A 144,179-nucleotide genomic window follows, 5' to 3' on the forward strand; every position below is an offset into this window, starting at 1 on the left:
TGTTGAGATTGATTTAAACCCAGTGATTTATTTCATTATGTAAAGGGAGGAAAATCGTGAAATTAATTTTTTCTTTTGATTTATGTCCAAGATCTTTTCTTAGTTTTGCCAAAGCCAAAGCAAATATGTTTACCAAGCTGTCTCCTCAGGGGATAATCGTTTGTAATGGAGTCATTATGAGTTTAGACCACAGTGCTACAGAAATTGGAATTTAAAAAAGTGTAGAAACCACTGTCTCTCTCTTTCTTCTTCTTTTGCTCTTAGTGAGATATTTTTAAAGTAGACAGACAAGACAACATCTAAGACAGAACAGAGCAGTAAATGTCCACAGCCTCTTGTCGTCGTCGTCGTCGTCTCTCAGCTCCTCCTGTGAGATGATGTCACAGTGAATCATTCATGTCATTGATTCAGCAGATTATTGTTCTCATTTGATTAGCAGAATAATGCCACCTCTGATATTTCTTGAGGTTTCACCAAGCCAGTGACGTTCATTTGCCTCCTTGTTTCAAGAATAAGAAAGATAATGTCAAGACATTTCAAGTAGAAAAGAAGGAGCTGCTCATTGATGCTCTGCAGTAATGGAGGAGACTCCTGCAGGAGGCATGAACAGATTCTCTCAGGTGGAGTTCAAAGCTTATGGAGACCACAAGATCAGACTGGAACAGAAAGCGCAGTTAAATGATATAGTATTATTAAGGGAAGTGATGAGGTCACTCCTGTTATCAGAGAGTGACTCAGCTAATGGTAGAAACATCAAGGTTAAAAAGGAAAGATGCTGTCATAAACAAGTTTAATAAAGAGTTGAAACCGCATGCTGATGATCCAATTCTTCTGAAAACTATGATGCCTGCCTCCTGTTTATTCACTTTAATTCAATTGAATTCATCTTTATTTATCAGGGACAATGCAGTGAGACTCATTGAACATAAAGTGTACATAGAGTATATAGCAATTTGCTAGTTTGCAACTCCTGTCCCTCACTTCAAGATCATACAAACATGTGTGTCAAGTCATCTTTGTTACACAAAAAAATGTTCCCCACAAAACCAATCCAAGACTTAAGACTGAATATAAAGTCAGTGACGAACAGTAAAGATCTTTAATTTGAAACCTTTTGTACGTATTAAAGGACAAATGTAAGTAGATTTTGTTTTTTGGAAATAATGTGAAATCGGATTCAAATTAAGATGTAGAAGATGCCAGAATATACTGAGCTTTTTCTCATTTATCATAATGTAACATGATATGTTATTGCTATGTATGTAGCCTACGATATATGGAGCAGCCACGTACTAGTGCCTTTCCATTCATTCTATTCTTCCACAAGTTCACCTCCAAATATCAGCTGTGATCTCTTATGAAAATGTGAGGTTAAGTGATTTCTGTGTGATTTAGAACTTTATTTTAATAGATGTATTTATGGATTTATTATCATTGCAAACATGTTGTCAATTGACCATTAAAGTATATATAGGGCCCCCCCCGCAACATTTATTTCAGTGTTTATTGTATTTATTATGTGCTCTGCTCAAATGTCTGCCTCAAATCTAAGTATTTAAGTAAGTACTTGCAGTTCTGTATTTCATTGGGTTGTTTTTTTTTTGCTTCCCTTCATTTACTTTGCAGTTCTTCTCACTTTCTAATGCAATTTTAACCACTCAGACCAGCCAGTGATCTTCTTCCCACCACATGTCTTTTCATCTTGCTCTCGACATTCTGTACCTCTTCATGCTCTTTTTTTTTTTTTTACATCCAGCAGTGTCTTCACTGCAGCACTGCAGTTAACTGAAAGGGAGGAGAGAAGCTGGAGAAAACAAATTATGTCACCTATGGTGCTGATGCCTGTGGATGTTACTCTGATGTCTGCGTTTATACAGCACGTCAAAAAATAAATACTAGAGGGTCCGAGTTTCTCTGTTCATAATTCATGTTGATTTTGTGGACGTTTCAAACCCAATCAAATTAAATCTGCAAAAAGCTTGTGTGTGGGTGGGTGGTACCCAGAATCTCTCCCTCATGTGTTATTCTGCATAATGAGCATGGTAGAGTCCTCAGGCTTGGTTCCCCCAACCACTGCCCCCCTGACAGACTGCTGCATTATTTATGAAGTGGGATGTTCACTTTAATGTGTGTCCATAAGTACATTTCCACTCGCACTGGCAGCAAAGTATCTGCTGCTGCTGCCTGCATGCCACGTCCGTTACAGTATTTCCCTGCTATTTATCGGCGCGCGGGCAGAGGAGCCACACAGATGCAGAGATAGAGCAGAGGGAGAGAAGGAGGGAAGCACACGTTTGCTGCAAATCCTCAGCCTTGATTCCACTACAGCAGAGGTACAGTATCAGCACTTCTCTCTGTTCTCTCTTGTCTCAGGTCGTTTGGAGTCGTGTGTACAATGATTGAGTGATTGACACAGATGTCTTCATCGGTGTGATTTCATGTGTTCATGTGAATGCTCAGTGTTATGTGTGCAGCCACACCATGCTGAGGAGGGGCTCGGAGCTGGTGAAGGGTGACAGAGAGGTCCTCCTGGATCTGGACTACGTGGGGGAAGCACCAACCACCGACAGCTACGGGAGTCTGCAGAACGGGGGCTTCATTCCACCAAGATATGTGAGGACTTGTTTTTTTGACTCTTTCCTCATAAAGCTGCAGTATGTTCTACATTTATATAAGGAATCACCTAAACTTGGAAAACAAGTAACACACTCACTCACACGCTCTACAAGGATGATTTATTGCATCAACATATTGTGGTTATATATATGATTTTGCTGCTTTGAAGGAATATAATCGAGTTTCTTTATTGTCCATAAAATGTCAGCATAAAATAATATGAAGAACTGTAAAACATACACATAAATACTTTGCATTTCACGGTGGCTCTTGGGTAGAAGAGATGCCTCTCAAGAGCCGTAGTGTAAAAAAGCCAGTGATCACTTTCTCATCTTGCTCATTACTTCAAAGAAGAGGCTTTCATGTGTGTATGCTGTGTGATGGCTCTGGATTTCATCATTAATTGAAAAAGGAAATGAACCATTCTTGTACAGAACATGCTGAAAACAGGAATAGAACCTGCGGCCTCCATTAAACAGATTTGCATAAAAACTAAGCTGTGGATGTTTTCAGTTTTCAGCCACAGCTGCTGCTGATGATGTGGACAATGACAATCCCATTCATCTCAACTGGAATACAAAAATTAATGAGCCAGTGCCACAGCCGGGGAATTACTTCAGAGATGGAAGAACTAAAATTGGTAGGCAGCATCAGCAGTTGGCAAATACCCAGCTCACTGATGGATGACTGAGTCACTTCTCCTTTTAATCTCTTGGCTCTTTATCGTTGATCTGGGTTCAGACTTTGTCCTGGTGTGGGAGGTTCGCTCACGCAGGAAGCGGCGAGGGAAGGGGAAGAGCGAGGTGCCCACTGAGGAAGAGGAGGTCGTGCCCATTGAGGAGAACAGCAGGTCTGAGCGAAGGAAGGCACAGTTAGCACAGTGGAGGGAGAAGTTTGTTCAGAATCTGGAGAGTGCTGGGTTGCTCATGGAAAAGGTACCAAAGGTCAACTATGATGATGAAAAGGATTTCTGTTGACTCAACTTAATCGACACCTCCTTCTTGCCTCTGTCTGTCTTTTCAGGAGGAAACAGCCAGTGAGAAGAGAACAATACATTTTCTAAAACTTAGTGCTCCATGGGATGTGATGGTGGGTTGTGCTGAAGAACTCTGTCTCAGAGCTCCATTGCAGGTATATAATATAAATGAACTTTTTCCACTCTGGTTTTCTGTCACTGACAGAATGATCTGTCCTCAGTGGTGAATATACATTTGATTTTAAAGGAATACTTCACAGATTTGCATTTAGCTTTGTATTACTAGAATAGGAGTAGTATTTTTGAAAAAATGTGCTTCCCAACCTCATTTTCCCCTGAGTTGAGAAATATCTTTATTCTTTTCTTTGTTACTTGTCAGTGATGCTTGGTCCTGTGAGCGTAACTGTTAGCAAAGATGGCGGACACTGTTTACATCCTGGGAATAGAGTGGGTCTAAAAAGTGCGGAATTAGCAAAAATACTACCCATATTCTAGTAATACAAAGCTAAATACAAATCGGTGAAGTATTGCTTTTAAGTGACGTTCTGGACTTAATCAGTAATCACGTGTCACGGAGCTAAATATGAGTTTTTAGATATAATGTGTAACATTTCTGTATTGAAATATCTCAAATTGATGAGACTAGTATCACATATTTTGTTGAACAGTGAACTCACATTTGGCAAAAATGTTTCCAATTCTCTTCAAATCAATAAAAATGTATATTCAAGTTATTGGACTTTTTCACTTTGGTCGCCGTTTAACGATGTCGTCCACTTTACCCACCTTTGCTTTAACCTCTGAGGCAAACCCCCTTCAGTTGTGTTGATAGATTTTCAGCGGCAGTGGTGGTGAAGACAAAGCTTCCCATGATGCCTCACTGCTTCTTGCTGTCATCAAACTAGGTCTTTTGTCATTGTTTTAATTGAAAGAGTCTTAACGGCAGAAATTATATTCTGTGCTTTTAGGGATTAGAACTTTTTAAAGTAAAGGTTGATGAAATGTTCTCAGTACTGAGTCAGTGTGTGTGTGTTTGGCTTCTAGGCACAGCCACATCTGGACTTGAACACATCTGCTCAGGTACTGAGTAGACTATGCATACCAAATGTAATGAGAGAGTCGGTGCCAAACAGGCCACTGGACTATTACACATGTGCCTTTCGCAAGTCGAAGATGAGCAGGTGAGTCCCTGCTGGACTGTGGTCAGTAATAGAATCAGCTCACGTCGTAGCATATAAGCATATAAGAGTATAATTGGTATTTACAGATTCCTTGGCTGTGATGACCACGAGAACTACTTCACTAATACACAGAGACACCGCGTTGTGAGTAACATGCCGTCTTTTACAGTGCACCGGTCGTCTTCAGTGCTAATTTAATCCAACAGACAATTTTCATTTCAGGTGTATGAGATTTTATCCAGGACGGTTTACGGCAAAAAGAAGAGGGCTGAAGTTGGTGTGGACAGACTGATAAATGAAGGGGCTTATACTGCAGCGTTCCCTCTGCACGAGGTCACATGACATTCATCTGCTCTGTAATCTGACGTCTGTTTCCCTCCCTTTTTTCATGTAGAATTTTGTATTTTTTTTTCAACAGGGCCCTTTTGAGCTTCCAAGGGATGAGATCAGTCCTGACAAACTTAATCAGAGGCAGGTTCTTTATCACTACTGGGCCCGCTGGTGCAAGTGGTACAAGTACCAGCCACTGGATCACATCAGGGAGTACTTTGGAGAGAAGATTGCACTCTACTTTGCCTGGCTGGGTAAATATGAACTCTCTATGAACTTTCTCATGAAGATATCGTTTGTTTTATTTTGAAATTGGGAGCCAATAAGAAAATTCTGTTAATACTGCACAGCATCTTAAAGCTATTATAAATGATACTGTATAACACAGTAGTCCAGGCTGTAACAAGCTTATTTAAGAATTTTGCTGTGACATTCTTTCAAACTGTGATTTTTTGCCCTTTTCTTTCCTTTGATCCATATGCAAGAAACAGCTTGCGACACTAAAATGATATCATGTGACGCCAACCTCTTTATCAAGGACACACCAGCATAAAACAGCAGTGCAGCCGTTCAATTGCTTATTCCCCTTCATCAAGTGAGAGCTGTGGCCTTAATGGAGCTATATGTCTCTGCAGGCTTCTACACAGCCTGGCTGCTGCCGGCCGCAGTGGTTGGAACCCTGGTCTTTGTTTCTGGAGTCATGTCCATGGGCACCAACACACCAGCGTGAGTCCACATGGAAACATACCACATTTAGGAGTACATGAACAATACATATTTTGAACACAGTTAAATAAGTATAGGGTGTTATTTAGCTGATGTATCAGCGGCAGTTATGGCTCTGTCAGCTGAGGGCGGTTGAGTCATATCTTCCCTGGGTCAAGTGATCTTTGCTGGAGAACATTTTCCAGGTCGGTCCCTCCTTGTTCCTTGTCACCTCTCTCTTCATTAAGAGAGCATAAAATGCTCTTGAATGTCTTTAATCTGCAGAACAAAGTTATTACATGATAAAGCAACTGTTGTACGTTAGCAGTGTCCTCTGAAGCAAAAACAGTAACAGTGAATCATAGCAAATATCTAGACATCAACTCATATTTAGCTCTCAGAGCAAGATTATAATATATAGTTAGTTATAGTTTGTTATACTGTGTATATATAGTTTGTTATACTGTATGCTGTGATGTTGCTTGAGCTGACTGCCTCTTCCTCCTTTACGATTATTATTTTTATACTATAAAGCAAAAATCACAACAAGTCAATGACTGTTGATGTCCAGTATGTAAAAATGAGTGACAGCTAATGCAACAGTCGACTCCTCCTTTCACCCCTCCCTTTCCCTTGTGCATCAGGGAACTGGTCTACAGTGGCCTTCACATACCAAAAAGGATGTAGTTCTTCTTCATTCTTCATTCAGTCAACTTGCTGCTTCATAACTTGAAACGCTCACTCTGGCTCCACACAGCAAGGCACTTACGTACCTATAAAAAGCTAATTGTAAAGCTTAAGTAAGCATACATGTAGAATAGTAGATCCAGTTTCTGCCAATAAATCCGCCTAAATAGACAGTGGACCTTTAATCCCCATAAAAGTTGTCTTAGATAAACTGATCGTAGTTTAGCAGGTGAGTTTTGTCAAATCTGGCACCATTATGTAATGTTCATTTTAAGCCATTGCAAATGTAAACTCCATTAACATAACATCCAACAAGCATATCTTTAGATAGTATGCGTTACTTGCAGCACTGTGGATCACTTCTCTCTTTTCAAGTGTGCGTCTAATATTTTTGTCTTACCATCTGTTTTTTTTTTTGTTATCAGTCTCTTTCTTTGGTACCCTGTTGTTGTTTTTTTCTCATTCCATTATGGAGAAACAAGGAGGGTTCAAGAGAGTGAAAGGAAGACGAGTCTGCACAAGTCTCAGATTCATGGGTTTCATTAGTTCACACCACAGATTAGCGGTGAGTGGATGGAGAGCAGTCTCCATCAATAATAAACTGCAGCCATTTTATGTGATAATGCACTATTAGTGCACACTTATCTCCCCATTACTAAAGTTAAGATAATAAACATTTCTTAGTGAATCCAGGCTTTATTTATGCACCATATACGATATTGTGTAAAGTCAAGGTTTCAGTAACTCATTAAGTAGCTTGAAGACATTTTTATTGGAATTGTCTGCAGGGGCTGAATATTAGAATGGAAATGTCCTTGAATTAAGACATTTTCTAGAAACTGCTCCTTTTAGCCTCCTAGTCAACCAGTTTTCTCTCATTCTCTGGAACATACATAATGTACATGAGCTGTAATCCCTGCCAGGAAGCTAGACGCGTAATTACAACACCTCTATGCTATCTTCACTCATCCTTGATTTAATATACCCAGGATGTGTGTGAGCACAGAATACATTAATGTAGCTGTTATTCACTCAGTGCCACAGCTTTCACGTCAATTGCTCTGAATGGATGTTAATAATATCTCTGTTTCTATCAAACCAGTTGCTCCATGACTCTGACAATTCTGAAACGCTGGCCTGTGTTGTAATCTGTAATAACACGATTATAATCTGTGTCCATGTGTCTTCATCAGTCAGGAGATCTGTACCAGCGGAGCCAGTTATTTGATGTGTCCTCTCTGTAACACATGCAAGGCCTGGAACATGTCTGAGATCTGCACTATGGCCAAGGTGAAGAACTCTCATATTACAAACAAGTATTTACAATCATAATTCAGAATATGAATAAGAGGTGAGGTTTGGCTCGACTGCAACTTTCTGCATTGCAGCTGGGCTACTTATTTGACCACCCAGGTACAGTCCTGTTCAGTGTCTTCATGTCCTTCTGGGCTGTAACCTTTCTGGAGTACTGGAAAAGAAAGGTGTCCACCCTGGCCCATCACTGGGACTGCATGGACTTCCATGAAGAAGAGGTCTCACTATCCTTCTTTACTTGCTTTAGAGTATGGCTGCAAACACATTATGGTTCTTATTATGTCATGATTATTTCTGGAGATCCCAGGTCAACAGTAGTTTGTTCACACATGGAAGTTTAACAAACTAATACAAAATAATGTTAGCTTTGTATTTTTTCACATCAACACAAGGATAAAGTAACTGACATTATGTCGTCAGCCTGGAGGACAAAATAGAGTGTTAAGTCAAGGCTAGCATATACTTTATAAACTCAAACGTATACTTAAAAAGGTAACAGTATAACAGCTTTGAAGACAAACAACAAACCAAGCTAATCTTGACATAGGATTAGTTATTTTCAAATATTTTTTATATTCATATCACAGTACAACAAAGTACCTTACTCATCCCACCTCTGGAGAGAAATACTGTCTGTCCTGGACTTCTCTCAGAAACCCCGTGAAGAGTGAACCCTGAAGTCATCTGTGTGTTTCCTTCAGGAACGTCCTCGGCCAGAGTTTGCAGCAATGGCTCCAACTATGGAGGAAAATCCGGTGACTGGGGTTAAAGAGCCCTACTTTCCAGAAAAGACCAGACTGTCCCGCATGTTCACTGGCTCCATGGTCATCATCATGATGGTGAGACTCTGTCTGAAATGTTTTAAAGACAGTTCCTGAGCTGTGTTTGACCTTCAGTTCACTAACATTACTGCATATGTATATTTGGGGAAGAAAGACATTTCTCTGAGGGCCTTTCTGAAGACTTAGTGGGAATCAATCACATTTTTTAAATCCATTGCAAGGGACTGTTTTCCTGCTGAGAGAACAAACTGTGCCTTTAATTACACCATGAAAATGATACAATATATCTACTCAAAGCAAAGTTTTCCTTGATTAGAAACTGTGAAACCACTGGCATGCTGTGGGTTGGAGTTGAAAACATGATCTTATCAGAGTTTCTCTTTGGCAAATTCATTTGTTGCAGTATTTTGAAGCTGCACTTGTGGGAATCACCTCACATAATAGTGAGAATAAAAACATATATGGAACAATCAAAGGCGAGCAACTTCCGAAGCTCGCGGAGAACAGAATTCACAGAGTCGTCCTTTGCTGTAACTATTATCCTCGCGTCTTTCCTCTCAGCTGTCTGTGGTGATGATCTTCCTGGTGACGGTGGTCATGTGCCGCGGTATCATCAGCGTGATGATGTTTCATACTGGCAGCCCTGTCCTGCGTACAGAGGTACGTATATCAGAGCTGCACAGGGTGTCTTCAGTCAATGTATGCATTTGATTTATTGTATAGTTATTGTTGTATTTTCAGCTGAACATTTAGACTCCAGGCTACTCCCGTTTTGCGTGTCAGCAAAACTAACTTCTCTGAGTTTGTGCGCATTAATGCATGTGTGTTGTCGTCATCAGGCAGGCACCATAGCCAACATCTCCAGCAGCATTGTGAATCTGGGCCTCATTCTGTTGATGGGACGGGTTTACACTGCTTTAGCTGAGCAGCTCACTAAATGGGGTAAGAGACATAACTGCTCTGCAAACACCTCACACCTCTGCATCCATATCTAGACCAGAGAATGAGCAGATCATGTTTAAGTGTGGATTCATCTTCTGGTCTTTCACTGTGGGAAAATACAACAGTTTTGAGCACATTTATCCACACATCAGAGCGACATGCTGTACGACAGGCAGCGTAATGAATGTGGCAAGGTAGTCACAACAAATGTGGTCACATGATCACACAGATATTAAAGCAGATAAAAAGGTTAACTTAGTTTTGAGGTAAGAGAGAGAAAACAAAGGCAAGGGGTCACATACAACGCAATTTGATCTCAAGTGGGCCGGACCAGTAAAATAATAGCATAATAACCTATAAACAACAGGATCTCCAAATGTTTCCCTTTGTTTTACATTGAATGGATTTTTATGAACAACCTGAAATGTATTGAGCAAAATAAGTGCAATGTCAACAATATTATACCTAAGTTTACCATTTACACAACGTACAGATCACAGTGGATCTGCAGGTATCTGAAAAAAATATAGCATTTCACATTACGTTTGGACTGTAATCATGATGTGAAATTTTAAGTAATTCATCCTGCGGGCCGGATTGGACCCTCAGGTGGGCCAGATGTGGCCCGCGGGCTGTATTTTTGACACCCCTGGTGTAAAGTGCGTAACACTGTGTGTCCTTGTTTTCTTTGCGGCAGAGATGCACAGAACTCAAACCCAGTATGACAACGCCTTCATCTTCAAGGTGTTCATCTTCCAGTTTGTCAACTTCTACTCTTCTCCGTTCTATGTGGCTTTCTTTAAAGGAAGGTGAGACATGAGTGAGCAGAGACACACACACATGGGTAAGAAAATGTCCCCGATAGGAGATGAAATGGTCTCATGTTTTCTTGTGCACAGGTTTGTGGGTTATCCCACCAACTATGGGACCTTGTTTGGAATGAGAAATGAAGATGTGAGTACTCTTGATTAATAAATGAAGATTGTATGTTGGTTGTTATCCAATCGTTGAACACATATAAATATGCTCCACCAGTTATCCTTTTCTTATCTTTGTGTGTTCATATTGCAGTGTGGTCCTGGGGGGTGTCTCATTGAATTGGCTGAACAGCTTTTCATTATTATGGTGGGAAAGCAGCTCATCAACAACATCCAGGAGTTCATTATCCCGTATGTTCATATTTCACTGATTGTGGACTTTCTGATAGATCCAACGAATGTTCACTATTCTACTGAAAATAATGGGTTTTCTATTTCCAAGTATGTGGGACATTTAGTCATTAGCATTACTGCTCTTTGATGTATAATGTACCTGTATGACATTATCAGGGTTTTTGTTGTTGTTGTTGTTGTTGTTGTTGTTGCTGTTGCATTAGACTGCTCAACATCCTGATTGCGGTTGTGATTCTGTGGTGCAGCAACGCTCACCCTGGTAGCTCTGCAGCATTGGCACAGTGTGTGTGTGTGTGTGTGTCCAGACAATAGAGCAGAATCAGGTTACAGAGTGCTGTAGTAAACAAAACTTGTAGCAGATTTTCAGACAGATATTGTCACTCAAGTTTTTGACCACTAGTGGCGATACGATAGTGACTCCTTGTGTTTTTGTTATTTTTGCTATTTTGTATCAGTATATTGTGTGTTGTATGTTGTATTAATGCAGATCTTTTTACTGGTCCCAAAATAGAAGCTGTTAGACAGATTAAATGCTTGATAGGAGCTAAGTGCTGAGGTTTGTTTTCTTCTGCACTGATGCTGCATCCAGATTTAGGGCCATAACTCCTTTGATGAGCACAGCCCAAAGGATTTACACTCCTGTCTTAACACTGGCTTTATGTGAACTCAACAATGAAGCAGGACTTCATTCAGGTGGTGATATCTTCCGCTCTGGATTTTCACACTTATTCCACTTGTGCTAAAACCTGAGTGGTTATCTACCTTTGTGTCAAACCAGTTTGAACAATAATTGTCTTAACTTTGGCAGTCTGGGGTTTTAGTATGTTTCATTCTCTCAGTATAAATCACACTTTTGGTAGAGCTAAGTAAGGAACAGCTAAGACAGCAGGTACAAAGTCACAATCACAATGTTACTGTAAATAAATCCAGCTTTGAAGAAATCAAAAATCCATGCTAAGGAGAAATCATCAATGCCAATTAAATGTATAGGGCTTTTCTAGTCTTGATGACCAATCAAATGGCTTTAAACTACAGTTAAACTATATTCAGGAGCAGGAGCAACTTGGGGTTAATTGTCTTGGAATCTATCGAACACTTGAAAATTCAGATGTGTTGTTTTATCAATTAACCTTACCCATGAGTTCTCTTAGTTGACTATAAAATATCCTCTATTTTCATGTGTATTTTACATCATGTCTATTTTTCTGCTCTGTCAGTAAAATTAAGGCCTGGCGCCAGAAAAGAACTTTGGCTAAGGTGCTGGGAAGTAAGAAATCCCGTGAGCCTCAGCGCTGGGAGGAAGACTACCAGCTGGTGGAGTGTGAAGGCCTCTTTGAAGAGTATCTAGAAATGGGTGAGAGTCCGGAACGTCAAGTTTAAACTACCCATAGCGTATAATGCACAAATTAAAATACCCTTGTGTTGCAGTGCTCCAGTTTGGGTTCATCACCATCTTCGTGGCTGCTTTCCCGCTCGCTCCACTCTTCGCCCTCCTCAACAACTGGGTGGAAATCCGTCTGGATTCGCACAAGTTTGTGTGCGAGTATCGGAGGCCCGTGGCTGAGCGAGCACAGAACATCGGAGTGTGGTTCAACATACTGGAGGCTCTGTCACACTTGTCTGTCATTGCCAATGTGAGACGACTGACAACATCTTCACGAGACATCAACCTGCACCAAAGCACATCAGTGACCACATTAAGAGTCTTTAACTTTTTTTCCTCCTCCAGGCCTTTCTAATTGCCTTCACGTCCGAGTTTTTACCTCGCTTACTCTACCAGTACAAGTTTGACAGTGATCTCAATGGATACGTCAATTTCTCCTTGTCTTATGCCCCACTCAACTACACTAAGTACTCAATGTGCAGGTATGTTTGATTGTGTCAGTACATCCATGTGAAAGTGAAGAAACATGCACTGGGTTAAAATTCATGTCAAAATTTCAGTTTCTCAAGTGACTTTAGATCACAGATGTGACCAACAGAGGGTAGTGTTGCAACTGATATTTGTTCTGCTGCATTTCACACACACACACACTCATGCCAGCCATTACACATTATGTTCCATATTAAGTTGTTTGCCTTTTTCCAGATATAAAGCATACAGAGACAACAATGGAAACTACACGCTGTTCTACTGGGAGCTGCTGGCTGTCAGACTTGGTTTTATCATTGCTTTTGAGGTATGAGAAGCTGCTTTGTTTCTCCCTTTCTAAATCTAAATCTTATCCTTTTTTTCTTTACTTTATACTTTATACTTTTGTTTTGTATTTTTCCTTTTTCAGTTATTTTGACACAATTTGTTAATTGATCTTCATAAGTTATACATCTTTACCTTTCAGCCACGGTGTCCATCCATCCCTCTTTCAGTATATATACTGTATGTTTTACCTTTTCCATAACAATTCTTTTCTATAACAGCTTCTCTGACTTTTTTAGATTATTTATTTCTGTTTTTGTTTTCCTCTCCACTGTTTTTTCTTCTGCCTTTCTACTGTCTTCTTCATCTTTCAAAATTCAATAAATGTCTTACCCATTTTTCTGAAATGTTTGGAATCCAGCAGTCACTATTTTTCATGCATGAATTTCTCTCAGTGAGACTTAGGTAGGATAGGCATCCCTGTGCTATTCTCACCACATAGTGAAGGTTTTAATTTAAGACATTTATTAATTAAATGAAGCAATTTTTTTGACCTCTTTTAATTCAACAGTTTATTTACATTTTAATCTCTAGATATTGTGACTTATTGCAGTTTTCCTGGTCTGATGTGGGCGTCTCACGTCTTAGAGTCTCTGTGTCTCTTTTCCTGCAGCACATGGTTTTCTTTGTGCTGCGAGCCATCGACTGGATCGTACCTGATGTCCCCGAGTCCCTCGAGCTGAAGATGAAGAGGGAGCGCTACCTTGCCAAGCAAGCTCTGGCTGAGAACCAGGAGGCACTGTTGGTGAGTGGAAAACGAAGGGCTGCCGCTGCCTCTGCAGGCACATCTAGCCCAGGTCAGTAGAACATGGGACACACACACACACACACACACAGGATGCCATGCGACACGCATGAGGTGATGAATCCCCAACTCCATGTGTCTGTAATTTAACATTCGTAAAAAGGATCAGCCTGAACTAAGATATGAGATAGTGAATTGGTCTTCTGCATTTAACCCATCCTTATTACACACAGTGGTGAACACACACATGCCGGGCACAGCGACCTAACAGTTACGAGCCCGATTCCTTTCCTCTTGGCCATGGGCTGCCCAGATATTAACGAAGATATTAATAAGGTATGATAAACTAAGAATAAATAAGAAAAAAAAACAATAAAATATTTACCTTTGTGTCAAATATATACGAACTGAATAAAAAGTACCAGTATACAGTGTATAAACAGTATTAGATAAAGTAACTGCACGTAAACAAGTGAACTGTGTTTAACCTAATATGTACTTGTATGTAAATAAAATGAGGTTTTTTGCAATGAGACATAATTGACAGTTAAAGTGAAATGTGCAACTACATTGGTACCGAAGGTAAATGCAAATGCAGCACAATTATAAACAAAAGTACAGTGGACATGTATGTTGCACAGGGATATTTGTGCTGAGTGGTTCGGGCACAGCAGTTAATTACAGTCATTGTCTATTGACTCAGAGCGTCTGACACAGCGAGGGTGGGGTTCCCCACGGGCAGGAATGACTTCCTGTGACGCTCTGTGGTGCATCTCAGTGGGATCAGTCTGTGACTGACATTACGTCTGTGTTTGACCAGGACATTATGGAAAAGACGGGAGATGCTGTATTCTGATGTACACGTTTGAAATATCTCCTGTCACCAAAAATGCAACGGCAAACAGATATTGTCCATGCTGCTCAAAGCATGGTTTGAAAAACTCGACTACACAGTTCCTTTGTTACACAGGATAATCCACTCACTCACTCACTCTTATTTACAGTTTCTACTCATTTCGGTATCAGAATAATTCGGCACCCAGTAAAGTGTGTTTCTCACACAGGTGATCAATAAACCGCTGCAACAGCAGAGTTCACAGGTCACACGCTGCGTTAAAGCATTCAGCGTCTCTGTTGATTCTCATAAATAAATTCCACATTTTAAAAGGTGTTTAAAAGCTCACCCACCTATCAACACCCCCACAGAGCATTTGCAAAGCACCTGCGGCTCAGCCAGCTGCCATAAACCTGCTGCACTGCTCATAACACGATCATTAAATATTCTATGTGTGGGATCTGAGCCAAATATATCGTCATTTTAATTTGATTCTAGCCATCGACTGATGGCTGATGTCCGGTGTTATTTCCTCTGTAAATAAAATTGTTAATGGGGAACAGAAAATATTTCCTTGGGGGGGGAAAGAAAGCAGGATGTAAACAGGAAGTAAACAGTAGAGGTTTAAATACAGCCTCCGTCAAATCTCAGAGGTTTACTCACTGTTATAGTAACAATATTACAGGAGACAACTGTGCATCTCATCGCTCTCTGTCTGTGTGTGTGTGTCCCTGTGCGCTGACTCATGCTGTTGTCATGTGTCTCATGTAGTCAGTGTTGCTGGTGGAGGAAAGGTGAGTATGAACAACTGCACACATGGAAGTGAGTGGAATTGGAGGTCATTATATCGTCTTTAAGGTCAAGTCTGTAACATTTAGGAGGATTTATTGGTTAAATTAAATTTAACACTTAGCTTAAAATTCAATTAATTTGTTTTTCTTTAGTCTTACAAAGCCCACCATAGTGGTTTGCAGTGTTTTTTTTGTTTGCCGATTCTGACCATGGGCAGGCCTTAGGAAGCTGCATGCCGATTGGCGACTGAGTTTTGGAGCGGCAGCTCAATGGACCCGCGCTTGGAGTCGCTGTCCATCTGGAACTCTTTCCCCAAGTTTTCCACACTGACGGACAGCGACTCCAAGCCTGTGACTACTTCCGGTCCATTGAGCCAAAGAACGAGTGTATTATCAAACAATAAAATAAAATATTTTTGAATGATTAATTCAATATTTTACAAACTGAGCAGAAAAAAACACGAGCTGCTACCCTCCATTGTTGTCTGTTGTGTTGTTACACCAGTGCAGCATCAGTATTCGTATCTCACTGACAAGGCCATCAGGCACACATACCAAGTAAAGGTGCTGTCTTCAGAAACAAAAGCCTGACCGAGGGCTTTACTCATCACCATTAGATGTCACTAATTCTTACACACTGGACCTTTTAAAGCCTTATCTAGTTAATCAGTTGTTAGACAGAGAATATTCTTCTACACCAGTTACACTGGTTATGTTTTTCATATTTTTCATTTTTAGTAAGAGGCCAACATTTTAAGGAATGTACTACTTGCTATATCTGTGAGGATTATCAGTCATCCAGGTCAGAGTCATCTTCAGGAGTTACCCGTTTCAACCGGACTCGCTCGAGTTAAGTTGTTTCAGCTTACGTCAAGCAAGTCCAGTTGCCTACAGGTAACTCCTGAAGAATATTGCTCACTGTCTGATGAAAACTTTCTTCAGTGTCTGCTGGTTGTCTGGCAGGATTATGTTGCACTCATAATCCTTACAAATAACACAATTTAAGAAGTTGTGTTAATTGTATTCAACAAACTAGATAAAGGTTGTTGTTGTGCGTTTGGACAGAACCAGGCCAGTGGATTCTCCTTGTCTTCAGTTTTTATGCTGATTAGACTAAGATTAGACAGAACCCATGGTGACTCCAGCTTTATACTGTATATAACACACAGGTTGACAATGAGTCATCAACTCTAATCTCAACAAACAACATGTCATAAAACACTGTTACTGAAATAATGTTTTTTTTTACTGCCCGTGTCACTTTTATGACCAGTATATAGTGTCATAGTATTAGGGTTGCAGGCTGTATTTCAGTAGCATGTTGGAGCAAAGACAGTACCGTCAGCTTTTTTCACTCTCATACCTCGTACAGTCGTCGGTCTGACGGAAGTCTCTCCTCTCTTTCCCCATTCCTTCCATGTCCAAACTCAACTGCACTGCCTCCCCCGAAGCAAGCGACGCGTCCTCTGGAAACATGAGTTAGATCTGCATCATGGAAAAGGAGTGAAGATGGTAAAAGACTCTGCATCTGGGATAATGGGTGAACTTTTCACCTGAGCAGAATATGGGTTTTGCACTGGGATTATATCTCACTTTACTAATGCACAGCACAGCACAGCACATTATGATAAACAGGTTTGTGATGGAGGCTGTTGAACTTGCCTAAAACTCTGTTTACACACCTTATTGTTCGGAGAATACGTTTTACAAAAATTTCAATCTATGGCTTATTGTATATTCATTTACAATCAATGCCCAATCGAAAAAAGGAACTCAGGATTATTTTATCAACACTCACTCCTGATGACAGCAGCGGGGCAACAGCCTGACAACAAATCTGATAAATGTATTTATTTTTTTCCAGCATTGTCAAGGTAAAATATTGGAATAAGTCCACTGACTCTATTATTTGCTTTGACATCACTTATCATATGGATAATACATCAATATATCATATGTATAAGCTTATATGCACAGTGTATATTGATAAAATGTTTAGATGAAATGCAACATTCTCTAAAGTAAGTTACTATATCTACCATGATGATGCCACATCCATGTCAGCCGTTTGTTGCGTTCAAGTGTTTGGTTAAGTCAGATTTTATTTAAAGCATTATATTAAAGTCACAAATTATGTTATAGAAATGTTATACGATTTTTGCCAACTTTAAAGGGGGAAGTATAGCAGAGGCTGAGGCCTCCTGACTGATAGTGTGGGTCACGCTCCATTCACGTTTCCCATAATGCAGTGTGATAGCAATTGTGGAGGTGTTACTAGGGTATCTGGCATCCCAGGAGTACAGTTTGTATTTATATTTTTGCATGAAATCTTTCTCTGCGATCAAATCATCAACACAACAGAGCAGCACCTGTGTTAGAGAATGTCTGCGTCTTGGTCATCGTGGAGAAAAATATGCACATTATACTGTACATACTGTACATACATTAAACTATTTATTTTGGGTGAATTTGTTAACAAAGTGTTTTTAATACTTTACTGAGATGATGATGATAAGATAAACATACAGTATTATTGTATAATAACATTATTCAGGGAATTGGAAGGATATTATCTGAAATGGGAACTTAGAAAAGGGGGAAATCTGTCTATACTATAGTTGCAGTGACTGCTCTCATGTGATGTTATTGTCCTGTGGATTGGACTCTTGTCTGCGTGGTGAACGCTCATGTCTTTTAAGCTCTTCGCCTCCTGTTAGTAGCACAGTCTCCATTGTTCACAGAGACAACACCAAACAACAGGCTGACGAGTACTCAGCATAACGGGTAAATTGACAAGCTTCGTGAGGTCAGTGGAGCCTTTAAAGTGTGTGTTTTCCTTCTCTGATCACCGTAGACTTAGGGTCAAAGTGCACCTTTGTTTTACAGCACACATTTTTGTGATTGTGAGGTGACAGTCCTGTTGTTGTTATCGAGGTTACCTGTTGCTGTGACTGTGAGATTAAAAATATGCAACAATCTACACCTACATCTGCAGTGTATGCAGAGTGTCGGTGCTATGCACATGCTGTGTACTGTTCATGTTTACTGTAATGGATGCTGAGCATGTCTGTCTTTTTACAGTGTTTGTATGTATGAAGGATTTGTTGAGGTACAGTGCTGCACTGGAGTAAAAACCATGTCATAGGAGATATTTTGTGTGTGTGAGCTGTTTTGCATTTAGAACCTTTCAAACCTTAAATAAATCTAGTTTGATGGAAGTGAAAGCCTCCTCAGCGTGGGAATCTGAAATGCTGTTGTGTATGCAGGGGGATACTGTAGTCGCTGTGCTGTAGGTATAAATCTGAAATGTTATCGTTCTTCTCCATCTGCCTTCTCCACTTTCTTCTTCTCTCCATCTCACCTCAGGACGTACAGTATAGCCGTCACCACACAGGAGGCAGGCAGAGCTGCGGGACGCTGATTTATTAGGAGTCAGAAACAGACAGGTGTTCCTTAATGATTTCTGTCTTCCTCTCCCTCCTCTCTCACATTCTCACAAATTGTTGTGGCCTTGGGCAACTCCTGACTTTTATTTCGTCTCCCCACTTCCTTGTTATCTTTTCCTCTCTGTATCACCCTTCTCTGCTCTCTCTGTCTGGTCTTAATTCATCCTTATCTCCTTTTTTTAATACACACTCTTTGTCCCCTCCCTTCCTCTCTCTTTGCCTTTTTCATATAATGATTGTTATGATTGCTGTGCGTTCCTCTGCCATGGCCTGCAGGAAGAGTGAGTTAGTACTTGTCAGCGTGCACAGGTATGTGCTGTGGACACCGGCTCACCCACTCATTGTGCACTGGAATATAAAGGGAGGCGCTCACATGCTCAGGCCATAAAAGGCCTCAATCAGCATCTCAATCAACATGGCGCACAAGAATATTATTGTATATTATATGTGTTTATTTGTGTCCAATTATGCGTCAATAGGTAAGTAAAGTATAACCACAAAGTTAATTTCTATTTATTAACAGGTACATAATTGGTAATAGAGTAATAAACAGGTTACAAAGTTTACACAAAGTAAAAGTAAAAGCAGCTTTACATAAGATCAAGTACAAGGGTTAAAGGTCAGTGTCAAAGAAGTAAACACTTTGAAATAAAAAAGATAAAAGAGTTCAATTAACTAAAACTGTACAAATAGTAGTATAGTTTATATTAAGAAGAAGACAGAGAAATTAGATGATCATGTCAGCCCATAAGTATTTATTTATATATTCATTCACACAGAACAATATTTTAAACTCCAATAGAAACTCCAAAGAGCTTAAATAGGAAATTTAGGAATAGGAAAATACATTTAAAAAACAAATTACACCCTATATCTCAAGACCCTTAATGTAGTGGAACTAGAGCCTTGCAAAAAAAACCCAAAAACAATCTTGAATAACTGCATTGGATTGAGCCTTTTATTACTTCAGTTTAGAGAAACACACTGAGCTGATAGTGTCTGTTGAATTTTCCAGAAATAAATCCACAGATTTTTTTTTTCCTCTCTTCACAAACACTGAAAAAAAATCAAATCAAATGGAGTAGCAGTTTTATATGATTGCCTAATAAATCTTGTAGCATTAATGCAACACTAAAAGAGTCTAAAAGAGTTTAAAACTGCTAACAACTCTCTAAATACACTCTGCATCTGTGTTAAATATAACTCTCATCGAGTGAAAGTGACACCAAAAGACTTAAATTTCACACGATTCCTGAGTGTATTTGGTCCTAATCAGAAATTGAATTAAACTTTACCATGCAGTGTAACACTGTTATCCTTTGTGTGAACTTGTCAGTATATGTTACCCTTTTTAACATCACATATAATCATTTTATGTGGATATTATGAGTGTAACTTAACGTGTAAGAGGAAATGCACAAAAACAAACACTGCATTTATGTAACATCCTATACAGTAATGTAAAAAGTCAAAATAGTGCTTCCCCTTTAGTGTTGCCTATTACATGCCTCCTTTTTTAATAGATTTTATAATATATATGTATACATATAGATATATACAGTATATGAGTATATGTATACTGTGTATAAATATATATATAATATATATGTGTATATATATATATGTATATACATATATTTATTTATTTATATATTTTCTTTATTATTATTATATAAAATTGGACACTCTAAATTGACCGTAGGCGTGAGTGTGAGGGTGAACAGTTGTTTATAATGGCAATCTGTCCAGGTTGTGATGACCCTCATGTAGAGGATAAAGCGGTATAGATGATGGATGGATGGATCATATTATATAATATATTATAATTATAATAATTAGTCACCCACTACTGTAGGGTGAAACTGCTGTGGCTTGGTAAAATAACTTCCCACCACCACCACCCACTGTTTTAGTGTTTGATTAGTGAAAGTGGTAAATGCAGCAGCGTCCAGGGAGCAATGAAAAAAGATGAGTGTATTCCAGTATGTCTTAGCAGCTTTTTTTTCATCACCAACCTACCTTCTTAGGACACTACGTTGACTTCCATTTATTTGGACAAACTAAAGATAATATTATGCCAAACCTTAACCATTAATAGTTAATGTCTAACCCAGACCTTAACCTAAAATCTTAACCCTAAACTTGGTCCTGACAAGGTCAGTGTTTATGCCAGAGAAGGTCCTGAAGAGGTAACACATACAAGTTCACACATCTATTAATACATGCATTCAAACTTTGTTCAAACTTTGTACACAAGCCAATGGAGGAACAACATTTTTCTGTCCAACTCTGTCACTCTCCTTCCTCTCTGTCTCTCTGTGTGTCTCAAAGCAGGTGCTGAAATGAGACACTAAATAACTATTAGAGCTAGAGGAAGGCTGAGAGAGTGGGAGGAGAAAGAGAAAATGAGAGAGCACTTCCCCAACAGTAGCAGAGAGAGAGAAGGTGGGAGGGAGGGCGGGAGGGAGGGAGGACAAGGGAAGGAGAGGGAAGGCAGAGCAGAGGAGCTTAGAGAGGGGATCTGCATTGTAAGTAGCTCTGAGAGCAAGTGGTGGCCGTTTTCAACCTGTTTTTGTTTTCTCAAGGAGCAGGAGAACGAGAAGAAGGAGAAGATTCGGGCAGGAGAGCACAGATGTTTAAACGTCTGAGCTGAGTTCAAAGAGAACAATAAAGAAGAAGCCGAAGGAGGAGAAGAGAGGAAAGAAGCCAGGAGGAACACAAGGCAGCAATGGATAGAAGAGTGTCTCAGTCTGACCCTGGGATGGCCTGGATTCACACACTGTCGCTGGCCACCAGCCAGCACACGCACTAGACTGCTAAATCATCAATGAGGTACAGTACTGAAAATCACAGACATGAATTCTGTACACACAATCAGCTAAAGAGAGAAATCTGTGCACACATCCCACCTTCTTCTCGAAATGCTCCAAGAAAGTTGAGCCATGTTTATTTGCCCAGAAAGTGCAAGTTGTGCGGTGCAACATGGACAAAAGTAGTGGTATGCAGTTTGCCAGGTGAACTGCATGCATGTGATGGCAAAATACCCTGAAGACAAAGGTAGATACTGTGTCTGTGGAAACAGGACACAGTGAGATGAGTTATCTGGACTTTTGTTTTTGTCTACTAAACAAACATGTCCTTTAAGCATAATGCATGTGTGTCGCAGGGAAATTGGGAAAAGTTGTCTTTACTTGTCCTCATTACAAAAGTTGCAAACTTGCTCTACATGCACATCCTGCCAGCCGGACCAATTTCTTCTCTATTCATTTATTCTGTTGGAAGAAGCTGCTGCTGTCAGGACAGTGCAGTGTGTGATGGTGACAGTGCAGCAATGAGCTGTTGCAGAGCAGGGCAGGTAAGTGCATGTCTGGAGTATGTTGGATGAGAGGTTGTTAAAAACTGTACATGGCTGAAGCTTGGCGCCACAGCACACACACACACACACACACACACACACACACACACATTTTAGATTAAGACTTGGGTTCTTAACTGCGGCCTGTGCATGGATCAGTGTGTGCTTGTGTGTGTGTACTGCACAGTAGTTTGGGTTTTTCTCTCACTCTATAGGTTCATTCTCTCATCTCCATCTGGTCAAGTTGTTGACAAGGCTTTCTGAGAGATAAACAAAGCAATGACGACATTCAGAAGCCAGGGTTTAATTTTTAATCCTGTAAAATAAAATCTGCTCCTTTCTTCTACTTACAGTGGTGATTGTGACCTACATTTTTTTTTAAAAAAGATTACCACTGTTCAAACTATTCTTAACATCTATTAAACAGTGAGCAGGTGATATGAGGGGATGTCATCAGTCATAGTGAGTAAGTGCATCGTCTCATGGCTGAAGCTGCTGCTGCTGATTGTCTGAAAGCTGCATATTTTGGCTGGAGCACACTTAGATAGCCGTGGATTTTTTTTTTTGCATTATCTGATTTACTGTCTGACTCAAACGCACCAGCTGATTGTTGGTAAGGTGTGAACCAGCATGTGGCATGAGTCAGGACTTTGAACTGTTTGTACTGCTCTTTATCGCAGACTGAAGATCCCCTGTGTGATTGATGATTTATAATAATCTATTTTAAATTGTCATCAATTTGAATTTGAAACGAAGGTCTGTGTTTTTATAGCCACGGTTGTTGTTCTTTTTATAATCCTGTAAACTCCTGTACATTCGATTTCACTCTGCATGTCTGCTGATAACACTCACAGGTCTATACCTCAGGTCACCACACGACCCTTCCCTCCTCCCACTTCCTCCCTCCCCCACAACTGTATGTCTGGAGAGCACCTGCCCCATCACCTGCCATTCAGACAGCGGCTGTCTGAGCATGTGTGTGTGTGTGTCTGAACGTGTGTGGATGTGTGTGCACACACTGTGGTAAAACGATCCAGGATGCCACACCTCACCCTCATCCTACCCCCTGTACCTCCCTTACTTCCCCCTGGTAACCCTGCATGCAAATGCTACCTGTGCTCCGAATGGTATTTACATTCATGTACACACACACAAGCGCACACATGTGCACACACACACACTTTTGACTGCTATGCCCCGTCTTGCGCTGACCTTTTCTGGTTTAAACAAGACTAATATCATTAGGCATCGTTGACTGAAAGCAGCCTGCTCGGTAACAATTACTGACACTGATATCTTCAGTCATTTTCTCCAGCCTTTTGACTTGTGGCCTAAATAACAGCAGCTCTAATTGCCCATAATAACAGGCCTCGCTCCTGCACGTGTATAGTCGAGTTGCTTTGTTTGTCTCCTGGCCAGCACATGAGTCAATTCCAGAGGAATGGGTTTGTGGAGTCATCCAGGGAATGTGGAAAAGTGTCTCTGTGTGTGTCTGGGGTTTCATCTGGGTCTTAGGTTGTTTTGAAGGGGGACATGAACTTGTCTTGAGAACTGGACTATGAAACAGACCACCTACTGAGTTTCACTGCTTGCTTTGACTTGTCGATAGAAAAGTTAATTTCTGGGATGCACTGAACGTTTTCACCGTTTGAAACGTAAATCATTTACTTTTGAAATAACAGTGCACAGGTTCTGTTCTTTCATAGTGAATCGGCATTTCTGGGGATGTTTGGCTCAGACATGAAGGCTAAAATGAATAAAGGGTTAAACTTGGAGCCCAGAGGTGATATATACAAATCAGTGCTCTGGCTGCGTCTCTGCACACCTGTCTAGTACTGTAGCCCTCGGGTTGTTTTACTTAGTGACTTATCCAATACAGCGTGGTGTGTGTTTCACATTTGCACTCATGCAAGATAATCAGTTTCTGGCTTTCTGGCCTCTTCACTCTGCTCTTCTAGGGGGGGAAAGGCAAACCAGGTGTTACTCTTCTTTTTCAGACCATTCAGCATTCTATCCTAGTTTGTTGCTCTAATGCTGAAGGCACTGCTGGTACTCGTTTTTCAACAGTTTGTAGCTTTAACTCTGGGCTAAAGCGAAGTTGTGTCGGGATGGTCGTCTCATTAGGTGTGTTCCCCTTTTGCCCGATCGCATTTCAAAACAACAAGCAGCCGAGCGGATTGCTTGTGCATACCTGTCCAGTTAATGAAAGCAAGCAGAGGGGGAAGAGGAGGAGGAGGAGGAGGAGGAGAGGGGTGAGGAGAAACTGTCGGCACTCAGCTGGTAAAAAAGTGGAGCAGAGAGCTAAATAACAGCGTGGAAGAGAATGCATGTGTACACAAGAGCAGATGAAAGCGAGAGATGCATCAGCAGTTTGATGTAAAGTAGGTCAGATTCTGCAGAGCTCAGAGGTTCAAAGGATCAGATAGAAATCAAAGTGTCCCGATGGACAGATTGAGCATGGCAAAACTAAGTCTTCTCATTAAAATCTTCTTTTTTGTTTAAACCAGATTAAAAAAAGATCATCTCACATGATTTTATTGCAGATCCATGATGGGACGTCTTTAACTACTGATGTGCTTGTGCTGCAGATATGAGTCGTGGGCATGGAAGAGAAACGGCTTTGTATTTAGGATACAAACATATTTAACATGTTGCTTAAGGTTGGTTTTATTTCACATTTTATTTCCGTTGGTTAGTGTCCCTTGAATAATGATACATTCGTCCATCTCTCTTTAGCTTCCTCAACTTGTTCCAAGTCAGTTTGTTGGTTTTCACTAAAGCTGTGATTCTGTAAATGTAGGTCACAAATGGCACAAAAGTACAGTCTAATTTTTGAACTGATGAACTATTGCAATTTACAAATTAAAAGAAGACAGAGACAACTTTTTTTTTTGGGGGCTATTTTTAACTGCGCACATTTGGTGCTGTTATGCTTTAAATAGCAACAGGATGACGTATGTGGGAAACATATAAACAACAGTGTGCAGATTAATGGTAATAGAGCACATTTTAGCTCATCATTTTGATTTCGCTGTTGTTTGCAGTTACACACCGATTATAAAATGGACCCCAGTTGTTTGTAAACTGGATTGTTTTTGTGATAAGTGTGTGATATAATGTTTTAAGATTATTGGGAAGTACTAATGTGGTAAACTGCCAACAATACAAAAAAAAAAATAATCAGATCTTCTTTCGTTGGGACCTCATTGCCTATGAATAACCATTTTCTGTCAGAAGGTACTGATTATGGGATCTTGTGGATTTACTGTGTGTTGGATCCTCGGGCCTTCATCATCTTCAGAGCTTTTGTGACTTATGATAAAACACCATAATTAGGTCAGGTTATTTCCATATGTTTGTCAATGGTTTTCTTTGTGTCGTTACTGTCCCGGCTGTGTGTCTCATCTGTCTCATCTGTCTCAGCTAATCTGGCTGCAGTTGTTATGGTGGCAGAGTGCAGCGGGGAGGGGAGGGGAGGTGAAAGGTCCGAAAGTCTTGGCGTTTACGCGTGAGATGTTCGCCATTTTTTCAGGCTTTTAAATAAGACACTGCTGTTTGTCTTTCTGTGTTTAGCGGAAATACCACACTGAGTGAGACAAGGTCAGGGAAGGTCGCGCTACGTCTCGTCACTTTCGGCTAAAGCCCGATAGCATCTCAAGCACACACAAACTCTCATCAGGTGTGTGTGTACGTTGTAGCTTTGTGTGATGCTAAGCTTGGTTGTCAGCATGCATCTTCATAGTGTCTCTGAAGGTCGTGGGTAAGTTGCTGGAGGCAGTAGAGGAGGATTAAGAGGACTCACACCAAGTGTAAACATTAGGGTAACCCCCACGGTCGCCTCCTCTCTAGCCTCTGGGGTGCTCACCTGCCTCACTGGGTGGAAGCTGGAGGAGGGACAAATGCCAAGAAACTCTCTGACCTGAATTCACTCAGCCATTCTCACACAGCACAGATATCATCACCTTGACATCTGCTCGGCTCTCTCGCATTGGAATTTGAGTCTCGCTGAGTTTGTTTGGATTGGGACACTTTCATGAGCCTCATTAAAATACCAAGCAGATACTTGGGGAATTTCCATCCAGGTACTTTAGGCGTACGTTAAACATGTACAGAATGAAATCGAAGCGACAAGCATGACCGTCGTCCTCCACAGGAAAGATTGTGGAAGAATACAGTCTGAGATTAAGAAGGATAGACAAAAAAAAAACGTGTAACCTTCATTTCAGCAATCATAAATAGATAATGAATCATTTCACTTGCGAGAGGACTTTCACTGTTTTACTGTTTCAAAAGCTTTCAAAGCGACATAGTTTACAGCAGGAACAACAGCACCTGCACAATCAAGTGCCAAAAACCTGCCAACCACAAACAGTCATAAAAAACACAATATAGCATTGTATATGAATATAATCTTTCTTTGTCCTTTGTTTGTTTTTCCCCCCTAATTATTATCATTATTGTTACTACACGTGAAGTTCCCAATTGCCCTTCATTTTTTATGTTTTTATGTCACCACATGATAAACTGCACCACAATAAATGGACGGAAAATAAGCAGACAAATGTGCAGAACACAAAAAGAAGACAAAGGTCCTGAGTGTGAAATTTAGGTGAAATTATTTCCATTTGGCAGAACTGAAATGTGATTTTTTTAGGTAAAGTTTACACAATATGAGGAATATGTTCTGTTTGTTGGTGCAAAAACAATAAATATTCGAGCACATTGTGATATTCTGAGATGGGAAGTAACACAGATCATAATCATGTGAAAAAGACACATATGATATTATTACATGGCTGTGTTTAAACTTTGAAATACCACTTTAAAATGCTGAAAATAATTGCCGCCCCTCAGAGCTGAAAGGAAATATAAAAACAGTGGAGAAGTGGATGGTGGTTTTCCCTGACATGATGCTGAATGATGTCATGTCTTGTCTGGGCAGACAGTGCTGGGCTTTTTACTCTTCTGCCTGGCAATTAGAGGTCTGATGTGACTGAGTTAATCTGCGATCTCTCACACACACATGAGCTGGTCACACCACACTGTTAGGACACTCCAGTCTGTCTGACCAAACACCCCGGATTTATACTCGTGGGTGGAAAGTTTGCGGGGGGATGGAACAGACTCCATCTTTGTCCAACGTGGGTTTCCCTCTCATTGAGGGACAAAGCACAATTAAAAGCACATTTTATTCAACTTATCCCCAAATGTGACTCTTTAAAAAACATTTAAAGCTCTCACAGGCGTTCATTCCTGAGCAAAGAAACATGAAGTGATCTTACAGATTAAGCTGAATTCCAGTGTCATTGTTAATTGACATAGATTGCTATAATCTCAGATCCCTGAGTGGGATCTAATGTCTCAGGCTCTATTTTTGTTTTTATATGAAATCGGGCATTTCGTGAAGAATGATGTGTGACCACTATCTTCACCCAAAACACAGAAACTGTAATCACAGTCTGTACTTTTCATCTTCACCACTGGAGCATCAGAGTGACCTGAAAAACACAGAGGCCATTTCTCTAATTTGACCTGTGGCGTGTTGTTGATGGTATCTCAGTGGTAGAGCGAGTCGTCTTTCAACGTGAAGGTTGTGGGTTTGATTCCCGGCTCCGCTCGTCTACATGCCAATGTGTCCTTGGGCCAAGACACTTAACCCCACGTGTGAATGGCTATGGAAGACGAGTGCTGCACATAGTATGAAAGTGTGAAGAGTGAATAAATACAAACTATTTCCATCTGTTGAATTGTCCATATTTTGGTCCTTGCAAGTATTTTTAAAATACTACACTATATGTTTGAATACATATTCATTTAATGTACGCCCTCATTGCTGTAGGTCACTGTTTGTTTTTGTTTTGTACGTGGTTCTCGTAAATGACTTGAGCTTTAAAACAGTCTGGACCCGCCCCGTTAACAGACACGCCATAGAAAATCTGTGGGATTATAGTGAGCTGATCAGAAATGCACAGAGAAGGCAAAACATGAAGACGACGTTAAAGGGGAATCTGTGATGTCTACACCAGCTGCCTGTGCAGAAAGTCGGAGGCAAAAGTTCACAGCCAGACTGTTGTGCACTTCATGTTTGATGTTTGAATGATGTATTGATGTCTGACAGTCAGACGCATAGCTCCCCACTGAACAAAGCACGCGGCTGTTTTCAGACTAAGAAGTGTCATTAGATAGTAACACTGTCTCCAAGAAAGTTCATTTTTCTACAGCTATGCTGCAACATCAAATGATTTTTTAAAGACGTATAATCACTGGCTGCATTACACTCAGATGTCATGTTTTTATTTGAAAGTATAAAGCTTTTATTAGCAGGGGAGTCACTGGTTGAGGTTGAGTTTGGAGTCACAGCAGAGATGAAAGTTGGCATCAGCAGTCTCATCTGCGGTCAGCCTAACCAACGAAAACACTTTGGTGCAGTTTGTGGAAAATCTGTGGGTTTAGTTAAATGTAAATAAACAGTAAAGTTTTTTTTTCATTAAACGCAGATCACAGTTTACTCCTCACTATAAACACGTGTGTAAAAAGAAACTGAAATGAAGTGTCCACACGGTTGGTGCAGTGGTTAGCACTCTTGCCTTTGCAGCAGGAAGACCCAGGTTTGTGACCCGGTCAGAACAAGGGCCTTTCTGTTTGCATGTTCTCCCCGTATGTGCAGGGGTTCTCTCCTAGTTCTCCGGTTTCCTCCCACAGTCTAAAAACATGCAGATTTAGGGATCAGGTAAATTGGACACTCTAAATTGACTGTAGGTGTGATTGTGAGAGTGGACAGCTGTTTGTCTATGTGTCCCTGTGATGGACAGGCGACCCATCCGGGGTGTATCCCGCCTTTTTCCAGCAAGGATTGGCACCAGCACCAATTTTACCAGCACTCCCAAACTCCTTAAAGGTCCAGTGTGTAAGATTTAGTGACATCTAATGGTGAGACTGTAGATTGCAACAAATGAAAGACTCACTTTCTCAGGTGCTTTTGCTGAACCACATTGGCATGTAAACGCTCTTTCATAACTCTGTCCACTCTCGCCACGCTCTCTGCAGTTTGCTCCTTCTTCTTTGTTGGTTTATGCATTGCGTTTATGTGGGTTTTATTTGTTTTCGTATTGCACTTCTGATTCTAAACACAAAACATCTGTTTGGACCACTGGCGGTGCAAGATGGCGGCCTCTGTAGAGCGAGGCCCTTACCTCAAGTACAAGTTCTCATGTGCTCATTCTATGGTTACAAAAACCAAAGCATTTTAGACACGTACTCAGTGGAAACATCAACTTAAACACTTCTCATTCACTAGAATCACCGTCGAGCATTGCTGAACTGCGTAGTGGGTCCATTGCTTTGCTTTGCTCACATTTTGTGCGGCAGTTGAGCATCAGTTAATTAACTCCTGTTACACAAATATTCCAGTACAGGCGTTAGCCAGTCAGATCAAACAGAGCTCTCTGACAAGGTTGTTCCCCATTACAGATATTTTTATTCGGCTAAAGTGTCCTCGACATTAGCAGACATGGTGGGTGCTAACCTCTGCTAGCTACCTCCAGGCCCAAATGTGAATCGTGTACCCTTATGTGTAACCTATTCAATTTCTGCTCATAAACTATACAACATTATGCTGTTTCATACACAGTTTGCTTTTGCTTTTGCAGTTAATGTGTGTGGACAAGTCATTTCTAGCAGACACAGTTGAAGATAACAAAGATATTTATCAACAGAAAAAACCACATCCTCACACACACACAGTAGTACAGTAGTAGTAGTAGTAGAGATTACAACTCTTATCAACTACACATAATTAAACAACTGTACAATGATCATTATCCTCCGTGAAACACTGAGCATCCTCCGTCCTGTTGCCGTAAAGCAGTGTCAGTAAAAGTAAACAGTATAGTCTTCAGATCGAAGAAACACTAACAGCTACACCGGTGAATCCATTTGAACGGCCTCATCTCAAACTTCAAACAAACTTTAATTATCTGATTACACAACATTTGACTCTGTAGCAAAGCTGAACAAGCAACAGCTTTATGCTTACATACATGTGATGTGCTCCATTAAATGACTATTCTGAGACCTCTTAAGATGAAAAATATCACAATTAAAAAGGTTCCTCGTTTTGCTTCTGGCAATGGAGTCCTACCAGCGTGTTGTTCATTAACTGCTGCATGCAGACACGCCGCCTCAGAGCAGTCTGCTGAAATTACAGGAGCAATCACTGGCAGCAAAGTCCTTAACAGTCATAAATAAAAACCTGCTACGACAAGAGCAATTACATGCTCTTTTAATTTGAATTTTAATATAGCGTGATATAACTTTGTCAGTGTAAGGAATGTGCATGCGTATGTGTGATCGATGCAGAGGTGACGCAGAGTTTTCTTTCACAAATGAGTGTAAAACTAACTTTCAACAAAACCGTATGCTGATTTCTGGCCAGTTGGCTGTTGGTGGAGGATTATGTGAACATCCACTCATTGTGGTAATGTCAGAAGATCAGACACACACATTTCAGACAATACTTCATATTTGATCTCTTATGACAGACTGGAGCTGGAACAAAGTCGGGTTAAGATAATTCTGTACATCGACAACAGGATTACAATGTAACCACATCCAGACACCAATAAGCTTGTGTCGTTCTGCAGCTGTGGCCTGGATGTGTTTATATGGTTCAGTGGCTGCAGTATATGGGTGGATCAGTGTAGGCAGTTCCCACACCCTCTCAGGTGTCCTGTGCTCAGGCAGCCTGGCCTAAGCACACACACACACACACACACACACACACACACAGATAAAGGCTGCCTTTGTCTACAGCAGGGAACAGGTAACCATTTGTGCCTCCAATACCGTGTGTGCGTGTGCGTGCATGTGTGTGTGTTTGTACTTGTGTGCCCTCTTGTGTGTGTATACATGCACACATGTAAAGGTGTGTGTGTGTGTGCACACAGAGTATAGGAGCAGCCTATGTCACAAGAACAATGTGTGATTCTCCAGATAAACACACACTATTTAAAACAAAGTTACAACAATATTGTATACTATACTCACCGACCAATTTATTAGGCACACATGTTACCTGATTAAGGGCCAGGAGTGTGTGGCTGTCTGCTTGTGCTGCTTCAAGGATGTGGTGTGAATTTAGAAATGATCTTCTACATAACTCGGTTGATCTTGAAAAACAAGTAAATTAATACATTTTCTGGACAGTATTTTTCCATTAATGTCAGTTTTATCAATCGTAACTTTTTTCCTGACAAATCATGTTCAGTAAAAGGGAAACTTGAACATGAAAGTGTCTTCTTGTCTGTTGAGAAACAGCAAAAGCCCCTCAAAAACCTCCCTACAAAAGGGACCTTGCGTGATTATCAACTGCTGTTCAATATCAGGAATAAAGGTTTTTGTTTTGTAAACTACAAAACCATTTTACAAACAGTATTTGTTATTTGTCAGTGAAAATGACAAATATAACAAAGTGCCAGGTATATTAAACAGGTTTGCCTGCTGACTAAAATAATATAATAATCAAGGATGAGGGTTGCAAAAAAGTAAGGTTTGCTTTTGTTTTTTTGCGTTTGCCTGTTCATTTTCTTTTATCTTTTGTAAAAAACTTTATAAAGATCAACAGACCAAGAACTGACAGAAAATGGAGGGCTCTGATTTTGGCAATAATGGTTGCTAATTCAATGCAGTGGACTTGACTGAATGACTGAATGATTATCTGTGTCAAAGGTGAATGTGTGTGTGTGTGTGTAGCCTCTGTAAAGTTAGACACATGTCATGAAGCATTAACACACAGAGAAACAGCTCCAATACTAAATAATAAATACAGTAAAATAATAACAATGATAATAAAACTGCTTATGTTGGTCACTCTGGTGCAAACAACTGATCCCACAAGTGTTGAATGGTAGAGGTCAGGACTGCAGGCAGGTCATTCCATCCCATCCATCCTTTGAGATTGACTCCAGTGATGACAGGCCTTGTTTTTCCAGTGAGGGAGATGCTGCATAAGAGTCAACAGCAGAATAAGCTGTTTGGCATTGGCAGAGAAGATTTGGCAAGTTTTATCATGGGCGCAACACACATACTCAACTCTGCTACTCAGCCCACAAATGCATTTTCCTTACAAATGTGGCACCATTTAAAAAGGAAATAAACAGGTCTTTCCAACAGTACACGGTTTATTGCCAAGAAACACTGTGGCAACAAAGAAATAATCCAGCACACACAAATGTCCTTACTTTTGTGCTAAGCTTATATGTGTTTTCTGGTATAACCCAAAACCTGATCCGAATGAGGCAGAAACTAATTTATCAGGTTTAGGGCTGAGTATTGAATTGTGGTTAAGGTTAGGGATAAGGATTTGTTAAGGCTGTCCAAATGAATGGAAGTCAATGCAGTGTCCTAAGAAGAATGGCTGTGCAACTGGTGTGTGTGTGTGAGTGAGTGTGCACCAGTCATTTTACCTGGTGTTTAAGAGAGAAGTGGAGGATTACCTGCTCAGGAAGCAGGAGGGTAAGAAGAGACTGAGCTCATGGGCATATGTTTAAACAGCCTGTCAGGATGGCAGACTTTGTGACACTATTGATGCTCACTCTCTGTGTCTCTATATATATGTTCACTAGAGTCAGCTGACAGGAAGTGAACTAGTGAAGGATGAGTATAAATCTCAGGTGAAAGGCACTGAGAGTGCAGAGGATGTTCGCTCTTCCTCCGTCTGTTCATCTGTTGTGGTTTTCTGTCTGGAGGTGTGTGTGTGTGTGTGTGTGTGTGTGTGTGTGTGTGTGTGTGTGTGTGTGTGTGCATACATATTTGTGTGTGTGTGTGTATATATATGTGTGTGTGAGAGACAGACAGACACACAGACAGATGTTAAGTACAGGGGCTGAATGCTGTGAGTGAAGAGGTCTTTAATTAGAGCAGGAAGACACAGCTCAGGAGACACACTACACTAGACTTAAGAATGTGTGTGTGTGTGTGTGTGTGAGAGAGAGAGTGTGTATACTATCTCTTTAGGAGCTTTTCAGGAATAAATACTGTTCTTGCCAGGACCAGAAGTTCTTATAGAGACCAAACCCAAGATTTAAAATGTGGTTTGTCACTTGGTTTGGACTGTCCAAATGAAGGGATGTCAATGCAGTGTCCCAAGAAGAATAGCTTGTGCAAACCTGTGTGTGTGAGATAGTTTATTAAACTTACATAACTCTTGTTACTGTTCATTTATAAGTGAATATACTGTGTGACACTCTTGAGTGACACTCAATTGAATCTAAGGAATCTCTAGTGTGATGAAGCTGAGTTGTCAACATGGAGTTGTGTCCTGTCCACCATGTCTGATTGCAGGATCTATGGTTTGCTGTTGTACTGGTTTAGACTGAGGCACCATTTTCTTTCTTTACATTTTCCCTCTCGTTTGCCCCTTGTTTACTTTAGATGGTATTTTTTAAATACAAGATGAAACACATATTGTTGCTGTATCCAGGGTCTCTGTTCTACATCTTCCCCACAGTGTGTTTAAACTGACTCAGTGTGCAATGTAAATTGTAAGATGTACTTTTTAAATGCATTTTAAGTGCATCTATGATTTGTCTATTGTTTGTTAGTTGTTGTGCTGTCATGTGGGTTTTTGCTAAAAAACAAATTCTGCATGAAGATGAATAAAGTATCTATGTATCATTACTAATGTGATGTATATATATATATATATATATATTTACCAATATCAAAATGAAGCTTCGAAGTAATTTTCCTTTTCTTTTCTCCCTTTGCAGCTCCCATGTGTTCGTTCAGCCATGCTCCCTGGCTATGGCTTCTCACCTTTTCTTGATTTCCAACCCCACCTTCATGTTTTTCGCTGCCGTGGAGAGCGTTCGAGCATGTGGATCCCTGGCTCGGGAGAGTCACAGGCTCTGAGCGAGGCCCAGGACGCCGGGCCGCTCCTCCACCAGTGTCACCACAAGCATGTTGCCGTTTGTCAGCAGGAAACTTTGGCTTTTATTGAGCTACAACCATCGGTGACTCCAAAACTAAACGGCCTCAGCTCTCAGAGGCCGACAGTCATTTCTGACGCGCAATGTTTAACGCACTCTCTGCCACTGAATGGTTTTGGACACACACTAAATGAACTGAATGCCATGAAGAACGGTTGCCACAGGACAGACAATGAAACAACATTGAACTTGAACTCTCACGCACCTGAGGCTGAGCTCCAGTGCCAGGATGGGACTTCTTTAGAGGAAGTGACTGAAAAGCCACAAACTGGCACAACAGTATGTCGTCCTCCCTCCACAGCGCTTAGCCTCCCTCTGTCGTTCCCTCTGTCCTCTCTTTACTCAAACAGAGACTCATGGGAGTCTCTGTTACCATGTTCTCCATCCTCGCCTGAAGGTCCTGGGTGTCAGAGCCCAAACTCCTGCCAGCCGCAGAGGAGAACGTCACAAGGTTCACTGAAGGAAAAGTCAATCAGTGAGTGTGCATTTCTTTACATTATGTACAAATTGTAATAGTAATACGTTTATTTGTACAGCAAGGTTCAGAACCAGATAATGCAGAAAGGGCAAATCATTTTTATACAATTTCTACCACATATACAAGATACATCCTGATTGTCAGAGAAGAGTTTTCTATATGGGAATCCACTATGCAACAGCAGAAGAATAGTTTAAAATAAGAATTAAAAAAAAGAAAATCTATGAAATAAGAACAATAAAAACAAGAAAAGAAGAGCACAATAAAAAAGAATAAATAAAGCAGAAGTGTATATGTGTGTGACTGAAGCTAGGGTGTCAACACACATATATAAATATAAAAAGTAGCTAAAATATTAATAAATATATAAAGATCTCTTGAGCTAACAGAAATAATGACACTTCAAAAGGCTTTTCATGTTTCTTCATAATCTACTAAAGTTATTTCTTGTTTCCAGGAAGAAAGATGCGGGTTTATTCCCCAGACAGCCCGAGCGATGAATCCCTCTGCAGCCCGGTCCTGGATGCAGACTACATCTTCCCTGGACCATTTGCATCTTTCCTGGAAGAGGACCTCAGTGGATTAGGCATTTCAAGTCCCTCATCCACAGATGGTGCTGCAGATCTTCCAGACCTCAGTCAAGACGATATTTTTCATCTACCTACAGGACCACTGAGGATATTAGAGGACTCCATATTAGTGGGGAGGGAAGATTGTGGGAGTGTGGAGACATCCAGTGCCACAGGAGGGAGCTTTTTGTCGCGCAGCCGTCAGGTGGACCAAGAGCGGCGACGCTTCTCAGCCTCGGAGCTCATATCTAGACTGCAGTTGTCACAGAGGAAGAACTCGTTCACATTGAAGCTGGGGAAGTCTCTGTCGGCTCGAGTTGCCTCCAGAGACAGACAGAGCTCCCACAGCCTCAGCTCAAACCCCGACTGTGAGTAGACAACACATCCAACATCAGAACATTCTATTTATTCATTTAAAATGCAGTGTGTATATATATATATGTACATAAATAACTAAACTTAACTAAAAATGTACATGACTAAAACTGACAACACAAAACCATGATGGGATTCAAAATATTAAAATACATAATAAAGAACAAACAGTTGATGAAGTAAGAGACAGAAAATCATTTTCATACATTTTGATAAAATACAAAATAAAAAATGTGGGAAAAAGTGGGAAACATCTGAAGCTAGTTATTCGATTGCTCGTGTTCATGCTATTACAGTGAATTGTGTCCCCTTTTATACCTGAGACATTTAGCTTTATCACTTAACCTCACATCTGCAAGTCCCTTTTTATTAATATATTTTTTTTTTCCTTCAGATAAGCCAAACTCCAAGCACCGCAGCTCAGGAGGCTCCAGTGACAGCGCCCCCCACAGTCCTGTAGGACCTGCACCTTCTCTACCCAGCAGTGACAATGGGATGCCTTTGCATAGATGGAGCACAAAACTTGGGTATTTACAGACTTCATGTATGTGTTAGCACATGAGGTGTAAAAATGTTAGAAAGTGAAAGTATTTTCAAACTTTCCTCACAGAATGAGAAAGAAATCCATAGAAGAAGACTTGAGCTCACTTCCATCGGTCGCTAATTCCAATCGCTTGTCAAGGTTTTTGCCGAGTTGTAAGTTTCCCTTAAAACACAAATTGTCATCTGTTTATATTGCATGTATGTCAACTGTTTATTCATACATTTTCCTGTAGTGATTTTATTTATTTTATTTAAATTTGTTTTCTGCTGTAGCAATTCTGTACCAGGAATACAGTGATGTGGCCATCAACAGAGAGATCCAGAGGCAACAGGGGAAGGAGCCAGGCACGGAGGAGGAAGGTCTCAGGGACGAGGGGTCCGACGGGACCCCGTCTCCATCTAATCTGTCTCCGTCCAGCTCCTTCCGCTCCTCTCGAGGCTCTGCTTTTGCTCTGTGGCAGGACATACCCGACGTACGGACCAGCGGTCAGCTCGACAATTTCAGCAATGAGGAGAGGAAGTTACAGGAGGTTAGTAATTTCATATTGTACATCTGAAAATGTGGGTTTTGCACATTGAAACTACTTGGTTAATTTCTATGACTCAGCAACAGGCGGATAGAGCATTATCACATGACCATCAGTTAAAATTTCAACTGTGATATACTGGCTGTACCATTGTATTTTAATTGAACATATTTTGTTAATCTCTGATGACATCTTATTGTCATTTTATGGCTATTCTGTCTGTCTGACCTGATTTCTTCTGCTTCTTTATAGTAGGCCATAGTCACATGATTCTCAGCTGACATTTTTGCTCTCAGTAGAAAGACAAAGCTAAAACAGTGGAGGCAAATATACCACTGAGGGGCAGAGCCTGCCATGGTCTCATTTGTGCTCTCTCTCCCTCTCTTACTTCCCTTCACCAAACATTTAAGACGTTTATAATGAAACGGATAATAAAGAAGCTGTGTGTGTTTCTATGAGAATAATCACAGTGTTAAGGCTGGAATTGTCCTTTTTTCCACACCACTCCAGGCATGTTGCTGACCTGAGCACCTGCTCATTTTGTTGCCCATATCTAAAGCTACAGATGCTGTTTTCAAAAAACTAAAAAAAAGGTGATGATCCGTGTTGATATTTAGGTGATAAGTGTTCACTGAGCGTCACTGTCTGAAGATAACACCTCCATTTGGAGATTTGAGAGTTCAATGGAGGGCACTAAAGTACTGCTGGTGGTACAAGTACCATAGTTTGAGAACCTAGGACTAAACACATGCCTTACATAATGAGCCTTGAATGCATCATACGGCAATCTGACATCATCTTCACCCTCCACTTAGGCAAAGTTTGAGTTGGTGACTTCTGAGGCGTCGTACATTCGCAGCTTGACGATCGCGGTGGACCACTTCATGCTGTCGCAGGAGCTCGCCGAGTGCCTCGGAGCTCAAGATAAGCAGTGGCTTTTCTCCAAGCTGCCTGAAGTCAAAGATGTCAGTGAGAGGTGAAGTGAAATGCCTCTGACATCTGTCATGCCTCCAGGAACTTTGTTTCAACATGTCACAAATCAAGTCTCGTGCTCTGACTGTATTTTCTGCTTACTCATCGGCTGTAGGTTCCTGCAGGACCTGGAACACAGACTGGAGGAAGACATTCTGCGTTTTGACGTGTGTGACATTGTCCTGGATCACTGCCCAGCTCTGCGGAGGGTCTATTTACCTTATGTAACCAACCAGGCCTATCAAGAGCAGACATACCAGCGTTTGCTGTGAGTAAATGCCTCCAGTATATGGGAAATAACTCATATTTAAGTGTAATTATACAGTCATATTTACATGCACTAACCTCTTTTTTTTAGTTTAAAATTAGATTAATTTTGAAGATACATTTTTTCTGGTCAGTTGAGAAAATTGCAGTGTTTTATTGTGGCTCAGAAACTTTATTATGTGGTACACCTTGTTATGGATAAGATTGTGCAAAGTGATACCGTAGAATGAAACGTGATAGTATATCACTGTTGACGGTTTGACTTGTCCCACATTTTGAGATGGACATCACATTACTTTCTGAGTAACAACGAAGACGCTGTCCCTGAAAATGAACGGCAGGAGTGGTGCCCTGACTGAGCCATCAGCTTCAAGGTTCAACACATTGTGTGTTCAAAGTATCTGCATACCTTGGTTATTTTTGTCTGGTCACTCTCCTCTGACCTCTGGGCAAGGACAAGGCACGTTCTCCCAGAGAACTGCTGCAGATGAAGTGGTGTACCTAATAAAGTGACTGTTATAATATATATGGAGATACTGTCTCTGTGTGCACATTCATGCAGTGCATACAAATGTATTGTTTCATGCTGGATGTCCATAATTTCCTCTAAGGGTACTTAGTCATGCAGGTGTTGTTTCACACCTGCATGACTTAACTTGCCGAAGGTTCGTTTTGAATTACTGAAGATTTTTTATTTTTTTGTCAGGGAAAGCAGCATACTGGAATTCACGTTCGGTTTCTCGTGAAGTCAATAAAGTGCTCCTCTAAATATGCACCTCTTGTCATCTCAGGCACGACAACCCTCGTTTTCCCAGCATCCTGGCTCGTTTGGAGGAGGACCCCGTCTGCCAAAGACTTCCTCTGACCTCTTTTCTAATCCTCCCGTTTCAGAGGATCACTCGGCTTAAAATGCTAGTGGAGGTACATGATTAAATGTTCGCTGCAGAATTCATGTTCACACTTGAAACCTAATTATGTGAAACTGTAAATGGGATGATATTGGGACTGGCCAAGCAATTTGCCTCAGCAAGTTTCTTCCCCCAGCAGTGCATGAAAAGAGGTTTGTTTTTTCCTTGGCGTATCTTCAGAAACATCTTTATTTTTTGCAGAATATCTTAAAGAGGACAACACCGGGCTCTCGGGATGAGGACACTGCCACAAAAGCTTTCAATGAGCTCAAAAAGGTGGTGATTATCATGGCTAATAGCCAGTTGGATGAGCTCCAGTATTATCAGTGGTAATGACTGTGTTGACGTGTGTCTTCTTAGATCATCAAAGAATGTAACTCCAGTGTGCAGTCAATGAAGAGGATGGAGGAACTAATTCACCTCAATAAGAAAATTCATTTTGAGGGAAAGGTGATGGAAGTTTTTTTTTTTTTAACTTATTAGGGCCATTGTAGGTAGAAAACAGTGATCAACATGTCTAAGAAAAACATTTATGATACTTTAATGACATAAAAAATGTTAAGCAAAAAATACCAAACATGCTGACTGGTTAAAAACATAATCTTCCATATTAGAAAATCTTGAATGTGTGGTTTCCTCCGGTTTCCTCCCACAGTCCGAAAACATGCAAATTTAGGGATAAGGCAAACTGACGCAAACTGTGTCCCTGTGATGGACTGGCAACCTGTCCAGAGTGTACCCCTCCTTTTGCCCTATGTCAGCTGGGATTGGCACCAGCGCCAAGAGATTCACCTTATCATCACATATGACTGTCTTGGCCTAAGGCTCAAAACTCTCCCTGACAGTTTCTCTTCTTCTCATTCAGTCCAAAACATAAAAACACACACAAACCCAGATGTGAATACTGCAGAAAACTGTAGGAATCCAAACTAAGGCACTATATCTTACTGTACAGGCAAACAAACAGACCAATGGGTATCAACTCTAAGTCTTCTGACAAAAATAAATAGATGGTGTTATGCTGGATACTCATGATAATACAACTCTCATGATTCTAAAATCACAGTTATTGCCTTATCATTAAAATCCGTTGTGAAGCATGAGATCATGAAGTTGATCCAAAAATATGATTTTGGCTCTAAAATGTCACCTTTTTGTACTGTGTGTTCACTGCTCAGTAACTTATTTCCTCTCTTTGCAGATCTTTCCTCTGATCTCTCAGTCACGCTGGCTGGTGAAACACGGTGAACTCCTGGAAGTGGACACTCAGATGATGAGTATATCTGGATCGAAGCTGAAGTTACCCACCAAGCCAGTGTACCTCCACCTGTTCAACGACTGCCTGCTGCTGTCCAGGAGGAAGGAGTGAGTGATGTCCGCTTGATAAAAACAGAGTCACAACTGCGATGACATGTAGGGCCAGAAACGTTTTTAAGCAGAGACTCTAAATGGAGCATAAACTGACATGCTTGAGACTCATCTGAAAAATGTTGTTTTCTGATGTTATTAATCAAGACAATTGAGGTAGAAGCTTGTTTTCTCTATGGTTTTAAATGGAAAACACAGCGATATTGAAACCACGTGAAATTATATTACAAATGACATCGCAGTATCAGTTTTCCCCAAAAATGTTTAGCCCTTTTTTCTTTTGCAGTACCTGGAAGTTCATGGTGTTCGTTCACGCCAAGATTGGAGAGCTGAAAGTGAAGGATCTCAGTCAGAAGCTTCAGGGCATCTCAGGCTTCATCTTCCACCTGCAGCTGTGTGAAGGCCAGCAGCTCAAACACCAGATCCTGCTCAAATCACACACCGAGTGAGTAACAATGCAACCACAACTTTGCTTCTGTCAAAACAGCTGCAGCTTCAGCAGGTGTGGTGCTCTTACTGTCCCTGTTCATTCTGTTGCTTCCAAAGGAGTGGGAAACAGAGATGGATCACAGCAATGTTCCCATCGGATCCACTTGAAGACATCGAACAGGCCAATGAGAATGCCGGTCAGTGGAGAGGTGAAAGTTCACAATGAATCTGCGTTTATCGCTGTAGTTCTGTCATTCATGTTTTTGTTTTGTTTCCTCTTAGATATATCACAGGTTCAGTGTATCAGAAGCTACCAGGCCCAAGAGCACGATGAGTTAACACTGGAAAAGGCCGACATTCTTCATGCTAAGACCATGACGAGTGACGGTAAGAACTTAAGAACTTTCTATCTCCAGTCTGCACCTCAATTAACGTAACTAATGACTCAAAGAATCTCTGTGAATCTCACAGGAGACTGTCTCAACTTTAAACGAGTTATAGATAAAAAAGATGTAATGGTTCGTTTGATGTCTAACATGTGTATCACCAGGCTGGGTGGAAGGCATCAGATTGTCAGATGGGGAACGGGGCTGGTTCCCCAAAACCTACGTGGAGGAAATCACAAGTCGCAGTGCACGCCTTCGCAACCTACGCGAAAATATCCGCATCAAATGTGTCACACAGAAGTTGGAGGGAGAGGACTGACCGCTGTTTGTGCTGCAGCTCGTCGTGTGTCGAAGGTGCATTTGCTTCTGGATCAAAAGTTTCTGACTCTTCTTACTTGTTTTCTTTGTCAGGTTAGCAACGAAAGAACATGCAGAAAGACAAGCTTTTATACCTGAGTGTGACAACAGTTCACAGTAACCCAAACCACAAGAGGAAAAATTCAATAGACTCCACCCAAGACTTGGTATTAACGTCCAAACTGAGTAATCTGATCATATCTAAACAGCTCCAAGTACAAATCTGTCCTGAATACCGTGTGTCCTCAGATCCAATCACAAAAAGCACATTTGGACGTGGTTTGAAGGGGCATGTGTCCACATTCCTGAGCTGCACGACAGCAGTCCGTCTCTCAGAATGGATTAGACTCTCAGAATGGATTAGAGTCCGCCTCCTCAGATAACGTCCTCTGACAGTATCTTTTTTTGAATGGTTAAAAAATCTTATTTCTTGTTTGCCTAGGGTTTTGATCTACTCATCTCCTCTCTGAGGTCAGTGTTTATTCAATACAGCACGGGTGAAACCAGATCCACGACATGTTTAATGCCAATTTAAGGTGTGATTAGTTCTTTTGTGAAGTATCTCAGCAACCACGTTTACACTTGTGTCCAATCATGTGTGCCCTATTTTATTATCTCTTGTCCAAAACATCTGAACATAATTTACAATATTGTTCTGTTGAAGAAGAATGGTCGAGCGCATTATCTTCTCATGTTTAAAGATGTTAAAAATCAAGTGGGAAGTCGGCTCATTTTCCCCATAGACTTATGGAACCTTAAACACATCTAAAGGTGAATTGCACATTTATGTCTGCTGGGCAGTGCAGGACATTCAGTCATGCTTTAATACAACAGTAGAAAATCACCCGAGGCTGATTCTGCTGCTGCTGCTGAGCTGCATCACACACATCAGAGGCTTCCTGTTTCGCTACATTAATCATTTCACTGTACAATTTGGACAACACCTTCCCCGTATAAATAGTCTGTGGGAACAGTGTGGACTAATTACTGGCCAGACAAAAATCATCACATGTGGTTTAATGAATTGGAAAGCTGTTTTTTTACATTTTCATTACAATAGTTTTAATGTCAGTGAAGGATGTTTATGACTCTCCACACACTTTGGAGAAAGACCAAAGCCAGAGCATCAAATGCATTTTAATTCACAGTTGGAAATAATACCGACAAATATTGAAAGTTTTTTTTACACAATGTGCTTGTGAATGAGCGGTTCTTAAGAAACGCTTTGCCCTCACAGGGATTAAATTATATATAGACTGGATAGGGATATAAAAAAATGTCTTATAAATTCAATGGTTCTTACACATTCATTAACATGATTTCACTCATCAAGAGTAAAACCCACTCAAAATGATCAATAGTGCAGTGAAACTGTGCTAAATGTGTTGTTCATGAACCACTATAATCAACATTCAGTTGTTAACTCCACCAGTGGCACATGACATGTTTATAACCCTCATTTCTCCTCTTCGTCTTCTTCTATGTCAGAGTTAGTTGTAATTTAAGTGGTTGCTGTTGCAGCGTGTGTATTTATACTCCTCTAGCTGGTTGTTCTCTAAGGAGATTCTTGATGTAAATGTACTTTACTGTAGATGGCCTCATGTACAAAGAGTAGAAAATGGTTCATTTACTTTTTTTTAACAGTAATTTATATATAAAAAGATGTAACAAATGTTATGACATTCCGTAGCTATAAACCTTGCAGTCAGAGTGATTTCTAATACCACAGTGAATATAATACTGTAACACACTGGATGTTTTGACACTACTGTAAATGTTTAACCACTGAAATAAAAAAAACCCAGATGCTTTCATTAATGACGTGTTGAAATAATGACTTTTAACAAAGTATCCTGGACATTCTTAAACAGTTTATTCTGAAAAAGTAAACCGTTATGACAACGTCAAACATCTACAGCTCTAACATTTCTTCAGCTGCTCCTTATCCAGGCTGTGGACTTGTTCCCGTTTGTCCCCACGTGAAGGAGAATGATAAACGTCTTTTTGTCTCCTATGATGAGGAGACATCATCCACAGGTATCCACAGGTACAAAAAAAAACCTCAAGCACATTTTGGAACATTTTCACCATTGTATGAATATGTGAACATAGTGTGTGGCACAGTGAAATGTAAATGTATGTACATGCTATCTACACAGTTAGATTTGTATTTGTAATTACAGCGAAAACCCAAGCACAGTGTGAGTCAGCTGCGTCCGTTGATGTGACATTGGTCAGCACTTATCATCGGCTCCTGGGACTCTTTCCTGCTCCTGTGCAGCTTTGGCAGGATTGGAGGTGGAGCCGGACTCACAGTGACGTGACTGCTTCTGTCAGGCTGCAGGTCACAACATTTAAATCAAATTAAAGTGAAATCACACCTCAGCATCCATGGATGTACAGTATCTTCAAACACAAACATTACAAAGTATATTCTCCCTTTTTAGCACCATTCATCAAATTCTGTGTTTCTGCTGCTCCCAAGTGGTGAAAAACAATATGGTTTTAAATATGAGATATAATATTGTAGATTCTAACCTGCTGTAAATGAAACATCCAGTTCTGATAATCGTCTAAGCACAAACATGAGACCTGCAGTGGCTCCACCAGCTCACCTGTAAACAACACAGAGACGATATAAGACCACCACATTACTTGCTGTGGTTAGTTTTGCTACATTTTAAATCTCTATTCATCTGTCGCACAAAAACAAAGTATTGATGTCACACATAAGCGCAGTTTACTGTACCCATCAGCTCAAACTGCAGCCGTCCAGGCAAAGCTGAGCGCTCCACTGCTCTGATGCTGTGTCGGGGCAGCCGGCCCTGTTAGAGAGGACACATTACACACTGAAGCTGAATTTTTGTCATTTACTGACGTTTCAGAGGAAAATATGAACACAGACACTAAATGTGCAAACCTGTGTAATGACTAGGACACGTAGTTATGCCACAGTGAAGGAGATAGTGTGATGATGGAGTTTTTGTCTAGTTTTGAGTCATTTTACACTATACCTCATATGTCATATTCACTCGATTGTTGTCAACTGACAGCAGCAGCACATCTTGAGGGAAGAGAACCATCAGTCTTTCCTGGCAACCCTGGGAAAACAAGTCAACTGTAATCATAATAACAACAATACTAATAATAATAACAATAATAAACAAGGTAAGGCAGGGCAGGACAAATGAACACATATAGATTGATACACAGATGATTTAGTTAAGGTAAGGTAAAGTAAGGTAAGATAAGGTAAGGTAAGATAGGATAAATTAATACATACATATCGATACAAAGATGACTGAGTTAAGGTAAGGTAAAGTGAGGTAAGATAAGGTACCGTAAAGTAAAGTAAGGTAATGTAATTTGAGGTAAGGTAAGGTAGGATAAATGAACACATACAAATCAAGACACAGGTGATTGAGGTAATGTAAAGTAAGATAAGGTAAGGTACGGTAAAGTAAAGTAAGGTAATGTAATTTAAGGTAAGGTAAGGTAAGGTGGTTAAATGAACACATATAATGATGAATCATAAATCATAACAGACACTTTAATAAACCTTTGTCCTGAAGGAACATCTGAATGTCACCATGTAAAAAGTAAAAGAGACCCTAACAAATAGCTGAGAGTTGCCATAAACTATTATAAATGTCTACATTTTTATATATTTAATTAAACGTTAAATTGCATTTTCACGTCATTAAGTTTCCCTAAACAAATGAGAGTGCAGGTCAGTTTGAAAGCTGACGCCTTCATTTCTTCAGAAGTGTTTTTATAGCACACCACATAAATATCCACACTTCAACAATGGTTTTGAGATAAAATCTCATTTCGACAGAAAGGAACATGTGGGCGATGTGTTTCAGGTTTTCAGATTAAAAAGAGCTGACTTTTCAGTTACTTTTTAAATGATTAAATGTATGTTAGTTCATGTCAGCAGCTTTCATTCTCTCTGTGCTCTTCATCCACATCTTTAAATAGAGTGGAACATCTGTTTAGTTTAATGCACTGCAAAATGTACCAAACAATACAACTGGTAGTGAAATGTGGAGAATCAAATCACATAATTCTTATTACAACATTATATTAGTTTATTACTACAGAGTGAGAGAGTATTGATTACCTGTCTGTGTGAGTCGATGACATTGACCACTGATATGTACTCAGGCTGACCCATGTGCTGCACAGGTGAGCCTTCCCACTGCCATATCGGAGCTTTCACTAAGTATTTCAGTAGCTCTTCTCTTTTCCAGCGCATATCGCATGGTAACTAAGGGAGAAATCATTTATGAACTCCAGCTTTTCTGAGGTGCATTTAAAACATGAACATTATTACCAGATAGGAGAGAGAGCAGTGAGAGGGACTCATGGGTTGTGCTGTTGCCTCGTGTCTCCTGTCTTCAATTTGCTGCACCCACGTGTGTAAAGCTGCAGCACTGTCACATATAAACACTTTGGAATCCACCATTGGTCCTGGATGAAAGAAAAGAACAACGTCATGTACAACACACTTTTCTAACATGATGCCATGTTATGGCTGATTTTCCGCGACCTCACTCACCGCTGATCTCAAACACGTGTGGTGATGACAGAGACATGTCAGGGTCCAGGGACACGGTTTGGACGTTGAGTCCAGAAAGAGGAAGGACGCCCTGCATGATGAGATGAGACACAGATAAAATAAAGAAAAATAGGACTCATTAGAATTATTGCTTGTCATTGTGCAGCAACTTCCTCCTGAACAACTGCTCTGTGTCTGTCACTTCCTGTCACATGTCCTGTCATGACCTTCATGTTTGTCTTGTACTTACAGGTCACCAAGATTTCAAGCTTTCTGAAACGACCACTCTAGGCTTCAGTATCTCACTACCTCACTCACCGTTCAGAGAACCAGGGTTAACTCCTTAACCTAAACCCCACCAATCTTTAAAAAGTAGGTCTGGAAAAAGGTTTGGAAACACTATTGATGTTTGTACCTGTAATATCTGCTGTCGCTCTGGAGGCTTTTTACCCATTGTGATAAATAAATGAATAGAATAGAATAGAATTTACCCCATAAATGAAGTCTTGTTGAGTGTGGTCGAGAGAGAGGATCAGCAGGTGAAAGGAGAACAACACGAGGAAGTGTTCGCTGGTTTCCTGCAGAAATAGAGTTTCATGGTGTAAAGTAGCGCATGATTTTAAACAATAACATTTTAAACACATTTTTCTTCCTGCGTAAAAGACAACATGACTCATTAATGTTAGAGTTGGACTTTGGTTCATTTGAGTGAATGATGAGTGGGTGGAGCCTGATGATGATTCCCAGCTGACTCCATGTTACCTGTGTGTATCTGTTGTAGAGAGACACCAGGGACGAGTGGATCACCTCTCCATACATGTGTGCAGGCTGACCCTCCCAGCTCCTGATTGGCTTCTGAGAGTAAATCCTCTTGTGCAGCTCGTCTCTGCTCTTGCCCCACAGCGTCATCTATAGACACAAAACTGTATCAGCGCATTCAGTTCAATTTAAATAACTTTATTTCTCCATAAAGGAACGTTAAAGATCAAAGGAGACAGCACGAGTGCATGTAATAATCCAATGACATCAATATAAGACATACATAATACCATTTAAATGATTATTCACTAGAAGGATGACTTTTAAATACAAACAAATGGCAACAAACAACAAAAAGCATACCAATTTACACACTGCTGTATAAAACGTATAAGCTAAGTCCTAAAAACTAATGTAGGATGTACCATGTGCAGGTCTGATGGATGTTAGCACAAATGTAACTGAGGGAACCAAACCGGGCTGAAGGTGACAGACTTGTATAATCATAGGAAGGTGAGTTGTTAAATTTTGACACTCAAAGCTTTCTAAGCTTTTGTTCTTACATATTACCACCTTATTACCACCTTCTATGTCCAGTCCACTGTAATGTAATGTGTGTTTTTCAGCTGCAGCTGTGGCTGTGGGTGTTTGAGCAGAAAGTCACACAATTAATAAAGGTTAGAGGTGAACTGTATTGGATTTAGCAACATCTATTAGTAAAGTTCACCTCAACCTTCCCCTCAAAGCAATACGATAGCCCCAATTTATTATTTAATTGTTTATTTTGTGGTCCAAAATTTTTTATCCATGTTCTGCCATTTAGTTGATTTGGTGAAATTGTTTCACCTAAATCTTTCACACTGGACCTAAAAGACGCTCCATACTCAAACATTTTAAATAGACAAATCTCCAGGTTTCTGCTCATGGCAGTGTCTCCTCCCTCCGTTGTTTCCTGTAAAATTTGAATCATACCAAACAGGGCATCTCTCAGTTTTGTCATGGAAATTCCCACACTGCGTGTTTTCACAGTGTGTCTGACCACGACACAAATATCTGCACTGAGTGGAAACTGTTGTTGTTCACCTCTCACCACACGTGTTGGGGGGTGTGTGTGTGTGTGTGTGAAAAAAACAGAATGTTGTGTGAAAGGTTGTTCTAGTCTAATCTAGTTTCTGACTAAAGTTTCTACCACTGTCACTGCCCTGCACATCACACACCACAGACACAGACATGGGGACCTCTTTCTCCAGGCGTCGCACTGAAGGCTGCCGCGGTGGAGGTTGAGGTGGATGTGGCAGTGGCGGCTGCTGCTCGTCACTGCTGCTCCTCACTGACAGCTGGAGCCTGGTTTCCCCCAGACTCCACACACTGAAACAACACACACACACACACACACATCAGAACATTTTCTCAGACACCAAAATAATCACTCAGAGACACAGACCCCTGCTAAACCCAAAACACTGTGTCACCTGCGTTTTATGTATTTAAGTTTTACAGAAAACTTTCTGGATCTGTACAGAGCTCTACCTGTTTATAAATATTAACATCTTACAACAACATGACAGAATTCATCATGAGCTCTTGAGATGTTGCTGAGACATAAACAAGTTAAAAGTAAAATTGATCCTTTTTAGTGACATCGTCAGTGAGTAGCTTGCTTACTTGGCCATCACAACAAAATTCAAATTGATTCATCAAAAACTGTAGACAGGAAGTTGCTAAAATAAGGACAGACAATATAACACAACGTTCTTGGTGGAGGTACTTCCTGAGGACAAAACACTGCCGCCACATGACATATAGTATGGCTTCAGTTTCTGTAATACAGTGTGAATTTAAAAGGAAAGGAAATCATTTGTATTGTCATTACAGAACCGAAATTTGGAAGTCAGAGCTGCTGTGACTTAGCGCGTAACCACTAGGGACCAACCTAACTGAATGTGTCTAACATGTTTTGATGGTGGTAGGAAACCAGAGGAAACCCATGCAGAGAACATGCAAACTCCACACAGACTGGGAATCAAACCCAGTACTTTCCTGCTGTGAGGCAGCAGTTACTTGCTAAGCACTAACAACCACACTGCCACCGTGCAAGGCTATGTTTTACTGGACGTGCTGCCCGTGATGTAGCAACCACAATGAGAGCAGATGCAGTTTGATGATGATTCTGATGTTTTTTTTTAAGTGACCTCAAACAGAATTACTCTTGGTTACAGTGCCCTAATCACCAGTTATTTACATAGTAAATACCTGGTAAATTGTTTCACATTATTGGGTGATAAATGTTTAAATACTCAAAAACTGCCACCAAATTACTAGGAAAATCCTACACTATTACCAATGAACTGAACTTATTACTGGTATAGAGCAGTAATAACAGTTTGAATCGGGTACTTTCTACTAAAAAACACAGTTAATTCCTGAAGAAGTATGAAATTGTTTTGGTAAAAGCAAACATAAACACTTACCTGGCAACAACAGTTGACTCTGGCAGTTTGAGTCACTGATGACTCATATGTAAATGTTTTTTATTCATCTAGTTTTGCCGTCCAGGATCGGACTTAATCACCCCACACAGATGTTTATATTGACGTGTCAGGGAGTGAAGAGCAAACAAATTATAGATATCTTGCTTAATGTTTCGGTAATAATAAAAATAATGAGCGTACTATTGTACTCGTTAAAACAAACAAACAAACAAACAAACAACATTGTGTTGCTTTAAAGTGCATGATGTGTTTGGCACTGTTGTCTAGACACACATGACTCAGGCTGACTCAGTGAGCGTCAAAGGAAATAAAAATAAAGCGATGGGACGATTTTAATTACTTGTCCTGACCCCCACCCGCAACCCCACAGCCCCAGCAGCAGCCAGACATAATCTGCTTACAGTAGTCACAGCAGAGACAGACACCTGCTGACCTTTTACCACCAGCAGCTCGTAGTCAGTATCTCCTGCAAACACACGCTTTGTCCCAGTTTTCCCAATTTCAAATGCTTCAGTGGACTTCCACATACACAAGAAAAGAGACCGTGTATGTCCCGCAGTGCAGTGCAGTGCAGTGCACACATTTTGGGAAATCAGGAGTTCTTGCAAAAATCAATATGTTAGTTTTTGATTCTAGGGCTATTATTGAACTGGATTTCTGGTTGAGTCATTTGTGAGGTGACTCTAAGCAAATTCTCCTTTGGACGGACATCTTCCTGTTTCACAGTGGAACACTTAACACACAGGCCTCACAATGAATCATGACTGGACTCATTTTACACTCTTCTTAAAGCAGCCTTAAGCCTTGTGAAATAAAAGTTGTGTTATTACTTGAATTAAATTAAATTAATTAAAAGAAAGTAAAACAAAAGCAAACAAAACAAAAGGTCTTTATCTTCTGGGAGATTTTAGCAGCAGTCGGAGGAAACCTGGGAGGGAAAAACACCTGTTATTATCTTTAATGTATACAGGATATTAAATGAGGAAAGTGGTAGCTGCCATTTATTGTTATTATTATTATCATTATTGCTATTATTATTTTATTTTATTATGTATTTATTGTTTGTTTCCCGTTTTCTGTTTATCTGTTTTTGCACACTAACAATAACTATATATTTTTGCATGTACTGTAAGTGTCAGAGCTACACTACACATCTGTACAAATGTACATCTCCGTGTGAGTGAGTGTGCGTCTTCAGTCGTATTCTTTTCAGTAGTAAAATATTAAACACACACATATGGACCTGCATGTACGTGCACTTGTGATTAGCTTCTGCTAATCCCCCAATCTGAGAACAAGCGGGGATTTATCCTGCACTGACTCTGTATTAAACCCCTTCATTGTCTTATAATAATCTGCTAATCACATCAGTGCAGCATCACAGAGTCCCCGAGTTCATGTTGACTAAATAGGAGCCCATTATTGCCTGTCTTCTTATTGTGCTGATGCTGTTGGGTGGAAATCACATGGATGTCGCCTGTTGTTCCGCAGGTGTTTTCATGATCGTGTGAGCGGTTTATCACTGAACCATTGAACCTGGGGCTGCTTTTCTCTCACAAAGCACATCCTGTGTCAGTGTGTGTGAACGAAACAAGCAGCCTCCCGGTGTCACTGACTGCTCTGCAGCTTTGTGAAAGGTTCCACAGACAGACAGGAGGCTGTTTTACATTTCCAGCTCCAAACTGTAACACAACACATGCCAGAGAACACCACAGTGGTTTAAAGCTCTGTTCATCTCAGGCTGTCACCGCTTCCTCCTCCATATCTCACACACACACACACACACGTCACAAACCACATTTTAACTAACAAAAAACATACTCTCTCTAAAGCTATGCTAATGAGCCCAGGAAAGAGTCACATTTATATTTATTTATAGTTTTCTTTCTTTTTTTCTATTGTAACACTTCATGACAATGTACAGTACATTTTCTGACAGCACTTTCTATTTGAACCGCTTTTCTTGAGCTTTGCACACATTTGTTGTATTTGTGTCTTACCCCAGGTTGTCTCCAGAGAGTTCCAGGAGCTCGATCTCATCAGGGCCCACCTCGTCCACTCCAGTATGCCTCTGGGTCACACTGCAGCATCCCATCTTGGACGAGGAGTCTGTCCCTCTCAGCCTTGCCTCAGCTTCTAGTCCACACACTGAGCACCATCTGCCCAGTCAGTCATCCCCACCGTGTGTCTGTGTGTGTGTGTGTGTAGGTGAGAGAGAGAGAGCGCAACACTAAAACCAAAGCGATAACTTAAAACCAAAGGCTGGTTGGTCCAAAAGAGGACAGTGTGCAGTGGATGAGAGGGAGAGGAGGGAGGAGGTGCTGTTAAGCTCTAGTTCCCCCTTCTTGTCAGCATGTAGTCTGTGTCTGTGTCTTCCATAGCGCCCCGAGATCGAAGGACGTTTCTGAAGAACTGAAGAAAAAAGTGACAAGAAGTTTTTGTCACGTTGCAGGGTAGAAGTCGTTCCTTCCTTCCTGTCAGTTGGCCGTCTACACAGAGCTGAGCAGCTTCCTCACTTTGGCAATTTACACTCAAACAGGGAACGCACTGATGATGACATACAAAGAAAGACAAGAGAAATCAGACTGTCCTAATGACAGGATCAAAATATCACACCTCTTCACGTTGACTGTGTCAGACTCTGGTGCTCTTTGTTGAGAAACATGGATGAAGCAAGCTTCCTGTTGGGAAAGATGGAAGGATGCCCGCCTGTGTTTATAGGCACAGAGCCTGGATGTGGACGGATAATTATGAGTTATGAAACACAGAGGTGAAGAGCTGCAGTCAGAACAACAAGACACAACAACGGCAGAGTGGAGCCTTGAGTTGATCTTCCTGGTTAGAATTAGATGGTGGGAGGTTTTGCAGTCATGTCTGAGTCTTTCTCTCTTTCCACATGGCAGGAGTTGTTCTGCATCTGTGTGGTGATGCAACTTCATGCAACATGTCCGATGGATACATTCTTTTGGATTTGACACTTGCTGTTGTTTTGAAAATGTAATTTCTTTGTTTAAAGATCTAGTCTACACTACACTACATTACACTACACTACGTTACACTACACTATACTACATTACACTACACTATATTACATTACACTACATTACACTACACTATGTTACACTACACTATACTACATTACACTACACTACATTACATTACATTACATTACACTACACTACACTATACTACATTACACTACACTACACTATACTATACTACATTACATTAAACTACACTACATTACACTACACTACACTTCACTACATTACACTACACTATACTACATTACACTACACTACACTACACTACACTATACTACATTACACTACACTACACTATACCTACATTACATTAAACTACACTACATTACACTACACTACACTACACTACACTACACTACACTACACTACATTACACTACACTACATTACATTACACTACTACACTACATTACACTACACTACACTACACTACATTACACTACACTACATTACATTACACTACACATACACTACGTTACACATTACATTACACTACACTACGTTACACTACATTACACTACACTATGTTACACTACATTACACCACACTACACTACACTACACTACACTACACTATCACATTTTGAAGTTTATTAGACAAAAATGAAAAACAACATCCTTGTTAGTTTGCAAAGGCCACTGTACTTCCTGGTGCACTTAGGAAAGGGAGGGAGGAGCATAGAGTGTTGTTTCCTTTAACAAAAACCCAATTTAAACTGAAGTTTATTATTTACAAACTTATTTGTCACTTCTTATCAACACTAAGGAGATAAATAGATTCCTTATTGTCATGTTAGACATGGATTGTGTTGGCATTTCTTTGAGAATAATGCAGTACCAGGTGTCTGACATGTCGATTTATTTTTAGACCACAGATGTTTGTGTACTTTCATCACAGTTCCACTTCTCTTTCATTCACTAAACTCTTTGTCTCCTCTCTGAAGTCCTGATCAGCAGGATCCTCACGCACAGGAAGTCCTGTCTGCAGAGAGCCACAGACAGAGATCCCCTTCCTCAGCTGTGAAGATGATGACAGTGCCATGATGACCCGTGTCTTTGGATGCTTCATGTCCCCTGCAGATTTCAAATGGTGATGCACAATACATTTGCTCAGCTGTAGTTGGACCCGCGGCCTGTGGCTCTTGCTCCTGACAGTCTGCTGGATGTTGATGGGTTTCTGCACTGGTGATGAGTTTAGAAAGAGCACTGAAGAGGAGGAGTTTGGATGGTGGCCAGTCTTTGAACTCATCTGTGCTTCATCACCACTCACTGACACGTTCAAACAGTCATCATCAAACACATCAATTACTGACTTGCACCTCCTGGCTTTAGTCTTTTTTAGTGTCTTGTTTGTGGTTTTACCAAGTAATTCACTGCTGGTTTTGTTCTTGTTGCAGGTCAGCACTGAATCGTAAGGAACATTTCCATTGTAGAGCAGAACAAAGTCCCTCTGATTGGCCAAAGGGAAGATTCTCTGCCTGAGACGACACTTGTTGAAGATCTCCAGAGTCAAATCTAGAAAAGAGGACAAAACAGTAAGAGCACTTGTGTGTTTAGTGTGACGTCACACATCAGCCAGTTTATTTTGTGGCTTTTGACATAAGAAAGGACCAAAAAGGAACTATAAATGTGTCATGCAAACATTTGTGTAGAGTGTGAAGAGACTCACATACACTCAAAACCATGAATATCTGCTACATTTGAGCTTCTGGCTTGTTTAATGTAATAAATAAAAACAATGAGGTCAGAGCTCACCAAGAGTCTCCACCACAGTTTGAGGTATCACCTGCTTCAGCACCTCACAGTTTGTATGCAGAGCTGGATTACAGTTCATTTCTAACAGCCACACCTATTTTGAACCACATGAAGACACCATTAATCCTTAATACACATGAACCATCCAGACATTATTTACTAACTTCTCACCTTGAAGTCCTCATCAACCATGAAGTCGCAGCCAATCAAGTCAAAGAAGCCCAGTCGGCAGTCTAACTTGGATTTGACTGCGAAGAAACACTGCGTCATAATTCGCTGCATTCGCTTCTGAAGTATGGAATTTAGAAAAAAAAGAAAGTTAGCTAATCCACTGCTTCAAAATGAAGACGAATAATCCATTTGATAATGTCTTTGTGTTGAGATAATGTAAACGCTGCATTCATTATTCTGTTGGCCACTTGGGGGCAGCAGAACAAACTGTAAACCAAAGGTATTGTCTGGACTTTCACTTAGCTGTGTTTAAGTCTCCATTGGCTGGTAAAGAGGTAAATATGAGACAAAAATGTATCCGTAAACAACAGTGGCTGAAAATGTGGATGAACTGGACGGCATCTTTTATGAGACCCTCTTTGTTCGGACCTTTTATGAGACTCTCTTTGTGGCATACACAGGTGATGCCACACACAAAAGCCAGTTCAATGTACACTAAAGCTCAGTGTATTATGTCCAAGTACAACAAGCCCTTAAGACTTTGAAAAGTTGTGCATTATCCTTTTTCATAAGTGTATCGAGGCAAAGAGTCACGATGTACATGTCATCATGGAATCTGTTTACATTTTTACCCACAGTGACTGAGTGAATGCTCATGTGGAGCACAGCAGAGGGGAACAGAGGAAACATTTTGTCTCACATCAGTCTTTCTGCACAAACAACTCTCAGTTTGACCTTGTGGCACAGCAGCAGCAGGTCTGTATTGTTATATTATTATATATGTTTGCTATACTATATGGAATATGGATATAAAACTAACACCAAACAAAAAAAGTGATATGTCATTTGAGTAAAAAGATGATGTATCCCAGACAAAGATGAGATCACCCAAATTTAACCACAATCACACAGCAACAGCCATCATTAAAATGCTAATTGGTCCCTGAGAGCTACAGCACACACACACACACACACACAACAGCAGCAGCAGCAGCAGCAGCAGAACTCACTGCAAAGACACCCAGCACCCAGTCCCTGGGCAGAGCCTTAGCAACCTGAAACCGCTCATTGACGTAGGTGTTGAAGTTCTCCATGGACCACACAGTGTCCTCCTTCAGCTCACTGTACAGAGGGTTCTTCTTCTGCATGTACTGGAGACGGACAGCAGGGGGACCAGAGACACACAGCAGTCAGAAAGACAGAGAGATGGTGTGTAGCTCTGCAAACAGTTGATTTATTAAACCTCACTGCATATATATGAAGTTACAAGATGTTTATTGTCATACGCACAGTAACAACAGTCAAATAAAATTCTTAATTTGGCAGTCTCCCTCTAAACAAACTAATTAAACATTTGCATTAACCCTTAGTGCTCACGCGACACAGCTCTGTGCTGCAGCTGCACCCATGGTAATAATACACAACTGATGGAACAAAACAGCCAAACTGCTCTGTGTTCTAAGGGTTAATAACCTTTATAAAACTTTTAATCTTAAAATGTAAAGTGAAAAAAGTAAGGAAAGCACCGTGAAGATGGAAGTGACAAAATATCTTTAGATAAAAACTTTTATTTGGTTTTATTCAGTATAATTATTTTTGCTGAATGACATGATTCTGAAACTTTGAAAGCAGTTTATTACGTCCCTCAATATAGTAGTTATCATATCATCTTATTTTTAATGCAATTTACACCTTATTTCTAGTGCAATTTCCAGCTTTGTAATAATAAAGGTAAACATATGGTGTATATATATATATATATATATATATATATATATATATATATATATATATATATGAATATATATAAGATACATTATTACAGTAACACCAAGTTATTTTCAGAGTCATAGCTTGGTAATTGAAATTCATGAAGATAGATATTACTATGGGATTACTATAGAAATACAATGGCATTACTATAATAAATAATTGCTATATTATTACAGACTGAATTGTAAAGTGTCACCCTTTAACTTCCAGATTTTCATAATAATAATATATTATAATAATACAATAATAACTGGATCTAAAATCTATGCAGGTCACATGGAATATCTTGGTCTACACGTTGAGCAGGTGTTTGTGTGCATGGATGTACCTGATTGGTCAGGTGGGCAGACAGATTGTCGGACTTAGGGTCGTAGAGGTCACAGGTCAGTCGCACATAACCATGGTGAAAGAAGACCATGAACGGTGCAGTGCAGGCGATCAGCATGTAAGAGCGGACATCAAACTTCTTCCCTTTCAGGAGAAGCGGGCTCTGAATGTAACTGAGGGCAAAAGGGGCTTTTTTTTTTACCTTCAAGACAACAGAAAGTAAAAACCAAATGTATTTGACAACATGTGCCACGAGTTCACTGTGATTTTGGAACTATTTTCCTCTTAGTGCATTGGCTCATGGAACAAAACGCTGCACATTCTTAAATCAGGTATACTCTTCTTCTCCGTTTACATTTTTTAAATTTGAAATTCACCCTCCAGTTGAACCTTTTTCATATAAATGTAGTTTATTCTACATTTTGGCATCTTTGGATTACAAACCTGAATTCTTATGGATTTAATGTATTTGAATGTCTTTGTCTATCTGTGTATTCACTCAATATCTTTGTAAATGATTTGAAAAATTACAGTTGATACCACATTTATCCTTTTATTATAATTTATGCTAAGGAGCAAATGTCATGGTTGCAGTTTTGGTCATTTGCACGTTTGTAACTAAAGCTTAAATGGTTGTGACATGATATTTATTTGTAAAGTGTTGTGTGTTCACTCACTGCTGGACAATGCGAGCCTGGCGTTGGCAGTGTTGCATCCTCCTGTTGGCCTGGTTTTCCTCCATGTTCTGCAGCTTCAGTCTGAACGCAGTTAAATCCTCCTGGCTTTTCAGCAGAAAGATCCCTCTGCCCTGGTTCAGACCCGTGGGTTTACAGATCCACATGTGACTTTCGTTGTATCTCACACCTGGTTACGGTCACACAGAGACACACCAGGTAAACATTTGTCTAAAATCAAGATTTGAAACACGCAGTCCTTGTGTATGAGATGTTTTTCTGTTGTGTTTATGTTTGTTCCTGTTATTTTAAATTGTGTTGTATGTTGATGGTAATATTATCTTTATTCTGTAAAGACTTTATTCTACCTCAGTATTTCACTTAAACGCTGCCCTTGATTTGATGACCTGTTGGAGACTAGAAATAAACAAACAAAGCATCGATCAACCTTTTAAGACCATGCACCATAATCAATGAAAGTACCCGACCACAGAATTGTTTTTATCCAAAGGTCCTGTGAGAAAGAGTTGGTGACATCTAATGGTGAGACAGAGGACTCCTCCACTCCAAAAAAGTTGTCTTTCTTCTTTGTTTGAGTTCGAGCTTCTGCTTGAAAACCCAAACACATACTTTAACGCCACTGTTGAAACATGGCAATGCTAAATGCGACCAGGTTACATATAAAGCACTTATTCTGAGACTACAGAAAAAAAACCAATAGATCATATACAAGCATACTTCTAGTATTATTCAATTTCTGCCAATAAGGTCTCACACACCTTTAACAACAGGTTAAAAGGATCACCAGTAGAAAATTGAGGCCAGTTTATTTTCTTTATTTTTCTTTTTAATAGTTTCTGTTTCTTATGACCTTTTTCCTTTCCCTCCTCTAAATCACCTGTCTGCCTTCCTCCTGTTTACTTAGTGATAACCATGTTTGTCATTTGCTGTGCACCACTTATTATAACGTCGTTTGTCTCAACTGCTTCAAACAATACAGAACTGTGTGAATTAGTTCATCTCCAGACTGACTGACTAACTGACTGAGTTAGAACGTTAAAAAGCATTTCATGTGTTTGAGTTGTGGGGAGTACTGCAGCAACTCTACACCCAGTTGCTGGTAAGCTTCTCTCCCTGTGATTGTGTCTCAGCCCTGCCCTCTGCTGACTCATTTCTATGGAAACAGCATGTTCCCCTGGTGATTTTATCAATGCCTTATGGGAGGTGAAGTGCATTATTTTCCAGCGTCCCAACTTCTTGATGAAACAATCACCAAGGCAACTGTTGTCTTAACACCGCTGAGCACAAACATTTTCTTCTTTTAATGTTGGATGCAAGACAGGTCATGTTTGACTGGAAGCCTGCAAACAAAACTCAGCCAGTGTTGTGTTGAATGGTGGTGCGTTATCGGCCCTTTACCAAAGAAAGCATCCCTCTCCTCCTTCACATCCATGCGGAAGGTGGTGGGAATGAAGTCCTCCATCTTCAGCCTCCTGTTACCAACAATGAGAAAGACCGATGTGGATATTCTTAGCTAGATGACACAAGACTATGAATTTATTTTCGAACAGATTGAAAGGCAGAGGCTGCATAGGAGGTCCAAAACAAAACAAAAACTCTACAGTACAATATGTTTTGACAGAAAAAGAATTTAAAGTGTGTTGAATTTCTTGTATATGGTCTAAAATATACGGTACCATTGCTACTAAGTATGATTAATTAGCTTTATCACAAACAAGACGACCACAAATTACATTTTCCAGGTTGCAAGTCAAAATATCTGTCTGTAATGATACATTTAGCTGAAAATTCTGATAAAAATCTATCAACAAAACTTAGTTTCAAATTCTGTTCACATTAAGATGCCAAAGAACACATTTTTGTATTTATCTAGTATAGGTTTTCCAACTGTTAAAGCGTGCATTGATTAGCTTCCATAGTTACTTTGTAATTAACAAGTGAATGGGTTTATATCATTGTGATTTAAAGCCGAGACCTCATTCAGTGATTTGATTATGCAGTTTGACTGTGTTTAATAAATAGTATCACCAGCTGATATGTGTTTTTTTTTCACAGAGCCAACGCTCTATGTTCACGGTACCAGATGGTTGCTAAGAGATTTTCAGATTGAGAAATAATAAACTGTTATATCTGTCTGCTTTTCATAAATACAGCCCGTCTAGATAAGAGATGAAAAGCAGACAAACACAGCAGAGACACAGCTGTCCTCTTCACCTCAGCCCTCGGCCATGGTTGACTTTGCTGCTGACTCGCTCGTACTCTCGCAGACTGCTGAGGAGGCCAATCTTGGAGGTGAGCACCTTGTTGTTAGGAATCTGGTACATCAACTGTTCACCTGGAAGTAGCACATGAGGATTTTTTTGTCTGTGAATGGGAGGCGATACACCTGTTTCTACCAAATGCAAAATGAAAGGAGATATCTAAAGAGGGACACGATACCATACCATACCATACCATACCATACCATATGGTACGGTATGGTATGGTATGGTACAAAACAACTTTATTGTCAGTTATTCTGATTCTGAATCATCTGTTTGAGGGGAGAAGTTGGAGTGAAACAGCCACCACATTTCTGAGCTACATCTACAGTGTGTAGTAAATGATTGTGTCTTGCTACCTTCTCTGAAGTTGCAGTAGTTGACTGGTGACTTAGTTTCACACCATTTGATTTTGAAATCCTCCCTGTGCTTGTTGTAAATCCTCCTCCACCCCTTGTTTTCAAGGTAACTGCTCACTCTGCAAGAAAGATCAATGAATTTAACATCAATTTACTGTCTCAAAATGTGCATCTTCTCTAGAAATTCCTCACATATTATGATCAAGTAATTATTTCATATTTTTCATATCTACATTTCAGCCCCATTGGCTCCACCAAAGAAATAGAAAAGTCCTGGACCCCGCGGCTCATCTATATGTCGCTCTCTGTCCTTGGTCAACACACCCCTGCGGAGATATTGCTTCACCACACACACACCTGTTAGATACAGAAATGATGCATCAGTGCAGTCCTTCATACATTCACATAGAACACATGTACAACAAATGTCAGAATATGGTTGTTCATACAATTATTATTAGTATTGTTGCTATATGCTGTGTTAAAGGATCACTGAATCATAAACAATCACAAGTCACACTCACCTGACCTTTGGACTCGGCTCTCTTGGTTGACATTCATGTAGGAAATCCTCTTTCTCTCTTGCAGAGTCTGGATCTCCTCTCTCTGGACCTTCTCCAGTCCACATTCTGGTATCACACCCTGCGTGACACTGTGGCCAAGTGGCAAAGACACCTCTTTTAGCACTTTGCTCTCTGAGGGCTGGTTGTCGTGGCAGGGAACCTCCACTTCCTCTTTCTCCACTCCTTCATCTTGTTTCTTCTCCAGCCTTGTGTCCTCTCCTTGGCCCTCACTGCAGGACTCAAATAACATGACCTCACATTAGCTGATAGCAGCTTATTGGCAATGGCACGAAATGTTCCTCCATGGTAGGAAAGTTGGACCTTTTCTGTGAGGAAGGTGGGTTGTATTTTGTCAGAATATGCTAAAGATTGGTGATGACAAGAAAAAAAGAAGAGAAACATATTTAGCCTTCATAATTAGTACTGTACATAACGTGTTTCATTAACAATGCCAGACTCATGATTCATCCTGAACCTTTATATCACTGCATAACTGTACCATCCATGTTTTGATTGTGTGGATCTAAACGTTTTATGGACATTAAGCTAAACTTTCTATCCAACACAATCTTCAAGAATTGTTTGTCTCTAATATTATTTTAATATTATATTATTAATATTAAAATTTAATATATACATATATTATAATAATTTGGTTTATGTTTGGTTTATAACACAAACGTATGATACAGTGTGTTATAATCCGCCTCAGCTACACTTAATGTTTTATGTTCTGCTTAACATGAATTGTGTCTCTGTTAGCATGTTGCTAACATGCTTTGCTCTACTTAACTACAGCTTCTCAGAGAAGACTCTACTCAATAAGACTAGAGACTCTAGTCTTATTGATTAACACATTCTTCTCATTATTTCTGCATCAAACTTGAAAAAAAAAAATTCCACTGAGGCTCATTCAAGATTAATTTGATATGATGTCATCTGACAAGGAAATTGGTATTTATTTAATGGTATTTATTCTTGTGCCACCAATCCAAACTTTGTGGTTTCCAGAGCTGTGGTCTGTTCCCATAGCAACGACATCAGAGTGAAATGTCACAATCTTACAATCTGACAAGCTACACTTCACTGCCCACCTTAATGGTCTCTTTGTAACTAAGCTCACAAGCACCATCATCTGAAACCTCCAGACTGTATGTACATACACGTGTAGTTCAAACATTTTAAAAGATGCCACGTGAAGCTCATGTAGCATCTGCAAATAGATGGTGGTGTTATAGTCAACAGTAAACAGGAGTTGAAATACGATGTCTTTGTAGCTACATTTGGAAGCAAACTGCTTTACCTGCAACGCCGGCATCACACACATGAACATCCAGATCAACTCATCCACTCTTTTCCACCATGTGTGCTCAACCTTGTAGTCCAACTGCACGGCCCAGACAAACGGCAAACCAACAGACCGAGGGCCTGTGAATGAAAACACTTCTGTCTGTCTGCAGTTCAGTCTGTCGCGCTGCAAACCTACTAGACCGGAGTAAACAGTCGCTGGTTACTCAGGTAATGGGACCCTTAGCAACAGTTGCCACTTGTAGACTGAATTTTACAACAACAGCAACAGCAACAGCTCAAGACAAACTAACGACTCAAGATAATGTTTCCCACACCCACCCCACCTCTAAATTTAGCTTCATTCAATATTAATTGCCCGTAAGCCTTTGTTGTGTGAACCCTATGGTAACATGAGCGCTGAATGTCACTCAAAATTGATTTGCCAGTTTTCCATGGTATTGTATCCTGACACAATAGGTACAATGAAGAAATAATATTTTAGAAAGAAACCTTAAAAAAAAATGTAATCTGACCCAATATGACAACCATACAAACACAATTATTTATTATGAAAACTGCAAAACACCCAAAGATGTGCAATAACTTTAAATTTAAAATTAAAGCCTGCAAATGTTTTTTTTACAAATGTTATTTTAACCTTTATTCGTTCGGCTGAATCTTTCCTTTACAGCAGACGTCCTCATTACTCATACTGTCTAGTGCCAAATCCAGTAGCAGCTATGCCGTTGAGCAACATAGTATTTGTGTGCTCGCATGGCAAATCCACTAATCACCCTCTGTCTCAGTGATTCCACTCAGGAGGAAACACCCAGGCACAGCCATGGTCGGCATTGGCAATTATGCATAATCTCCCTTCTTCCTCCCACCAGCCTGATAATTGACAGGGGTGGGAGGCTCTTAGACTGAGCAGCTATGCATCCATATAATTAGATATACAGTACAGTCTGCCAACCATACGCAACGAATGCATCTCAAAACCACGCCAACTGTACTTATATAGAGACCAAGCCAGTGCAACTCACAACAACTCAGATTGGTCTAGATGTTTGGCCCATCACAACGTTACCAAAATGAAATCTGGTACATTAGTCCGGGTGACTTTGGTTTAACTATTTTTCTGTGTGGCACAAATACAGAAAAAATATTGCGGCTATCACACCACTGCACCACAGCGTGTGTTATGACACATTTCACACATTTCACACAAGGAGGAAGCAGTAGTCACCAGACAATTTTGTTATTTTAGCCGACAGACAAGGCTGTAAAATGTCCCATTTACTGTCAGTGGCTGAGTGCAAAATGTCAGCAATGAGAGAGAGACAGACAGACAGACAGATAGACAGAGAGAGAGAGAGCTGCCGTGGCACCTCAGTTATTAGAGACAGGCTTCCCATATTTCTGTTTAACAGAGCTTTGTGTGGAGCCAGTGTCAACCACACCTTGATAAAACGCTGCCATCTGATAGACACACTATGCAAAGTGCTGCGTAGGTGGACAAAGAGAACAGGCTTGTTTTACAGCCCTGTCAACCTCATGGTTCACCATCTGCCAAGAGGCTGAGTCCGTGTGTCTGCATGCGTGTGTGTGTGTGTGTGTGTGTCTCTCTCTTTGTGTATGAGTGAAAACCTGTAAATGAGTAAATGATTCAATACTAAAACGTTAATAACCCTACATCAATCTAGATATTGTAGTATGGGCCAATAGTGTGTTATACTGTACCTTTCCCCTCCTTTGCTTTGTCAATGATAATGTTACAGTTCCCTCTAAAAAACAAAAACTAGTTTTTGTTTCTTTAAATAAGTTTGCTTGTTTTATTGGAGGAAAAATATAATTCATATAATCAATGATCTGGAAATGAAACACGTGTGTGTGTGTGTGTGTGTGTGTGTGTTGCGTGTGTCTCGGGGCAGTGACACAATAAGGTTTGTGTGCTTTTGGAGACACTCCCATTCCCATGTCGTCTCAACTGCCGTCCACACCAGGAAGTGCTCAGCAATTACAGGGTTGCAGCCTGCAGCAATGGTGTCCCTGCACAACCCATTATTTAGAGGGATTCTCCTTGTCAATGTGTTATAGCGGAAGAAATGGAGTTAAGTTACAATGTAAAGAAAGGGTCATATCAATAGGGTCTCTCTCTCTCTCTCCTGCTATTCATGATTTCCTTATAGAATTACACCAGTAAAGCAGAAGGGGCTGTTGAGATGGGGAGGTAACTTCATGTTCCCAGGGTCTTCATTCATTCAATCCCACTGCTGACAAATGCACGATAGATAAATTTCACCAGGAATAACTTCACCATGGGAAAATGAACTACACTAGGGTCTACATCCCTATTATAAATGCAAGCAACGTCTGTCTGTCTGACTGTTAACTGCATCACTGTCCAAGTGACTTGTTCAGAGTACCAGTGTGTGCGTGCTGACTTTGGCAGTGTTTGGATAAGAAATTAAAGCGACACAAAACAAAAAACACACAGTGCCCCACATATTTGTTATGATTATTAAAAGGTCATTGTTTCAATATCTGTGTTGTAGTTTTGATATGTTATACCATTTGACAAAGAAGTAAATGGAATGCTCTAAATGCAGACACATGGCCATGATACAGACAGAGGGCTAACTTCCTGGAAATTACGTCACTCAGGGAGATAGTTCCACCCTCATCACCTGAGCTATGGAAAGCCACAGACGAAAACCATTTCATTCTAATATGGAAAATGACGCACTGATATCACGGCAGCAAGGCAGAGCGTAAGAGTAGCACTGGGACAGATTCTCCAGGTCTGGCCTTAAAATACACCAACTGAAGAGAAGTGTGCTTGATGCAATAAGTACTGGGGCCAGTTCACTGATCACCACTTCACAAGTCAGTCAAGGGAAGCAGTTTTACTGACTCACAGTCTGTCTGCCGGAGGTGACCTGAGCTCCCTGCATTATAATACTAGTGATAAAAGACAAATCAGAATTTGACCCTTGCTGATTACCATACATTCTTACTCTTGTCCACTAACAGCTGCACAAACTCACAGGTGTGTGCTACAGTCCTACCAACCCAGAGTCTTCACCCTCTTTACTTGGCAGTCCTCATATCTAATAACAACACAAATGTCTGCTCAGGTCCAAATTACACCAGTAATACTAAAATAGAGTAGGGAAGAGTCATTCGTTCATTAATTAATTAATTAATTCATTAATTCATTCATTCATTCATTCATTCATTCATCTTCCATCACTTTATCCCCCACATGAGGACCACAGGGGCGCTGGTGCCAATCCCAGCTGACATAGGGCAAAAAGCTACACCCTGGACAGATCACCAGTCCATCACAGAGCCAGGCTGAAGTGTGTGCTATAAAAATAATAAAATATAAAATATAATACAAAATATAATACAAATTCAACATCATTTTCCCATGGTGTTGTTGATAAATAGCAATTAAGTGGGGAATATTTCAGTGCCATGGGGCAGAAAATCAATGCAGGTTGCATGTTTTATAAAATGCTAGCAACATTAGCAATATTATTAGAAACATTATCACGGACATAAAGCATGTGTTTTTGAATAGTACTGCACTAATTATAGCTAACTTTTCTTTTCAGGATCCAAAAAAGAATGCGTGAACTTTACTGCATTCAAGTCTACGAGCAGAGATGGCCTGCAGATCTGGAGTAGCAGACATTTTCAGGGTAATAAACCAAACTCCCACCACTGTTACTGACTGGCCTGCCAACTTCACACACATGTGCTGTGATGTCTTTCTTTGCCAGTTTATATCTGTCTATTTCTGTTTAAACACTGAACTGGCACGAGTTGGCTGATTATATTGCAACTAAACCCTAAGTTGTGAATTGTTGTGAATAAATGCCTTTTCACAAATATAGATATACAGATATAGATTGTAGTTAACTTTGAATTTTAGTTGAAGCAGGATATTACCACATTCAACCATATTTTCTGGTGATCTACGCTTATAAGTTGTATACTAACCTTTTGACGTTCAGGCTCTAGTAAATAGAATTGAATAAATTTAATTAAATATATTGTGTATAGGTGTGCAATTTGAGTGTCTGACTGACCTCTGATCATGGAGTTGATCCTGGGTCAGGATGGGGCAAATGTTCCCTAAACTACAGAATCTGACAATGCTCTACGTGAGGGTGTGTGTGTGTGTGTGCGTGCGAGTGCGTGTGTGTTTATCACCTTGACTGTACTCTACATCAGCACACCGGCAGATGTGTCACAGCCGTTTGATCTTTGTTGTGCTGCTGTTCCGCCCCAGTGTCAAACCTCAGCTCAGTGTGTGTAGCCTCCTCAGTCGTGCAGGAATCCCGTCTGACTGCACCAAGCATGCACAGACCAGTGCAGGAATCCTCAACAGGCTCAGTGCCACTCAGGAATGTGATTCAGTAGTGTTACATCACTAAGGGGGATGTAACTAATTACACTTAACTCCTGTTACTATTTGAAGTGGTTGTTTTATAATTTTACTCATATGTGTTTGAGGTTTTGAGTCTTTCTTTGTTTCAATGCGGAACCATGGTCATCACAACCTGAGACCCACAGAAGCTCCAAGATTCATTCTTGGTGACATACGGGATAGTATATACAAGGGAAAATATGTACTATAGCACTTTTTTTAATTAGAAAAGACTTATTCACTACAATATTAACAAAAAGGAAAAAATGCCATACAAATGCCTGCAAAGTAAACAAAGTTGTACATGTATAGTGGTTATATACATCAATACCTACTTAAATACGAAAGGGTTGAAAAGTTGTTCAAACTCAATGGGGCATTTTCATCACTGTTAGGGGTTAGGAGGGAAAATACACTTGTAATTAATCCAATTAATGACGGCTGATTCCCACTTAGCTTCCTCAGGTTCAGGGTTCTCTGCTTGTGTTCAAGTGTCCAGTGAGACAACACAGTGTGACAATAGCTGCCTCTGAAAGAGAAGGACGCTTTGTGCGACTGCTTGACTATCACAGCCAGTGTAAGCAAAACCAGGATCCTAAAGCTGAAAGTTATTCTTTTATATTTTATTATCATTGTTTGTATAAGCTCTTCATTCTCCCATGAATTAATGTTCCATTTTGTAATACTTGGAGCAGCTTGTTTTTTTTTTTACAATAGCCCACAATGGACCAACTGAAAAGATGTTTATCGTCTGAGATTTTGTTATGCTTACTGAAGGCTGCATAGGTTCTTGAATACATAGGTATATTTATCTGCAACATGCTACTTCATCAATAAAAGTTTTCAATTTTACACACTGTACCTTTAAATCAATAGCTTAAAGCAATAATAAAGAACGTTAAGCAATGGATGGCTTACTCATATTTAACATTCTAGTATTGCAATTCTTATAGTTTTCTTGATAGGTGAAAAAATAATTGGCATAGATTGCTGTATTTATTTCTACTGTGAAAAGAATTATTTATTTATTTTCAGGGATTACCAATTTACTTCATGTTAAAACATGGATGTTAACCATCCACAATGAGACATCAATGAGGTCTTGGGCCTATTTTGTTAAACAGCTAAATGGTTTATGTGTTTGTGTTCCAACTGATAAAATCAAAGCTGCGTTTGACCAGTCAACTGAACCATAAGCTAACAGCTCTAATTAAACACCATCGTCGTGCTGTCGGCTCTGTGTGTGTGTGAGCAGGTGAGAGAGAGGGCAAGACCGGGCCTTTAAAACAAAACCTTCCCATGAAATGCAACCATGTGAGCAAAAAGACCCAGCGTATGGATTTCAGTTGGCAAAAGCAGCACTGTACCTACTGTAAGTTGCCTGGTTCCTGGCAGTGAAAACACACCTTGTGCTTCTCGGTTTATCAACCAAGCCCACTGTGTGCTGCCATAGACTAGGACACAATGAGGCTAGCCGATGGGGGGACTCATGGGTAAATTGAGGCATTTAAAAAGAAGCTCTGTTCAGTGGTAACATGATCCACACCTGACTGGGGCTCGGCATTCCGGTCTGACCGAGGGAAGAGAGGAGCTGCTACAAAGGGCCGGTGCGCAGGGGGAAAAAAACTAAACTGAAACTGAAAAAAAAAACGGACAGAAGAGACTTTTCAAATTGAATCTCATTTTATTTCATCTTTCACTTTACAACATATCACACTTACACATGTACAGATTACACAGATGACACAAATAGAGCATCAAGTTCGAGTTTTACTTTATTTGGACGAATCCTAAAAAGCAGTCCTAGAAAGATCACATATTTTTTAGACATGGCTTTCTAATTGCTATTCCTACTAGATACTAATATACAGTGCAGAAATCATCAAGAACACCTGTTGTACATGAACCGGTCTCAACCTGGATTGTTGCTCAGTGAAGAAACTCTGACTCAAGTCACGTGGAAGAAACCTCTTTTAGACAACCACTCTTCCAGTGCGAGGATCATAGTTCCATAGTCATCATCATCATTCAACCCAATCTGCCACTACTATAAATATGACTGTGTGCTTCCCTGGACTGCCCTTTGTCAATATACTGCACCACAGCAAGAGAAGGGGAAGGAAGAGAGCAGAAGGTAATGCCATTCAATGGACGGCATTACCAGACAGTATTAGACACCAATAATTACATCTAACCATGTCTGGTAAGACGCCTATCAACAGGCTGGAAGGGTGACCTCTGAACTTCCACCTGTGCAAAAGAGGAAGACGAGAGCTGGAGGAAACAGAGTAGTGTAGCAGAAACAGGGTGAAACAAGCAGTTCCTCTTTTGTCACAATTACAGGTTCTGTCGATGCGACACTGGACATTCATTCAGTCATATATGCAAACTGACCACTCACACACGGCAAGAATTAAAACCAAGAGTGAACAGACTAAGGAAAGAAGCAAACTACGCTTGGCAAACTCCTTTGCTTCTAATCTCTCAGTATTATTGCGTTGATACACAAATATGTGACGCCAACACAAATGTTCCTATGGTTTGGATAATGGAGCTGGGTGGGCAAATAAAGGTGTGGCTCAATGTTTGCGGGGTAATTCTCATTCTGCCTCCTTACACAAATATTAGGTTTCTGCTCACCCAATGTCTATTATTTGTCTTTGTTTCTTTTGTCTGTTGAAAGGTTGTACGCATGAAATTGACATTTCTTTTCTCACACTGGGGAAAAGTTTGTTGTTATATATTCAACAGCGTACAAAATCAGTTTATGTTCGACATCTTTACACTCCAAAAAGTACCCGGACTTTTGTGATAACTCACCATGGAAACCACAGCTTTTTTTTTGTTTCCTTTTACACACAGGTGAGCTCATGTGTCAGTTTCAGGATGTGCCACGCAGGTAAAGCTGTTGGACCAATCAATGCCATACAACACAAAGACCAAAAGTGTTCAGGGGAGGGAACAAGGAAATAAGGCCCCACAGGACCGGTGGAACCATCAACTGACTGCTATTCTTTAACTTGGGTGCGGTGGGGTTGCCATGAAGTAAAAAAAGAGACAGATAGGGAAGTAAGTAAAGAAGAAATAAAACTTGTGAACGTTCATGTATATACATATAATGCCCTGTCTGTCTGTATCACTGAATTTCCCCTGTAGCTACCACTCTTACTATTTAGCTTTGACTGTAGCACTGAACGATCTAAGGAGAGTAATGTATAGGAAACATAGGAAACAAGTGAATGGAATTTACTAGAGAGAAAATTAGTTTTCAGCCTCGCGAACCTCGACGTCTATCCATGTGTGTAATGATTACACCTCGGTGACAGCGTCAAAGCAGTTTCACAGATTCTAGTATTCAGTCATTTACCGTGTGGAATTTGGACATCGTTTAATGGGCTACTACCCAAGAGTCACATCGGAGACCACAGAGTCACCCAGGAAACATCGTTACCAGACAGTGTTAGAACAACAATTGTACAATCCAGCACTGTCAGGTAAGATGGATCCTGAGAGCCATTTCTGTTCCAGCGCCCCAGCCTGCTGGAGCACACTGCTGCTGCTGCTGCTGCTGCTGCTGCTGCTAACATTGCAAAGGCGGTTTGTCTGGTTGTAGATGGCTATCATCATCATTACCAGGCAGTATTAGAGAGAGTGATGATATCCAATGCTGCCTCGTAAGATGGAGATAAACACCCAGGCACAAAACATCATGTAACTACACTCCTGAAGTGAACAGCACTTACTGATACTGGGCTGAGATAGCTTTGCTACATGTGTGTCGTTGCCGATTGTTTAGGTTAATGAATAAATCACTGAGGAAGATTTGGGTGACAACAGTACACTAAACCTAAATATCTTTGCCTAAGAGTAAAATGGGAACTCTTATTTAAATGTCAGAGAAGTGAGTATCTATCACAAACTTAAGCCCGAAGGAATTGTTCCACTTTACTCAACTTTATAAAACATGTAGTTTTCGCGGCTGCAAACTGAGACACATATCGAGTGTGTCTCAGTCCCTACTTGGAGACCACCTCGCTGTTGTACACTTGCTGAACCTTTGTTGTGGTTGGGGTTTTTTGCTTAAACTTGCTGTCACAGAAGACTGGGCCACAGTAGTTGTTAATGATTGCCCAAACCTGTTCCAACTAGTCTAAATCTATGGCACGGCAAGGCTGGGAGGGCTGCTTTTCACACGATACATAGTGTTTACTTCTTTCAAACGTCACACATCACACATGTGAACCCCAAAAAGCCACCAGGCTAAATTTGATTCAGCCTGAGGGAGCCGTTTCTGTTCCTTGTGCTTGTATACGAGCACATGCGTAATTGTTTTTCATGTTGCAACATATCGCTTTTGCTATAAATACGCAATGTTGTCAGGCCCATTTCGCCAGATGTTTCATGGAATGGAAGAAAAGGAAAAGCCAATTTTTTTCTTTTTCTTTTTTTCTTTCAGTTTTTCGTTGATGGACCTCTCTGGCTGTTGTCTTTGTGTTTGCTGAGTGATGAAAGGCTGAAGGAATGCTGCTCAGCTCGACCTGAGGCTACGCTGTGTGTGCAGAAGGTCACTGAAACAGCCCTCGTTTACTGAATAACGTGGATCATTCACAGGTACACCGCGTGAAATACTCACACCCCAAACTGACATTTTAATGTATATTATTAGTTTCCACCTCAAAATATATTTTATCCACTATCCATTCACTTGTCCTAAATAGTAATTTAATTAAATAGTGTACTGTATATTCATTCATCTTAACTATTTCATTTACGTTAATGGTTAAAAGTCTAACAGTTAATTGTGGAGAGTTCCCTTTTGCTTTTGACAAATATTTGATGAAGTGTACATTTTAGTTCCAAATTATTGTTATTATTATTGTTTTTTTTAAATATGAATTAATTTAACATCAATAAACATGACAAAGTTTTCTTACAACAGAACACTATGTGGAAAGGTGAAACTTCATTGTGTTCGGTTTGAAAGAACAGGTTTCCAGTCATTCAGCAAGCAATGCAAAAGTAGAGCACAAGAGCAAGGGGGAGGGAGAAGGAGAGAGAAAGAAAAGAGATTATAAGGGAGGGAAAATTTCAGGGAAGGAAGGTGGAGAAGGAAAATGGAGAATGCACCTGTAACCTTACCGTCATGAAAGGTACCCCAAGGAAAGAATGTAACAAAACCAAAGTAAATTGAGTATATTTGGAGGGAGGTGGCTGAAAAAGAAAGAGGAAAAAAAAAGATCTTGAGTTTCCAACCCGCTGCCTGAGAATGCTCCGTCTTCCTCCCGGTCAGTCAGGCCCCATGAAATGAGAAAGCCAAGCAGACCTGCTCTCCCAGACTATTTAGTTAATCATCAGCATTATAAACCAGTGCTGCAGGCCCTCTGAGGAAGAAAAGAGGGAGAAAGAAAGAGTGAAAAAAAGATTAGCCCAGAAAATTCTAGCTGGTGGAAACGAGCTGTGAAATCAACAGTACCTGATCAAAGTAGAGCATGTCCTGTGTCACCTCTCCAAATATCTACCTATGTCCAACAAACTTCCTTTGTCCAAATATCTCTTCTTCTGCTCTTCTTGTCAAGGCTATATACTTTAGAGTGGTTCCCATTCATTTACATGGTTCTCTGTGCAGCGGGAGTCTCAGCCTCTTACGGCCGCCCATGCTCTTTTGCCTGTTCGTAGTGAGGCGTGATCAGGTAACTGTGCCCTCTGTGCTGGAATGTGACTCCTGTGAAGTGAACAACCCGATAGGCAAACTGGCCTGGCCCTTAATCAATAGTTGCTGTCTTTGTACGAAAACAATGGCAGAGAAACCCAAAACCTTATTTAACTCCGGACGTGATCTCAACGCCACCTAACTGGGCCTTCAGACTACAGAGGAGCAGCCTGTGTGCTGTAATGTTCAGCCCCATGATACTGTGTATCATCATATCCCAGTGAAGCTCCTCCCTGTCCCTGTTATTTGAATATTTGAATTTAAAGAATAAAATATTCAACAGATTTGATTATCATAGGGAATTTAGATTTTTCCCTATACTGCTTTGAATTACTTAAAGTCAGCTACTTACTGCTCCCTCTTACTGGGATATAAAGTTTGTAAAACAATCAAAATAAAAAAAATAATAATAATAATTAACTTGATTAAAATAATTATATAATAATTAGTCACACTATGGATCATGTGATATCTGCATGCTGTCTGCCTGAAGGCACAATCCACCTGTTAAAGTTGCTTAAATGTGGATTCAATCCAAAAAGAGGAAACTAGAATTAAAACTGCAAAAAAAAAGTTAAAATCTTACTTCATCATCAAACAGGCTTCTTCAAACATTAGCATAGCATCAACGTTAACAAATAGCCCTAGCCCATAATGAAACGTCATTCACCCTATATCAGGGGAATCAAACTGCAGCTTTAACTTAACCTCTCACCCCCAGGTGGTGATAAGAGCAACTGTTCCCTCTCATATCAAACCTGTGACTCAAACAGGAACAAACAGCATTAAATCAGGCCACCATTTTGCCCGGCCTTCCTCTCTTTAAATCTCGTGTTCTGCCGAAATTCTTCCCGCCCCGTCGCCGTACACAGGTAGAGTGACTTGCACTCATGTGACTTGCAGCTATTCAGGTTTATGAAAGAAATGAACAAATGTCTTCCTTTCCACCAATCACAATCCTCCACCTCGCTCTGCAGCCGCCGCTGTACAGTAAGCTGTGAGGGCGACATTTTCCCTCCATTTTCCCCTTCATTTTCCCTTCTTTCTCCCAGACAGCAGCAGCCTGTTCTCATCTGCTGAAAACCATCCGAAGCCAAGAGAACATAACAATGTATATCATAATCTAGTCAAAACTAAGCTCTGATAAGTCCATCATTTCCGTCCGTCTCGACTTGCAGCAAAACCTCAGAGAGCAGACATTTTATGTTCGGCATAGATCCTCTTCATAAAAGATTTCCTTTCATTCGGAAAGTGCACTAATTGTGACTAATGTCCAATCAAATCTCTATTTTAAAACACCAAATCACTCAGTTACAGGTTGACGGTGATAATAGAAACTGATAAAAAAAGAAAAGATGAACCATTGATTTACAGTTCAACAGGTTGTATGAAAAAGTTAACAAATGAGTTCTGAACTCAGTTAATATTAACTCAACATTATTGTTCTTTAAAAGTATTCCTGTATCTCATTCTGATTATTAATTTGTAAAGTTTTCTCATACCTTCATTTGGTGGACGTCTCCTTATGCAGCACATTTAATGGCATAAAAGAAGGAGTCAGCCTCTGTCTTTATGTCCTTTGACAAGTCTGGCAGTTTGCCTTTACCTGCCCCAACTGGTCGATCCAGTTTAGGAATGAGCGTTGGCTTCTATTGTTTCCTCTTCTTTCTGGTTAAATGGAACTGGAATTCGATACACGTTATTTTCGCTTCCCATCGAAACTACCCGTACCCTCCTCGACCAGCACACAATCGCCAAAGGCTTCGTGCAACGACCTAACCTGCTTTGTCACGCATTTCCTGATCTTAGCCGATGAAAAGAATGTCCTTTAAGTTCTAACTATGCCATCACTGAGCAACAGGTTATGACGACAGCTCTTGCCTTAAAGATGGAGAATGGAGACAAAGAAGGGATCACATTTGTGAATTTACCCCGTCTTTCCCAGGTGCGGTCGCCGAGGCGTAAACCCAAGACAAGAGGCATCATTGTATAAGGGCTCTTGACGCCCTGTTGGCTCGTCTTCCTCTTTCCTGCTCCTGCTGAAGGACGGTCGACCTCTGGAGTGGTGGTAAGGAGGGGAAAAGCCGTCCCTTTCAGGTAGATGCAGCCGTAGACAAACCCCGGAACAAAACCAACCAGTTTGAAGCGCGTCACCTGTCTTCCTGCTGTTTGAGCAGAACTTGTTTTTTTCCAGCTGCTCCTGGCGGTGGAGTGAGACGTTTAAGCTCCTCAAGAAGACAGAGGCTGAATTTGTAAAGGGCTTGGTTTACATGTAGCCTGAGCCCCCCCTCCTCCGCCTCCTCCCCTTTTCCCCCACAGGTGTAATTTTCAGGTCGCAGCCAATGTCCTTAGCCTCTGGCGCTCACAGGTGTGTCCCCCTCGCCGCCTTTAGCCAATGGTGGTTGAGACCAAACCCAAACCCCCACTTCCCCACCCCACCCCCCTTCAACTCCCACCTCACCGGTTCACTCACCTCCGCCCTCCTCATCGGCCCCCAGGTACCTTGTTGTGTGTTTTTTATGATGTCAGCTCAGGCTTCTGTGGGAACAACCTCTTAGTTCCTATTACTACACAGACAACAGCTAAACCAGCATCGTCCTCAACTGTCGAACACACCCATCCTGTACAAGCACAGAAAATAAATCGTGAGGCCCTGCGCACGATGACATGAGGGCCTAGTTTTACAGAAACATGCATCTGTGAGGTATTATCAAATGTGTAAACCTTTACCTGCTTTTCAGCAGTGTAAGGTCTGCCATAACCTGAAATACCTGCCCTTTGCTCTCACGCCTTCCCTCTCTTTGTGTTCACACGCCTTTTTTTGTCTTTACAATAATCCGGCTGAGTTACAGCGGGAGCGACAGGTGGACAAAGTGCAGGTGAGTAAACTTTAGAAAGACACACCAACAGTATGAGGTCAGTTGTGTAGTATAGTGGGGGGTGGGGGAGCAGTAATGAGGGGGGCCGGTGGGGCTCCCGGCCCCCCGAGGCAAACTGGGGTCTTGTCCCAAAAGTGGACAGGGCTTGGCTGGATGCGGGGTAAGGCAGCCACTTTCGGTCTCGAGGTGTAATTGTCGGGATTAGTCTTTCAACAATGAGCACAATGCTCGAGCCGTGTCCTGTTTCAGCAGGGGCGTGGCACAGGTTACTACAGAACTACATTGGCAAAGATGGAAGACGGTGATTGTTTGAATTTGTAAGACATACAACAAACATTTCCTTTTTAAAATACTGAACCAAACAACAATAAATCACTCATAATCCAACTACTACAAATAGTTGAAACTTGTATTTCAGGACAAACAATATTTAAGCCAACTGCACGGTGGATAATAAGTAAATTTAGGCACAGAGGTTAGTTTTGTTTCCTCAACAGATCACGTTTTACCACACACACATTTCCCAAAAAGTAAGAAATTAAAATAAACAAAGAATCCACGCTGTCTTTGTACGTTAATGACATATACACACAGTACTGTGCTAAAGTCTTAGGCTGTTTTAGCAATGCTATAATGACCGCACAGAATCATTATTACTTTTGAACAACTCTGACTAGCACGACCCTAAATGAAACCCTAATTTATGTTACTGGTAAAACCTTTGTTTGTCGTTATATCACAAAATAACACAACACCAGCTCCGAGGAAGCGTACCTGCGTACCAGCTAGGCACACAAACATTCTCTCTTGCCTCTTTAAACTCAGGACCTCAGGAATTAGATATAGACGTTATTAGTGTTAAAAGTAACCTATGAGCTTGTTTGTTTTTCCCCATTTCAACCCTGAGTGAAGCTCAGTCTCTTCAAAAAGAGACAAGTTGTTGTAAATTGTTTTCCCCTGAAAGCTTTGCCTTGTTTAGGCTTTTCATTTGCATACCAAATGAGATTTGGATTGAAGCACGCAGGTCTGACCTGAACTTATTTGGATACTGATGGTTATCTCAGCAACAGGTCACGCAAATGCAGGATGTGGACATGTCCCCCTGCAGTACAGCGTCAGACCCAACAGACACATCACAAACACACAGAAGCAGATCTGCTTGCATAAACATGCGCAGGCTCCCATTAACAGCATGAATCTCCAGAAAAATAACTAAAACGGAATCATGGAGGAACAATTTCCTAATTTCGTAGTTTGTGTCTTCAAAACCATGCTGAACTGTGTTTCCAGTGCAGCATGAATGACATTAAGTCTAAAGTCAAAGGCTTTTCTTGTGCAAATGTTTTAAACTTACACCATGGGGCTCTTTGATATTATACTAAAGTAAATGAATATACTTGTGTGTATGATGCCAGTGTTTTAAAACACGATATTTAAAGCTGGAGCTATTTTTTTAATCTTCTCTCTGTGTTCATTTAAAGTCCAGAGGTTCTCGGGTTACAAGATAAATCCAAGGATTTAAGATGTTTCATGATTCAAGTAAAAAAAAGTTTTTCGACCCAAATGATTTTTTTTTATCTGCTTCATCTAATCTTTTGTTCTTTTCTGATGCAGGATGACCAGTGGCTACAAGCACACAGTATTTCAAAATGTCACGATAGAGGATAGTTCTTAACGAACGTACTCATCCTTTACTAGAGGAGAGGAGACAAACTGTGTGATGTTCATTCAGAAACACTGAATACTCACTTCAGAACAAAAATAATGAAATAGTTTCACAGATTCTCCATGATGTAACTACATTTTAACTGTGTTTTTATATATATATATACATATATATACATATACTTTAATTGTTTTGAACATTCCATTTTATAGTTTTGGTTTGAGTGATGGATGGTGGCACACACAGTTTTATATCTTTGCTGATTCATTGATTTACTCTGCGTACTGGATATACCTGCAGTACCAGCTGTCTCAGGGACAAACAGATGAGCAGGGGCAAACCTGTGACATGTACAGTCTTGCTCGGGGTAAAAACAGTTACCAATTCAACGGACTACTGAACATTTTAACAGGTTCATAAGCATTAGTCTTTACAGTAAGCTGACAGCAGAGGTGTGGGTCAGAGTTTAGATCTACAGTATGTCTGAACACATCAACTGAGCAAAGAAAAACAATGGCTCATGTTTTTTTAATTGTTCCTGTTGCTGTTACAGAAACCTTCACTTATCTGTGTTCAGTATCCAACGTTAGCGGTAAAGCTGGACATGTACAGCTATTCTATTCAGGCCTTTAATTGTTAGTCATGTATTGGCTTTTTATGGGTCTGTGTCAACTGATCACAGTTTACACAACTTGGAGGGAACACACAGCATTAGCTCATAAAACATATAAACAACAAATACTTCATCTTTTAACTTGGACCTACAATTATTATTATGATTATTAAGTGTTGAGAACTTGAGTTGTTTTAAATGTATTTCCGTACATTACTCGTATTTACAAACGCATGAATGTGCATGATGAAGGGCCCTTTGCTCAGCAGCCATTTTGTCAGGTCACAGGAAAAGCACAGGTGTAAATAATCAAATTAACGATGGCCAAGTTCCATTAAGCTTCCTCGGAATCGGGTGCATGCTGTTTCACTGTCACATCGCCATGACCTACATGGACTGAAAAAAGTCATTTTTGATGGGATTAGCATGTTTTCCTGTTAAAACGTGCCAAAATGGCTGCTGTACCAATTATGCAGCTAACCTTAAAACAGTAGTAGTAGTAGTGGTCGTGGTAGTAGTAGTAATAGTACTAGTACTAGTAGTAGTAGTGGGAGTAGTAGTTGTGGTAATATTAGTAGTAGTGGTAGTAGTAGTAATAGTAGTAATAGTAGTAGTAGTAGTAGTAGTAGTAGTGAAACACGATACAATATACAATAAATCCAGCAATATGCTGCTGTCAGTAGCGCAAAATGATGTTGAAACTATCTTGGTTTAATATGTGTTAATGTGTTTGCAGCCAGAAATGATAATAAAAAAAAAACAGCTCAAGGCCGCGAATGATCTGGTGTAATTCTGTCCAGCCCTGCTGCTGAGCTCGTATACATTATATCACTCATTTTATCATTCAATCTCTGCCTCTTTGGTTCTATACCTCTCTGGCCTCAGGACCATTTACATGTTCTCAGACATGCTTTGTTTCTTCCTCAACAAAGAAACACGACAACTGTGTGACCGCTGCACATCGTCAAACATGCACCGTGATTATTAAACTAGTAAATATATAATGTAGAGTCGCACAACTCAGATGAATCTGTCCGAATTTACTTTGCTTTTCTGTGTCCTGTTGTAAATTGAAACCTACTGTAAAGCAGACAGCCCATGAAACTGATCCTGAACTATACACTGTGAGTTATAACATATTCATCAGTGATGAATAATGAATTACAATCTTTCCATGGTCTCTAAAAAGTCACACTCTCTGTGTTAAGCCATAAATAGCAGATTATCTTGTAGGTTTGCCCCAAATTAGAGGCTTTATCTCTCAATGCGCAGCATCTGTCTCTTCAGACTTTTCTGTTGTTTTATCCACCTGTCTCCTCAGCCTGCCCTTCTGCTCAGGTGACTATGGGATAATTACAGAGATTTACATTGTCTTTGAGGAAATTGGAGGACTTAGCTCAGGTGTGATGTTTAAAGGCCCCTCATTACACTGATCAGCGCTCAACCACTGATTTTTACCAAGTCTCTCACCAATTAGCTCACAATCTCCCTCACTACTGGGGGGCAGCATAGGCCTCTCACCATCTTAGTGGATGGTAGTGAATATAAGGACAGTGATTCAGAATGTGATTCAGAAGGCATCCAGAAGGTGATTTTTAGGTGTTGGATTGTCTTTTTTTCTACATTACAATATTTACAATTCTATGTTGAACACTATGTCTTCACCTGATTGTGAGATGACTCAAGCCTCATTTCTTTTCACAAAGCCAGAGAATCATCAAGGGAGCAGCCGTGCTCTGACTTGCCGCCTGCCACCAGCAGTGGGTAATTGGTCCCATAGGATTTAGGGCAGGATTGGTGTGTGCGGATGGCGCAGTCGTATCCCATAATCTCCAATGGGGCACGTTGCCATAGAGAAACTGAGCGAGGCATACCAATTATTATTGCATCTTATTCCACAACACACCTGTTTGGCTCATCTGCTGGGCTGGAGCCAAACTGCTGCTGCTGCGATGAGTTTGACATCAGAGACCAGCAACAAGATCGATGCATTAATGTGCTGCAATATTCACACATTAATGTCCACTTCCCCATGATATATCAACGTATAATAACAACCTCAAGGGTTAGAAATACATTTACTTTTCACTTTTGTGAAATATGTTGCATTACCTGTGTTAAAGTGTTAAAGGGCCAGTCCAATATGTAAGAATTATTGACATCTAATGGCAAGAGGGCAGAGTTATGGCAGGGTAAGATGACAGCCTTCTTAAAGCAAAGCCCTTACAAAATACAGATAAATCACTACGAAAACTATTGTACACTGTATATCAGAGATGGGAGCAGTTCACACAAGTGCAAGTACACAAATTAATAACATGAATAAAATAAAAACTATATCCTAAATTGTAAACAATTACATTAAACCATGTTTCGATGGTGGTGGATGGAGTGCTTTCTTTGTTTCAAAAACAAATCGTATCATTAACTCCTCAATATTTGAGAAAATGTAAATATTCTGTAAAAGAAAAAGCAGTTTAACTCAAGTCAAAGTCGAATCTGAAGTCACGAGCGTAAAGTTGAGTCTTTTATCAACGTTAGCAATTATCAAGTCCTCAAATTTGCGACTTGAGTCAAGTCACGTGACTCGAGTCCCCCACCTCTGTTGTATAACTCTTATAATAGTTGAAATATAATTATGGACACTGGACCTTTAAAGTGTAGGGAAAGCGGTTGGTCATAGTTAAATGACGAAGGGGGAGTCAGCAGCTTGTCTTGAACAGGATCTGACTAGGATACTGGTGTTTAAAGCTAATCCTTATCTAACTCAAACATCAACACTCCCTCTCCACATCACAGACCTGATCGATGTTACTCTGCTTTGCACAGCCATTCAAAGACTGTTCTGTTGTCAACATTAATAAAAATGCACAATCACTGAAGGAAAATGACTCACTCAGGTGGAGTGGTTATTTTTGTTTCATTTTCAATATATGAAACTGTTTTATATAGTGGAAACATGTAAAAACAAGAACAACATAGTGGCTGTGTTCGTATTTCATCACAAGTGAAGAGTATGAGTCAAACAAAGCTTTCACTGGAAAGCAAAAGTGAACACAATGACATTTCTTTTTTCACTGATTACCTCAGAGAAAGAGAACTCAAGCTCAGGTTTACACAGAACAGGCAAGCTGGCTATATCAACTTTTTTAATGTACGGCCTCTGGGCTTTAATCAATGAAAAGAACACTTTGTCTGTAGGAAATGGAGTCATCCATCCATCCAAAGTATTGTAGATAACTGTATGTAGTGTGTCAGGCGTCAAAAACAACAGTACACACTCTTCAGACTGTGTCCAGTCCAGTGTGATGGTGGTTAAAACCGTTTGTAATGCATCTTTTTTTTATGTCGCACTGTGGTTTCAGGAAATGAGTTGTATTGGTTTTCTTCAGTGCAGTGCACAGTTAATGATTTGAAACTCAGTCATAAAGTTCAGTGGACTGATGTGTGATTGTATAATAAGGTGCAGAGACAAAGACACATTGTCGCTGTCACCTGCAAGTCATCGAAAAGCCTTTGTTGGTTGAGTTCACTGTCTCTGTGTGCACTCCTGTTTCCCCAAAGACTTTTACACAGCGACACACAGGCACGCACACACAGTCAGTGTCAGACACCTGCAGAGCTGCTGGTCGGGTCAAGTTTCAGTCATTCATGGTGGAGACGTTGGAGTTTGTTTAGGAAATGAGCGTAAATGCTGACCTCAAGGTCATCAGTCATTGTGACCAACTTTAAATAGCACATGGGTCTTTGCGTGCCTCACAGCCAAATTTGGCATTGTGAAGCTGTAAAGGGCTTGTGTGTGTGTGTCCATTGAGGGCATTATGAGGTGCTATGACTGTGTACCGTCTCTAAACACACCTGTCTGTTTTCTTCCATAACTCTTTCTATTTGTTCTTGTGTAATTAGCTCTATGTCTGATGTGTTTACTAAGACATTAGCATGTAGGGAATGACAATGATCTTCAGAGGGAGAGCTGTATGCTTTTGCTTGTGTGTCTGTTGAATCTATCTACGCATGAATAGGTATGAATGGCTCTCACAGAGGAAAAGTGCCCATTATGTGATGATGCCACCTGTGAAGCTGTAGGCCTACATACAGCCCATAATCATACAGATCAATAGCAGTCAAAATGCTTGAGAATAATGTTAGTAATAGATTTACCTCCAGTAAAGCATATACAGTATAGTGTTATTATAAGAAACATGAAGACAGGTTACTACTTTCACTCTTTCATTTTTTTTAATCAAAGTTTGAGAGTTAATAGTTTTTCTTTTACAAACTCAGAGATGAGTCACCACACTGTAACTGAGGTGTAGCTACATATAACTGACAGGAAGTCCACTTCTCACATGTTAAAGCCTACATACAGATGTAGTGGCTTCATATCGTCATATCATCATATCTGTAAACCTAATAAAGCTTTAGGCTGACCAATCATTTTCAGTAAACACACCCTAAACGTTACTGAGTTATCTTTTTTTTTATTAGATTGGTGTATATACACCTGATATATACACCAATCTAATAAAATGTAACTGTATCTGAGTAATGAGACAGTATTCACATTTTTTTTTTAATCTGTAACTAAGCTCAATACTGACTCATTGGCACCATGACATCGTACCTCTGTTATCAATAGGGGTGTGAATCACAGGGCACCTCACGATACGATACACAAAACATAATACCAATAATATCACAATGCAATGATTTTGTGCTCATCATATATACTGCAAGACGATTATATAGTGATATCTGTGTAACTGAAAAAAACAAAACGTCCATGAAAAGTTAAAAGTGCAGGATTTCTCTATGTATTCACAACATAGGGAAATCAGCATCTCTTTTCCTTTAGTGGTTGTGCATTTTTATTAATGTTGACAACAGAACAGTCTTTCAATGGCTGTGTAAAGCAGAGTAACATTGATCAGGTCTGTGATGTGGAGAGGGAGTGTTGATGCTGGAGTTGGATAAGGATTAGCTTTAAACACCAGTATCCTTGTCATTGGCGAGTGAAACTGTCAGAAATTGTTAACTTTAGAGCGCCGTAATTTGTTAATTAAAATATTGCATCAATTATCGTATTGCATGACGAAGGACGGCAATATATCACCAAATCAATAGTTTCACCCACCCCTAGACATCAAGTCAGTTGTTTCTTCAGGGGATCAGTGGTTCCCAACCTGGGGATTCAAACTCCCACACTGTCTTAAGTGATAAAAAATCTGACATGATTCTCAGGATAAAGAAGAAGCAGGTAGAAATATACTAATTTTACATGGATTAAATTAGATTTTAGTGTTTCTTACCAAAGTATTGATCTATATAAGATTATGAATAAATAATTGGTTTACAGTGTGTACAAGTTTGCAACATTCATTGGTGTAGTTACATGTTACCTGTATGTTTCCCCTCACCTCACCCCTCCCTTCCAGGTGTGTTGGAGAAACACAAAGGTTTAGTTTATGGTAAATACATATAAAAAAAAATGGCAACTGTCTTGGCTCCTGATATATTGTACACTTTTATTTTATTCATTTACTTTCAATTTCTGCCAAATGAAAATAGCTTCACCTACATTTTACACATTAGACCTTAACAATGGACACAACAAGTGGAAATATACAGTTCCTTTGGAGACAATGGGTCCAATTACACAGAGCTTCATCTTAAGGAGATTTAAGTAAATCACACAAACTGTTGTCAGCTTATTTGGGAGTAAGATAAATTTGATCACTTTTATGAATAATATATATATAAATGTATGAGCTATATTATACATGCAATACATCTTTATCTATTCTGCAGTGTTTCATCATTTCAAGTGATTACATTCACAGCAGGTAGTGCTTGGGACAAATTCCTCAATGGGAACATTTTCAAAAACTAAAACAAAAAATTCATTGGCTTCTGTGATGAGGAAAAAGTGTGTTGTAAATATGAGATAACACTTCCTGTTATAACTTTGTAATGCAGCACCTTCCAGTGCAGGTGTGTTGCTGCTGTTTGATATGAGCCATGCAGAGAACACTGTGTGTGTGTGTGTTGAGTAATGACTGATCTCTCCCACAGAGTGTATCATGGGGTCTGGCTGCAGGATAACAGCAGGGCCTGCTAATGATGCAAGACATGTTTATGATGTGTAGGTTCTCTGGGGAGGATGGGTTCAGGTGAACACAGAGTCAGGAAGTGGCTCAGTGGGACCAGTTACCAAGAAACCCTCAACCACCCGACGCCTTCACCTGCACCTGAACTGCAAACTCTTCCTCTGTGTGTCAGGTAAAGCCTGTGCCAAAAGTATAATCAGACATTTCATTCAAGTGGCTCAAGAAAATTCAATGAAGTCAATGAAATTAAATCAGGTAAAACATGTAAGTGCATCTTTTTAAAAATCAGTATTAAAACAGAATATACTGCATAATCAGTGTGTAATTACCATGTGACCATGTTTCCAACAGAACTCCCACCTGCCCTTCCTGCATCATTTGCTTAACTGAAAACAATCGCCATGTTAGGACAGATTTTCCAGTCACTTTCCACCCGTAAACATCACCCTCTCTCTGCTGTCATTGTAAAACAATGCAGCGATGCATTATTCAACCTAACTGCACTTGATATTAAATACGAAAGACACACTTTCTACCTAAATACCTTAATGCTAAAATATTAGCACTTTATTGCGTTAGGGGTTAATGGTTTGAGGGATCATTATGGGCTGCTCTGTGGGTTGATAACAAGGCATTGCTCTGTGTTTATGTGAGGGTGGTGAGCCTCTGAACTCCTCGTTACCAGAATCTCAAGCAGCAGCGTTCAAGGAAGAACAGAAAAAAATAAATAAAAGTCGGATACTTTTCCATGATCCAAAATCAGCCAGATCAGATGTTTATAAAAACTTTTGTTTGACTCCATAACAGTTTTTGCAACCAGAAATTCACAACTTCCCCTGCACCAACGCAGGATGATACCAGCTGTCAATCACGCTGGTAAATGGTCCGTATTTATAAAGCCCCCAGCTTTGACACTCAAAGCTGCTCTACACTACAGTATTGCCATTCACCCATTCACACACACTTTCATACAGCACATCTATGTGCAGCACATTTTCACTCATCACTCATCTTTCATACTCATTCAGGGGTACAGTGAGGTCTTCTGGTGTTCTTCAATCGTGCATGAAAATCCCCAGTAGATTAGCAGGTTCTTAAAAACTCAGAGTAGCCTGTCAGCAACAATAATCATGACACTTTCAAAGTCACTCAAATCACTTTCCTTCCCCATTCTGATGCTCAGTTTAAATTTCAGGAAGTCATACTAAATGAGTTGCTGCATCACAAACAGATGATACAGTTTACCTAATAAAGTGGCTGATAAGTGTTTATCTGTACAAAAAAAAAGCCTTCTTCTAACATTTTTTTGTTTTTATTTTATGTTTCTGCAGTACGTCAATGTATAAATCAGGGGGGAAAAAGGTTTCCTATCATCGACTGTTGGCGTTTAATCACAGCTGAAATACACAAGAAGGTTGCAATTAAATGAGATTTATAGCTCAGGGAGATTTACTGCTCTTTATAATGCTGATAGCTATTGCCAAAATATACATTTGACCTCAGCACAGAGGTGAACCTGCCCACTCACAGGAGAAAAAATATTTAACAGGGAGGATCTGAAAACTCGGGGGAGGCAGAGATTCTTACAGATTGTGTTTATTGATTTATGAAAGCTTATTATGGCCAGAGGAGGGAAACACTGATTGACTGTAACAAGCTGAAAATAAAGTGTTCTTGAAAGTGTGCGTACCTTTGTCCCTCGTGCTGACAATGCTCCAGTTCACTAACTGTAAATTATGAAAAAGGAGGAAATTGATTTTCTGCTGCGCCGATTAGGGTTTTTTTGTGCATTTATGTCACCATATGTCTTATAAACAGCAGGAGCCCAAAGTGTAGCAATAATTTACAGCTACACAGCTGTTAAATAACACATGTTGTATTAGTTACAGTGCATAATGAGTCAGTCTTCACCACACTGTCACACATTTCAAGGGGATTAAACAGAGGAATGAAAGTTCACCCGCTTCCTTAACAATGAGAGTAAACTCAACTTTGTTTCAAGTTGTTAACTTATGAAAATATGTTGTAGAAATCTTGCCAAGTAAGAATAGTTTTATTCATTTCAAGTCAAGTTTACAATCTGCTGGCTAATCCCAGATCAGGAAGTGAATCTGAATCAACATTAGATTCTTATATGATCGTAAAAATATTATTAAATGTCAGAAATATAACATACAATTTCACACTTTACATCCCCCACCCAGCCTGGTGGAAAAACTAGTCTACATGCTTTTACCATGTTGGGTTTATATGTTGAAGCTAAAACACACACACACACACACCATCATCCCACTGTGGAAAAATTCTACACCAGCTTTGATCCTAAATGGCTCTGAATCTGTCCTGAACTCATTCAGGTCAGTGTGCAAAGTAAATGATCGACACGTTTAATTCCTGGTGTATGAATGAGGCAGAAACGAGTGTCGAAGTCCACAGGCCTAAACATTAGCTGCAGCACAGAGCTGTCGCTGTGAAGAGCTACACATTAACGCACGCTCCAGCAGCTCAACGGCAGCTTTCTTCAAGCTCAGCCAGGATTTTACAACCCTCCAAACACACCCTTTAGATTTGGGTGCCGATCTGTCAACATCGTAGTTTCCCGACACTGGGCTCATCTAGTCCTCCTGGACCAATCAGAGATAAGCGGCTAGGTGTGAGTCCCATGAGAGCCTATAGGAGTGCAGGAGCCAGCTGTTGAAGTGTACAGGTGGAGTGTATGCACTGACCTGGTGTGATGCAGATGTTTTACAGTCTGTAAACTGTACACAGCAGTGTGTTGATAGTGGCTAATCCCAGATTGTTCAGGAAGTGGCTCTGAATCAACATAAGCTGTGAGTTTTCTGAGCAGACTGCGCTCAGTAAGTCTCACTCTGCAGTTGCATCCCAGTGACAAGTGTTCTTTTCTTTCTTTTCCTCTCAGAGACAAACATGAAAGAATTCTGCCAACAGAACCTCAGTCTGCACATTTCCCCTCCGGTCCCCTTTTGCGCCTTTCAGGTTGGAGGATACAGATACTCAGTAGATGTGGGAACACCTTCAGCTTTAACCCCAGATGACCTACCTCTTGACGAATGTGACCTGTGCCCTCGAATGTGACCTGTGCCCTTTGCAGATCACCCAGTCTCTCCGGCAAAGGGAGAGGATCCTCAAACACAACGCCTTAAGTCCTATCACCAGCTGAACGCCTGAGTGTGAGAAACTGTTCTCTGCAGCTCATCCTGGGGCTGTGAGGCAGACTCTATTTAACCGTGAACAGGGAAAAACCAAAGGCAAAGATGCTGGCAGCTGTGATGTGTGTTGAGAGGAATGCACCGGTGTTATCACTCACTGAGTTATGCAAGAACAGTTTGGTGGAAACCTTTGCCTGGTACAGCGTTGGGCCTTTTGCACGGCTGAAATGCACACACTATCACACAGGGAAAAAAAAAAGAGAGAAAGAGAGAGATCCTGCCCTGAGGATTTTCTAATTACCCTCAGTGACTGGGAGGCAGTCAGTCTGCCCGGGTTATCACACACACACACACCAAGACTCCCAGCTCTTCCTCTGAAGATCCTATTTTTAGCTTTCATCTAGCTTTTTGTTTTCCTCAGAGTGCATGAGGTGTATGGGAGGCACAGGGAAGAGAAGACCTCCTTAAGTGTACCCTTGTACCCACAGCCAACATAAATGCTTTTATTACTGCGAGCTGCTTCTCCTTCACTGAGGAAATCATCAATACATGTCTTATTCAAGCTGTAGTTTGTAACTTTTCAATATAAACAAAAGTCTTTCACATTGTCAAACCCACGCTGCTACACACGCAGAGAGACACACAAACTGCTGCTGAAAATAAACCTGGACATTCGGGAGAACTTCACCAACGTATTGTAACGTGTTTTAAAAAGCAGTAACACAAAAATAAGTGGCTATGCTTACAATATTGACTGTTTCTAAAAATATCATAACTTGTGTGTCTCACTCCAGCAGGGCCGGATTAACAGGTTGGGAGGCCCCAGGGCAAAAGTGTGCTGTTGAGCCCGGTGGGCTGAATCCTTATCCAGATTATGTCTGTCTGTCTGTCTGTCTGTCTGTCTGCCTTAATCTTTGTGGTAATATGAATAAATATGCATTTGAGGCACTTTTCTCATTTTATGGCGTCAAAGCACTTTACATTACAGTTTTGCCTCTCACCCATTCACACTCACACATGCGTACAGCACAGCTGCCAGAATTTGGATGAGTCTTCATCAGCATCAAACCCCATGAACCCACAGCATTAAATCACGTTTTTACTTATTCACTCTTTAAATGAGCATCAAAAGGGAATGAAAAGAATTTCATAATAAATAGCATTTTGTTTTTATATCATGAGCAGCAGCATTCTCTCTCTCTGTTGAGTGAAAGTTTTATTCACAACAATGAAAAGCCTGCAGGTGAAAAACTGATGTCAGTCTGTTTGTCTGAAACATCACCTCAACATAGTCACTTATCATTTCTGCTGCTCTTAATCAAAGCAATCAGAAAAGATCTAGTTTGATGACGTCTGCAGTGTTCCACTAGTGACAAAAACACCCCAAAAATGGAAAAACAAAAGACAACTATACTTAGTACTTATTACTATCCAACAACTAACTAGTAGGATATTTCCTTCCTCACTCTGATGTTTTGTAAGAGGTTTGTCCTGGTAGTAATAGCAGACATGGTAAAGTGGATGACGTCATTAAAAGGTGACCAAAATTAAATGATCCATTACTTTGAAAATAAATCTGTATTTGTACGGATTTGTACGGAAAGACTGTTGGAATGATTTCACCAAAATTGTAAGTCCACTACTCTTTAACATACACTTTAGTCTTGTTGTTTTTGGATATTTCAATGCAGAAATGTTTACATATTATATCTTTAAGCCCCTCATGACTCCAGGTCCTATATAACACAATAAATGTTCATGTCTTCACCCTTGGTTCAACATCAGTAGCGACAGTAAGAAGAGTTCTGGTCACAGCTGCACTTTGTTCTCAGTGAAGGCCTCTCACCCTCTCACCCTCTCCCTCTCGTGTCCACTGGCAGGACGCAGTGCGGCATCAAGCCGCTGCCTCGGGCCAGTGAGGTGAGGCAGAGTGGTATCAGATGAACACATGAAAGAGGGAGGTTGCTGGATTTAAGGCTTTTTGTCTTTGCTCGTTCAAAGGAGACAGCTGTCGACTGCGCAGGGCCCGACTCTATTCATGTGGGGTGGGGGGGCTGCAGACAGCGACCACGCCAACAAACACACACACTTCAAAGACAGGCGTGTGTGTGTGTGTGTGTGTGTACAAATGTGTTATTACAATCATAGAACATATTCACAAAGTGATCAGAAGCATGGATGTGTTCACATAACCTAAAGCTTTATTCAGTGAGAAGGTGTGTCAATAGTGCAGTCCCTGCGTGTGCTGAAGACACACGCAGGAACTGAGGAACTGCACTGCAGAGACAGGTTCTCCGGCTTATTTCCGGTTTTCCGACAGGCCCCCGCACTTTAAAGGAACAGTTCAACATTAAGGGAAATACCCTTGTTTATTCTCTTGTCTTGTGTAAGAGCTTCTTTTTTTTATCACTTCCATCTCTCTGTGCTGAGCAAAATTAACCCTTAGAACACAGAATACTTGGCATTGTTTCCCATTACTATGTTACTACGTATATACAGAGCTTATAAGAAGATATTATGTGCAATAAAGTGTCTTGTATCTTTTTTTCAGTATAACCTGTAGACAATCTGATTACATTTGTTTCCATTTTCACCAACTATACAAACATACCTGAGCAAAAAAGTATTCAAACCTTTTAAAATCGGATTAAAGCATGAAGTGTGACCTATAAACACACACACACCCAGCAGGATGTCCATATAAATGTATTATTCCCACGGTAATTTACCACAGGTGCACCTGAGGGCCAAGTGAGCGCTAAGGGTTAAAGACTAGAAGCAGCTCAGGTCACAGTTGGAACCGCAGCATTAGAACTTTACTCATCCAGCACCTGATGATGATCCCATCAACAGAGTAATCCTCATTTTAAGACAAGTCAAGTCACACTGCAGCAACATTGCATCACTGTTGTCAAGGAGATGTGATTAACGTCATTTTTGTACAAACTTTCCTGAAAGGCATTTGCAGTGTTGCCAGGAAAAACGATGGAAGTAAAACCAACTAACTGTCTTAAGCTCTCGGTTTATTCCAACGTCTTGCACATGACTCAACAAGAGTTAACCCTGTCATGTTTTCATATTATTTACATAATGTATAAGCACCTTTTGTCAACCTCGGTTATTTTTTAAATGTGCTCTAGAAAAAAAATAAATTCCCTATGGGGACAAAAATATCTTTGATTTGACTGATTGATCTGTAAAGACCGGATTTAGTGTATCCAGCCTTTTAGTGCTGCATGAGCACAGTGCACACAGTTCAAACTGATCCTATTGTCTAGTGCCATGATTCTCTGGTAATAATGGTGTTACTTTGAGAGCTGAATATTTCCCCGGGTGTTACTGAATGTATTCTCATGGCTTGCATTATGATGTTAACTGTGTATCATCAACAGTGACAGAAAACATATAAACTAAGTTTACTATTGTAATACTACACTAATTACATTATATTTATTTACTAATGTTGCAGAATAATGAGACTTTCATTGGCCATAAAGGCTCAGCAGGTGAACAGGCACTGAGAGGCAAACGCCTTTTTGCTCTGCAGTCTGCTCAACGTCATCCCTGCAGCACATTTTCAGTTGATATTTGCATCAGAGCCAAATCAGTCAGCGTCTGTGAGTAGAAAGACATGTTCTGTACATATACAACATTCAGACCTGTAACTGAGGCTGAGTTGAAATCATGTTATTATTTATTTATTTAATTCTTTTCCACATCACGTTACTGGCGGTTCAGAATGAACGGCCCACAGATTTCCACAGTCAATACACTCACCAGTTTTACTGTTGTTTCAAATCAGTGTAGTAAAACTGCTGAAGCCACACATTCACACAATTCTTCAAGGAAAGAGTCACAGAATGCTTGAAAGTAATACATTCAATTTACCTGCCTCACTGTTGTTGAGTAGTTGTGTAGTGAGTAGTGTTGTGTGTACTTTTAAAATCTATTATTTTACTTTCACTTAAACGTGTTTTTCTTGAACTATTGTACTATTGTGCTTTATTTTAGTGAAAAACAGTTTACCTATTTTGATTGTAGTAATACTTCTACTAAGAGCACCTAACTACTTTTTATTTCAGCTATAGTAGATTTAGACTGGTAATTCTACCTGTACTTTAACTACATTTAATTCAAGTCAAAGTACTTTTATTTAAGTTGAATATTTAGTCCTCGTTCCACCTCTGGAGTATGAAACAGCTCAGTATCAGTGTAAGTTTCCAAACTGAATTCTTCAGTAATGGTTTGCACATCAACAAAACCTTCACTTGTATTTTCCTATGCAAATAACTTTGCATTTACTGAGCGGATGCAGAAACGGCTGCAGGAGACAAGGCTGTTCTGTCGCACTCTTGTCTCTTCCTGATGTCTTTTGTTCAAACCAAACCAAGATGCAAAACTGGCTTCCACAGCAGACATGACTAAGACAACACCTCTGTCAGCTGAAGTGTGTCAAAGAAAACTGAGACGAGGGATCAGCAAAAGAATTTGATCCCTTGAGTTTTCCACCTCTCTCTGTCGCTTATCTTTGTCTTCCTTTTCTTGTGTTTTAGATTGTGTATTTGCTTAATGGTAGCTCTTATTTTCTTCCCCTCTTTACCCTGACTTTCTTTATTCTGTCTCTGTGTCTGTGAATGAATACATTTTAAATGTACACTTGCTCGAGTAAAGTTTGCTATGTTTGCGTGTGGAGGCTCTTTTTGCAACAAGTCGCCCCCTAGTGGATATTCATTAAACTCAAATTTAATGAGGAACGAGGCCCATTATTATACATATATATATATATGTCTGCGTTCTCAAACCACTCAACAGATTGTATATTAAACCCCCAGCGTAGAATTTTGTGTAATCTCCAAAGAAAAGGCAGCTCATGTCATCTGGGTGTAATCACCGTTAATTAACCTGTTTCCCGTCCAGTTTACCCATCTGCTGCGGCGAGTCTCTCTACATATGGGCTGTATTCTCCTATAGGAAATGTAATGAGCACCTTCTTAACAAATCTGCTGTAACAGAGGCCTCTGGGCCGAGGCAACAGCAGGTAAACTACAATGAGGGCAGGATGGAGGGGGCTCACGAGTTGTGGCATGGGCAGGCTATTGAAGTGTTAAGCAGGAACACAAAGGCGGGGTCGGTCTGCAGGGAGTTAAAAGGAGGCTATACGTCAAAAACATGTCTGCTCAGGTGATCCACTGCCACGCACAAGCGTTTAAAGTGGAATTAAGTTGTTTTAGCAACCTTCAATCTTATGGTCTCTATTTTCCTAGTTGACCTCATTTCATTAAATGTTTAGTTAGTCTTCATTAACTGGGACACAGTCAACACATGCTGCTTCGTCTCTATACTGTTTATACATTTTTCTAGATTTGTTCTTGTTTTTTAACATATAAATGTGAGTATAGTCCATCTACCTGCCCAGGGATGACAGATTTGGCTATAATCCGGCATATTAACATATTTACGAGTATGTAACCTGATAGTATGAATTATTGTTTTTCATTACCCCATAATAAGCCCCATATATTTATATCAAGAGCAGGGTCAGCTCTACAGACGACTTTACAGTAGCCCACAAAGGACAAACTAAACATCTTTTGAGTTTTGATGCAAACTGAAGGCGATGTAGTTTCTCCAACACACTTGGAAGGGAACGGTGAGGTGAGGGAAATGTACCTGCAACATGCAACTTTAACAATTAATGTTCATGCAAAATGTTACATACTGTACCTTTAACCTTAACCTTTAAAAAGATAATAATGATGTATAAATATGTCGCCACATTTCCACACACATACATATACATTGTGTGCTGGTGTTTTTTGAGTGGACAGCAAAGTAAGAATTTCATTGTACAGGGAAACGTGTTTCTTTACTGTGCATATGACAATAAACACTTTGAATCTTGAATCTTGAATACTTAAACATGTTCCTAAATAAACAGGGAAAAAGGGAAAAATTACAACAAACAATTACAGCATAATTATTATTATTTAATGAGTTTGAAAGTCTTTAATGATTTATAAAGCACTTAGTTTAGTTTATAGGTAATCATATGATCATTTATCATTTACATATGTTGTCGGTTCAATTTTCCCACATTTCTCCTAATATTTGTATTTGTTGAGGTCATTTCCTAAATTTTTGTCTCCATTTATGTCAATTTTATCCAATTTGACTTGAATTATTTGTACTTAATAGTTTGAGGTTTAATTATTGCTGCTGTTTTTATATTATATTAATGATTACTTTTTTCAAGGAGTAATATACAGTTTAATAAGTGACTTATTACACTTCCTGAGTAAATTGTGCAGCACTGGTTGTGATCTGTATTTTATGAAAACACAAAAGAACTTAAGAGCAAAACATCTGGGACCAAAATTAGCCACTGCTCATGTGAGAGCCGAGCCAAGTGGCTGATATTGCATCAGTGGGGATCCCATCATAGCAACCAGGCATCTGCCGACAGCCCGGGAGGCAGAGAGACAGAAAAACAAGATGCTTCTTCTGCATCTCACCTGTGAATGTGAACAGGCTCCACATTTTAAGTACAACACATACGCTCCTGTATGGCTCATGTTTACTGTACATGTGGCTTGCTTTTTAATGGAGGGAGATTAATTATTAACCAACAATGACAAAGATCCGACTGCGACTGCCAATAGTCAGGACATTAATATTGCTCACCTTTAAAAGGACACGAGCGCAGTTCTGAATCATTTGGGTTGTTTGAGGTGAAAAATACGATTAACCTTTGTCTTTTATCTGCAGCCGCTGTGCTATGATTATAGTTGTGACAGTACTAACAGTGTGTGGTGGTCACGTGCACAGTTAAATTGACTCTTCTTGTTAAAAATAAAATATAGTGGCTATTACAGTATATTTCAAATGTGGATCAAACTCAATCCTTCATTTTCTTTCATTAAAGTTGGCGTAAAATCAATCAGATTCAGAAGAACTTTAATGTCTCTCATGACAGATTATTATCTTTGACATCCATGGCTCAACACACAGTGTACAGTGCAATCTCATCGTAGCACACAGTATAAAAACAAGGCGAGGCTCAATGTAAAAGGTCCATGTCATCGAATTTCATCTCCAGTCTGTAAATCTGGGATTAAATATGGAGAATGAGAGGGCCAGAAGACACCATCAGACACACGTGTTTGTTTATGTTCATGGTTTTTAAAATATTCTACGTTCACAGTCGAAGAAAATATTGATACTGATGTTACAAAAAATACACACAGTGCCTTTAAAAGGTGTCATGATGGTACAAGGATGGAGCAAAATAAAAATATTGTACTAAAGAAATCTGGTTGGGCTCTCAGGACACCTGATCTTGTAAATTCTATGGGAATAATATATATATTAACTAACATCATACAGACAGAGTGTCAGAGAAATGAAGAGAGCGGAGAATAGACGGTGTCACTACTTCCCTCCTTTGTTCATCTCTTATCTTTGTCCTTTTGTCTTATTTTATTGACTGGCTGAAATTATCTGATCTGGCAGGTCTGACATTTTATTAAACGATGCTCTGAAACGAAAGACTTTCTTTTTCTTGTAACCAGCATCTGCTCTTTTGAACGTGTCAGAGAAGTAAGATGATCTGTGTGGAAACATCGGCCGCTGCATACGTGAAACAATGAAGAAGCGACACCATCTCCCTCCACCCAAACAACACGGTTTCCTGACACACACCACATCAGCAAATCCTCTGCAACTGCTCCACTCATACTCCACTGTTTTGTCCGTACGTGGAATCAAAAAAGCAACCGATGCGGCGAAACTTGTTGATGGAACAACAGATGTGTAGTGACAGTGTAAACAGAGCCACCTCATCTTGAAGTGCTGGTTTTAAGTCAAATCTACCAAAACACTTGATGTGATCACTGCATTCACTTCAGATGACAAAGAGGAGCAAAGGATGCTGGGAGCATTTGGTCAGTATATGATGATCCTGACGGAAATATGATCTACAGCAGACAATAAGACACACCAAGACACATAATATGACGACAACTGCCTCAAAATGCAAAAACAAAAATACAATAAAAAGAAAAAAAATCTACAATATAAAAGTATATAAAAGGCATGTATGCAAGTCGATACTATTTTTTTAAAGGTCTAGTGTGTAATTTAAGAAGGTTTATTGGCAGAAAATGAATCCACTACCATGAGTATGTTGGTATAAGATTGTACTAAATGCAAGCCAGGTTTCTACAGCAGCCCCAAAACAAAGGGACAAACCAGACAAGACTGCATTTCATATTTTGAAGTGGAAGCTTAATATGAATGTGTGGGGAAGGGGGAGGGGCAGGGGTCAGAGGTCAGAGAGGTGTTTGGTTTGTTGCAATCTACTGTCTCACCATTAGGTGTCACCATTTCTTTTACACACGGGACCTTTAAGTTAATCTGATCAACCATACTGCGTCAATCTCATAAATCCTGTTGGCACAACCTTGTGAGGTTATGCAACAGCAAGCCAGGCTCTTCAAATCCATTGATAGAAGAGCAAAGAAGATAGAGCGATGTGAAGCCACAGATTCTGCTTTTTTCAGTCCGTCAGGTTCAGTGATAAATAAACTGCTCGATCTCTGTGGATATAAAGTGTGCAATGAAGTCTGACGACTTAGAACAGAGCAGAAGCTGTTTCTGCCAACATGGCGGTGTAAACAAACAAATCCATCCATCTTCTACTGCTTTATCCTCCACATGAGGGTCGCTGGTGCCAACTGGACAGGACAGGTCAACAGTCCATTACAGGGACTCACAGTGTCCAATTTGCCTAATCCCCAAATCTGCATGTTTTTGGGCTGTGAGAGGAAACCGTGAACCTGGAGAAAAACCTACGCACACACACGCACACACACACACACATGCGCACACACACGCACACCCTACACACACACACACACACACAAGAAAGGTCTTTGTTCCAAGTTCCAAACCCAAGTCTTTTTGCCGCAATTGCTATTTTCATTATTCACCTCCATAGATAAAAAAGAATTAACTTTGACATAAAAGAAACTTGGACCCTTTTTTGTCTGATTTTGGACGACATACTAACTATGACTTTTTTTGTCACATTTTGGACGACATACTAAACTATGACTTTTTTGTCAAATTTTGGATGTCATACTGTACTATGACTTTTTTGTCCAAATTTGGACGATATACTATACTATGACTTTTTTGTCACATTTTGGACGACATGCTATACTATGATTTTTTTGTCAATTTTGGGAAGACTTACTAAAGTATGACTTTTTTGTAAAAAATTTGGACAACATACTATACTATGATATTTTAACACATTTTGGATGACATACTAAAGTATGACTTTTTTGACAAAAATTTGCACGACATACTATACTATGACTTTTTTGTCAAATTTTGGACAACATACTAAACTATGACTTTTTTGTCACATTTTGGACAATATACTAACCTATGACTTTTTTCAATTTTGGACAACATACTAAACTATGACATTTTTGTCACACATTTATGACATTTTGGTCAAATTTTGGACAACATACTAAACTATGACATTTTGGTCACATTTTGGAATACATACTAAAGTATGACTTTTTTTTGTCACTTTTTGGGCCGAAATACTATACTATGACTTTTTGTCACAGTTTGGGCGTCATACTGGCTTCCATGACTTTTTTGTGTTCCACACATTTTGGGCCGACATTGATACTATGATATTTTGACACATTTTGGACGACATACTAAAGTATGACTTTTTTGTCACATTTTGGACGACATACTATACTATGATATTTTGACAGATTTTGCACGACATACTGAAGTATGACTTTTTTGTCAATTTTGGGAAGACATACAAAAGTATCACTTTTTTGTCAAAATTATTACTCTCTAATACCCAGCAGTGGAGGGCAATAGTTCAAATAACAGTAATTTCATCAAGTTTCCCCATTGTTCATTGTGAACAAACCAACAGTTTTGTTTGCCCTATAAATCTACATGCAGGGTCCGTATCAAATTCTACCCTTAGAAAATGGAACTCTGTATAATTTGCAGGTATAAATCACTATCACAGACACTCAGTCAGATACATGACATGTCTGAGTGCAGGTAAGAAAACAGATCTGCTGACTGCAGTAGTCTGTCTATCTGTCTCTCAGAGTACTATTGTTGGATGCTAGATGTTTGTGTCTGCAGGGCTAGGTTGTTCATCAGAAGCTTTGGTTTGCTGCCACAGAGGCAACTTTTCTCAAAACACAATTGGTCATCGTCATCCATGTCCCAGGGCCACTGCTGTTATTTTTCCGTACTGCTACATCAGAGAGCCGTGCACGGAAACAATATTATCCTTTCATATGCTATGCTACATTGTCTGATCGGTGGCATGAACATGAATAAATCATTTCCTTAGAATCATTACATAAAGTGTGAGTTCATTACACATGGATGATGGAGGTAACTGCTCAACTTGTGTTGATGTAGCAGGATGACCTTGTATTTAACACAGTGCCGCAGCCTTTCTACATAGAGAAGCAATGCCTTTGATAAAAAAAAAACAAAAAACAAATGACTTACGCTTTGCCATCCTAATGGACATGAAGGCAAACACATTCAAGCTCAGTCTGACAACAAAATCAATATAATCACCCGACAGGGATTTATAGTATGTCTGTGGCTCTTAGTGATGAGTTTATAGTGACCTTATTGTACATGATGGCATTTTTATAGAGTATGCACTGACATTGCGTCAACCATGATGCATCCATGTATGGAAGACTTCACCTGGCTTCTGCATGGAGATTGTTTTTTTGTGCTTGTTTAAATCTTTTAAATACTGCATTTATCTACAGTTAATTTGTAGTTTTCTGATTGAGATTTTATGGAACATTTACAATCAGTGTGCACAATACATTGTGGTACCTTGTTATAGAGAGGTGCGTTAGCTCCACCTCTACAGCAGGAATGTCAAAATCATTTTTGTTCAGGGGCCACATACAGCACAAATTGATCTTAAGTGGGCCGGTCAAGGAAAATAATAGTATAATAACCTCTGAGCAACAAGAACTCCAATTTTTTTTTCTTTGTTTTACATTTAATGAAGTCCTAAGTGCAATTTCAACAATATTATGCCTACATTTTCCATTTACACATCACACTGGATCTATAAAGGCACAAACAGGTATCTGGAAGTGAAAAATTTAGTATTTAACATTGTGATTAGAATCTAATCATAAGGTGACATTTTAACAAATTCATCCTACGGGCCAGATCAGGCCCTCTGGCGGGCCGGTTCTGGTCCATAGACCGTACGTTTGACACCCCTGATCTACAGCATAACAAATGCTGCTTACATATTACAATAAAATCTAACATGCTAATTCACATGGTGATTTCTACATTTGACCCTTCCGATTCAGTGTATACGAATGAGTGACGTGTAATGGTGAGAGGAACACATTCCTTCCCAAGTGCATCAGGGAACTATGGTGGCCTTTGTGTATCAGAAAGGGTATTGTTCTTCTTCATTTGCTGAGTAAGCTTCTGTTGCAAAATGCAAAATGGATGCCCTGACTGGTTTCCCTATTGAGCTGTTACATTTGGGGTTATTCTAAGGCTAAGAAGATCAAACGTGTTTTATTTTTTTATTTTAAGGTAATTATCCACTTATGGGTAGTATATTCAATTTCTCCCAATACACCCCCCTGACTCTGGACCTTTCACTTAATTTTCTATGTATTAGAACGTGAACGTGCTCTAATAATGGATTATTATGTGTGTGCAGCTGTGGAATAACAAATGCGGACACTTGTATGCACTAGAACAGCTGAAAATAATTACCAGCTCATACTCCACCCACAGCACTCTCTCGCTCTCTCTCTCTCACACACACACACACACACACAAGTCTCAATCGAACAGGAATCTTTCTCTAAAATAGTCGTGTCCAAGTGCACATTCCTGCAGTGGCCAGGAAAGTTGATCCAGGAGAGGTGGGAGAGTGGGATCTCGATGAGTGACGTCAACCCGCTCCCCTGTCGCCCCCATCTATCTCTCTCTCTCTCTCTCTCTCTCTCTCGCTGTCATTTTCCAGTTTTTCTCTGGGGTTTTAGTGCGCGCTGTGGTCTCAGCAAAGACACTGACAGACAAACAAGAGACACAGAGTGAAGGGGGGAGAGAGAGAGAGAGCGCGCGCGAGAGAGAGAGAGAGAGTGGAGGGGAGGGCTGTGTGTCCCAGCCACACCGCACTTTCCAAACACCACCGCCGTCTCGCCACGTTCATTTCAATGAAGATCTAACGAGCAGAGCAGCACAGACAGACTCCAAGCAGAGAATCTATCATACGCGCTCTCCACGTGCGTGTTTTTCCCCTCCTATCTGCCCCGAAGATCGTTAACGCGCTGGCGGAGGACAACTCACGGAAAGACACGAAACAAAGGAGAAAAGAAGGAGAAGAAGAACCAGAGAACGGATTTCTATCCCCCACGTTGTTTTATTCCCGACACCCTGGACTCGACTGTCATTTCTGGATGTAAAGAAAAGAACTAAAACAAAACTCTCCACTTATCGACAGAACAGATAAAAAAAAGAAAGAAGAGACGCTCAGTTTCAAACTGGCCGCAAAATGGTGATAAGGTAAGAGTGAGTTTTGAGCTTTATGTTGACAGGTATAAAGTGAAGTCGCTGCCGCAGTGATTTCAGGTGTGCGAGTCGTGAAGTTGCTTTAATCGTATTCAGTATTGCTGTAATCCGCTGCTCAACCCCGCACTGGGTTTATTACCTGTGTACTGACCTGAGACCGCTCCGTCCATGTGACAGTAATGGTTTAGAATGGACAGAGGTTGGAATTAAAAAGCGCGCAACCTTGAATAGACACAGCAGCCGCATACGTTCCACGACACAATCAACGCCCATAAACAGGCTTCATTTACATTCAGAGTATTACCAGCACATAAAGTGAACATGCAGATTTGCAGGCGGGGTGTTTATGTGGTTTGTGTTTTGAATGATAAACAAACAAACAAACAAACAAGAAGAAGAAGAAACTGTTTAATTAAATCAGGACGCATCTCTTGCCATACACTTCAGTTAACCGACCTGTTAAAAAACAACAACAACAACAACATAATGGACAATCTCAGCTCAAATATGTTAATGTGCCACTGTTGTGTAAATGCAGTTCATTTAGGTTGAGCGGCATGAAAGCGAATGAGAGGAATTTTCAAAGTGCATACTTGCAACTCTCCAGAGATCCGTCATCTCAGTCCGTCTTATTTTTAGAACACGTTTTATTTTAGCGGGGAATTAAGTTGACTGTGCTTTTTAAAGAGCCCACATATTTAGACAGCAAAACATCAGCGAGGCAGGCACAGATTCTGTCAGTCAGTCACATAACTATTCTGTCAATCAGGTGAAAGTGAACCTTTATTTTCAGTGGAACTGGTCACCCTACCTGTGTTCAGTGTGCAAGTTGAGCCACTAGGGGACTCATTTTCCCCAACCAGTGGGGGAAATGCAGTAGAGAGTGGTTACAAGCCATGAAGAGGGAACCTCATCATCCTGACCCTTTACTTAGGATAAAATACGCATCAGTGTGTTGATTATGGTGACCCAGTGCTTTCTAAAACACTGCTGAGGTAAAAGGAAAGACATTGATTGGATATCACCAATGGAGAAGGGCATATTTGTATAGGGATGTGTGTGTGTGTGTGTGTGTGAGAATGCATACGTATTTGCTCAAGCAATTCCCAGTTTACAGCCAGTAAGCACTCCAGGAGTGCACACCCAAGCACCTTCACTGTCTTACATGTTTTGCAGTTCCCAGCTCAAACAAACCGCACTTAGCCAGTTTTGACACAGCAACAATTAACACTGTCACCACGCGTTCGATTTCCAATTTTGCTGTGGCGACAGCAACACTCAAAAGAGCAGACAAAATGGATATGAACAGAGGGTGCTTCTCGTTTTAAGTGCTGCCATACAAAGTCGTCGAAAGGAGCAAAGTGTCTCTGCAATGAGAAAGCGGCAAAGACACGGTCACCCTGTTTCTTTTCAATCCTCGTCATTCACCTCGTAGAACATTTGAATCGCGTACAATTATGTGTAGCATTGTGTGGGAAAAAAGCGCGATGTAAATATCGCAAAGGTGTGTATTAGTCGACATGAATCGAAAGGGTAAAGGAGTCAAGCTCTTGAGTCTCATTTACGATTGCGTGTACATGTGTGCTTGTGTGAGTGTATGTGCCAAGTATAAAGACAGTTCATGACATGCAAGCCATTAAACTGAAAAATGATATAAGGGTCTTGGAAAGTGCCTATGAGGGAGTATGAGGCCATTTTTTGCGTGCTGGCCGATTTACCTTTTTCTTTAGCCGTCTGTGCCTGAAGCACATTCTGAAATCATTTCCCTCATTTCTGACAGTGTCTAGAAGGGACAACTGGGTATTTCCAAGACTGAATGTTAGTGCGAAGTCTAAAATGTCTTTCAGATGTCCTTTCATATTTGTGTTACTTTTCCAATGCACATTTACACGCGTGTTAGAGTTCTGGTCGCTGCTACGGCGGCATCGTGATGGACTGTGGAAGTTTACAGGCTTTTCTTTTCCAAGTTTGTTTAGAACAAGTGCATCTCACCGTCGAGTAGCTCTTACTCGCCAATTTATCTTCATGAGCAGAGAAATTTTTTGTTTTCTGTGTTATCAGTGTGTGTATGTTTAGGCCAGTTCCTTGTGTGTGAGAACTACTTCAGGACTTCAAAGGCCAGGGAGCCTATTACAAATGTGATATGAAAAATCAACACTTACATCACAAAAACTGATTCGTAAACATAAAGACCACAATTACCAGGCGTCATAGTGCTGGACCGGAAGGAGACGGGAGTGCCAATAAGTCTGTTAGCAATCACCCCCTCACTGCCTTCCTCTTGTAATGCGGTGGGTGAATTCTAGCATATTTTGTGCCAGAAATTTTCCTTAACTACCCACGGACTATTGAGCTGGCAGCATTGTTGGTTGGCTCATGTGAGAGAAGTTGGAGTTGTGGAGGTCATTTTAGAGGGTAGTGAGGGCTGCGTGTTTTTATCTGTGTTGGTCTGCATACGTACATGAACAAATGTGCATGTGCGGATGCGTTTTGTTTCCCGTGGTTGAGTTTCACCGACCTGTGTGTGTCTGTGCATCGGGGGGCCTGCAGCCAAATGCAAAGCCACTTTACAGTGGCCAGCTTGATGCATTGTGACAAACGAGAGAGCAGTTTGATTTTGCACAACACTGAGCTGCACCACGACATAATGAAGTGATCATGCTTTTACCCTTGGTTCACTTTGGCCCTGGTCCCGCTGTGTTTTTCCCCTCTATTCAATCGCTTCACTCACTTATTTACTTGGCAAGCATTTCCTCTCGTAACCTCTAGTACTGCATAACTAGCGTCAAGGGTGGGTTGCTTGATAAAAACCACTGCTACGGGGCATTGGTTTTACACATAGGGGAACGCTAGCAGTTTTTATTGATATTCAAGTTGCCACTGGGTTGGAATAATAAGAAGCCTATTTTCACGCCCAGGCAAAATCACCTCTACTGTCCATCACCTTGTCAGGGCAGAAAGCTGAGGCGTAAATATTATCTGGCAGCAGAGGGAGTACAGGGCTATAACTGAGCTTCTTGTTTCTTGTTACTCATATTCTCTATTTTTTCACTATTTGTTCTCCATCATTCCTATGTATATATATACACATATATATGTATATATACATACACATATATATATTTCTTTTTTACCTTTATTTTCTCATGGCAATAAGTCCCTTCTTCACCTCTTTTCATACCAATTCCTCTGCACATATTTCCCTCAGGGTAATTACTCACAAGTCATTCTTGGGCCTAAAGCACGTGTCACTTACAACATGTTACAACGTAGCATTGGATGCATAAAAGAATGTGTCGCCTTGAGGTTCGGCCTTGCGGCTTCGTGTACAGGGGGAGCACAGATGCGTCAGTAAAAAGAGGACTTTTCCACAGCAGCTGTCCTTTGCTTGCATATTGGATTTCAGGAGTTATGATGGATGCCGAAACCCTGTAGCCAGTTGAGTGGACATGCAGGGATCGGGGTTATACTGGTATGGATTTGGATTGGGGTTCACTGGGACTGGCAGAGGATTGGTATTCTGTCCTTGACCTCAATTTCCGATCATCCCCCCTGTCTAGCTACTAACAGCTTGTCAATTTTAGCAACTTGAGAGAGTAAGAAGAACACCACAGACTGCAAGTAATAAGTAAATCAATAAATAAATACGGCAGTATTGAAAAATATGGTGTTTAAAAGGTGGCTTGACCATAATTTAAGGTCTTAATTTTTATTCTGTTACTCTTGTTGACTTTGGTACGACAAACTTTTTCTCATGCCCTTCCCCTCGTTTAATTTTCCCTCATCTTAATTGTGCCACTGAGGTTCATTTGAATAAGCAGCAGTATGAGGAAATAAAAGCTGGGGGAAGAAATCGATGCGGCGTGTAGCTCTATGCATTCATGCCACACAGCTTTATCAAATTATTTCACAATAGTAGCCACACAAGTGATGGAATTTCAATTAAAGTATGACAGTTTTAGTATTTGTTCATGCTCACAAGAGAGCTAGTGACGGTTGTGTTTCATGGGTTGCGGGCAAGGGAGTGGACAGCAAGGTGTTCTTGTACCGTAGACCTATTTTCCTTTCTACATGGTCTATGTACACACCTCCCTCAGTCACCTCCTTCATCCAAAAGGAATGACTTAGCGGAAGCACTTTTGTTTGTAGGCACTCTGTGATTAGAGCCCGGAACCGAGCGTTGCGATAAAGTTCTTTGTGACAAAAAAAAAAAAATCAAAAACGGAGCATTTAGTTGATAGGCTAAATGCTAAACAATTACGCTACCTGCAGTGCCAAATAGTGGGGTGCAAGAGGTAAGTGGGAAATCTTAGCTCAGACTAGTGGCTAGCTTGTAAACTGGGAAAGAGTGACATATATATGACCCTTTAGGACTGTAAAAGGTTTTGGGGCTGAATTTGTAACACACGCAAGCTCACCAGCACTTCGAGACATGCACACACGCCAAGTATGTAAAGCCTATAAATATGATACAACTAACACTAAGAATAGATAAACAGTGTCTGTTGCTGCCACAGCTCTGCAAATTAATATTCATGCAAATGTCTCTGCATTCATGTTAAATAAAATATTTTGGCTCATAAACACAGTTGATATATTTGATGTCCAGCTGCTAAAGAGTGAAAAAAGTGCATAACAAATGTGTAGTAATTTAGTCGTACAGCAAATGCTCGGATAGGGAATGCTTTTCATAGTGGATGGATTTTCATCATTTTGAAGTCCTTCCCTATATTAAGATGTCTTACAATCAAAGGGAGGAAAGAAGGACCTCCCATTCCCCCTACTCTTCCTCCTCCCATTCCTCCTCCTCCTATTCCTCCCATTCCTCCTCCTCCATGTCCTCCTTGTTGCATGGCAGGCTTGGGGCTACCCATTTGGCCCCTAAAAGAAAGGGAGAAAGCACAAAGGAGAAAAAAAAGAAAAAGCATTATCATCTATCAAATGGGCAAATAACATTTATTTCCCCCACACACACATACCTTAACCATAACCAAGAATTGAGTTAGGCTAACCTAAACCCAATTCTAACCCTAACCCTAAAACCAGATCTGAACCCAAAAAAGCAGTAAGGACCATCCAAAATGTCTTCACTTTGCCCAAATGTCCTCATTCCGTATGGTTTATACGGTTTTTGCCACAAATACAAGAACCCACACACACACAAAGTCTTCACCTTGTGGCGCTCACAGCTCTAACAAGATAGTTAAAAATGAAATGATTCCTGGGTAAGATACGGCAGGTTTTCTTAGTCATGCCAATTAATGGTCAACATCACAACACCAGATGCTGTTTAGGCTCACATTAATAATTGTGCCTTGCAACATAATCTCCTCCAAAGAAAAACAAATGCTTTTAAATGATGCCCATTGATCTTATATGGCTCATCAACTGGATACTGAATTTTCTATCTGGGACATGTTTCAGCATCCATGTCAAGTTCATATATCCATGAAGTGAAGATGAAATTGCGTGGCTGCAAATGTCATCTTGGAGAAAACAAGACTTGTGAGCTTCAGCTAGACAAAACACATAAACTACATAGTTGTGATTCTGTGATATGTTGCCCATCTGTTGTGAATGGCTCTTTTGGCATTTTGGAAAAGTGAGGGTATCGATAACATGAAAAGCCTTTTTATAGATGGAACATATATATATATTTCCTACATTTGAACAACGGAGAAATAAACTTATCCCCTTCCTTCCAGAGGAGTCACCTATGAAATCTGTCCTCTCCTTGAGAGGTGCAGTTGCCTTGATTTATAAGTGCATTGCTAATTTACAGAACCTATCCCTGGAGACTCTGAGATCCATGTGGGAGACAGACCGGAGCGGGGGTGGGGGTGGTTGGGGTATTTCACCAGAACAGTGGGGAGCAGCGCTGCAGGGGGTGCACTCTGCCTCATTATGTTAGTAAAAGTAATAGAGTAATTCAATTCAAGGTGTTACATCACCTTCACTTCTCAAAAGCCAAACTCTTTGGCACTGTCCTTGCTTGTCCACTTACTGGAATACCATCTTCACGACTCTGGCAGACGTCTTCCAATTGCTATCTTTGGGGTGGCAGGGGTCAACAATAAGAATCTAGTCGGAGTCGGTACTAAACGTCGAATAACAAAATCTGTCACTCTGTTGGCCAAAAGGAAGTCTCCCCACTACCCGAGCTGGACTCCATGGATGCAGGATGTGTTGCACCATCTCAGCCTTGAGACACTTTTCACACCTAATACTGTAGTCCGCTAGACTCGCTACGATTGGGGACTACTCGGTTCAAACCGGGGTTGCAACATTCAACAGGTCCAAGTTTGCTTTCACACTGCACTTCAGTGAAACAAACCGAACCTTTTGAACCTTGAACCTTGTATCCCCCTCCTCGCCTGAGATGGCGCTGCATCAACAATTACTGAAGGAGAAGACGAGACAAACAATGAACAAGAAAAAAAAAAACTCGCTCATCTCCACATCAGAGCAAAACATGGAGCTGCATCAAATCCTATCGTTTTATGTGAGCATACGACACATATACACTGCACCAATGTGCTCAGCCATTTCTCCCAGCTATCGTTCTACACACGCATATGTTTTACCCACAAGGCCCTGCGTTGTAGTCTGCTTCCTGCATTTGGTTCACTTGAAGCGAACCGAGACCTATGTTTTTGGTGCGGATCAGAGTTCGGTTGCACATTCACGCCTATCCAAATAAACCAGGACTTTCCGAGCTAATAGACTACATCATAGACTACATCGAAGATAAGCTAATTACCTCAGTTCATCTCATTTCAATGTATACGCAATATTTGCTGCAACCATTATTTATCTTAAGTTCCTTGACAGAGTCTCACATAAAGACAAGTATCAATACACATATTGGTATCAAACTGACAAAATACAAAATACAAGGACTTTTATCTATTTTTAAGTATACACTTGATATGTAACTTCTGTAACTGCCCACCAATAAAAATGTGTTTAAAAAAAAAAGGGCAAAGCAAAACTTGCCTACTCTGGGAAGCCTAACACTGTTGTTTCTACTGCTGCACAATGACAATAAAGTTTCTTGATTGTGAAAAACGTGAATCTCCAAAAAAAAAATCAGTCAGTCCATCACAATGCATACCATAACATAATCCATCCTTGTCCTTCAAGCTTCTTCAACAAAAACACATCAGTGAAATTCGATTAACGACTTAATTGCTGAAAGCTTTTTTTTTTTTAATTATTCATATTCATATACTGCTGGTGGGGCAAAGTAAGTGTAATGAGAAGAGTTGTTTATTGCCGACTGATCGTATAATGGAAAAAAAATATCTATCTGTCACTGTATTCTAACACATTCAATTACCTGCACCGGCAGAGACGGAAAAGCAAAAACAATAATAAATGAACCAGAAAAAATAATTACTGTTTCATTCACCGTTTGCTGCTGAAAGCTGTGATAGGAGCTGTGAACATCCAGCAGCATCAACAAATTAAATTGGAACATAATAGTCAGTGGAAAGACACACATTCACAGACACACATACCTCTGGCAGTAAATACCACACTCCTGAGAGGAGGTTAAAAAGTACAGACCAATGCCTTAGGACACTATCATTCAATTATTGTGACATTAACCCTTAGTGCTCATGTGGCACTAAAATGAAGAAAAACATCTTTTTCATCAGATTGCCTTTTGACCGACAACATGAATATGTGAACATGGTTGTGCCTGTTTTGGGGAGCAAGGTTTCTCATTTAATTCTAACCATTCTCTTTGGTGACAATGACTGAATGAAACTAGCCTTGGTGCATTGGATTTTCTGTTCTTGGACAGTCAGGTCATGAAAGTCGCTCACTCTTCTTCGGCCTCCGACTATTCTTTCTTTCCATTTAATTTATCATTCTTTTTTTTCAGTATTTTTTCCAAAAAAACATTTTTTTTTTAGTCCTCCTTTCTGTTAAGTCTCTCCTCTCTTCATTGCCTCTCTGCCTACTGCCATTATTTTTCAGCTGGCACTGACCATGGCCTCGCTCCCCTGATGGTTTTCTTTTCCTTTGTTCAATCGCTCCTTTTTTATTTCCACTCTCTGAAGGCAAGTGAACCTTAAACGATCCTTTGTGTCTTTCTAGCAACAATTCCCCCAATCAAGGAAAAGTCCCTCTGAGTTGTGACTGACAGTGACAGAATAAAAAAAGCTTTACATCACTACTAACATGATTGTAAAACTTCAGATTCAGGTTCAGGTAAACTTGAAACCTGAAAAGATAAAATGTGGCTTTTGCAGGACAGAGTGATGTTTTTGATCTAATAGCAAGTTTTAAATCCATCTCTATTGTCTCACAATGAAATATTGCACACCCTTTAAACACAATTGCAAAGAGCAACACAGCTGTGTGTCCTAAATGTCTGAAGGAGTGTTATCGCAGGTCGTTCCTCCCTGCAGCTGTTAGACTGTACAACAAACCCTGCTCTCAGTAGACCACACATCACCAGGCTCCTCATTCCTCCCTTCCATGTGCAATATACTGTAAATTTGCATAAGTGCAATATACTCATTCTTATACAATTTCCCATGTTCAACCTTTGTCTATTTATACTGTAAATATCAAGTCCATACTGTGAATATTCTGCAAACTGTCTACAATGTACATTCCACATTCTATTTGACCTCAATAATCTTAGTGTTAATATCTTTATATATTGTACCTTTTTGGTAATGCATGTTTATTATTTATCATCTTTATCTTTACTGTCCTTGCTGCTGTAACATTGTAAATGTCTCCACTGCAGGACAAATAAAGGACTATCTTATCTCATGTGAGTACATGTGTGAGCTTTACAAAGAAAAAAAGGGTGATTCAACAAAACGTTTGAGTGTGAAACTGAGGAAGAAGGTAGAATTAGAGACTTACAGCTGACAGGGACATAGATGATGGAAAATGAAAGAGAGACGGAGGAAAACGGGTAACGTGGAGACAGACCAACTCATAGGTTTGCAGTTTCATTTCCCGTCAGACTGTAGCCCATATTTAGGGTTCTCTTCACATACTTGTTCATCCACCCAGTCCAAGGACACACAGCAACAGCAGTTTCTTGTTTGTGTAAATGTCTGTCTGTGTGTGTGTGTGTGTGTGTGTTCAGACGGTTCAAAATTGGTTTTGCTCCAGAAGGAATGTTGAAGAAACTAGTTCATTGTGATTATAGTCCTTTATAGACATACAACTACAGTTACATTTCCCAAAATGTGAGGCAAAATATTCACAGCATTAAAATGATTTGTGTTTCAAGCCTTATTGACCTACTACAGCTTCATTTACATACAATGTAATCTGATCAGCCCCCGCCCTCAACATTAAGTAACTCCGTGGTTAAATCTTTGATGGCACATTCTGAATGCTATCTCCCTGGAGAATAATATTCTCAAGGTCAGCACTGCAACAAATAGCATAGAATAATCCACATGAAATGAAAAGGGGAAAACCAAACAACAGAAAAAAGAAAAAAAAAGAAGAAGAAGAAGATAAGGAGACACACAACAAAGAGACATCTGGTGACTCATTCTCATTTTCAGGAAGACACCAGCACTAATTGCTGTGAGAAAGTGAGGCTAACGTAAGTGACAGCCCAAATATTTTAGGAACAGACTTCACCTCAGCATTTCACTGGGGACAATTATCAGTGTCGCAACCAGCGCTGAATGACTCAGTGATCATGCTTGTTCAGTCAAAGTGATTTCACCCACATCCCATTATAACCATTAATCTGTTGTCTGGAGATAGAGATAGTGTTTGTTTACTGGTCATGTAAGAGTGACATTGACAGTTTAAGGTTGTGTGATTGTGAAGATGAAGACAAAAGCTCTAGAGCGCCCCCAGTATTGTTATTATTATATTATTAACTACTGTGGCATGAGACATAAGACTCATGTCTGAAAGAGGCCTCAGTATCAGGCTGAGCTTAACATGGTCAGACTCAACTTTCACCTCCATCAAGTCTATCAAGTCAAAACCACTGTGTCCTACAGAAACCAAAATATGTACGTCAGTCAATATCCCACTACACAATGGACAGAAATAATTGTAAAAATGAAAGATAAGAAGCGGACACTGCACCAAGCAGACGCTCGTAAAATGTTTAGGGTTGTTAGGCTTTGGTGGAGTGACATAATGCTTATATATCGCATATTGAGTATGATAAAGAAAATGTGGGCGGGGGGAATCTCTTTTTTTCTTCTCAGTCTTAGTCATAATATCATTTTCTGGGTTGATATACAGAGAGAACCTGATTGTTTTCCCCCTGGACCAGTACATTCCAATATGAGCAGCGGCAAAACAGGTCTGTTTATGCTGTTGGTGGACCCAAACTAAACATCTATTTCTCTTCTTCCTCCATTTCTTCCCACAAAGAGCTGCTGACAAGAATGCTTTCGTACGGCCCATTTATTCTCTGCCACCTACTTCATCCTGCTTTCCCTCCAGTTCAACTCCCATTTATTTTGTTTGTCTCTTTTTCATTCCTCTTTGCTTTGTTCCCTCACTCTAAGGCTAATTCATGAACTTTTTGAGCTGAAGTTGCCTTATTTTCATTCATTTTTGATGCAAACATCTGTGAGGCTGACGTTCAGCAGACTAGAAACCAACTTGTCGAGTGTGACTTTGGTTTCTTTGATCAATTAATACTCAAAAATCAAACAAACAAAACGGAAACAAACTTATTTCGCTGTCAGCAGACAATGTCAACAAGCTAGTGACAGTCAATTGACGTTTGCACTTGATATTTATATATCTATATTTAGATTCCTTGTTAAAGGCAACAGACAACTGGCATGATATTAAAAGAAGATATAGGAAACTGTAACATCTAAGAGTTTCACATACACATTTGTGTTGTGTTTGAGACAACTCTTTGAAAATACATACATTATTTTAGCCAAAAGTATGCAAAACAAGACAAAGTCATAATCTCTGGAGCTCAGAAAACTAACAGTCATACTCACTTGGCTAGAGTTAAAGTTATAGTTTGGCTTCTATATTGCAGGCTTTGTGCTGGGGTGCTTTCCCTCTTCAGTGACTTCCTTCCTTGTCTCAGAAGAGCAGTCACTCCTCTCCACCTCAGACCGAAAACTCATTGTCTGAACGAGCAGTTTGCTGGGTCGCCTTCTGAATCATATCTCTGCTCGCTCTGTCCTCTTTTCCTTTCTCTTCCTCTCTCTGAATTCACATGAATATTCCCAGGCTCTTGTTTCCTTTTGTTTCTCTGACTGATTCACTGAATAACAGCAGCCAATTTAAGCACTTTCTATTATCGCTCTTCAAGGTGAAATATATTAAACGAGCACACGTGAAGCCAGTCCATCATCTAGCACAGGTTAGAGCGCTCACCTGTGTCACAGAGCTGATCAGCTTGGCAGCTGCTGCTCTTTTCTCTTCCTCAAAACAACACTGGGGTTACTATGAGACCAAGTCTACTGGGCATCTACACGCAAACATACAGCATACCCAATATGTAGACAAGTGGAATGAATAAATGCAAATAACTAGATATACACGTATTATATGGTATTCTGCATACATTTGGAATGAAGAATAAAGCTTTATGGGAAACATGGCCCTTGTAACAGCAAATGAAAACAGGATAAAGCCGCTGATAAAGAAAATATGCAGACATGCCAACATGCGCACAGTGAGGATTCACTGCCTGTCAGTTTTTAAGAGAGACTGGTTTTCTGTGATCGTTTTCTCTATTTTTCACAATTTTAATAAAGGGAATAAGTCACTGTAGTTGTTTTTGTCTCACTCAAACCAATGACTGCACCAGGTCATTCATTTGAAAACCTGCCTCAACCCACTGTGGCACAATTTAAACTAATCTAGTTCTGTAGTAGGTATCAACAACCGCTCACTTTAAGTGCATTGTTTTATTTCTGTCTGGTTCGCAAACATTAGCTCATTAATACATTATATTAATAGTTAATTACATGAAAAATGAATACCAGCTTTCATTCACTGAACACCACATTTGGCACGGGGCCTATAATTACAGTAATAAATCGTACAGTGAGGCTGTGATCTCACGTGTCACTTAAAGCTTAAGCTAAAGTTACATAACAGCTGCGGCCGTTATATGCATTCAAGCTCCAAAGCACATAATCTCTTCTTTTCAGCTGATGGTGATGATAATGCTGTGTGGTAAAGAAGGAATGTGTCATTAAATGGGAAAAGGAGAGGGGGGGGAAGGAAATCTCATCAGTTTTGTGACAGAGGAGACGGCACTGTTTCATGTTTTAAATCACTCCTACAAGCATCACAGCATAAGCACTTCTAAGACGGACCAACCACGACTAATTCAAGCACATCTGTTTGTCATGCAGCTCGAGTTTTTGCAGCTGAATTAGCATGGAACTCTAACATGTCCAAGATTTCTAATTCTTCCCAAAAAAAAAGGAAAGAACAGTGTTCATATCATAGAGGAGTAACAGTCATTATTATATATTATTATTATTATTATTATTATTATTATTAATTAAATGAGGTCAGTGGTTCCAAAGAACTGAAGCTTCAAATACTGAACATTCACATCAACACACAAACAGACTTGGAGGCGTGAACATTCAATCATGCAGACAAATATTAATGCATAGGGTCAGGAAACATGGCCCTAACCATCTACAGTAAATGCACACACATGCTGTGCTAACGTCAAGAGTAGTAATGATAGTTCATGTAAGGCACAGGGAGCCGTGGTAACAAGTGCTTTGTAATCATGCCGCATGGCGCTGAGTGAAGGCCACAAACACTGACCTGGAGTTAAAGAGAAATTGATCCTGAGGCTTTGAGATGAATTTTGCTCTCCGTCACCTTAAAAACTGACTCCTGTCATTTAATCTCTTATTACAAAAAAAACAAGATGAGAAGCAGATACTAAACACAGACACTGGTCTTTGGTCATTGGACAAGATTCATGGTTTCTTTTCGCATTCACACACTCATCTTCAACCGCTTAATCCTCCACATGAGGGTCGTGGTGGGGGCACTGGTGCTAATCCCAGCTGACATAGCGGTAAAGGCAGGGTACACCATGGACAGGTCGCCAGTCCATCACAAACAACCACTCACTCTCACACTCACACCTACATTCAATTTGGAGTGTCCAATCTGCCTAATCCCAAAAAGCTGCATGTATTTAGTGTGTGGAAAGAAACCCGAGAACCTGGAGAAACTGTTTTATTTTCTAGCGGTGTGTTGATCGTCAAAATGTTGTAAGTATGCAATAGATTGAACAGTAGACCGTCTAATCTGCTACGTCAGGAATATCAACGTAGAGTTAAGTTAAGTTTTTAACCCTTGAACACCGAGCGCAGACGACACATTTGCACATGCGCACTTTGCATCACCGTAGTTATACGGCAGTTTGTGCCATTGGAAAAAAATTTCTGGGAGCTGAGAAGTTGCAACTCAAAGCCAACGTGTAGTTATTACGGTAATTTCACTCGCGCTGTTGCAGGAAGCCGGAGAATCAGCGTCTTTGTCACCAGAGAGGAGACAGTCATCATTTTTTTGGCCTGTTTTTGGAAATTGAGACAAAAAAGAGTTATATTGTTCAAATTTCACATTTAACACACAAAATGTAGTGTTTCTTTTCTTTTAAGTGTTATTTTACATGCAGTATATTGTAAATAACTGCCAGATATTGAAAAATGGGCAAAAGCACTTACTCACAGGACATTTTCTGGCCCTTTTATGGTTAAAATAAGCAACAACAACAAAAAGTCCAGACGGACTGAGGTATTAAAGGGTTGAATCTATACTTCAGCTAACTACTGAAGATGATTATGACCTGGATGACCGAGAACCTTCACAGACAACAGTAGACGATCCATCACTTTCACACGAAAGTCATATTGTATTGACACTGAGATGCTATTCATATTAAGAATGTTATCATTTGCAAAAAGCAACAATTATGCAGGTAAGTAAATGTCTCCAGCGTCACCACAGCCACAATAACATTTCTCATATTCACTTTGAAGCAGCACAAGCCCAGCACACCGAGTGTCTGACAGTTACCTTTTGATTTACAGCCAGAGAGGCTGGAGACCAACAGTTAGAGCGCTGGCTGTATTCTACAACACCCAGGTGTTGCAGCAGTGTCAGCCAGATGTCTAATACACTTCTACATCTATTTATAGCTTTAGCTCACACTATGTCTTGGTAACCTTCTAAAGCATTTTCAGCAGGTGGCTGCAAAATAACCGCTGTTCATGTCGTGGGTTTCCGTGCAAAGGTGAACATTTGTGTGTTTCAAACGTTTTTGTCCGTCGCTTTTCCTTGACGCGTCCGTTTATGTGCGTGTCCTGGCAACGATCATGCACACACAGCGTGTGTTTCATCTGATGTGCTCTTCTATGTGAACTGAGTGACGAAAAAACACATGTACACACCGGTCCACAGTTACCTCTCTATATGTGAACAGGCTGACGTTTTTTTCAACGACTATTGACGCCATCAACACCACAGTGCATAACTGATCGTTCATTATGTAACACACACATACAGAGACATTGATCGAGGAGTAGGATGCCTCATCAATTCCCCTGTAATTCGATTCAAGTCCACAGCAAAGACAAATAAAGGCTATAACAAAAAAAGGATGTTGAAAATGATGATTTTTTTTCTCTGGCCGATCGGTTGCTTGACTCACTAACCTGCTGTTGACAGAATCAGTGCTTGACTGTTCTAATACTGGCTGTCTACTGTGTGATTTGCCATGACTGGTTGGACGGCAGCATGAGTAATAAATGGAGTACTTAATGGTGCCAAGGCTGGGTGATGTGACCAAAACCATGATCAGGATAATAAATAAATACATAACTGACTGGCTGTCAAATATGACAAACTAGCCAACATTTTGCCACATTAAAAAAAGAACAAATGACATTAACGCTGATTTAAACTTACAAACAACAAGTGGCCATAATCCCAAGACTTTGACAGGTTAACTTGCTTCTAACGTATTGAAAGATCTACGGTACATGCCGACTGAATACTTCACAACCTTGATGTCTGCCTCACTGCACTGACTGGCTGTCTGGATACCTTGATGGCTGACTGACTGACTGCAGCCGCTGCCTCGGTCATATCAGCAAAGCGGGGGAAAGGGAAGCAGTCATGTTCTGACAAAGTGATGCTGATGTGAAAATAATCAAAGGGAAAAGCAGTGAGGGAGAGAAGAAAATGGCTAGAGAAGAAAACATGGGGGAGAGGAGAGGTTACGGCGCTCAGAGAGGAATTACCCTGTTTAGAATGCTGCCCCACCCTTATTCTCCACTCTCTCTTTCACACACACACACACACACACACACACACACACACACACACACACACACACACACACTCGTATAAAAGTGAGGCATTTGCAGTAACATAAAAATTCTCAGCATAGATCTTGCAGCATGGCTCCGGGGATGTTTGTCAATATCAACAACCCCTGGATGGAGATATTTTTAGAAGAACTTTAAAGGAAATCAATTTAAATTCACATTTTTAAATTAAGCATTGTATCGTTTAACATAATATAAGCCTTATTAACAAAATACAATGGGATGACTACAGAGTAAAATAAGCAGATGTCCTCCAAAAGCTTTGAAAGTTACCTGGATTCTAAATAAAAAAGTGAACAAAGACAGAAGCTCTCAGAACCAGAAGCTAAAAATAATTCCAAAGGCTGATACATAAATGTGGCTAAAATTACTTTACTTAAAAACCGCAAACAAGGACAACTGCAGTTAAATTCAAAGAAAGGTTGGGAGAAGCATTGTTCTCACAAATGAATTCAGAAAGATAAGGGACAATCTACAATAATCTCAGAGATAATCAACATTCCAATCCATTTATTTTATTACCTAACAAAAGTAGAGAGTTTATCAGCACATGAAGGTGCTTTCTTGTAAATGTCAAAAGATCAGATTATCAGATCTTGTCTTTCCATAATTGAACCTAACCTAAACCTATCTTAAAGAAGTCAATCAAAATGTACTCAGAATGTTGGTTTATCAACCAAAAACTTGTCCTTACAACCACAAAAAAGACACACACACATGCACAGATGTATACACAGAGTATATATATATATATATTCTTGATTATTTTATAGAGATAATGGGAGGTTAATCGTCCACTGGCCTTCTGAAAGAACACTCACACACCCAGGCGAAGACTGACCACCAATCACTGGCTGTGCGTGTGTGCAAGCATGTACCAGCGTCCACAATATAAACAGTTATCTTTATAGTCCTGTGGCTTCTCCTCCTCATTGACAGTATGCGCTACTTATACGTATAAGCTTTTTTTTGCATGTATAATAATCAGTTTTTAAAAAAAACTCTACTTAAAAGATTGCTGTGCTGCTGTTAATTCTTCAACTACTAATGGTTTGTTTGTTATATACATTTAATCCCATGATATAGTCTGCAGCATAATAACTTCAACATTCGCAATATCACACTGTTAATGTGATTTTTTTTCAGCTCAAATAGCGGAAATTTAGGGTGTAAAGTCATGCTTACCGTCTTTGTTTAGTGAATACCAGCATTTGTTAATGAGCTCTATAGAGCCTCAGCTGTTTTGGAGATAACACAGGGATTGGATGAGAAGCTGCTTCTGCTTCCTCTGCATGACATTGTGCCAGATACATATCATTTGCTTTGATGTTGTACAATCAGATTAATTTTTTTTTTACCTGATTAAAAAGGTTACGAGAGCACCAGCGTTATTACTAGTCGTGTTGAGGAGGAATATTATATTTCATGGCAATCAATCCAATAGTAATCAGATCAACATGTCCATTCATTGAGCCATGTTGCTCAGTAACGAGATGGAAAATTTTCAATTTTTCAATGAGTCCCTTCCACACTTAGCAAACATGAAGTACATCCATCTGCGCTGAGGCTCTGATATCACTGCATCTTTGAGAAAGACTGAGAGAGACAAAATGCCTAAAACTGCCGCTCAATGTGAAGTCAGTGTCTGTCATCATTTCTAATCATTCATTATGGAACAAATCATTTTTTTCTAATGTGATTTAATTTACAGTCAAATTCTCCATCACACTGATATAGAGGAAAGTGCTTATTGTTATACTCAAAATTGTCTCTAACCCTTTGTCAAATTGCATTTTGCTGGTCTTGTTTTCATCTGATATCATTTTATTATCTATTCCCTCCTCACATTTCAACTGTCGTCTTTTTCTACAACAGCACCCATTTCAAGCTGCATGTGTAATAAATGGACTAATATGTGCTGCTGCTCACACTCGGAGATGACAGTAACAGGACAGAGGAATATTAAAAAGGAACTACCTCTGTCAACACTTTCTATTTCCTGACACAGATTGCTGCTAAACTCGCAAAAAAACAAAAAAAAACACCTTTGTTAGCAAAATCCTTTCTGCACAATCGTGAACCTCATCTGTTGATGATGTGTTTGCTACGATTTTAAGTGAAGCTTCTTGTCTGTTGTGATCACATGTTTTCATGACATCATGAGTAAATGCTTATTCAGTATTGTACAAAGACAGCAGGTCAAGAGGGGGAGACTCATAGAAGCAATCTTCTTCAGATTTGCTAAAACTGTTCTTTCATGGAGATGAAATACAGCCAGTGTGTTTACATGCAGTCCACACTAAGTAAGACTAAGACAATACTTTCGTCCAACTAAAATCGAGCTAGTCTTAGTCGGACTAACATACCTGGATAGTGCGATTCATAGTCTGATTACTCTTGCCTGTGCATATGCTGTGCATGAACCAAAATTCTCTCCCAAAATAATTTACAAAGAAATTATTATAACTCTGTGTTATCGTATAGTGTAAACTATTAGCTATTATTCATTACAGTGCTTTAAGTGATATTACTTTCACATTTGCATTCACACAATACGTATTTTATATATTTTATATACATATACAATAATAATGAAACAAAAATGAAAGCGAAAAACACATTAACAGGGTTTTACGAGGTGACCCTGAACGCAACACTAAATGCTGCAGCGCTGGACTGCGGACTAATTAAGCTAGCACGAGCCTCCGAACGAAGAGGAAAAAAACAGTAGTTCACACATGCTCACAAATAAAACATATACAACTGACACAAGGGGCTCAGAAGTATTACCTGTAACACAGCATCACAGTGGAATGACGATTGGAAAATCAGCATTGGTCTCAAGATAAGCCTGGGTAACACATGGAACAGGTGCACGTCATTATGCTAGCCTAACACCGACAACGCACATTTGAATCTGTAAAATGTCACATACAGACAAGACAGACCGTGGACTAGGATCATAACTGTCAGCCAAAGTTATTAAAAATACATAACATCATACATAACATGGTAAATAATGAAATGATTGCTATATCCTGGACCATGCCTGAAACAGGACTTACCACAGTGCATTCCTCATAGCTCTGTGTGTGCTGAACCAATTATGTTGTACTCTGGTACACCTGTCTTAGTCGGACTACAGCCTTCGATCATTAACCTGTGCATGTAAACATACATGCGTAACTCTTGAGTAATCAAACAACTATTTTGAGATGAAGATGAGATCGTTACAGTTTTGGAAAGATGTAACTTTTGTAACTGAAGTCATTTTAATGAGTCATGATCATTTTCCTTCTGAATGACTGATGAACAATACGGTCTTAACTGGTGCATTAATTAATGGAAAGTGTGTTTGTGATTAGGAATTCAAATTCCTGAATGTCAGGTGATCATGTCTGGAACGAGATCCTGGGTTTGCACATGGCTGCAGAGGCCTGAAGGTCGTGAAACTCAGTGAGCACACACAGGACTCTGTCTCTGCTCAATACAAAGAGAATACAATCAATAAGAGTGAGACGGCTGGAGTTATGAGGTTACTGTGTGACAGAGAGGATACGCAGCCTGTCCTTTACAGAGCCACAGCACAACTGCTGTGCCACAGTCTGCCCTGCTAACCTCGTAGTGTCTGTCTGTCTGTCTGTCTTCTTAAAATGCTCATTAACTGTAATACAAGACTGTCAAACAAAATCAGAGACAAGGGGACAGACTGCTCAGAAAGGCCCTCACTCAGAAGGATGGAGGTGTTGTAGAGCTGCAGGCTGACAAGCGGCTGTTCACTTCACCACAGAAACACAGCCTACATTTAACATCTTATCGTCAACAGCATATTTGGTTACAAAGAAACGTTTTTATGGCTGAAGCAGTTTCATTGTCTATATTGTTAATTTATTTTCATATTTTTGGAGATTTTTGTTTAAAGAACAAGAAGTCATGTGCAAACACAACACTAACACACTTCACTCACATGATACATTGACAGTCTATACTATGTTGTTGGGAAGAGCTGCACATCAAACAGAGGGAGACAGCATTGTGCTTTATCATCATTCAAGATTTCTTTCAAACAGCAGTACTGTAGCCTAATGACAGTGTAGATTTATTCCATCCAATTAAGTATTTATAATCTAAAAAAACAGCAGTTGAGTAAAGAAATTTAGAAATAAAAAATGATTTACAAATACATGCATGTCACTGCAGTCACTATGCGACACACACAAAGTAGTGACGAGCAAAACAGTTCTTTTCACTGTATTGAATCATTAGAATCAGTTAATTAAAAAAGATTAGTTCAGTGTTTCCTGCATGACCGGGGTACAGACTCCATTTGACACAGTCACTGAACTAAAATACGGCTTTCACACATTTCAGAAGTGTTTTCAACTGAACTGATTGTTTGGTTTGATTCTGGTGTCGGACATCGTGCTCATGACTCTTCCAGTGGCGACACTCTGACATCACATTTTAGTATCAGCTCAGGTTCCACTAAAAAAAAAAAAGCACCAGGTAACAGACTGACTTCTGATCCCATGCTGCACTACGCTTAGCAATGACTGACAGTCCACTGCTGACATTTAGTGGAATCATATTCTTGTGAGTGACTCTTTGTAGTTAACAGTGATATTAGGAGTTATTTCACACATTCTGGAGGCTGTGAAAATGTTTGAGACCTGTTCAAGCTTCGCTCAGAAGGACAGTTACAGACATACTGTAGCTACACTCGCACTGCTCCATTTTTGCTTAAAAACACATAGATTCATAAATTCTCTTCTGGTTACGCCCACCATCCACATTGCCCCGCTGTTTTAGAGAAAATGAAGACATTTAAAGCCCCAGTGCGGAACCTCTATCGCCCCTGTGGACTTCAGAGTAATTACCAAAACAGTGTGTTCTCTATGACCTACTTTTATTTCCCACGGCCCTCCCCACTCTCACTAATACAGAGAGAGAGAGACAGAAAGAAAGGAGAGGAAGACGCGATGCTGTCTTTTGATGTTTATTTTGATAATACTTTGTTGTAAATCTGTCTTTTAACCCTTTAACACTTTGCGTTACTGCAATTACACGCCGGTTTCTTTCCAGCGGTTTCTGAAAGCTGAGAAGTTGCACGTCAAAGCTGACATGTGGTTATTACGGTGATTTCACATTCGCTGTTGCAGGAAAACATCCTTGTCAAATACCCTTTTAAATGTGTGTTATACTGTTCAAATTGTAAATTGTAAAACCACTAATCACTGCCAGATATTGAAAGTTATTCTTGAAAAATGGGCAAAAGCACTTACTTACAGGACATTTTCTTGCCCTTTTATGGTTAAAATAAGTCTAAAAGTCCAGACGGACATTTTGAGGCTTAGATGTTAAATAGTTAATGTTGCATTACTTGTCCAAACTGCATCCTGAAAAACTTGGAGCTGCGTGGTGAAGGAAACAGCAGCACATCTTGATCAGGAAGCTCCAAAATTGTGCTTGTGATTGAAACACAGCTGTGAAGTCGTACTGAACATCCAGATTTGTTTTTAGCAATACAAATCCACTTCTAAAACCTTTCATTATTGTGTCTCACTACACTAGCGGCTTCCACCTTGCCTCCATTAGTCATGTTATAAAAAGGTGAAAACACTGCAGTACTGAGACACAGAGAGAGTTGTGTGGAGCTTAATCAGCCGAGTGAACTCCTGTGACAATGGGTTGAATGTGATGGACACGTCAGAAAAACCTTGCTCTTAAATTCTACCATTGTTTTTTCTCATTGGTTGTACAAACATCGACAGAGGAGAGAAAATCAGAAGCTCTTACACTTCCCCACTGTTTTTTTTTTCTATTCACTCTCATTCAAGCTCTGAATATTTTTAGCTCATTTTGGTTTCTTAACAAACATGTTGGAATCAGTTTTTGAATGTGCATCTTGAAATTGTTTTCTAATAACAGAAACAGCTGCGTTTAAACGTGCTTGAGCATGTTTTAACTCAGAATGAATCAAAGGCCCCTTTTTTGAAAGTGAAAATGTACTTGCAAACATTTGATCACATCAGCCAAAGTGACCTAAATTCAAAAATCCCATTTTCCCTAATTTTACGCTGTTAACGACAACATCCAATTTCAGTGTCTTGCTTTTTTTTGCCAGACCCCCCACTGTGTGCAAATGACTGCAGGAGCAGAGCTGAAAACTGTGCCATCCAGAGGAAAGTGTCGCTCTGCTCTGCTCTGTCAGCAAACAAAGGAACTCATAACTGCTAATACAAAAAAAAGACAAATTAGAGGACTCGATTTGAAAGTCTGGATTACAAAGTCAAGAAGAACAGATTTCCTTCCCTTTTTAACCCACTATCTATGCATAAACATGGTGAAGGCTAAATGACAGAGCTTTAAATCTTAAAGGATTCATAATATGTCAGGAAAAGAATCTGTGAAGTAGCAAAAACCGCACATACACACCTTGCTACTTCAGTTTCAAGTTGGTGTGTGCATGTGTACTACTCTACTTTGACAAGCACACACACAAACACACGCTCAGGCAACATTTACTGCCAGGCGGCGACAACATAACGAGAAAACACAACGTGACCTTCACTCGAGCAGTTGCGAAAAATGGCCGAGCGCGGCATAATATTCTGTGACAAACAAATGAAAGTCAGGGGGAAACATGTCCCCAACTGAATGAAGCGAAACAGTGAATGCAGGCCACAGTTTTCAGAGAAAATGTAAGTGACAAAGGCAAAGATGTTAAACAAATGTCTCTATTCAAGTAAGTGTAATGCATATGGTACAGAAAAATGTACATTTTTGTTTTAACACAGGAATGAATTTGACTTTCTATACTGGAGTCTCTATCCATCCATTTTCTCCTGCTTTACATGAGGGTTTGTGGGGGAACTGGAGCTAATCCCAGCTGACGTAGGGTGGGATTAAAGGTGGGGTACACCCTGGACAAGTGGCCAGTCCGTCCATCGCAAGTCCAACGTACAGAAATGAACAACCAGTCCCACTTAATCCCGAATCTGCATGTTTTTGGACTGTGGGAGGAAGTGGAACCCACACACACACAAAAGATGCAAACTCCACACATTCTATGCTAATAATAAATAATAGAATAAATGCATGTGCTGTTTAGTGCCAAATAAACTTCAGTGCATCCTGGCTTTTTTTGTCTGTAATAGCCACCAAACTGTCCTTGATTCAGCATTTGGACAAAAACCATCCACTGAAACCAAGACTAATGAAAACATTTACGCTGTAAAGGTCAAATGGCGACAAATCACTTCTAAATGACCTTTTGTCAAAAAGGGAACTAACCTTATTGACTTGAATTGCTTTCAGCGTTCTTTTGGCCTCAACGGACGTGCTTAAAACTTTCAACTAAATTTGTCGCTGTAATGTACAGGTTGATTTGGTTGGAGAACTGCCAGACTCAGAACTGAATGACTGAGAATTAACTTCTGAAACTTTGTGTTCGCAGTCATACTCCAATCTGTTTACAGCCGTCTCACTTTACAAGCACAATAATAGAGAAGTGTGGAGTCAGCTGTGTGTGAACTCATGTGACAACAGTCTTGGCACTTGCACGCAGGTAAATCTCAGTGCAGGCCGCTGTATGTCCATGTCTGCCTGGTGTTCTTGGGTTGACGAGACCTGGTTTATTAATTATCTCCCATTGTGCGGGTTTCTGGCAAAGGCAGGGGAGCTGTACGGTTGTGGTCGTCGACCCTGCAGATGTTCAGAGCGCGCTGGGTTGTCGCTCACCTCCTGAGCCGATCAATTTGTTAACAGCAGAGCTTTTGCCCAGAAAGGATTTCTTGGCAGCAGAGTGAGAAGACCTCTCAACCTGGAGTCAGATCACATGACACTGAAATGCTCCGTGTGACGCCAATAGTTGTGAAATTGCTCCTGTGATAGTGAAGATCCATGTAAAACAACACTGAATCTGTCATTCTGGAGCCCTTCCAAAGGTAATATAAACGTCTCCAGTGTCTGTCAGTGGAAATGTGGTCTCATGCGCCAAAAAAAAACAAAAACTGGCTTTCTTTATTCAGGATTTACAGATCACAGATTTACATGCAGTAAAAACCCTAGTTTATGTTTCATTCCATAGCCTCTGAATCAATAATTGATGTTTTCTTTTTCAGAACATTTTAATGATTATGTTCCAGACCTTATCTGATGACTTTGTTATTTTTTACAGTGAAAAACAAAAGCTAATTGAACCTTTTCCGAAAATAACCACAGCAGAGTGAGCCTGATAGAGGATTAGATCAGATGAACTGAGTGTAAGTCCTTCAAAGGCCTGTTTGACCCGACTGTAGACACATGGACCCACTGTGTTTAAGGTCTCGGTGTCCCATCGTGGCGTCCTTATGGAAACCAGCAGCAGCGCTCGCTGAGGTGCTTCACACTTGACAGCGCTGCCCTCTGCTCGCTACATGAGGTCAGGGTCGGCTGTATTGGTATCTGTTACAAATCCCCACTGAGCGCTGCTCTCTAGGACCAGGGAGCCTCAGTCATTTGGACTTTTGATCCTTCCTCGTACAGATTTAAATGCGACGTAACGCTCAAGCTGAAACAAAGTCAGAATTCATGCTGTTTTATTTTTTTAATTTTTTTTCATGCAGTCGAGCTTCCTCTGGTGGTAGAATCAGAAATACCGTTCCACTGTATATGCACCCCTCGCTCTATCTTAATCGAATTTCACTATACCAGTGTGTGAAGTGTGTGTGAGGAAGAGGAGGAGGACGAGAGAGTAAATGATCTAATTAGGAATAAATCTGCCTCCTGTGAAAAGTCTGTAGCTGACTTTACTCGACCTATTTACACCACTGTATTTTATCATTCGCGACAATTAGGTTATACTTGAAGAATAAAACATTTTCTCAGGTGATGCTTGGTATAAAAAGTTTGACAATGAATTCATATAAATAGTTTTTAACACCTGTACACATTGACTTTGTGACTGTAGTTGAGTGTTTCTTTCCTCCCAAATCTCCTGGTTACAGAATCAAACACATGATCCAATATTCACTGGTTATTCCACAGATTTCCTCCCTCATCCTGTTCAGGCATCATCTCTACTCAATCTGCTCCTGCAGGTTTCACTCATAAGCTCCAGCGGCAGCATCGATTTGCTGAAAACTAATACTGTGGCTGGGATATTGTTCTTATTGCCATCTTATCTCTTGTTGCAGCCGCTCCAAACGCATTTAGTATTTGGAGGCTCCTGCAAACACGGCCTCCTGATAACGAGGTGTGTAAACATATAGAGAGAGCCTCTGTCTGGCTGCCTCTCTCGCCTGCTCTCGCACACATTCACACACACTCGATTTGTGAAAATCTCATCTCTCAAGCCCACACACACCAACACGCCCACACACAGATACATGCTCGCTCTCATTTTCGTTTTGCACCCTCAGACCCCCGATCATCATCTTGTGTGCTCATTTTTAAGGTCATTATGGAGATGACTTTAATCAGCCGACTCAGCAGATCACAGAATACAGTATTTGTTTCCTTTGCTGACATGAGGGGACACACACACACACACACACACACATCACTCTGATAAGAACTGACAGCAAAAAGCCTCTCAAACTTGGTTGAACTGAACAATCACAGTGAACACAACAGAGAGAGAGCGAGACTGCTGCTGCTCCACATGCCCTGAAAAGATTAAGTCACACATAATGTTCACAGGCACGCGCGCACACTCACTCACTCACACAAGCACACATGTGCGATAGATCAATACATGTCTGTCTGTCTCTCTCTCTCTCTCTCTCTCTCTCTCTCTCTCTCTGGAAAGTGAAAATTGGTCTCAAGTGTTCAGCAAGTCGGAGGGAGAGAAAAAAATCCAACACACTCCAAGTTCACACCCTCCTTTCCTGTTCATCGCTCTCATTCTCTCCTTCTTTCTCACTTAAACAGATAAGTATACTGTCAACAACATGTCGCTCGGACGCTCGCCGATGTGTGTACGTCAATGAAAAAAAAGAAGAAGAAAAAAACGCATGCAAAACACTCACACATGCACACATTCGTCGACACTCATTTACATAAATGCACATCCCACATTCAAGCCCAATACGTGACAAATAAATCTGCAAGAATGAGTCAGTGTGGGCAGATGTGACGCCACAGGAAGGTAAGGGGTTGGTCCACGTGTGCTGCAGCTCTACCAGCCCTCCACTCTGTATTCATAACACTGCCTGATTCATTGTCTTTATTCGAATCTCCATATTGTCTTTATGTTGTGCCCGTATGTTTATCTTTAGCACATTCTGTCACTTTACTCGTCCGTGCACTCTTATATTATCACACTCTCTTTTATGGTCCAGGCGGACATTTTGAGGCTTAGGTGTTCAAAGGTGAAAGGTCCAGTGTGTAAGAAATGTTGGCATCTAATGGTGAGACTGCAGACTCAATCAAACGCCTTCCTTCCCCAAGTGCATCAGGCATCAGGTTTATCGTCATTGGAGCAGTAAGAGTCTGTTATAAAATGCAAAACAAATACCCCAGCTAGTTTGTCTGCTTGGGCTGCTGTAGTAACACGGACGCCTTCGGAAAGCAAAGCCCTCGACTTAAGTGCATATAAAAGGCTTATTGTAAGGCCACGAATAAATAATGATTTTGATTTTAAAACGCTTATACACTTGAGCACACATTCTTAAGAGTCGTGTAAACACTGGACCTTTATTATCCACATTAGCGTACACACGTTTAAATTGCGAGAGCACAAAAAGATCATATAACGTAGTGAAATGTTAATATCAAATACAAAAAAACATCATCAGAAAGGTATATTTCACCGTTTTGTCTCACGGCGAACATGCAACAACGCGGTCTCTCAGGAAACGTCACACGTGTCTCCAGATGTGCAGCTGTCTGAGCTCTTCCGTCGACGCTCACAGGAAAGAGAGGGAAAATGACTTCTGACTGAAACTGGAAAACATCCAGCAGCGTCATCAGCATAGAACTGGCACAAACCAGTCAAGTTCTGCTACATCCATCTGGAGAAGTCTGCAGTCTTTATGAAAGACTTACAGACACACACACACAAAAGCAATTCCTGTGATGTGGTAAATAAGCAGCACCGACTCACCTTGGGTGCTGTGAAAGTGAAGGTTTGGCATTCTTGGCTCAGATAATGAGCGTCCTGTTCATCAAGGCGATGAAGGGCACAAATCTGATGTGTGTTTGCGAGAAAACAGCGAAGTGTGGTGCATTTCTGCAAATGAAGCTGTCGTCAGACGTAGTGATGAACGCATGGGAACCAGAGGGAGAGTCAGGGAGGAGTGCGATTGATCTCAGTTTCATCCTGCATCCTTCATGACAGTGGCCCCACACACAGACCTATGTAGTCTCATAAGGAACAACCTTAGTGTGGTCCTGTGATCACAGCGTCATGGAGTCAGTCGGGGAAAACATGAGCTCCGTAGAACAGATTGAATCTACAGTACAAGAGAGGTAAGTTCTCATGTCTTCTGTGCTGGGTTACGTCCCTGATGTTTTCCGAGTAAGTAAAGTAAGATGGAGCAATGTTTTTGGAAAAGATAAAGATATATTGTTAATACATATATTTTAGTATCAGTTAGAATCCTAATTTACTCGTTTATTTTGTTTTGGGTTTTTTTCCTGTCTAATGATATATGATGACGTTGCAAGTCATCTTCGCGGTGTGATTGAACAAAACATGAAATGTTTTCAGAGCAGAAGTGAAAAGAGGAAGATCTCGAGTTTTTAATCCAACCATCTATTGTTCTTCTGTCTGAGTTTCACACCGCATCCTTTCAGCGGATCACTGAAACCAGCCCATGTATCGGATATGAAAACCTTTTATAGAGCAATCCCGTCTGATCAGTATCTTTCTCTGACCTTAGCCCCAGTCTTCATGTGCAGAAAAGAAATGAAAAAAAGAAGAAGAAAAAAAAGAAGAGAAGAATTAAACGATACTTCGTCATTGTCAGAGTATTTTTGACTGAGTAAAACTATAAAACAAGTTTTAAATCATGATATTGGTGGTTCCGAGCCAATTTCAGGTCATAGATATAAATTGGGTCAGTTGTTGTGATGATATATGATGGATTTTTGTTGATATTGCAGGGTGTTCTCATGTGATCTCAGACTGGGGATAACAGGTTTACACACTTTTTGATTAATCACTCCATCATCCCCCCACCCCCCCACGCCAGTATTCTTTAAGGTTTTCTACCATTGTATCGCTGACTGCACTTGATCTATTTCCAGCAGATTCTATTCCCTCCTCTCTCCATTCCCGTGTTCCCATTTCAGTTCCCGCTCGGTTTTCCCTCTTATTTTGCTGCTCTCCTTATCTGTACTTCACTAACCTATATAGCACTAGGGTCTTATCCCATTATAATGGGCTTGTGGTTACTGGTTGAGAGGGGTGTGAGGAGGGAGCGAGAGATGGAAGGGAAGGAAGAGGAAGTGTACAGTATAACAGATGCGCAACAACACCATTGCATTTGAGGAAAAGTAAACCCATACTGTATGTTTTTTGGGGGGTATTTTATATAATATTACAATGTGTGTGCATCTTAAAACCTGATTACCGGAGTCACAGATATGCCAAATTTCTTTCTTTCTTTCCATGAAATATAATATTTGTAACTGAACTGCATCCCACTGATTTAACAAGATGAGCTGATTAAAAAAAAAGAGGAAGAAGACGAGGAATGACACTGAAGAGACAAAGCCTCTTCCTTGATAGAAAATAAATCAGCATGAATGTTACAGTAGTTTTGAGACAAATGGAAATAATAGAGTGTGGCAGGGAAATGTGCAGAAATATAAAGAGAGTGGTGTATGAAGGAAGAAGGGGAGTTTTTTTTCTTGTATAGAGTGGAAGAAATGTACAGAGAGATGGAAGGAGAAGTAAAGCGTACATGTGTGCAGAGGAGATGGTGGTCGACGGAGAGGGACAGAAGCAGGCAGCCAGAGCAGTGCAGAGGAGAGAGGGAGTGTGTAAGAGTAAGAAAGGTGGGGAGGGGGGGTGAACACGCTCTGCACGTGATTCAATCTGTTCACATGGCCTTGCATTACGCCAGTATAGGACTTAGCGTGCAGGCACTGCATCCTGCAAAAAACCCTAGGCTTTTACGCCGAATGCCATTAAAAGGATGGACGGCGATGGTTGAGACTGCAGGTCTGCACAACCAAGCAGTTTATAGAAATAGCAAAGCAAGAAAAAAAAATCACATTGTATTTCCTGAACACAGTAAACACACAGATAATGCATCAGAGCACGGCCAGTCGTTCATCAGGAGCAGTCATTTGCTTCCCTGTGTTATATAACCGTGGATTGGTCTATGCTGCTCTGCTTTGCTCTTCTACAGAGGCATGAATCAAACCCTGGACATGTCACATGACACATGCGGTGTGTGTGTGTGTGTGTGTGTGTGTGTGTGTGTGTGTAGGCCAGCTGTAGCCCTATACTCCTGTTTGTGTCTACTGTACAGTTATGTCAGGACATCATGCTATATCAGGTTAGGACACATGACATACATGTTATGCAATGACGTGGTACACACTGGATGATGATAATACAATACAGTGTATGTTGTGTCTCACGTGCACGGTGTGATGTGATATAGTGCGGTTTGAATGTGATGTCTTACTACGTCGTTCTTACAGCAACGAATGTTTGGATGTTGCATCGCTGCATTGACACCGCTTCATCATAAGGATGCAAAGGCAGCAAATGTCACACCCAACATATTGATTCATTCTGCTGCTCTCCATTTTCAACACACATACATCTAATGATGGCGCGGGAACGAAACGTAAACGCGTGGGTTTGCATGTATAGGCACGTACTGTAGAGAGCTGTGAGTGTGATTCAAGGTATGTGTCGCTATACAAGCATCATCATCATCTGTCTGTCAGTAGCGGGAAATGGTGGTATTGCTGATAGTACCAGGACTACACACACACACACGCGCGCGCGCCTACAAAGCCAGGCAAGCCCCTTTAACGGGGACACACACACACACATACACACAGAGCGCACCCTCCCCTCGCCCATGCGGAAAGAATGGATAGTATATGGAGGCAAATGCATCACATCTCTAACATGAACCACAACAACGTTTCCAGTAAAAGATTTTAAAGGACAATCAGGGGTGGGAGGAAAAAAACGAAGGCTTTCAATGATGTGTGTGTTTGAAGGAGCGAGGAAATACTATCACAGCACGACGGGGTCAAAAAAAGACAAAAAAACCCCAGCACAGCGTTTCCGCGATGACACTGAGCACAGTGGCAGTAACCTTAACCTACAATGTCAAACCTGTCCTGTGAAACCCACGCGTGTTCAGAATGAACCGCTGCCAGTATATCAGCACCACGGACAGCTCTCTTGTTTTTTTCCCCTTCTCAGCATCCCGGGGCTGTCAGTCCTCTGTAAGTCATCTTTAAACATCGCTGCACGGACACGGGGAAACACTTTGAAACACCGTCGTAATTCCATCCCAATAACACCTGGCACGAATCACATCTATGCTCCCGCTTTCCGTCAACCGTTTCCGCGTTGGGATGCTGACTATTGAGCCCCCTTCACCCGAAACACGTCCACCACTTCTGCTCCTACCTTGTCATCTCCATCCCGGGGCCTCCTACTCCCATCCCTCCGCCGGCAGCGGTTCCGTTCACCGGCTTCATGTGCTGTCCTGCCCCTGGTCCAGCTGCGGGTCCTGCGGGCATCGCTGTTCCCATCATCACGGCGGATCCAGGCTCACCGGGCTGCCCGCCGCCCTCCATGCTCGCTTCGTTCCCCATCTCGGTCTCGGCTAGGGAGACAGGAGGGAGGCGGCGAACGGTATCAGGTCAAGTCGGCGGTGTTATCTCTTATGTCGCTATAATGTGTTTTAAATGTAATCAAAATAAAAAAAAAGGCAGGAGTGGGAAAAAGGGGGAGGGGGGAGAGCGAACTCAACGTTGCTCCTCCAACACCGCCATCATCATCTTCATCCTCCTCCTCCTCCTCGTCAGCTTCAGCACCAGAAGGGCTGCCTCCTCCTGACGTGTTGACGGGAGCGCGCCGCGCGGTCACGTCGACGCCAGGTGGAGATAAAAGCGTGAGAGGCGAGAGAGGGGAAAAGCGACTTTAGATTAGATTAAATTAAAGTTAAATGACACCCGGGGGAGGAAAGATAAGGATACAACCAGGAATGAGGCATGAATTAAAAGGAGCTCACATATGAGAATCTGACACAAAAACACAACATACACTGTTTTTGGCATGTCCATATCCACTTAACTCAGTACTGAGGTCAAATGTTGATTCCAGAAAAGTGACATACAGGTGTCATCATAGTGATCATAATGAATTCAGTGAAACTGTGGCATATTCAAATAAGCATTTCATGTGTGGGGAGGAGCTGAAATCCCAACCAATACTATCCATCTGCAGAGAGGGGGGCGGAACTACAAGTCGTCAGTTGTAGTCCACGGCTTGTTGTTGTTGTTTCCATTCATAAAATGCAAAGGAAAAAAATCACATTTCATGACATCTTTAATGACACAACAATTGTTGATGAGGAATATTGTGATTTGCCTCCATCTTCTCCTCATGGCCGTCAGAGTTGATGGGAAAATTTGGCAGGTGTAAAACCGTAAGACATACAAGGGAGTTAATGAAGGGATTAGATCTGATGGGAGAGAACCCGGGTGTTTCCTGTTATTTTGGAGCATGGGAGAGCCAACATACATGGTGCCACTGTCAAATTTGTTGTCATGCATTGGAAATGTATGTTCAAAAGAGTGTGCAGATATGGAGGAACTAAGCCAAGGAGACGCCTTATAGATTAATAACAGCCAGTGTGTGTGTGTGTGTGCCTGTGTACACTCAGAGACGGCCAGAAGATCAAATGAATGGGTCTCACTGCAACCATATGCTGTCAAAATGTTTGGTCCTCAATACAACATGAATCCCAAAACACACACATTGTGTGACGGCTGCAAGAATGAAGATTTCTGTCAGATTCACCACAAACAAAATGGTTAATGTTAATGTTGTAATGTAATCATGTTCAGTGTTTCACGTTTTGTCATTCGTTCATGTCGGTCCTTTGTGGCTCTTTAGGTTTAGTTACAGTCACTCGTGTTCAGTCTTGTCATGCACTTCCTGTTTTATTTTGTGCTCATCTTTTCCTGCTGTTCTTCGATCCTGACTTCCTCCCTTTGTGTGATTTTTCCCGCCACTGAGATTGCTAAGCCCGCCCCTCATTGGTTTCACCTGTGTTCCCCTACATCAGGTATAAATAGTCCTCTTTCCCCTTGTCTTGTGTGACGTGCGTCACAGTCCTGCCGCCTGAAAACCACGCCACCAAGTGAAAGTTCAGTTTTTGAGTATAGTATTTTGATCCTCGTTGAGCGTGTTTTTGGTTTGTGGGTTCATGGGGCCGTGACATCACTTGTGCAAAAACAGTTTATTCAGACCTATAGGTTTTAATAGACTTTATCGTTCTTGCCATATTTGATTTAACATAAAACCTGATCAGCGTCGACTTGCAAAACAGCTCAAATGTGAGCACATACAGTATATGGTAATCTGTGAAATGCATATTTAAGAGGAAAAATGTAGAGAGAGAGGGAGAGAGAACGTGAGAAAAGTATATTAAATCTACTCAACACCACAATAACATCAGAGCCAGTCAGATAACAGTGTGCGAGCAGTGTCCGACAGCCTTAGAAACTGGGAAAGGGTCCACTCTCTGTTTCCACGCCAAGTGTCTCCCTCTGAGGCCAGGTTTTATAGAGATGAATAAACCCTGCCAGCAAACTTCGAGGCTTCATGTGCAGTGTCTTTCTCAGCATAGAGGGAAGAGACAAACGAGTGCAGCAGCTGTAGAAGATAAAGAGAAACACAATTCCCCCTCTAAGCCTCTTTCAGCTCCCAACATTTCACAATTTGTTTTGGTTTCACACCAATTTTATTTCGGTGTTGGTCACACTTTTTAATACGTCTGCTGCGGCTAAAAATACACAGTGCCTCGTTCACATTTCGGAAATATCAAGGGCCTGTGTTTCCAGCTGTGTTTGCAACAAAAACAGTGTGACATGCACAGCAAAAACAAGGTCGTTATAAACACTGAAGAAACGTCTGTATACGCTCAGTCAGCAGTCTACGACTACAACAAAACAGGTTAGTGAAAACATCGGTGCAGTCAAGTGCAAGTGTCGGTGTTAGCATGAGATTGAATAGAATAGATTAGAATGGAACTTTATTGTCCACCAAGGTGGAAATTTTCCTTCAGCTCATCAACACAAAGGGAGACACAGACAGTTCAAATAAGTTAAGCGATAGTCATAAAGACAAGAGATCAAAATAAAAGACAATATATAACAAAGCAGTAAAACTGACACCGACAGGGTTAAATTACATTAAAAATTGCTCTTTACTGCAGCCCTGGATTAAAAGCTTAGTGGTCACATTGTGGAGTTGAGAATACAGTATTGCACTTGGAATGAAGGATTTCGTTTGTATACATGTTTTAGTTGCCAAGGGAACTCTGTAGCACCTCCCACAGCTCAAAGTCTCACACAGGGGATGGGAGCTACAGTATCTGTCACGATCCATCTTTGTAAACAATGGAAAAAAAATAGGACCCATCACAAAAATATCACCGTGAAGACCTTGCTGAGGTGTACTCCAAGACATTACAGACTAAATCACCGCCACTGAAATGTAACAATACTGAATTTATTCAGCACACTGACAGTAAACTATCCACAGAGTGGGAACTCATCTGCAGATATCTACCTCAGTTAGATTTAACATTTTCTATGAAAGAATAAATACAAATATATATATATATATATATATACACATCAGTATGAAATATGAACAAATCTTTCTGTTAATAATGTCTGTGATATTTTCTACCTATTCATTTCCACAAACCAACAGACTTTAGAATATTATGACAGCACAGAAGCAACAAGGTAGATTAGCGTTTGAGAGCCAAAGGTCCGGTGTCCACTTTTCTCTGTGCACAGTTGGAGTTTTGTGGATCACTTTGATGCATGAGCCTGGATATTCTTGTACTCCCTGGACATAATCATGAAGAAGAAGAATCTAATGCCAACTTATATTGACTTCAGAGGTTTTTTCTACATGATCATCACTTAAAAGTGATCATCACTATTGTATTATTGTTGTTGCATGCAGATGTTGTTCATGAAATGTCACGTCAAGTATCATAAAATCAGCAAATAAACATATATGTGTGTATATATATACAGTATATATAAATATGTGTATGTGTGTATATGTGTATATATGGGGGCTGAAATTGTGTCCTGAGGGTTATAGTGTGCTGGGTTTTCAACACAACAATTCACCTATAAAATGATTTTAGTCATCTAGCTTTAAGGAAGGCATTTCCTTGTCGAGTTCTCGCTGACCACAGTGAGCACAACAAACCACACAACAGCCAAATTCGTCTGTGCTATAATGGCAGCAGTCCCACTCATCTCTTTTCAATCTGCTATCATGAAGGGGCTGATGATTTGTGGAATCCAGCACAGGCCCCGGCCCCTCAGGAAACCTGCGACTGTGGAATTGATCGCCCTGACAGACTGACTCATTGACGCGACGGAGGGTTTGAATGCTTAAGAGGATTAAAAAGAGCAAAGTGCCAGCGCACCACTTCACTCCCGAGCAACAGTCCGGGGCAGAGAAACCCTATTGGTCAGCCGTGAATGGTTGACTGAATGACTGATATGTGGAGTGGAACTCAATCAGCATTTCCACTGCCTAAGTCTGCGGGTAGCAACAGATGAAGCTGTACGTGTCATGTCCACATCATCTTCTTTTCCTTCTCTAAAACACTTTAGTGCCTAATAGTTATGACCATATGCTGTTGATGTTTAACCTTTGTTATTTCTCTACCTTTCTCTCCCAGCAGCAAATGCATTAGATTCAGCCCTCTGTAGTAGGACTGAACAGTTTAGAAAATGTATTGAATTGAAATTTTATTTGTAATATTCTTTTGACCCTTTAACACCTACGCTTATTTTAACCATTAAAGGACCAGAAAATGTCCTATGAGTAAGTGCTTTTGTCCATTTTTCAAGAATAACTTTCAATATCTGGAAGTTATTTACAAATTAGACCAGATTGTGCTTGTTAAATTAGAAACGTGAACAGTATAACACATATTTAAATAAAAACATTTGAGGTTTTGTTTCAATGCAAAAAAAAAAAAAACAGGCCAAAAATTGGAAACTTTGTACAGGTGTTTTTCTCACTTTTTCCCTTTCTGGCGACAAAGAAGCTGATTCGTGAGAAATTACTGTAATAACCACATATATAAAAATATAAAAAAGGCTAAGTTTGGTGTAATAAAAAAAACAACTATGTGAGTTATTTAAAAAAAAAGAATCTTTTTTTATCTTCAATGTTTGCCAAATGAAAATGATTTCACCTACATTTTACACACTGGACCTTTAAAACATTTAAAAATAGAACAATTAAATGATCTAAAAATTAGTAAATGAGCCACCAGGTGGAACATTTATCTGCTCTCATTTTAATTGAAGTTGTTTGTAACTATATGTAGTAGAAAGAAAAGCATTGTGTGAAGTCCATGCTTTGGATATTGTGATTTACATTTAATGGGTAAAAAAACATGAGATTATCACTTAATCTTAATCATAAACTCCACATATAATAATTCACTGTCAACAGGAATCAGGATGCTGTTCTTGCTTTATGTTTTTGACCATGAATATGCGGCACTACATCAGTGGCCCTTGTACAACAAGCAGAGTTCCTTCTTTCTATTCCAAAATGGCTTCAAACTAAACACAAATATGTCATCCATGAAAGAATATTGGACTCAAACGTTTGCAAAACCACGCCTTCATTTCCCAGTGATGGCAGCAGGATTATTAAACTTCAGCCGCCGTCTATCGGACAGAAGGTTTCAGTCTTTGTCTTTGTTTCAGTCTGGGTCTTCAAATTAAACTGTAAGACAGAAACTCAGGGTCTTTGTACTCCTGTTGTCTTCCTTCCTTCCTTACTCTGCTTCCTCCGTCTGTGATGCAAGTTATTTTCTACAATTACAAACCACATAATACCTCAGGAAGGATGACAAAAACCTGATCTTGTTTATCTTTTTTTTATTATCTTCTTCCTCAGTCTCCTCCTTGCCCTGTGGAAGCATGACAGCAATAAGCTCGATGACATTTGAGCCCAAAATAAATAATTCATTTCATTCGCAGCTAAATAAAAACCCCGAAAACAATAATAATACATTTACATTTCAGACCCTGATTGAATTTGTCGCTTGTTACTCAAAAGGCGAGTCATCATTTTATAAGTCATTTTGCTCAAGCTATTTTTACGCCGCACAAAAGAGTTGCGCCACCTTTTTCATCCCTTTGAATGATGTCGAGTTAATTAGTGTAATGTGTGTGACGGGAAAGTTTGGTCTTTGTCAGCAGTGTGTTTGGGCCGCGTCCCAGCGAATCCTGCAGCACAGCAAACTGAGTCAGGTCTATGATGACGACAATGAAGAAAAGCTTGTGATCATTATAATGCGGGGGTTTATATACAGTACATATGCAGTTACTGTGTGTGGCTGTTTGCTGTCGTTTTTCTTCACCTCAAATGAAATTAAGGGGCAGATTTTGAATCCAGCCCTCAGTGGGTGAGTCATTTGGGTTATGTCGTAAATATTTCATCCACATAGTATAATAAAGTGTTTAAAGCAACATAGTTGACCAAAATGCTGTACAGTAATGAAGTAAACGCTGAAAAAACACAAACAAATCACAGGACGCCGAGTTGGATGCCAAAGGGAAAAGATGTGTTCTTCAGACAGACTTAAAAACAGGAAGTGCTGCAAACCAATCCACATTTTCTGGGACGACCGAGAGCAGCTGATGTTAGGGACCACGAAGGAGCTTCACTTTGTTTTTATTTATTTTCCTTCAATTTGAGGGTGAAGTGAATAAATCCGTGACCATATTATAAACCGCTTCCAAGGAAAATACCCAGCTGTGTGAAGAGTTTTACTTCAATATGAGCACAGTATACGTGCCAGAGCGATCGTGTCTATACAGAGGTCCACTCCCACTAAAATCACTGATGACTCAGAGGCACAATTTCCTCAAAGAAGTAATAAAATCATGTTGGCAGATGGAGGTTTCCTTTCAGTGTGAGGCAAAAGGATGGGAAATAAAATACTCAGTGAGTCATCCTAACAGCAGCATTCACATTTTTCTTTTTCCCACTAACACAGAAGAACTCAAACGGTGAAACAAATTGACAGACACACACGGGGACAAAACATGTTTGCAATGAGTGACGTTTACCAAAGTGTCCTGTGCTTCATGTCATATCTGCAGGCTGCACGAGTCTGAAGGTAAACAAGTCTGCCAAGCTGTGAGCTCCTGTTCCATTATATGCCAGCCTTAATCAGAGAGAGAGGGCGGGCGAGAGAGAGCGACAGAGAGAGAGAGAACAGATGGCTGACAATGAAAGAACGAACCCTTCAAATGAACAAAGACAGGAATAGAAACATAGAAGAAGAGAAAAGTCAGGAACTGTGAAAAACAAACACACACACACTGTAAATGCACCGATTCACAGAAAGAGAGGCATCACACAGGGACAATTCTGGCACGTCATCATCATCATCATCCAACTGCATGTTTACCTTGTTGTTTAATGTGCTAGTTTACAGAAAATTAAACATTGCGTTAGTTGCAGCTGTGATCAGCTGACAGTCAGCTGACTGCTGTTTATCAGTCACAATCGTAAATAACACAACATATAAATAACCAACCCCCCCCCCCACACACTCGTCTCTTACTTCACCATTGCTGTAACATCCTGAGTAGCCTTATGTTCTGTTTCCTGTTTTATTTTGAAAGAATTACCATTGCCTCTCGTTACCGTGTCTGCTTCCTGTAAAGTTTCCCTCCTCTGTGATTACCCTGATGTGTTTCACGTGTGGATTTAGCCTGCGTGTTTCTTGTGTGCTGACCCGTAAGTCCATATTTAAGGTCAGTTACTCATAGCCTTTTGTATCCCTTGTTTCCTTGTGCTTAGACAAGTAAAAGGTGTTTTTTTCTGGATAATTGCTGCTTGCAATTCTCTTCCACCTTTCTAGATTATAATTGAGGCCTCATAAGTTTAAAAATGTCATTTAGTGTTTTTTACTCTTGAGGCACTGCGCATTATGGCTTATTCGATTCATCATTTACTAAACAAATCGACTACTTTGACTTTGAATTAATTGGTTTTAATGTTTTTTCAATAATTAAAACAAGTTTGGGGTTTTTTTCGGCTTGTGAATATTTTCCGGGTTTTTTTGCTCCATATAGCAAAGGAATCGGGCTTTGTGGACAAAACAAGGCATGTGATGGACTGGCGTTCTGTCCAGGGTGTACCCCGCTTATCACCCTATGTCAGCTGTGACCCTCATGTGGAGGATAAAGTGGTAGAAGATGGATGGATGCAGAAATGACTCCTTATAACTTGATACCGTTTGGAGGGCCACACGAAATCTATTGAGGGCCGTGAGTTTGAGACCACTGATCTAAAGAGTAGAGCCACCTGCACAAAGTCTAACCTTTTTTTTCAATGTGTTGCAATAAATGATTTAATTAAGATTTTTATGTGTTCCTGACTGGTCTCAAGGTACAGTAATGGTAGAGGATATCAAAATAAGAGTGGCAATGATATTACAATATTCTCAGTGTTTGACCTGATGCTGAGGTTAAAGTACTTCTCTGCAAAGAAACCAGATCCACACAAGTTTTTTGTTGTTATTTTTTGCTCCTGTTCGATTGGACATAAGGCCTCTCAACAAGACTCTGCTTTTACATAAAGCAGCATATGGCAGAGCTGCAAAGTGAGCAGGCGCTGTGACACGTGATTTCCTCTCTGCTCCACCAAACACACACAAACGAGAGAAAAGGATGATTGAGATGATGTGCATACATGCAAGTCCAGTTCAAAGTGGAGTAAATCAACTTGGCAGTCACAGATCCCTATAACAATAGTGTGTACACACAATGCAACCTTAACACCTTTGATATTATCCATTTGGTGAAATATCGTTATCCATTGCTACGCCAGGGCAAACATTGATAATTTCATTAATAAATGAAGGCGCTCTAACAGTCTGTGCCAGTTTCACTTGCCAGGCATCACATGTCTCATCATGGCGGCGCTGCTCACATGAATGAGGGAAACTTGGGTAGAAGTCACCTGGCTGAAGAAGAGGGAGTTTACAGCGGGATAATAGCAGAGAAAGCTATGCCCTATACACATTCAATACATTGTGTTCTCTGTTGTGAATAAATAAATAAAGTCTAAAAGTACACTTTGAACTTTTCTCAGACATTTTGTTTTCTTCAGTCAGACAGATATTGCCATGATTGTATTGCGGTATATTGATATATTGATTATCACAGAACCGTTGTATCGTGATATTATTGGTATCGTGGACCCTGTGATTTCCACCCTAGGTCCACATGCACTTAAAATAGTCTCCACTTGTGTCATCGATCACATCCCTGAGTGCAGGAGGGTGTATTGGCCACAAACCAAACGCCTCCTGAGGATTAGTTGTTGGTTTGTTTTTTTTACAGCAGACATTTTGATTTGACACAGAGGTGAGTAATAATCTAACCATAATTTAACCCCCGAGATTGAAAAACACACGCTTTTTAAAGTTGTCCTGGCACACTGCATTTTTAAATTTAGTTTCCCTCTTAGATTATAAGAAGGAAACTTTATGTCTCTCTGAAAAAAACATTTACATTTTTTTTTTGAGTTTTGATGCTGACGGAAGACGTAATAGGTTCTCCAACACATTTGGAATTCAAGGGTGAAGTGAGGGATATATACATTTTCAAAATACATTGCTCTCTTCCTGCTCTACTCTCCTTCGCCTCTGCATGTCTCCATCACCACCCAGTTCTTTATCCTCCAAATGATCAATCACCATCAACACAACCAGTGTCTGGACTCCAGCAGGGGATTTGTCTCATTGCTGCTCAGGCCAGATGCATTCAATCCCTGCTGAGTCCAAGTGCCAGAAGCTCTATTACGACTAAATAAGCACATTTCATTTGTACAATCTGTGATAAATAATTATTTTTGCATTAATTTGTCTCCTAAATGAAATGGCATTCACAATGGTTCAATCCTCGTAAGTGCTGCACGTACAGCAACCTGGAAGTAGTCTGGAAACCGTTTTTTTTTTATGTTTATCTAATTATTTATAATGTTGGGATCATGTGCTTTGATTCTTCTTGCGTTCATCCTCCCCTTTTAATTATGTTTTTCTTTCCAAATTCTTCTTCATATTTAACCACCAGACATGTGGGTTATTATATTTAAGCAATGGAAGAAATGTCGTTAAACATTTATCACGGGAGAGCCTAAAAACCCTGAAGCATTTAGAGGGAGTACACATTGCTGAATAACCTGGCAGGTACAGCAACATATGATGATGATGACGGATGCATGTGTTTTTGAATGTGGGCGACCAGAACTGTGCAGCATGGCATGGAAAGTGGCTCCACCTAGTGTCCGTATGAGGTTAACACAAAGTGATTGACACTTGTCTCCCCACAATTGACTGCTGTCAGCATCTTGAGCTGTGTGATGGTAAAAACAATGTTTTCATGTTTTCTTTTTCAGGTTGGTGATGGAAATCTGTAACTTATTATTCTTACAGATGACCTCTTATCTAAAATACGGATGGGAATCAGAATCGGTCAGTGTTGGTATTGGTCCAATAATGGTCAAAGTCACTGGATCGGATATCAGACAGATAAATCCAATCCAATTAAAATCCAAAAATCCTATATATGCATGCTTCACTATGCTCAGACTGTTTTAGCTGAGTCATGTTTGGGGTGTTTGTTTCTTTTAATTGGGAGAACAATATTTGTTACACAGTTGGAGAATTATGTCTTTGCACAGCTCCATGGTTCATAATGGTCCAAAATGACTGCATCGGACTAATATCAGTATCAGTAGATAGATTTGTGATATCGGTATCAGACACAAAAAAGTGGTATCATTCCATCCCTAATCTAAAATTATCTAAAATACAACTGCTATTTTTTTATTTTATTTATTGAACCTTTATTTAACCAGGACAATCCCATTGAGAATTAAAAACCTCTCTTTCAAGGGAGTCCTGGTCAAGATAGGCAGCAGCAAATACAAAACACTTGGCAATTACAAATGTACCCAGTTAAAACACAAACAGAATACAAATTTCCAACAAAGAATCCAGATTAAATTTACAAGCACATTATGAAAAGCAAGTGCATATTCTGGAGTCAACCTCAAGAATTCTCAGTTTGGATATGAAAGCGCTTAATGAAATTGATTTTAGTTTCCAGTCTTTCTGCAACATATTCCATGCAAAAGGTGCAGAATGGACAAAAGCCCTTTTACCCAATTCAGTACGGGCATGTGGAACAGAAAGCACTATTGCCTTATATATGAAAGTATGCCAATTGATACATTTGAATGTGTATCTGTCCATAAACATCTGTGTGCTTAAATATTTTTCTAACATCGAGGAAATCCTGTTGTTAATGTGCAGGTTATACAGTCATTTCTGCCTCTTCACTCATGGCCGACTCATAAAATTGTATAACATAGTGTTACGCAAAGCACTGTGCACTGCTGGCCAGTAGAGAGCGCTATAAGAGTGAGGGAGAAAAAGGGAGGCCACAACACTGTGTAGCAGCTGTCCACCTGCTGAACAATGTACCAAGTATGAGGTCACATAGGTCTGTTTAATGTCACACAACAATCAGGAATCATAAAAAAAATATAGTCCATTATACATATGTTGTATAGTTTAATGGACTGCATTATTAGACTGCATAGCCTGACAAATAATGTCATAGTGCCAGTGATTATTGGATGCTTCACTGCACATTAGTTTGGATGATAAAAGCAGGAATGAAATATTTGAGATCTTTTTATTCCACTGTGGGAGCAAAAATAATGAGTTCAGGCTGCTGGGCTTGAGTCTCTTGAAGCCAAGGGTGTGGTTTTTATTTCAACGCAGCCGCCGTTTATTAGTTGCTAAACGTCTGTGTTGGAATATTTGCAGAAAGCAAAGTGATGCAACAGCGTCACAATGTAGTTTGGCAACTCTTGATGCTGCCGATTCCCAATGCCGAGACTGTCATTCATCTCTTTAGGAAGTAGATTTATTCTATAATTATAATATCCTCTGTGACATCTTTGAACTCTTAGTATTTTGTAATCAACTGTATTATGTTCTTAGTGAAATTTCATATTCACAAATTCTAATTTATGAAGAAAAAAAACCTTTATTTGTGTTTTCATGAAATAATTTGAATTACACCTTAAGACAATATCTTCGGTTAAAAACCAATAGGCTGTAATGACTGTAGATTTGTGCTCCCATCTCAATATTTTCTTTATGAATACATATTTTGTTTTCTTATGTCCCCATGTAACCCCTGACTCGCTTTTGTCTGCTTAATTTATTTATTTTCGTCACATGTTACTCCTAAATTCTGTTATTCTCTTTGATATAATTTGTTTGATATAAATTCACATTGTATCATTTTTGTCAATCTTTAATAAAATAAATAAATAAAATAAAATAAACACACTTGATGCTTCCTCTTCAAAGTGAATGTATTGTATTGATGTATTTGTACGGCCACATGTAAAAAAGAAAAGAAAAGAAAGGAAAACAGCATGAATTCTGAGATTAAAATCACAATTCTGAGATTAACGTCAGAATTAGATTTTTTTTTTCTCAAAAATCTGATTTTAATCTCAGAATTCTGACTGTTTTTTCTCAGAATTCAAGCTGATGTTTATTTCCTTCAATCAATTTAGTTTTTTGAATTGTGGCCCTAATAATCTTCCGTATATTTCTTATACATTGGACCTTTAAAAAATGTATGGGACCGATATCGGCATCAGTACATAAGGTTGTAATATCTATCGGTCAATCAATCAATAACAACAACAATAATGATGATGATGATGATGATGATATATAAACCTAGTGGAAAACGTGGTGTCTTTGACTTAAGATGACATGATGTGGGTTTTGTTGCTTCTTCTAACCAACAACACTTTGGATGCTCGTGCACTTCCGGAACTTTCGTAATGGCTGTTCTTGTGTGTGTGTGCGTGTGTGCGCGTGTACGTGTGTGTAGGACTAAAAGGACCGAGTCCTCCTCTTTAAGCCTGAAACTGATGAATGAGAGTGTGAAGCAGCAGACTCTGCCCCGCATCTTTAAGCTCAGCACTTGGAGGGACTTTGCTGCAGCAGCGAAGACAGAAGGTGAGAGACGTAACCGGCTGTTGTGTTAAAAAAAGAAAAAGAAAAACCTCTCTTCTTGGGTTAAAAACCCTTTTCATCCTCTTTGCATCTTGTTTGTGTGGAGACAATAGAGGAGCATGCTGCGGCTGCTGCTGCGCTTGTGCACCTCTGTTTCCTTCCTCCCGTCTGCATTGCTGATGCAGCTTCTGTTCCGTGTTATGAAACGAGCAAACACACGCAGCTTTCCCTTCAACCTCTTCACATTTGACTCTTTAAGGACTATTTTCTCTCACAACAAGCCCCTCGGACACTATAGTCTTGACCGCGGCAGTGACGAGAGCAGCGGGACGTGACACATGTGTCTGCGGGGTTCGAGCACGTCGCTCAAATGAATGAATGAGCAACTCGTTTGTAGCATTGTGTCCCAACAGTCGTTTATTAGGCTGGAAGGCCGAACTAACTAACAGAAAAAGGAAGTGGTTTTATGCAAATAGTTATGTAAATAAAGGCTGAACTATCTGTTGGACGTCTTACATTTCCACAAACACTTTAAAACACGTATCGTAAAGTGTTTGTCGTGTTTTTCAACAGTAACCCGGGGAACTCTGTGTAAAGTGAAGCCCAGAGTTTGTAGTAGAGGAGGTGGAAGGTGAAAGGTTAAAGGGCAGACGCTGAGTCTCAGGCTGCCTCATGACTAATACATTAAAAGGTCCAGTGTGAAACGTTCAGGAGAGCAGAACTTGATTATTTTCCCCTTCAAGTGTGTTTGTATACATTTGTTATCACTTTAAAATAAAATAATAGCATTTTATATGTACTTAGAGGAATAAGTGACCCATTTAGCTTTGATTTACTAGAATAGGGCATTTAATTATGAACTGTCAAGTGGTGAAGTTGCATCAGATGTTTTTATTATCCTTTTTTCTTTTTAGCCACTATTTTTCTGTGTTGATTATTTTACATCTGACCTTGGATTGAGTATCTATCCACCAAAATTGACTCCAACCAGACGCAACCTGAGCGGATGCAACTGTCTTGTCTCTTTGTGTGTATTGTGTTTCTTTATTTCTCACCAAGAACAGTGTAGTACAAAGTTCAGGTTTGTCCTCTTTAGCGAAGGACGGTCTTTATTTTGAATCTTTAACCCCGTGGTAAGAGACCATCACTGTAACTCACACAGTGCATGTTTGCTCACATCTGTTGGATAAGAAGCGTGATTCTTTGGAGGTAAAGAACACAGCCAGCAGATGTGGTTATAGTTTAAATATTTACATTAGGCTACTGCATTTAATAATGATTGAATAATGGAACTGTCCATCTAAGGTAAAGTTGTCACTTCTACACTCAACAGCCACTTTATTAGGTACTCTAACAGGACACCTACATCCATTGCGGTTTTCTGCTGCTGTCGACCATCCGCTTCAAGGCTTGGTGTGTTGTGCGTTCAGAGATGTTGTAATGAGTTGTTAACTGAGGTACTGTTGCTTCAAGTCTGACTATTCTTGGGCACCAACAAGCTATTTGTGCCAAGGGACCAATCACTCTAGACTCTAGCGATGGTTGTGTGTGACAAGCAGTTTGTGAAATACTCAGACCAGCCCGTCTGCCACTAACAACCATGCCACGTTCAAAGTCTTTATTTCCCCTCATTCTGATTGCTTGGTTTGAAATTAAGCAGGTCGTCTCGACCATGTCTACATGCCCTAATGCTTTGAGATGCTGCCATGTGATTGACTGAGATGCAAGCACTTAAAGAAGCGGCAGTGTGGGTCCAGTTTTCTTGTTGTTCTTTAAAGGAACATTTTATGTTTACAGATGCAAACACGGGTCATGATTAGTCTGATGTGACTTGTGTTCAACCCAGACTCTCAGATGAATTTTAAAGGAGCACTTCTGTGGCGCTCTCTTTTTTTCATCCTTACATCACACCGTCAGTCTGTTCCTGCTAATGAGCTCAGCGGGCGGCTGAGTGCTGCAGCGCGGCACAGTGGTGATGGAGGGGGAGAGAGAAGAGTGGCTACTGCCGCCCTGTTTGACATTTATGCACATTAAATGCAGTTGACCCTCAGATGAGATGTCATCTATGAGACGGGAGGAACAATCAGAGGTGCTGCGTGATATTAAAATAGTTCAAACTACTGATTTTGTCAACGTGAATTTGCCACGGCAACATTTTCCGTGGTTACATAAACATTTTATCGGTCCTCAGTAAGTTTTGCAAACTGAAGGTCAGAGGTGTCAGCTGCTCTGTCGTCTATATAGCAAAAGCTGGCGTCATGTGTGATTGAAGAAGACCTGAAAGTAGTGACTGGGACCATTAAATCAAGTGAGCAGTAGGCAAGTTTCCCCACAGATTTCCATTCAAAGGAACTTCTTTTTTGCAACCAAGAGTAACCCCCTGGTGGCTTTTCAGTAGATTTGTTTGAACAGAGCATCATAAACTTAATTCATCAAAGGGAATCCTTCATATATTGGAAAATGGATTTATGCAGTCATTGTTTCCTGCGCATGCAGACGATGGTATCGGGGTGACTTTTCATATTGTCTGTGAAATGAAAAGAGGCTTTTGTAAGTCATCACGTAAGTTGTCAGATGAGCTCCTCAAGGCTGCTTGTGTGGGCTGTCCGCTGCATGAAGTAGGGTAAATGACTGAGCAAATTTTTAGCCCTCTTTGAATTAAAAGATAAAGTGGGTGTTTTGGAAAATCCCTGATACTGCTGATGCGCTCCCTTCAGGGCCTTGTCCTGTGGGGAATATCTGAAACTTAATCTTTTTTTAATGATTCAGCACGTCTGTCTCAGAATGTGCCGCGCTACCTCCCAGAGATGAGGCTTTTATTGATGTGCACAAGCTGTTGTAAATGTTGCCAGACTTGCCAGAGCCATCTGAGAAGAATGACGGTGTCTCTCTGTTAACAGGCGTACTACATCTGTTTTGTAATTTTGCAATTTGGTTTATGAAAGTTTGATAGTCCCTATGATGTTTTATCTTTGCTGTGACTAATAGTATCATGTGCT

The 144,179-nt window shown here is 40.3% G+C and overlaps 5 protein-coding genes and 1 long non-coding RNA gene across 11 annotated transcripts; 3 read left to right on the top strand and 3 right to left on the bottom strand.

Moving 5' to 3' along the window:
* The first annotated feature begins 1,814 nt into the window (after nt 1-1,814).
* Nucleotides 1,815-17,743, top strand: ano11 (anoctamin 11). Of its 3 annotated transcripts, none has more exons than XM_044038602.1 (24): nt 1,815-2,333; nt 2,461-2,613; nt 3,130-3,256; nt 3,358-3,551; nt 3,640-3,747; nt 4,637-4,773; nt 4,860-4,917; nt 4,996-5,106; nt 5,192-5,357; nt 5,739-5,829; nt 7,689-7,785; nt 7,884-8,027; nt 8,511-8,648; nt 9,153-9,251; nt 9,431-9,533; nt 10,231-10,342; nt 10,433-10,487; nt 10,605-10,702; nt 11,923-12,059; nt 12,134-12,339; nt 12,435-12,571; nt 12,795-12,885; nt 13,516-13,699; nt 13,881-15,678. In XM_044038602.1, exons 2-24 carry the CDS (start codon nt 2,482-2,484, stop codon nt 13,913-13,915), a joined length of 2,760 nt encoding a protein of 919 aa, XP_043894537.1. In that variant the 5' UTR covers nt 1,815-2,333; nt 2,461-2,481; the 3' UTR covers nt 13,916-15,678. The 3 variants fall into 3 exon arrangements, with proteins under 3 accessions (XP_043894537.1, XP_043894539.1, XP_043894538.1); XM_044038604.1 differs by lacking the exon at nt 13,881-15,678 and adding an exon at nt 16,725-17,743 and having other exon boundaries at nt 1,817-2,333; nt 13,516-13,647; XM_044038603.1 differs by lacking the exon at nt 1,815-2,333 and having other exon boundaries at nt 2,397-2,613.
* A 3,464-nt stretch (nt 17,744-21,207) lies between these two features.
* arhgef19 (Rho guanine nucleotide exchange factor (GEF) 19) lies at nt 21,208-43,054 on the top strand. Its single transcript, XM_044038601.1, has 16 exons — nt 21,208-21,551; nt 33,843-34,536; nt 34,997-35,476; nt 35,878-36,010; nt 36,094-36,179; nt 36,300-36,556; nt 37,369-37,529; nt 37,641-37,793; nt 38,584-38,713; nt 38,902-38,976; nt 39,061-39,150; nt 39,902-40,065; nt 40,355-40,513; nt 40,615-40,694; nt 40,780-40,884; nt 41,048-43,054. The coding sequence occupies exons 2-16, from the start codon at nt 33,864-33,866 to the stop codon at nt 41,200-41,202; spliced, it is 2,901 nt and encodes a 966-aa protein (XP_043894536.1). The 5' UTR covers nt 21,208-21,551; nt 33,843-33,863; the 3' UTR covers nt 41,203-43,054.
* A 37-nt stretch (nt 43,055-43,091) lies between these two features.
* LOC122777396 lies at nt 43,092-51,650 on the bottom strand. Of its 2 annotated transcripts, none has more exons than XM_044038616.1 (11): nt 51,053-51,650; nt 47,778-47,928; nt 46,564-46,710; nt 46,293-46,379; nt 45,802-45,892; nt 45,577-45,713; nt 45,364-45,510; nt 44,255-44,341; nt 43,990-44,065; nt 43,779-43,855; nt 43,092-43,578 (listed from the first exon to the last, which is right to left on the bottom strand). In XM_044038616.1, exons 1-11 carry the CDS (start codon nt 51,145-51,147, stop codon nt 43,447-43,449), a joined length of 1,227 nt encoding a protein of 408 aa, XP_043894551.1. In that variant the 5' UTR covers nt 51,148-51,650; the 3' UTR covers nt 43,092-43,446. The 2 variants fall into 2 exon arrangements, with proteins under 2 accessions (XP_043894551.1, XP_043894552.1); XM_044038617.1 differs by having other exon boundaries at nt 47,799-47,928; nt 51,053-51,644.
* A 1,150-nt stretch (nt 51,651-52,800) lies between these two features.
* Nucleotides 52,801-61,671, bottom strand: ttll10 (tubulin tyrosine ligase-like family, member 10). 3 transcript variants are annotated; one of them, XM_044038612.1, is made up of 13 exons: nt 61,302-61,660; nt 60,320-60,360; nt 59,960-60,228; nt 59,669-59,792; nt 59,436-59,554; nt 59,030-59,150; nt 58,214-58,287; nt 56,798-56,984; nt 56,122-56,293; nt 55,031-55,171; nt 54,021-54,137; nt 53,850-53,943; nt 52,801-53,609 (listed from the first exon to the last, which is right to left on the bottom strand). In XM_044038612.1, exons 1-13 carry the CDS (start codon nt 61,329-61,331, stop codon nt 52,987-52,989), a joined length of 2,112 nt encoding a protein of 703 aa, XP_043894547.1. In that variant the 5' UTR covers nt 61,332-61,660; the 3' UTR covers nt 52,801-52,986. The 3 variants fall into 3 exon arrangements, with proteins under 3 accessions (XP_043894547.1, XP_043894548.1, XP_043894549.1); XM_044038614.1 differs by lacking the exon at nt 53,850-53,943 and having other exon boundaries at nt 53,552-53,609; nt 61,302-61,671; XM_044038613.1 differs by lacking the exons at nt 60,320-60,360; nt 61,302-61,660 and having other exon boundaries at nt 59,965-60,031.
* On the top strand, nt 56,225-59,966 carry LOC122777403. Its single transcript, XR_006361322.1, has 3 exons — nt 56,225-57,013; nt 58,969-59,107; nt 59,676-59,966. It is a non-coding gene; the product is annotated as an uncharacterized LOC122777403 (long non-coding RNA).
* A 29,270-nt stretch (nt 61,672-90,941) lies between the features above and the next one.
* On the bottom strand, nt 90,942-128,877 carry LOC122776846 (glycine-rich protein DOT1-like). Its single transcript, XM_044037593.1, has 3 exons — nt 128,451-128,877; nt 103,289-103,385; nt 90,942-91,004 (listed from the first exon to the last, which is right to left on the bottom strand). The coding sequence occupies exons 1-3, from the start codon at nt 128,636-128,638 to the stop codon at nt 90,942-90,944; spliced, it is 348 nt and encodes a 115-aa protein (XP_043893528.1). The 5' UTR covers nt 128,639-128,877.
* Nucleotides 128,878-144,179: the final 15,302 nt, after the last annotated feature.

This window comes from Solea senegalensis, linkage group LG11 (genome assembly GCF_019176455.1).
Source record: "Solea senegalensis isolate Sse05_10M linkage group LG11, IFAPA_SoseM_1, whole genome shotgun sequence".
In the NCBI taxonomy this organism is placed as follows: Eukaryota; Metazoa; Chordata; class Actinopteri; order Pleuronectiformes; family Soleidae; genus Solea; species Solea senegalensis.

Bases quoted from the DNA above. Each gene is read 5' to 3' on its own strand.
- ano11 (XM_044038602.1), top strand. From the start codon at position 2,482: ATGCTGAGGAGGGGCTCGGAGCTGGTGAAGGGTGACAGAGAGGTCCTC. The intron at 10,703-11,922 runs GTATGTTCATAT...CTGCTCTGTCAG, and splicing joins ATCCAGGAGTTCATTATCCC to TAAAATTAAGGCCTGGCGCC. The intron at 13,700-13,880 runs GTCAGTAGAACA...TATTACACACAG, and splicing joins TGCAGGCACATCTAGCCCAG to TGGTGAACACACACATGCCG.
- arhgef19 (XM_044038601.1), top strand. From the start codon at position 33,864: ATGCTCCCTGGCTATGGCTTCTCACCTTTTCTTGATTTCCAACCCCAC. The intron at 36,557-37,368 runs GTTAGTAATTTC...CCCTCCACTTAG, and splicing joins AGGAGAGGAAGTTACAGGAG to GCAAAGTTTGAGTTGGTGAC. The intron at 40,514-40,614 runs GTGAGTAACAAT...TTGCTTCCAAAG, and splicing joins CTGCTCAAATCACACACCGA to GAGTGGGAAACAGAGATGGA.
- ttll10 (XM_044038612.1), bottom strand. From the start codon at position 61,331: ATGTTCATGTGTGTGATGCCGGCGTTGCAG. The intron at 56,985-58,213 runs GTAAAGGGCCGA...GACCGTAACCAG, and splicing joins GGAGAGGGATGCTTTCTTTG to GTGTGAGATACAACGAAAGT. The intron at 53,610-53,849 runs GTGAGCTCTGAC...CCTCTTTTCTAG, and splicing joins AACTGTGGTGGAGACTCTTG to ATTTGACTCTGGAGATCTTC.
- LOC122777396 (XM_044038616.1), bottom strand. From the start codon at position 51,147: ATGGGATGCTGCAGTGTGACCCAGAGGCATACTGGAGTGGACGAGGTG. The intron at 47,929-51,052 runs GTAAGACACAAA...GTGTTGTTTCAG, and splicing joins CTCTCTGGAGACAACCTGGG to TGTGTGGAGTCTGGGGGAAA. The intron at 45,714-45,801 runs GTGAGTGAGGTC...TCTTTCATCCAG, and splicing joins ACACGTGTTTGAGATCAGCG to GACCAATGGTGGATTCCAAA.
- LOC122776846 (XM_044037593.1), bottom strand. From the start codon at position 128,638: ATGGGGAACGAAGCGAGCATGGAGGGCGGCGGGCAGCCCGGTGAGCCT. The intron at 103,386-128,450 runs GTAGGAGCAGAA...CCTTTCTTTTAG, and splicing joins CCCGGGATGGAGATGACAAG to GGGCCAAATGGGTAGCCCCA. The intron at 91,005-103,288 runs GTAGGGGGAATG...AACTCCCTGCAG, and splicing joins GAGGAATGGGAGGAGGAAGA to ACCGACCCCGCCTTTGTGTT.